Genomic DNA, 144,179 nt, shown 5'->3' with positions numbered 1-144,179 from the left:
ACTAACTGGTATTTTGGTGGGTGGGGGGGGGGGGGGGGGGACTGTCCTGATGCAGGTTGTGAACTGTCTGATTCCATATGGATCAGTGAATACTCTGAAGTGAATCAAGGTCTCACATAGCCTGTTGATATCATTAAGTAATTTCCCATAGACCCAAGCATCTGTTAGAAATAAAAAATTCAATATTTTAAAAAATGATAGAATGTACACAAACGATCTAGAGTCTGACATGTTTCATATTATAGACTAAGTAGATCAACTTATTTCACCGAAATCCTAATAATATTTGCAAGTTGTTGGGGTTTTTTTTAGCAAAATACTGTTAAAACTGTAACAGAAAGCACATCCAGCATCCAAATGAGTGACGTTTTGTAGAGGGACTAAACTAATTCATTTGGGGCCCATATCTTACGGACTTGTTACATGCAATAAGAGCTTTCCATCGCAAGTTGATGTAATGCACCTATCACCAAATTGCGACCGATGGCAATCCTCTGGGATACTAGTATCCGGATAGGACAAAGTAAGCCTCTCCTCCACATATTTCATCTATAGATTCAACCTTTTGTCTTTTTGCAGGACATATCAGTAAGTTGCCGGCAAACTCTGCAAGCTCTGATCAGTAACATCATTAATTCTGAGCTTATTACTGTGAGTGAAAAAAAAAAAACAGTCAAGTGGGTAAACTGACATCGCTACCATTACTGTTCTGATAAGAATGAAGTGCAGATATTGCACATTACACTGTAAATATTGATGTGATAAGCAGCTGTGGAGAAATGGAGATTGCTGGTGACACTTGCCACTGTAGCCTGCCATGTTTAATTAAATATTATCTGAGGCTCACAATTTGACTTTAAAACAGAATTTTGCATATTTTGGTATATTCATTGTACAATAGGAGAAAATGTGTACAACACTAAATATCATCAAGATTTTTTTATTTTTTGGTAATTAAGTCAGTGCTACAAATACTGTAAAACATGATGATATATTTGTGGCATGAAATTTTTGCGAATTGGAGCCAACAGCCTTTTTCGCACCATGAAATTTTCGCGAATTGCCACTGGCATTCAACGGATATACATGTAGTATACTGGTAGACAAGGACTTTCACATGCATTTTAATTTTGTAAATCTTGCCACTCGCGAAATTCGCGAAAGTAAAATGCACACGAACATTCCTCACTTTACAGTAACATGCCTATGGAAGGATCCAGTTAACAGCATCATGATCTCAGTAAGGTTACATACCGGTATATGCATCCCTCCATTTTTTTTTTTTCCATTTGATTTTGATTTTTTTTTGTTATCATATACATTGTACGATGTCAGCATTTGTTTGCTTTGTTTTGTTATTTTTCTAAATTCTCCTCCTTTTGTACAGAATAAGATCTTTAGACAATAAAATATTGTGCTAGTTTATTTGTTTTGGTCAACACTAGTTGGTTGACTCTCTGTCTCCAGCAGTAAAGCAAAGGTGGTAAAGCAATGGGGGGGGGTCCAAGTTTATACGTGTACTTAAGGGTACATCTACATATGACAACTATCAATAATTCATCATTAAATGAGCTAAATCTAAAGTTTATTTCTTCTAGATTCAGGGCCCGACATGGTACACTAGGAAGCGTTGATAAAAAATTGTGCGTTGGTTGTTTTACTTCTCAAGCATGAAAATGTTTGCTATTTCAATTTGGCAGTCATGGGTTTTGTATGATTATCTGTTAAGAATTGGATGTCTCTCTGTTTTGTTTTGTTTTTTCTTGTAATAAATGTTGTAGTCCATTCACTGATAGATTTTTTTTTTTCTACTGAAGTCAAATTCATGGTAAGATTAGAGTATGATATCAATGATACAATGAAGTCTGGCTACAGACCTTATTTGTTGGGGTGCCACGACCAGACACCATGCAAAGCACAGTGCGACTTCTGTACAGCAACAGGGCTGTGTATAATGTAGTTATCATCAGGGATATCATGTTTTGCAGAGACTATGTGTGGCATTAAAGGGACTGTACAGTATTGGTTGAGGTGGGGATTCAGGTTTATAACATATTACTTCCTCAGTGAGATAATGAGAAACATCTTATGAAATATGAAAAAGCATGTGATTTTAAAACAGATTCAACGGTTATTTGATGGATATTGGTTTTCAAATGGCTGAGATATCCCAAAAAGTAATGATAATAATAAAAGGCTACAGGCCATGCTTTTTATTAGGATCTCTTTGTTTCACCTTGTTTTTGCATATGTCTCAGCCATTTCAAAACCGATTTTCATCGAATAAACTTTTGATACCAGTAACCCTTAGAATTGCATGCTCTTTGACATATCTCATAGAGTGGTTTCTGAATATCTCGCACCTTGACCAGAGCTGTACATACCCTTTAAAGAATCCCCTCCTGAGGAGGACCGTAAAAGGTCTTTTTTTTTTTTAAGGCTGTAAATAAAACTCCCCGAGGACAGACAAATTTTTCTGTCTTGAACGCAAATCTCGCTGTGCATTTTTATGGAAGAATTCAACCCCTGGGCCAGTAACTAGTAGGCCTACACATGTTGGAGTCGCTGATGCGGTTAGGAAGATCTACCCTATGGTATACCTTTTCTTATTATAGAATCAAATAGACCTTCTATCACGTCTATGGTGTAGATATGTAAAAATCTTTGATTTATCCTAAAACTGCTTAAAGTTGTCTTTTGAGCTTGCTTGAACACTACTGAAGAGCCCTTAAACATGCTGTAGAATTTCTAGACTACTTTCTTGATTCTAGTGCCAGTAGTGGACTAGTACGTAGTGCCCCATATGAGTAGGAACCTTCATACCACTGGCACTGTTGTGTGCATGATGTTTACAGTTTTACACTACAGTTCTACTGGAACAATAGTCAGTCCGTGATAGTCTAAACTTTTAATTTTGGACATTTCAGAAATTATGGAATATCAATTTTAAAGGGATGGTACAGTGCAGTATTGGTGGATGTGAGAATTCAGCTTTTAACTTTTTGTGAGATAGGGGGCCTACTTACTATAGAAACCACTTTTATGACATGTTAAAGAGCATATGAGGAACCTGGAACTGGAAGGCCAAATAAGCAACGCTCTACGTCTCTGCATCCAAGTAAACTTCCCAAGTAAATATTTCATACCAGATGTCTCATTATCTCAAAAACCATCTCAGTAAAACCAAACGTTAGAATTAGAAACCAGAATAATAAGACTGCTGAAGCCACATCTCTGAAGCAAAACTGTGTACCATCCCTTTAAGTCAATCCTCGCGGTGAAAACTAACATCTTCACTGGGTTTACAACATTTCTTTTTAGATGTTTCTACGTATATGTATTTAGACCTCTACGCAAACGGAATTGAAACTTTCTCCAATATACCGGCCGGTGAGACTGGATGTTCTGTGAGCAACATCACTGCACGGCATTCATGCTATCAAGGGTCATCCACACGAGACATAGTAGGCCCTACATACGCAAATGAGAACTCAATACCCGTACCTTGTTTAGTGACGGAAGTCGCAAAACTTTCTCGCCTCGAATCTTGGCGAAGTCGCGAGAGTACGAACGGCAAAAGCCCACGAGAATGCGACCTCTTATCATGATGGGGTGTCAAGCTCGAAGTGACGTTCGGCTATGGTCAGCTAAATAATGTATTCTGCTGAGATTTTAGGATCAGCACCACCGGTATTTTTGGTAAGAGTAAATGGAGCGCAGACCTCGGCTAGCTAGCTCGGGCCCAGGGCCGGGTGTATGGGTACCGCGACCGTACCGGGTACGCTGACTAGCGGCTAGACGGCCGGCTGCTGCTGACTCACATCCCACATCTCATAGAATCGATGCTATTTCCACCGGCGTATACACACACAGCATAAGTAGCTCGCTGGCTGTGCAAGTTCAACATACGCCATTCTAGGATTACTGTTGCTAGTCTTTTGTTAGACTTTGGTCACACGCTGCTTGCGAAAGCCTTCGGGCTAGGAGGGCTGTATCGGCTAAATGGCTTCACCTCCTTACGAGGATTGTAAAAAATGACCAATTCTTCACAAATCACAAGCTCTCATAACTTTCGAAAATCTACGGTATTCTGATCTGACTGAGACATTCACTGACTAACATAACATGCTGAATAAAGACTAAACCCCAAAGTGATGATAATGATTATGATGAGGATTAGAAGTACGGGCCGAGCGGGAGGCGAGAGCAAGGGTCCGAATTTAGTATCAGACATCGTCAGATCTGCTGATAGGCCCCATCTTTCTTTATGGGTGAAAATACATTTTGAAGGCATACACCAACATGACACACAATCATGACAATCGCACTCACACCCAAGCAGCAAGAATGAAGTCTTACTTGTTCCTTCAGCAAATAAGGGCTCTTGATTGGTCAAATGTTTTCCCTGGAAAGTAAACATGGTAAGATCGACACCTCGCTGTGAATGAGGGGCGAGGTTAGGTAGAATAGTACAGGCCTACTAGTATACCCGTATGCGGAGATAGCATTTCGGAAAGAAATCCTTTAGCTCTGTGAAGCGTCGGGTCATCAGTTGATGATTGAGAAATCTAATCGAAGATTTTCTTCTTCTTCTTCTTCTTCTTCTTCTTCTTCTTCTTCTTTTTTTCTCGCTCGCTCCCTCTCCCCCCCCCCCCCCCCCCTCTCTCTCTCAAACATACAGCATGTGGATTTTATAAATGCAAAAACGTAAGTACAGTATCGGGAAAGTTTGAGGAAAATCATACAATCGGATTACCGCTAACGAATTTTAGAGTTTTAGCTAATCCACGTGCCGTAATCGCTGCCCGTCCCCATCTTTAGGTGCTCAACCATGCACAAAGTACAAGTGTTTCAGATTCTTATAGAGGAGGCTTAGGAGTTTAACCCCCTATCTCGGGCTTTTGGAAGGGAAGTCCCAGCAAAACTACCCCCTTCGAAGTTTTTGGAAGGGAAGCTAAAGCATGGCAAGGTGTATGTGCAGTGCATGTGGCCGACATGTCCTGCGAAGAGAAGACCGACGGGGATGCCTTGCAGCAGAACATGTCGTCAGTATAAACACATTCGGGAGATCGGGCAAACACCAAAAAGTCCCACTTTATACTACTATTCCTATTTTTCTTTCGGTGGTTTGAAACATAATCCTATATTAGCAACACTATTTAATGATTATAATTATGTGAAAGATTATAATTCATGTGGAAATTACCCCTAGTGAAGATATCTCTGAAAAATTACTAATATACGCCGTATTTCAACGACTTTGGGATTTTTTTCACCGACTTGAGTGGGGGGGGGGGGGGGGTGCTGTATTAAGGAGACGACATTAATTCATCATACAGCCGGGCAACGATCACTGACATCTAGTGAGTCATCAGAGACTCAATAACGATCACATTATGCCTTGATACAAGGAATAATGCTCAGAGGCCGTCACGGTCCAAGTCAAGCGATTGGCTTATTGATAACGCCCCCCCCCCCCCCACTTGTATGCTTAAAGATCTGTAATGGAATTCATGTATTATTTCACAATAGTCATGATTATACTTGTAATGTGAAATCTTGTTTGTATTTTCATGACTTGTGAATAATAATTAATTTATGTTTGACATTGTAATATCTATTTTCTGTTATGTACAAGTGGAGAAATGAAACTTACTGAAACTAAATTGAACTGACGATAAAAGACAAAAGAGACAGTGAAAAAAGACGAATGTCTTTTTCTTTATGTGCATATACGGAGCACTTGACTTTTACAATTGTATTTCCTCTGCACTTTAAAACAAGTCATGTTCCAGATGGGGTCATCCCACTAGACCGACATACACGAGTCATACAGTCCACGAGTTCGACATTGAACGTTGAAAACGGGTCCATGAGTCATACAGCCCATGCATGAGTTTGACACTAGGCAAATAAAGCCCATGCGTTTGACATTATAAAGGTAAAAACAGCCTACGAGTTCGATTTTTTATTTTACAGCACCGTGCTTAATGTGTCGGTCTCGTGGGCCTTGTTAGCTTAGTGTCGAACTATAATATGGGCTGTATGTGACTCGTGAGCTGTAAATGGGCTGTATCACTTGTGAGCTATATATGACTCGTGGGCTGTATGACTCGTGGGTGTCGGTCTCGTGACGTGTACCCGTTTCAGATATGCGTTAATATATACAGGTGCTGGTGCTGTAGACATTGTCGCCTGGGACCCGGTGGTCTGGGGCCACTAAATATTGATGTCAGCCTCGAAATTTCCTCAAAGGTTCTGATGTTTTCGGGCAGATAAAATGCAGAGTGAAGGTTTATATTTTCCCCTATATTGGGCCACAACCTTTCTTTTTTCATGGAGGGGGGGGGGACCCAAATTTCAGATTCGAAGATTTTAGTGGTTCGAACAAGTTCTTTGAGAAAAAAAAAAAAGATAATGTGTAGCCATGCATGCATGTACAAATCAGTTAAAGCTGAATTAAACTCTCTTATAGTCGTAAGTTTTGGATGAAAGTGCGTTATTTTGTATCTCAGTTATATCGATCAGTGATCCTTGTCTGACATCTAGCTCCGCTTTTCAGTAGAACATTCTTTTTCGGTCGGTGTGTTTATCTCCTTGTTGTACAGTACTGTTGTTGTATATTATAGGCTCTATTCTTACAAATTTTACATTGTTTTTTTTTTTCATTCTGTAATGCATTCTTGCCACATATTTGTTTTATATACTTTATGACGTGTACTTCTTACAACTTGTTGAAACAATATAATTTGTCCAAAAAAAAAAAAAAAACCCAATATGATTTGTCTTGTATAATGAATAATTACCTTTTCTTGGATGGAAATATAAAGTTACTGAATTGAACGAATTGAATTGAATTACCTCTTTCAGTCGGATTCCTACTCTAAAGAGTTCGGGGGCGCATGAACAGCTGGCATAATATTATGTGCTCACTTTATTGCAGCTGGCCGGTAGAACATTCTTGAATTGATACATTTTTCTTTTCCCAATACTTCCTTCGTCTCTTCAGAAAAGTGAAAAGTTTTCTTATTGTTCAAATTGTCTTATTAATGTACACTGTCAACAATGCTGAAGTAATAATTGTTGTTCTGTCTGTAGCATGTGGTTTATCTATTTTGTGCTCATAATTTGCATTTCAGAAGACTGTTGGAAGGATTTGCCATATTCTTGCCTTTCTTTTTTGTATGCTATATTTTAGTCCTAATTAGTTTTATCCGCGCTCTTTATCATCATCTTACACTCGGTTTCAATTGTACTGGCATATACGCTCAATAAGCTTGCTTTTACGATTTTATCGTATTTCTTTAGCACTTTATACTCAGATTTACACTTTCATAGATTGATCACAAACAGTTCTATTTGTTTGCGATATTCTCCTGTGAATCTTGCTGGATGTCATGTAGTTATTTCATTTTGATATAAATATTTCATGTATAGATTTCATTGAGAATTACGAAATTGAAATAAAAAAACAAAACAAAACAAAACACAGATTCCGGATCCACAAGGTGATCGGATGACTACCAAAATGTTATTCATCTGTGTCATGTGTCATGATTATTTTTTTTTCCTGAAATTTCATCAAAATCCAATGACTTTGCGGGAATTATTTTACAGACAGACAAACAAACAATCGAGACCAAAAAGAAACAACAACAACAACAAAACCCCCAAAACAACAAGACAAACAGACAAACAAATTAAAGCCAAAGGAAAAGAAGAAAAACAAATCATCTAACGTCCTTTACGGAGGTATTTAAGCACAATCACAAACCCACAGACACACACATAACATTGTACATCACTTTCATATTGCATCACATCACTATACAAGTTACACACCAACAAAGCAACAAACACAAACACAAACGTCGCAAACACACACATACCAATGTAGAGGTGTACCCAATACTTGGGTTTCAGCTGGAAGCATTCTAAGAACTCACGAAAAAAAAAAGAAAGACCAAAGCTATCACGATACGGAGAGGTATGTAGGACTAGCCAATATTGTTGCTATAACTTCTTTTATTCAAAGTGATGTGTGTTTGAAAAGGTATTCTTAGAAAAAAAAAAAAAAAAAAAAAAAAAACTAACTAACAACCTGAGAATTGTGTTCGGTCAACCTCTATCGCAAAACCGAAGCGTCGCGACGAGGATGAAGTATACGACCTCAACGTCAGAAGTTTGGACAGTGTTTATAGGATGAAAGACTTCCAAGCAATGACTGTGTACGAGTTTTGTTTCGCTATTCATTATCTATACCCCTACGGGAACATGCTTCGTCGAAGTAAGTACAAATACATTCAATCATTTTCTCCCAATGAATAATGAGATCATCAACTTTTCTGTTCTCTAGGACCATAATTGCTATTGGAGTTTACTTCGAATGTACATTGTAGTATCATTTCAGAATGGCATGTCGATGTGGGTCGATGGCGTTGTCTTTACACCACAATATATTGCGAAAATGTGTGTCCTAAGGAAGAAATTCACCCCAAAATGAATGAGCTTCAAAAGAAAGAGCAAAATTTTCCCTACAGAATGATACGAAAATGACTGAAATCGGATAAGAAATAAGGAAGATATGACATTTTGGAATTTCACATTTTTTTCGCAAAACATTTCTTGACAATCCTTATGTATTGTTCAAATGAGCGAGTTGATGTCATACCGTCACAATTTTTCATGTAAGTTATAATATGAAATTTAAGAAAAAATGTTATTTCTAGTTAATACAAGTAAAAGCATGTTCCCATACCAAGATATATCAGTTATCTTTTTGTGGTTTTAAGACAAAATTTGTAATTATACAGCTGAAATAAACTATATGAGAGTTTTGTCATTTTTGTATAAGAAATAGATAAGAAATTGTGAGATCATGTCATCGTTAACTTGCTGATTACAATATTCATAAGCTCTGGTCAAAAAATATTTTCCGAAAAAAAAAATCAAAATGTCATATTTACATTTCTTCTCATTCGATTTTTTTTTTTCATTTTTGTGTCGGTCTGTAAGGAATATTTTCTCTTTCTTTTGAAGTTTATTTCTTTTTGGGGAGGATTTCGTCTTTAAAAGTGGCATTGTAGAAGAAATGTCCGTCCTATATATCAACCTCGTATATGAATCGGCAAGCTTAACGCTCGAAAATGTCAAAAGTACTGAAGCTGGAAGTAAAAGAATTCCACATTAAAGATGTGATTATGATATAAAAGAATTGTCTTCTTGTCATTGCAACATCTGTTACTGCAATGTAATTTTTTTTTTAATCTATATGTTAATGGTAGTGAATTTAAAAGATAATTTCCTTTGTTAAGATACTTTTCTGTTACATGATACAGTAGCTAATGGAAATGAGTTACCTTTATTTTATTCGTTGCGCTTGAAGCCAGAATCTTTGAATAATCACATTAGAAGAGAAAAATGCGCACTCGACATGCAGTTCTTGTTTTAAAAAAATAAAAGCAGAAGAATGTTACAAATAATAAGTGCACTTTGCAAAAATCAGCTTTAACACTATTTGCAAGAAAATTATCTTTTTTTTTATTTGATAAACCTTACCATTTCCGATATAATAATCTCTTTTTGCATAAACTTCGAACAAACAGTTGTAAACGCACATATTTCTAAAGGCATAGAATTGCATAATAGTCTTCCAACTCATATATTCGCGAATGCCAAAACATTATCATTAAATAATTGGAATGAATTAAGATTTAATGGTGTATTTTATGAATAATTCAAAGATTCTCATGTATGATATTTGTCTTATTGATAATTATTATGTTTTATGTAAAGACCTTCAATTTCATAGGATAATGCAAGATAACTTTTTTTTTAATTAGTATTTCAATACGATACGACCCCTTCTCCTTTCCTCCCTCCCCCCCCCCCCCTTTTTTTTTTCTGGTCCCCATGGAAGACCAAAGTATGGTTCATGCGGTTTACGAAGTAAATGAGTTGCTTCACTATCTGTTTATTCCAAGCGGTAATCAACGATTTAAAGTGTATTGATGCGAGTATGATCTTTGAGTAGACCCGTACGATATACTAATTCCGTGACATATGTGTAAAAGAAACGTTCACTCATCAACGATTCTATATAAGGCAGTGCGTACAACGTACTCTATAATAGTGTAAGCTGTTGTCATCGGTTTAATTACTGCAGCTGAAAGAAAGACAAACAAATTAAAAAAATATATATTTCCACTCAGATGCGTGGAGCCATCGTCTAGTGGTCTGCTGGCTTTCTGGCGATGTACATAAGTACCCGCTTCGTGGCCGTGAGTTTGGTCGTCTTTGGATCACATCCCCCAAGAATGGACATGATGCTGTTATAACGGAGAAATCAAAACTTGCGATGACGATTACGATAAATCATAGTGATAGCATGATAACAATAGGACACAAACACTCCATCTCCACCACAAAATTTGTACTATACCACTTCAACAACAATAACAACAACTACTACTGCTACTACTACCACTACATTACAACTACAACATCACAACTAAAATAAAATGAATTAGTAAACAGATAAAAAGTATAAATGAACAAAATGATATATAAAACAAACATAGATTGACAAATTAATAAACTAATATTATGTACATAGATGAACAGATCGATGAGTCGTACTATAAACATAGCTTAGAAAACGTGATAGAACTCAAAACTCTGCTTCGGTCAGAAGGAATGGATTTGTTTTCCTTTTCAAAAATCTAAACTCTTGAATGATTGCAGTACAACTGTAACCAATTGACCATTGACTTATTTCATTCACTGTCATATTCCTTCCCAGTATTTCTCATGAATGGTGTTATAATTTACATGCCTGTACATATTGTCTCATTGTTTGTAATGTAGTCCATTATATCTGTTAAGTAAGCCTCAACCAACCAGGTAACTGTAGTCTACCTTGCCTAAACCTCTTTTCACAATTTCTTATTGAAGCAATCACGAGTCTAAAACGGGGTCATCCCACTGGATCGACACCCATACAGCCCACGAGTTCGACATTGAAAAAAGGTCCATGATCTACAGCTCACGAGTCATACAGCCCATGAGTTCGACAGTAGGCAAATGAAGCCCGTGAGTTTGACACTAGGTAAAAACAGCCCACGAGTTCGACAAATGTTTACAACACGAGGCTTCATGTGCCGGTTTCGTGGGCCCTGTTCCTCTTGTTAGCTTACAGTGTCGAACTAACGGGCTCTATGACTCGTGAGCTGTAGAAATCATGGGCTGTATGACTTGTGAGCTGTATGACTCGTGGACTGTATGACTCGTGTTTGTCGGTCTCGTGACGGGCACCATAAAACTTGCATAGTATTATAGGCTCTATATTTCTTGTCTCTCTGTATTCATGTCATGAACATTTTCTGAACTTTACCAATATATATATATATATATATATATATATATATGTGCATTAATCCAGTATACGACTGTTTACAGTGTATCTACTTAAAAGTATTGGTTGCATGATTTATGTTTTCATTTCTTTTCTTTTTATTTCATTTCATTTCATTTCGTTCGCATCAATGATAAAGAAAATATTCTCAAGTAGAAAATAGATCACAATTTTGATTTGTTGAAAAAATAAGAATAATTGTCATTTTTTTTCTGTTTGGTCTTCTAGCACTAGATTAGAAATTATTAGATAAAATCTATATAGATAATATACGGTTACCTTCTCAGTATTTTCAAATAAGAAGAAATCCGTAAAATTCATGTTTTGGTTTGAAAATGATACAATGACTGCAAATGTACACAAAATGCCACTCTAGCTGTTACGTTCTTCGTGCTATCCGTGACGCCGTAAGAAAACTTAGTAACTGCGTGTGGAAAACAACAAATGAAATTCGTCTCTTGCAGCATAGCTCTAAACCAATCTCAAAACCAAACTTTTGCACACAATACCGAACCATTATATGGATACACACCTGTTTTGGAAGTCTACGAAGCGTGTTGTTCCCGGATGATCCTTCAAATATTGAAGGTTGCATGCGGCATTCCACAAATTCGAAGACGGTAGTTTCATGCCTCACATCTACGTGACAACTACAGGGGAAAAAAAAAAATCACCTGAGATATTTTCCATACCAGTGGCGGATCCGGAGGGGGCGCACCGGGCGCGCGCCCCTCTTTATTTGTTGTTAAAACAAAAGAAATAAAAAAGTAAAAAATGAGATGAAACCCGGAAGTAGCACCAGAAATATTGTTTTCGCCCCCCCCCCCCCTTTACGGAATTCCTGGATCCGCCCCTGCATACTCCGTATATTGCTCAAAAGGATATGAAAATGCATCGTGAGGCAACACACCATGGGCCGCGGTACACTCGCGCACACGCACACACACACGCACATACACACACTCACACACACAATCAACAAAAGAGAATATGAATTATGGTCCCCAAAATATCACAGACACACACACACACACACAAAGATAAAGAGAGAGAGAGGGGGAGGGGGGGGGGGAGCGGGGGCAAAGACACTGAGTTTAATGCCCCAGTCACAAAGACATCCCGGATCACCCCGGACCACCCGGGATTTGATCCGGGGTGATCCGGGGAGAGATCCGTGTTGACGCCTTGGACATCCTTAGACATCCGTGTAATATGTCCGTGTAGATCCGGGGAAATCCGGGAGGCCAACACGGCAACTTTTGGAGGTCAAAAATATCCGGCGTCATCCGGGGATTGCCGTGTTGGCAGAGCAATACGGGATGGTCCGTGTGGCTGCCGAGGTCGAAACTGTACCGGATCTCCCCGGATCTCCCCGGATAACCGTGTACATCCTTGAGGATCCGTGTTTATATGTGACTGGGGCGAGAGTTGCAGACAAGGGATTTTATATCCACCCTGTAACTCACATAGTTAAGACAGTTGTCAATGCAAGTAGTCAACTTCTTCTTGGTCTCCTCGTCTGGATGATCCACGTAGATGAGGTCGTAAAACGCCAAGGCCAGGCATCCGTTCGCTTAAAAGAGCGCGGTCGACCTCCTTCTCGAAGACGGGCCAGTCGTAGTAGTGGCTCGCCGTCGCCGACGTGATGAGGTCGACGGAGGCATCGTCGACCGGTAAGCTCTCGGCCTGACCGACTCTGCGAAGACGGGATATGAGAACGTGACGGAAGTCGCAAAGTTGAAAAATTTCCGTCAACGAGAGTTCTGGAAAGACATTTCTACTTCAGTTTTTTCCTATAATGTGATGTGATGTCAATGCCATAGGAAGAATTATCACTCATTACAAAGTAAAATAACTTAATGTACGGTGTATTTTCGAAGCAGGAGATATGGTAAAACAGCGAAAGTTTTCCTTTCATTGATACTCGTTCCCCACTGTACCGTAGTATCAATTATAATACTGGCATCATGAGCAATTTGTCAATCAGTTGCAATCGCAAATCCTTTGTAACAATATTTTGCCCTTGCGCTGAAAACTTGCTTGTCGTATTGCATGCAGTATCATCACATCATAAATCCCCTAGGAATAGCTTCGATAATTGACAAAAAAAAAATCCCACTTTTTAAGATTTGAGAACAATGATGAATTGCTCATGTTTTTGGGTTTGTTTGTTTTTTTTAATTCTGGAGATTCATCACTTCAAAAGTCACGTTCAGGTAGTGATAGTAGAGCAGATAAGCCGAAGAATTGTGCAAAATTAGACTAAAGCATGAAACTTTCACCATTGTTAGTACATGCTATAAGATTAATTTTAAGATCGGGAGGTAAGTCTGAATTGACCTCTGATGACCTCTAGAGGTCAATGACCTCAAAATCTAAGAAAATTGATATTTTGCGTCATTGGTTAATGATAAACACAGTAATGATGTACTAAAACTTAATTTTTGTCACAGTGAAATTGTCTTTATGTTCCACAGAGCCCTGACAGGTTTCTACCTTTGACCTCTGATGACCTCCAGAGGTCAATGACCTCAAAATGTCAGAAAAGTGATATTTTGCATCATTGGTTAATGATAAAACACAGTAATGATGTACTAAAACTTAATTTTTTGTCACAGTGAAATTGTCTTTATATTCCGCAGAGCCCTGACAGGTTTCTATCTTTGACCTCTGATGACCTCCAGAGGTCAATGACCTCAAAATGTCAGAAAATTGATATTTTAATGCGTCACTCATAACTGAAACACGATAATTATGTACTAAAAACTAATTTTTGTAAGAGGAATTGCCTCAATGTTCCACTGAGCCTTTCGAGTCAGATTTCTGCCTTTGACCTCTGATGACCTCAGATGACCTATGATAATGATAATGATAATGATAATGATAATGAATAACATTTATATAGCGCTTAATACTGATGTTTCTAAGCGCATCAAATCGGGGAAAATAATATATATAACGTAAAAACAAAATACAGCATTATGTACATATTATGATAACGACAGCAACAACAACAACAGCAAGATTAAGGTTGTGTAAACAGATGAGTTTTCAACAATGACTTAAACCTATCAACATTTTCAGCGTTACGAATATAAAAAGGGAGTTCATTCCAAAGAAGTGGGGAAATAACTGAAAAGGCCCTATCACCATAACGTGTACAGGTGCGGGGACCACGTGATAATTGGAGAGCGGAGGAAGAACGAAGAGAACGGGTTGAAGTGGAGGAGCGGAAGGAAATTAGATCTTTAAGATAAGATGGGGCAAGATTATTACATATCTTGTAAACAATAAGGAGGATTTTAAAAGTGATACGTTGATGGATGGGGAGCCAGTGGAGGGATTGGAGAACTGGAGTAATGTGGTCAGATCTTTTTGTAAGGGTCACAAGCCTAGCAGCTGTATTTTGAATTCTTTGAAGTGGTGCAGTACTTGAAGCAGGGAGACCAACAAGAGGCCAATGACCTCAAAATGTCAGAACATTGATATTTGGTGCAATTGGTTGATGACAAACATGATTTAGATGTTATATTCATTTGTATTACAATTGAATTGTTTTCCTATTCCACAGAGCAAGAGAAATTACTCACGTGTCTCTACCTTTGACCTCTGAGGAAGGTGACAGGTCAATGACCTCAAAATATCAGAATATTGATATTCTATGTATAGTCAATGGTCAACTTTGTAATACCCGATGTACAATCATTTATGCTATAATAGAAGAATCTTGTCATTCCATGGAACATTGGTCATTAGCCTGTGCATTATATCCAACTTTGACCTCTCAGGACAATGAGAGGTCACTGAGGTCACATGTGTAGGCTTACCTGTATTGATGTTTGGCTTCATTGGTGTAATCGTAAATGCTTAGTCATGTACAAATCACGCATTGACGTTTTGATCAAAGTATGTATGCATATTCCAAAGAGCATTGGTTTATAGTAACAGGTCTCTGAAATGTGAGAGGTCAATTACTTCAGGAATAAAGCTTAAGTTTCTTGAGTGATGGCAGTGACCTCAAATATAACGGTTATGTTTGGTTTAGTTATGTAGACTAGCAAATATAGGCAAATATGGCCATTATCTCGACACTCGAGGAAAACAAGGCCCACGAGACTGATATACATAGTGTTTAATCTATTCAGTGTAAGTCTCATAGATCTTTCCCCGCATTTGTCGGATTCATTATGGGACTGGTTTGCCTAAGTGTCAAGCTCATGGGCAATATTTGCATAGTTTCCAGCTGGTGGGCTTGTATTGGCCAGTGTAAAGCTGGTGGGTTGTTACAGTATGACTGCGATAAATGACTCATGGTCCTGGAGTATACAGTCCACAGCTGCGACATCATGGACCATCTTGAAAACTTCGACATACTGTGAGGCCCAACATGCATTCCACATGAAGCAATCCTGTGTATTGCAACTAGCTATTGCCATCCGAGACCTACCCAGGGAATAGATAAGCATTCATGGCAAACCATGGAGAAAGCGGATTGTGCAAAATATTTTGGAGTTCCAATAGGAGGCTCAGCTGGAATCAAATCGCCACAGCAGCTTAAAAAGGTTATACTTCAACCAAAGACTCTCTCCAGACGAAGACAGGCAATGTTCCATTTTTGCTTCTTATTTCTACATTTTTTTAAACAAAATTTTTATGTCAAAAATTTTCTCTGCAACTCAGTGATTTACTCATAATCACTATATCGCATTTAGTTATGTGTGAATGCAACATATACTTTGATAGGTGTACGGGCAGGTGAATGATTAATGTGACTTGAGAGAAGGAAATTAGATGTATCAGTTTTGATCCAGCATTGCACTAAGCAAAAATACCCTTATTTTCCCGGCGTAATCACGTTGTCGCTGTTATTGTTTTTCACATCTCTCTGCAAGCAAGACATATCCACCATCTAAATTGCATGTATCTATTATAAAACAATTTTGTAAATTACTCTTATGTCGGTATGTTTGCAATACCAAGATAATATGAAATGGTTGTTAGTTACATCGTTGCAAATTAGTGCATTAATAGGAAGACTTTTTTGCCTGCCAGTATATCATGATTTGCAAATACTTCTCATTCTCCCCAATATATAATCCTTGTTATTTTATAAATGTCGAAAATAGAGTAACCAATTACGCGCCGGTGGCGGACCGGGGTTTGGGGCTGGCGGGGCGTTGGAGAGGCGCACATGGTACCCCTCAGGTGCTTTGTCTGCTCCGGGCCTCGGTCTGCCACTGGCACTGTACATCACCACGTTTCACGGTGGAACGACACGCAGGAGAATTCAACACTCGAAAAGTCACAGAGTACTGAATGGTCTGGTCTGTTAGTTTATTGTATTACAGTTGTTCAGGTACTTTTTCATCTTAATCCATTTACCTCATGAAGTAACTCAAACGTAATGTAATGTGCACTCCTGTAATGAGTGGAGTTTCTTTTTTCTCTGGGCTATTCATACTCATTTACGCTGTGCCCTCTTTATTTTAAATGTTCTTCATAATGACAACGTAAGGTCAATGAAACGCGTTTGATAACTGAAAACATACGCTGAATTTTTCTTTGATTATCGAAAAGACACGTAATCATTATTTCCATGTCATAGGCCTTCATGTTACGATACTGAAGTCTTATTTTTGGATTTTGGTTTTGGTCGCGTAAATGTACAAATTTTGGTGTGTACACTATCTGTGTGTTTTCCTTTTGTAATTTCTTGCTGTTTTACGCATACTATAGCTCAGAAAAAAATTTCTGTTACTCCATCATGAACTGCTTCACATATTTGTTATTGCCTCTCTGTACATGTCCTTAATGCTTTTTAGCACACGCGTTATTTATTCACGAATGCAGTTCTCTTTTGAGCGAGCCTTCTGCTACACACCAGAAAACGTGTCAATTCTTTTTTAAGTCACTGCCCTTTGTAAACATGTCGGCAAGCAGTACTTTTTCGACTTAATTTGATTTCACTTCCTACCCACATTTCAACGTATATGCAATTTCAGAATTCCAACCTTGCTGTTGTTACTCCAGCTTTCATTCTCATGTATGCTTCCTACATGTTTTTGGACATGCAATGTCCAAAAATGTTTCTTGTCATGCATGTTTCTTGTCTTACGTAAGTCCTCCAACAAATGCTTTGCAAGTCTTTGAACTGACAAGACTGATACGCATTCTTTTTAATCGACCCAATTCCCAAGTTCAATCTTGTTTGTTCCCTGTCCCAGATTTGTTAAGTCTTTTGTTTGGCGATGTCGTAGATTACCAGGTTCACTTGGAGTAGTTCGGAAGTATGTGGTTTTGCAATTTTAAACTGGTTATTCTTTTCTTGCTATTCATACCACCGTATCCTACTTGTTGACACCTTTCCTTCTAACATTTTTTTTCTCACTCTCTTTTGTTTTGTTTTTCTTTATATTCTTGTCTTACGTAAGTCCTTGACCCTGAAGTTAAGTAAGTTCTTGAACAGCTGCACATTGATAGAATAATCGTTGATTTATGTCAACACATCGACAGAATATTCAGCTTTACGTGCATTATCACATGATAATCGTACATTTTTTCTCTTTCTTGCTGTTGTTAGTCTAGCATTCATTCTATACTTCCCACTCGTTTTGATATGCAAATTTCTGGTCTTACGCAAGTCCTCTGACTAAACGCTAATGCTTAGCAAGTTTTTGAATTGATACACATTCCCTTTAATAGATCCAATGTCCAAGTACAAACGTTTTGTTCCCTGTTACAGGAACTTTTCCCCGATTTTTGTTTGTCTTGTTACAAGTTGGGAATAGGTCAATTCCCTCAATTCATTATCCTTGTTTAGTCTTTGTCGATGTAGCAGATTACCGGGTTCAATTGGTGCTGTTTTGCCCACACCCAGTTCAGAAGTATGCGGTTCTATACGTTTTACTTGCTGACACCTTTCCTTCTAACATTTTTTTTCTCACTCTCTTTTGTTTTGTTTTTCTTTATATTCTTGTCTTACGTAAGTCCTTGACCATGAAGTTAAGTAAGTTCTTGAACAGCTGCACATTGATAGAATAATCGTTGATTTATGTCAACACATCGACAGAATATTCAGCTTTACGTGCATTATCACATGATAATCGTACATTTTTTCTCTTTCTTGCTGTTGTTAGTCTAGCATTCATTCTATACTTCCCACTCGTTTTGATATGCAAATTTCTGGTCTTACGCAAGTCCTCTGACTAAACGCTAATGCTTAGCAAGTTTTTGAATCGATACACATTCCCTTTAATAGATCCAATGTCCAAGTACAAACGTTTTGTTCCCTGTTACAGGAACTTTTCCACGATTTTTGTTTGTCTTGTTACAAGTTGGGAATAGGTCAATTCCCTCAATTCATTATCCTTGTTTAGTCTTTGTCGATGTAGCAGATTACCGGGTTCAATTGGTGCTGTTTTGCCCACACCCAGTTCAGAAGTATGCGGTTCTATACGTTTTACTTGCTGACACCTTCCCTTTAAACATTCTTTTTTCTCTCTCTCTCTCTTTCTTATTTTTTCTTTCTTCATATTTTGTCTTACGTAAGTCCTTGACCCTGATGTTGAGCAAGTTTTCGAACAGCTGCACATTGAAAAAAAAAATGATGATTGATGTCAACACGTCGATAAACTGCTCAGATGTACATGTCTTATTTCATGATATATGCACATTTTTCTTAACCTGTACAGAGTTCTTGTGATCTTCTGTTTTTATTGAATACGTGTCAAAGTCCCCCAAATCTCCACCCTTTCGAAGCCCTTGGGTTTATTCGGTGTCATTCTGCATATTCCAAGTCCACTGAGACGAGACTCTCCCCGCCGCACTTATTTCTTTTCAAAATACAAGGTGCTCTGACAATGTACTCTCACTATTCAGCTTCTTAATCAATTATCCCCCTTTCTGTTTTCTCCTCTTCACAACGGCCTACCTCATTCCATGTATCTCGATATAAATCAGCTGTTGATGTTTTTTTTTTAGCACTTATTGGCGGGAGCTCTACCCGCAACTGGGATTACACCCTCGTTTCATACGAGAAATTTACCTGTACTGTAGTGTATCGTGTTAGATCAATGTCCATCATGTGTATTTTCAACATTTTGTTCTTTTCTTTTCTAAGTATGTTGTGTTTTATAACGAAGTGTAAGCCTACAGAGACATTAGCCATGTTTTATATTTTCTTGACTGTTCAATGCTCCTCTTATTTCCTTGCCTCTAACTACTCTATCTGTACCCCTGGTTTTGCTGACAGCCAACTAGCCCGAACATTTTGTTTGTATGCCTGTGAGAGGCACGTACCTTTCATTGACACACGTGGCGCCAGCCTACCATTTCACTTTGCGCAGAATCCGGTGCGGTATCTGCCGCGTCGACTTTGCTGTTATGCCTTTGCTGGTTTCTCCCTGTTAACATCATTTGCGCGCTCAACTGTCCGAGAATTTCTCATTCAAAATGGCTGAAGGGATAAATGTGCCTTTTCATTCCGTATTGGATGATGAGTTTTTTGATCTATTTAGACCTACTACACCAGAATATGATTTCCTAGATGATGTAGTTTCTCATTCGCATACATCTTTTTATGACAAGTTAGTTGCCGATAATATGAACTCAACAGCTGAAGAAATGCAGTATGATTTTGATGATATAACCCAAGCCCCATTATGTAGTTATGTTACTATGAATCAATTTAAAGAAATTCGTAAGGGTTTATGTAAAGACACATTTTCGTTGATACATTTGAATATAAGAAGTTTAAGTAAGCATTTTGATGAATTACAGTTATTGTTGGATAACCCAAAAAACCCTTTATTTACAGTGATAGGATTAACTGAAACGTGGCTATCTTCATGCCCCAAACGATCTTTCTCGCTTGAAGGATATAATGTTTTTGTGAATAACAGACCCGATCGTTCTGGCGGTGGGGTTGCCTTATATATATTAAGCAGTTTTGAATGTATTGTTTGTGAAAAGTTGAGCAAAACGAATGATATTGTGGAGTCCCTTTTTGTTCAAATTAATGTTCCTGGTAGGAAAAGTATTGTGATAGGTATTATTTATAGACCCCCAAATTCTAATAACAAAGATTTTTTATCATATCTCACCGAGCTGCTCACAGATCCTTTATTTGCTAACTCAGAGTCCTTTATACTCGGTGATTTTAATATTGATTTGTTAAAACATACAACAGACAATATACCGGGTGAATTCCTTGATACATTCTTATCCTTTTCTTTTTTACCTCTTATTTCCAAACCAACACGTGTTTCTAGTCATTCGGCTACTTTGATTGACAATATTTTTTGTAATGTCTTAACTCTCCCAGATTCTTTTATAATTTTGTCTGATATGACCGATCATTTTCCTGTTATGACGCATTTTAAGTATAATCATAGTAATGTTAATTCAATTCATTGCCAGGAAAGGCGTAGAGTAACTCAAGAAAATTTGTCTTCTTTTTGTGCTTCTTTAGATAATGCTAATTGGGAATGTGTGTTTGATACAGATGACATTAATTTGTCTTTGAATAATTTTTTTGATGTTTTGAATAATCATTTGAATATATGTATTCCCAAAAGAAAATACAAACGGGGGAATTATAAAACAACACCAAGGCTTCCTTGGATTACAAAGTCCATTTTACGATCTATTAATAGAAAAAATAAATTGTTTTACTCATTTAAGATGAAAAGAACAGAGCAAGCACGTTTGAAATACACTTCGTATAAAAATACCCTCACAAAAATATTACGTATAGAAAAGAAAAAATATTATCATAAGCAATTGCAAAGATATAGATATGACATAAAAAGTACGTGGAATGTATTAAAACAAGCTATGAATACATCAACCGAAATCTCTGGTATATCAAAAATTCGATTTGATGACAAGGTTATTGATAATTCTCAAGATATTGTAAATATTTTCAATAAATATTTTACAACTATTGGAGAAGATATTGCTCAAGAAATTCCCAATACTGATAAACATTTTACTGATTTTTTGAATCAGTATAATACACATTCTATATTTTTTACTCCTACCACTAGGTATGAGGTTATTGATATTGTTTCTGGTTTGAAAAATAAAAAAAGTGCAGGTTATGATGATATAAGCAATATGATTTTAAAAGGAGCAATATATTCTATTGTGGATCCTTTGGTGTATATTTTCAATTTGTCAATGTTAAATGGTCAGTTTCCGGAACAAATGAAAATAGCAAAAGTTATTCCTATATTTAAGAATGGTGATAACTTAGATATTAGTAATTATAGACCTATTTCTTTATTATCTTGTATATCAAAAATCTTAGAGAAAATTATATATAAAAGAACAATGAATTTTTTGAAGACGCATTGTGTTCTAACTAACTCCCAGTTTGGTTTTCGAGAAAAGCACAGCACCTCTCATGCATTTTTGAATTTCATTGATAAAGTAGCACATGCTTTAGATAATCACTCTCATATGATCGGTATCTTCCTGGACTTCTCCAAGGCCTTCGACACTATTAATCATAATATATTGCTTTATAAGTTGTCCCACTATGGTATACGTGGGAAGGCCTTGGAGTGGTTCAGGAGTTATCTAACTGATCGTAAACAATATGTTTCAATAAACAATTATAACTCTGATATGAGAGAACTAATTTGTGGCGTGCCACAAGGTAGTATATTGGGGCCGTTGTTGTTTATTGTTTATATTAATGATTTATGTGCTTCCTCCCAAGTGTTATCATTCATACTTTTCGCCGATGACTCAAATGTGTTTTATTCACATGAAGATCCAAATACTCTTGTGCATACAGTAAATTCGGAGTTACAAAATTTACGAGATTGGATACGAGCTAATAAGCTGTCCCTGAATATCAATAAAACCAAGTATATGTTTTTTAGTAACACTTTAGATAATTTGAATATGGATATTTATTTTGATGATACTGTCTTAGAAAGTGTTTCATATACAAAATTTCTTGGAATCACAATAGATAATAAACTTTCTTGGAAATTTCATATAGATTATGTTTGTAAAATTATTTCACGTAATATAGGCGTCATTAACAGGTTCAAATTGTTTCTTCCCCAACATTCTTTATTTATACTGTATTCGTCTTTGATATTACCTTATTTAAATTACGGAATTTTGGCATGGGGAAACACGCATCAAACATTATTAGATAGGGTTTTATTGTTACAAAAGAAGGCACTTCGAATCATTTGTAATGCCGCTCCTTGCTCTCATACAGCTTCTTTGTTTTCTGAAAATAAGATTCTGAAAATTAAAGATTTGTTTTTATTTCATTTAGGACAATTTATGTTTAGTTATAATAACAACTGTCTTCCGTTTATATTTGATTCTATGTTTCTTCGTAACCTGACATACCATAGTTACCCAACAAGACAGTCTAATGAATTTCACTTGCCCCTGCTTAGAACTGCGTTAGCTCAGCAGACATTCATTTATACAGGCCCAAGACTCTGGAACTCCCTTAGTCCAGACATAAAAAATGCTCCTTCTTTGTTTTCATTCAAAAAAAGATTGAAATCATTCCTCCTTAAGTCTTATAATGTAACAGAAAGAAATTAATTTTGTTTGTTTATCTTTTTCAGTAAGTAGGTTTTGTAAGCACCAGGATGCTATTGATTTTTCATAGGCTTGTTATAGGTCGCGTCTTTCGCGGAATTCCACATCGCATCCCCTGTTTTTCTTACTCCAAACTTGTACATTATTACACGTGCCTTCACAGAGCAGATAATATGTTCTGCTATCAGCAATTCCATACAATTGTATATATCATTTTCTCGTCGCTTTCAACGCTCTACACTTTTAATATGGCTAATAGTCTCTGTTGGTTTGATCTTGAATGTATCGATTGATCTAGGCTTTTTGTTTTTAGTTGTCTCGTCTCTTTATTTGTATTTCTGCTTCTTCCCTTTCCCCTTTTCCACTTTATCTTTTCATCCCGCACATATGTAGTTAAGTTTTCACTTTTTTTTTTCCTCCTGTGAGGTGCCCACGTTGTACAAGCATAGTCTTTTGAGTGGGTACCTCCACTTTTTTTCGCAGAATGTATGTCTGTATGAAAGATACCTAACTTTGTAATGATTATTGACAAATGTTATTCTTTGCTATGTATCATTCCTTATCAAACGCATGTCGAATCTATATTTTTTGTACATTCTGTTGAAAGAAGTGAAAATAAAACCTTTGAATTGAAATTGAATTGAAGATACGAGTATCATAAAGTTCAGGTGTTTTGCTACTCCATGCCGCTCAGGACTTGGAATATGCATGCATCATCTGGGATCCATTCACCCAGGTGAAACATCATGAAGTTTGGAATGATCCAGAGAAGATATGCACTCTTTAGCTGCAATGACCATCATATGCAAAACAAGCAGTGTTACAGCCACACTTGAAAACAAAACAAAGCAAAAACAAAACAAAACTACAATGGCAATCCCTGTAAGAAAGAACAACACAGGCAAATTCAGCGATGATGTTCTGCATCAAGAACCCCACAATATCCACTCCGCAGGAAGTTGTGGCTCTATTGCTGCATTCTTCAAAAAGGGCCAATGACCAAAAATGTCAGGCATCATTTGCAAGAACACAAAGTAGGCCTACTCCCAAAAAAGGTTGCGGCTACTCTCGGCCACTGTCTCTTGTATCTCTTTGAAACACTTCAGGAGAGAGATACTCAATATTCAGCTCTGTTATTAAAGATACATATGTCTCTCTTTTTGTTTTTGCATTTGTTTGTTGTTTTTTGCTTCATATAGCTCTTTGGATACCTTCTTTAACCAATTAAGAAAAGGCTCCATGGCAGATTACAAGATTACACAGTATAATGAAGAAGAAGAAGAAGAAGAAGAAGAAGAAGAAGAAGAAGAAGAAGAAGAAGAAGAAGAAGAAGAAGAAGAAGGAGAATAGGAAACGAGATCTGCTGTCAATGATGCAGAGCCAATACCAATCAGTTCCATGGCAGATCTTAGTCGGCACTGCAAAGGTTTGGATGTCTCTCTCTGTTGACAAAGGATATTCTAAAGCTCCAAGTAAGCCATGGGGTGGTTTACATTGTCTGGGCATAGAGGGTTGGGTTGGGTATATGAGGATATGATGCTTTGTTATAACAATTAGGTCTGAGATATCTGTTTTTTATGTTTGTTTTGACCATCCCGCATGGATCTCCAACGAAAAGGAATGGTAATGTGTTAGACCCAGCCGCCACCGTGTTTTTTCAATAGATTTTGATATTACAGTGTAGTTGAGAAAAAAGTAACCGCTCATTGTCCTAGATGGAAGTCAAAATTGAATTGTGTGTGAAATACTCTGCGTACAATTTTGGACACACACACACACACACACTCACAAAATGCATTTTTTTTTAAATATAATTATTATTTCATAAGCAGCTGTCCATTACAAACCAATGAGACCAGACATCAATATTCTTACATTTTGATGCATATCTTTCAATATCCTCCAGAGGTCAGAGGATCATCGCTAATGTTCATGTGAAATGAGTACACGCCTTTTGAATTGCTCACTTTTATTGCTATAGAAATACACAATATGTACATCATGTCAATCATTAAATATTGTACCAGTTTCATTTTCAGTCTTGGATTATTTTTTCTATGTACAAATAAAATCGTGGCAAAGTAAACAACTTTCACATCAAAATATAAACGAGAATACTAAAAAAGAAATAGATGTAATAACGTGCAAGGCAAATACCAGGCCTACATCATCTTAAGGTATACAGGTGAAGGAAATCACCTTATTGATAAATAATTTACTTGACTGGGATAGCGACCACTGAACAATATTGTTTCTTAAAACTCTCTCTTCTTTTCAACAAGTGGAATAAAACACATGCACATACCGGGGCATCAGTTTGGAGGAGGGGTGGGGTGGTGACAGGGATAGTTGACCCCCCATCCAATTAAATTCTGAGATGTGGACTATGTTTTGTTGTTGTTAGTTTTTGTTGTTGTTTTTTGCTTTTTGCTTTTTAGACAGAAAACTGCCCAAGTTTTTCACTTTAAGTGTGCATCGGATTGTTAAAATTTAATTCTGAAATGCAAAATCTCCCTTCTGTGAGAGGGGATATCTCCTTTCAATAGACTCCTTCCCCCTGCTTGGTTCCTTCCACAGATATAACATACTTTGGGGAATGATAATTTCCCTTATTCTATGAAAAATGTTTTTAAGGGATATTTTTATTTGAATTCCAAAGATGAAAAGGCTTTCCTATATATGCACGATTGTTCATTTTGGAGGGCAAGGGGCATTTGCCCCGCCTCCCGAGAAAATATGGGAGGGGGAATGGTGGGGACATAGAACTTTGCCTCCAAGTATTTCCTGAGATGGAGATTTTTTTTCTTCACTTTTTTGACAGAAAATGAATTGTCACTGAACATTTCAGCTATAGTATGCAATAGTAGTAGTAGAAGTATATAGTAGTAGTAGTAGTAGTAGTAGTTGTTGTTGTTGTTGTTGTTGTTGTTGTTGTTGTTGTTGTTGTTGTAATACTAGTAGTAGTTTTAGTAGTAGTAGGAGGAGGAGGAGGAGGTCGTATACGCGACGGGGACATACAGAGGAAAAGAAAAATGTTCTGAGCATGCGCCAAAGCGCGCATATCAAGTCGATCTATTTTATAGCTTGCGTCGTCTGAGTTTTCCACTACGCGTTCTGGGCTATTTTTGCGTCCGCTCAATTTACGACGCAGAGAGCTACCTGATGCACCGATCATATTAATATGGGAGCGCCATTTTATTTTTTATACGTTGCGTTCTAGCGTAATGTAAAGCTACTTTTCAGCACGACACATGGAGAGAGGAGAACGTCCAAGGACCGACGCACTCGTCGTCTCAAGCGTCCGCGCCGCAAATCTAAAGCTCCCTACTGTTGAGAGGGTCCAAGACGCAGCAGCTAGGTTTATCACCGACAGCTATGGGCAAGACTCAAGTTTAACTACTCTACAAGACTCCTTGGGGCTGGATCCTTCACCAAAAGGAGAGGTCAAATGGACTTTGATTACAAGGAAGATGTTTCTCTTAAGGAAAACCGGGCTAGACGGGGACATAACCACCAGTTTTGCATCAAACATGTTCAGACAGATGTTTATGCACATCCCATTTTCCCCAAGAACTATCAAAGAGTGGAATTGTCTGCCCTCATCAGTTGTTACTCAGTCGCTCCTAGGTACACGTACTTTTGAAATAGAATTTAAAAAAAGACCATAAAATCAGCATTTTAAGTTCCGGTGACTGACCGCCATGACCGCATGCTACAAACCTCCAGTTTAAGCACCAATTATGAAGCTTTTTTGGAATGTATCTGACAAGTACCAAGAAAACCCTAAACCCCTTTAAAGCCCTCCCACGAATACTATCAGGGCTTAATTTGCAAAAAAAAAAAAAAAAAAAAAATGACGCTCAATCGAATCAAAAGCCTTCGAAAAAAAAAATCAAGGACAACACCAAGTGTTACAGAAGTGTGAGCTATTGTATAATGAAAGCTAGTTAAGTGTGAGTTGTGCTTTATTTTCCCTTAATCTGAACTGTAGATACGAAGAAATATTTGCAATAAAAAAAAAATGAAGAGTTTGCTTTAAAGCTTTTAATTTTTTTTTCTTTTTAGTTTGAAGTTAGAAGAGATTCATGTATCTGACGGTAATTTTTTTTACAGATTCTTTTGGACACTTTTGGAATATGGGATCAACTCTTGCGGTTCAAATATTTTCAAGGATTCGTCCACTCGATAAGGATTGACTTGGTGAACACTTTTGTTTTTCTCTTCCAAGGCACAAAAGTAAAAATTGCAATAATGAACAAGTTGTCATTCGTGCATAAATGCTCTTCTGCGGAACAATAAAAACAAAAGACAAATTTAACACAATAAAAAACATGAATTCAGTGGCAAAAAAAAAAATATACCTATGATCTCTGTATCTTTGAAGCTCAAAAGATCAAGAAAGGCTAAAAATAATGGAGGAAAATTACTTTCTCAAATTAGGAAAATTGTAAATTGTATATAATATGGTTCTTGAATTTGTCTCATGAATTCTTAAATTACTAAATTGAATGAATGAAATAAAGATATGTTGTTCCCTTACTTCCTATGTCATTTGAAGTTTGAGTTGACAGAAAATTCTTATTTTCTTCCCTTACGTTACCCACTTTGATTTTGTATGTGGTTATAAAGAGATAAAGAGAACGGAAACTTACGTTTGCTATTTCATTCATGTCTCTCATTGTGGTCTTTTCTTATTATTATAATATTAAAGGGCATTTGCAAATGAAAGATTGTCAATTTTTGAATTTTTACTTTTGTGCCTTGGAGGACAAAACAAATGTGTTCACTCACGCGTAAAGTTTGCCTCTATATTGACCTACTCGGTTGATAGCCAATTAAATTACCTTTAATAAGGTATGTGACATATTGATTTTAAACAAAATCTTCTATGAAATTATGAACTCGAAAGTGTTTACTTTCTTCTTTTTTTTTTTTTTTTTTTTTGCTGAGTGTATTTCATGTTTTTAACTAGCTAACAATTATGAATTTCAAAATAGATGGGTTTTGACAATCACGGGATCTCAAACCGATTTGCACACACAAACCATTGCCATAGCTATAAATAACTATACACAGCCCAGTCGGCTGTGTAAAGTTAATCTATATACATACATATGAAAAGGTTCGACATTAGCAGTGGCCTGGTGCCACTATAAATTGATGTCAGGATCACCGAATTTTCAAAAAGAGGCTATCGTTTGGTGAAAATAAATTTCTATATCTCCTATCATTTTGAGCCACATTTCTTTTCTTTTTTTTAATTTTGGGCTACCAAAATTCAAATTCAAATATTTTAAAGTTAGTGTCGAGCCCTGCATATATACACATATATGTACGCACAAACACACACACACATGTATGTACAGATAATATATATTATATATGTGTATTATCTATATGTCTAAATGTACATATCTTAATAATGTGGCAGGTTCATATGACTGCCTCTTTATAAAATCTAAATTCCTAAATCATTCCTAGAAATCAAAAAATGTGACTGTGACTTGGGTCTATATCACTGTCCAAGCAAAGTATGGGAATTTTGGAATTTTTGATCTTTTCGAATTCAATACTGTATAAGCTGTTATCTTTGCTAGGATTTAATTTTTGTGAATTTCACAAATCTCAGTTGGATAGCGAATTTAACACGCGAAAATGTCTCAATGTGCTAAGGTAATAGCACATTTACATTAGCATTGGCGTCAATTCGTGAAAAACAACATCTCGCGAAAATGTTCATAACCTCCTCATTTGCGAAATATCTGTATGCAAAAATAACAGCGTATACAGTAGCTCAAATTTTTATCTCATCTTAGCACAATCCTCATTGTTTTCCTTGCTGCATTCGAACATGATGTGGAATGTCACTTTTATAAGGAAAGCTCTTAACCATAATTATAAGATATGAACAATGGTACGTCAAGCAAATAATCAGCAGTATCCACTAGCGGCATGTAACTCAAACTCCTGACAACCATTTAAAATAATTTTCATTCACTCCATGCTGACTCTCTTTCATTCTAAAGGAAAATTCGCTCAAAAACTTTCATCATATACCATATTTACAATCTTATTTATTGTCTTCTCTTTAAACAATCAAATGGAAAAAAAAACAACAACAACAACACACTGCGTTACCATCTGGGCTTGAATAAATTTGCATATTCTTTATCTGGAAAGTTCATACTTAGTGTAATGCACTCTGTAGACACAGTCATCTTTAGGCAATACCACCAAAACCACAACATTTCATTGAGCATGGTGTAATAATCACTGGAATCCAATCTCAGATTTAATAAAGGAGAAAGAAAATGCTCAAAGACAGGAAACCAAGAACATTTTAGGAATTCTTGCACATCAAAGCTCAAAGGAGGATTTTGTCTGTTCCTTTCTACACAACACACACAGAGCTAATTCTTATGGTAAACTGAGATGCCAAGACACAAACACAAGATGAATCCCGTTTTAAACTCTATGGAAATTAAGGCAAGTTTTTTTCCCCTGTTGTCATAAAGTGTAAGTCATCCATCTTATTTACATATGAAATACAGTATATACAATGAAGTTTCAGCAACATTAAGAGATCATACTTTAATCACCACTTCTTATAATAAACATATTGCCACAAGATAGTGGTCCAGCTAACTAAACTAATCATATTGCACGTTGGTGGCAACTTTACATAATTATTCCACCAAGACTTGATGGAAAGTCCCATTGGAAACCAAAATTTAGGTCTTTAAAGAATGAACGCTGTAGAGAAGGCACGGTGTAGTTTAAAAGAAACCAACTCCCAAATATGAATGTGGATTGAGTGAAAGCTGCAATATTAGTAAACACATCAGAGAATGTTTGAGGAAATTCACACAGTCGATTAAAAAAATTCTTAATTTTTTAAATGTTGGTTTCATTCTTGCTAGATAAGAAGACTACACAAGACAACAATATAAAGAAAGTACAGGAAGAATCCCATAAAATTCCATTTTTCATGAAAAGTACATATCCCATAAAACTGCCTCTGATATACTAATCAGTTACAGGGAATATCATTCTCTCTGATTTCTGAAAGAGGCAAGTTAAGTGCTCTCCTTATACTAGAAAATATGCTTTTCAAACTTTCTTTTTATATTGTTGTCCATTTTTATAATGACATCATGAACTGTAGTAGTCTCCTTATCCAGTGATGAAACCACAAAAACTTTAAAAATTCATACCTTTTGAATCGACCGTCCAACTTTCCTCAAACTTCCACTGATGTGTTTTACCAATATTGCTGCTTTCACTCAATCCACATTTACATTTGGGCCTTGCTTTCCTTTACACACAGGAGTAAATAGTCTGGGGATTTCTCTCCTTCCTGTCCTTGTGTATTGAGTCAGCTCACGGTGTAACTTTGCTAATGTCTTTGCTGTTTGAGTCCTCTCTCTTTTTTTCTTCTTCTCTTCCATCAAGGCACAATACTGAAAGGCCACATAACTTAGGCAATGATGAATGACATGCAGAAAAAGTGAAGCAGTAATGGCACCACATTATCTGTAGAGCAATTTGCATTTACAACATTTTTTAAGCTCTTGTATTCAAAACCATTATAAATACCTCTTGACAGAAACACAACTGTTTCTTTTTTTTTTCTACAGATGGCATTGACATATCATATCCTATATCATATCTGAAATGTCATTACACGCATCATCCACTTTAAACCTTTAAAATTTGGACACTACTAAGCACCCTGTTTGGAGCTTAACTTTCTCATTCCGGAAAACTTATGTTCGCACACACTCAAAAGAGCAATTATAGATGTGTGTTCATAAACATGTTTGGACACCAATTTCAGTCCAAACAAGTCTGAATTGCCTTCGCACTACTATTACCAAAATGAATATTCTTACCTTATGAAAAGATAGTGTTTGCATGCTGTTCTATAAGCCATTGGATGTGAGATTCCATTCAATGAATACTGGACAAACATGTGTTACACCTGTACACTTATTTGATTGCCCACCTGAAGTCCAATTAGCACAGGGCTCAAATTGATGAAGTTTAATATAAAAGACAGTACCAGTACCTGAATTTCAGAGCACCCCTTAAAAAGACAATTTTCCTTTAAACTAGTTGCATTCAAGAATTCTAAATATCAACTATTTGATGACCATTTTTTTTACATTAATTTTCATGTCCTCTGCATTCTCCTGTCCAATCAAAAACGTGAAGAAGTATTGCAAGTTTAAGAAACAGAGAGCTCTTAACTTTCGGCAAACTTGTCCATGCTACACAGCAAGTGATAGATAGACAGAAAGAGAGAACAAGAAAAAAAAAAAAGATAAAAAAGAGAGGATGGAGGAGATAGAGAAGAGATGCTGTCATCAAGCTGCAAGCCTGCCACTTCTGAATACTGCATGTTTTTTTCACACTTGGCCAAGACCGTCCAATCAGCAGCAATGGCCATTAACCCGTTGAAGACGAGTCCCGGGAATGCTCGGGCAGGTGTCTCTGGGAAATGCGTGTTACAGGGATTGTATAGTTTTGGTTGAGACCTTACTTCAGGTTTCTAACATTTTTTTGGTGAGATAATGAGAAACCTCTTATGAAATATGAAAGAGCATGTGATTCCAAACGGGATTCAATGTCTATTTGATGAAAACTGGTTTTAAAACGGACGAGATATCAAAAACAGAGCAATTCTATTAGGATTGCTTTGTTCTTTGAAGCAAAATCAGTCCGTCCTCAACGGGTTAAGCATCATCTCTCTACTTCTGTACAGCAATACTGACAGGACATTTCTATGCCTACTACTACATACATTGTAATATGCCCTACATGTGCTCATACCAACCTTTGGCTGACCAAACAAAACATACATATCAAAACACACAAAACATAGTTTCCTTAAAATATATTGCATGGTTGAGTTTCTCCAAGTCATTCACTCTGGTCTCGACTATTAGTAAACATGGCATAATTCAGAGTTTTATTTTCACACAAATTTGCGAGTTGCCCAATATTTGCAAAATTTACATCTCGCACAAGATATTGCTTCCCATGATACATCACCTCCCAAGTGGAAAACTGAAACTCTTCTCCTGTAATTGGAAAACACTTCTTTGTCATTTCGTCACTGTGAGTCTCAACTTTAGATTCCACCACTCACACAATTGCCCTACAACTCTCACAATGGGAAACACATGGTGCACACAGTGTATTACCACAATATTTATGATCCAACCTTTGCATATTTGGCACACAAACTTCAGAAATTGAATCATACTTCTCAGGGCGAGACAAATTCCTGCTACTTCAAAATTCATATACCCACCAATGCCAGTATGTAGTTGTACGAGTACAGTATATGAAACATAAAGTAATTATTTGCGCAAGTTGTAGATTTCCGAGCTAAAAAAAAAGAAAGAAAAAAGGAAAAAGGAAATCTTTAAATGATTACAATATGAAGAAGTGGCAGTTCAGTATCGAATGCTTTTGAGTTTCAGGGACACATTATGAATTGGTTACATGGAATGAGCAAAATGGTGGTAATTCTTGGAGATGATATTGCACACAAAACAATGAATACAAGGTAAATGTAAAGAATTTTAAACTGGTAGTGTCCACATTCAGCAAGCATATCATTTTGCACCACTGAAATTATTTTTTTCTCAACTGTCTTACACAAATATATACCTGAAATTAATGACATAAAATATACACATATGATATGAATCACATATAACAATACAATGTATAAAGAGTAGCAGAAAGTCAAATTGATTTTGACAGCCATGAATTCAAATGCTGCTTTTCCTTCTTTTCTTTTTTTTCCAATTGTTTCTGATTTTAAGTAAGGCTTGTCACATTGAATAAATAGGTCCATGAACAGTAATACTCACACATATATACAAACAACCATATTGCTTTTGTGAACAAAAAATCAGTAGGAACACATAACACACTGACATAATGTATGCCTTGTCCGTCATTATACTTTGTAAGTGAAAAAAAAAAGAAAGAGTAGAAGCAATTGCACAGAATGCCTAGAAACATAACTCAAATATTTCCAACAAAAACAAACAAAATACTCTGTTGAACATATACATAATCAATGTATTTAACTGGAACTGAAATGTATTCTGTTCTTCTTTATGTGACTCCCTATCAATTATTCATGTTCATCTCTGAGAAAAGTAAAAAAAAAAAAAAAAAAAAAAAAAAAAAAAGTGACATTGCAGACTTTTTTAATGTGACATCACTATACATACACTGTATTTTCTTTTTTCTTAGTTTAAGGCAACACATACAAGTCCTCAGAAGGGTTCAAAATTCATTTTCCACCATTTGGAATTACCTTCCAACACATCAAAAACACTCGTTCAACTGATGTGATTTGCCAGGGCAAAGACCTGTTTTGGAGTATTTTGAGATCAAAAGTGTGTAAGATAAGATAAGTCGGTGTTATTATATTGTCGGTTTATTCCTGAAAAGCCCTTCCCGTTCAGTAGTTGGTGAGTAGGACATTACATGATGATCAATCGTGCCCTAGCAGTAGTATTTCCCGACAGCCTGCATCTGATTAAACTCTGTAACACCACAAGATGCACATGATGAAAGTTAATTTGCTTTCTGTCACAGGCATTATTTACCATTTGCAGATGAATCACAAACCCAGCTTTAGTGCTCCAAAATAGTTCTAAAATGCAAGTTAGGGATAGAAACAACAAATGTAAACATGTTCATCAGTATAATCAATGTTTAGGTGTTGTTAAATCTACAAAATGTGAACAATAGTTATAATAAACTTGGTTCTAGAATAAAAAGTCTACAGTTATGGTTTAATGAGAAAAATAGTGATATCTCCTTTTATTTTAGGCTTTACTGAGATTTTTTTTTTTTTTATACGGCAGGATGTTTTGTGATACAATTGACCTAAACATATGCATCAAATGTAATAACTCGAACATTTCTAAATCACTGCTCCCAATGGTAAAAACAAAATACCTTATACAACAAAATGCAAACAGGATGGAATGCAAAGGATCTTGAAGGGAAAAGAAAATGTCATGAAAGTGTGAGGAAATGATGACAGAGGTTACTTAAAAATGTAATACGTTTTCGGCCATCAGAGCCTCAGTAGCTGCCTGTACCCTAGCAGCAGCTAGGCACCAACCAATTAGCAGTGTACAATTTTTCATATAAGCTGTTGTCTTGGCAACAGATACATTCTTAAACTTAATATGTTAAAGAAATAAAGAAACTTTTGGATGACACAGTGTTTGAAAGAATGCGATGCTACATCACAGGTAATGCTGATTAATCTGTGTGGTATTTTCCATGAACAAAAAAAAAAGATATCCTTTATAATGCATGGTCACACAAGGCGGAATCCCCATCTTCAATATTAGCAATATTGAACATTTGCCTGCACGTCAAATGTCCTCAACAGCAACAACAACAACAGCACAATGCTTCTTACCCAAGTTAAGAAGATTTGATATTTTCAAAGCACAATATATCTTCATATACTCTTGCCTATTAAATGTACCTTGAACAAGTCTTGAACAGTGTTATGGATAGAATCACTTAAAGGCTGCGTCTCTCTAGAGCACTGCCAACCGGCCAGGATCACCATGAAGTTTACAGGTCTACTTCATCCTTAGTCTAGCAAGGTTCAAAAGTAGTCTCCATCACTATCACCTTGTATAGCTTCAGGGAGTTCAGGCAGAGTACCCATTCATGGGGATTCTCTCAAGACGCCTGCTGCCCAAATCCTGGCTTGCAGAGGTACTCCACAACACCCTCTGGCTGGCTACGGCGTCGAATTCCCCGTCGCTGGTGTCAATGCCGGAATCAACGGTGCAGCTGTCAGAAACGCTGTCCTCAGAGTCTGTGTTGCTGTTGTTGTTGTTGGCGTTGTCCTCGTGGCTCTTGAGTTCCTTGTTGTGCAGGTTGCGGTACATCTTGGCCATCTTGCTCAGCTTGCCCTTGCACTCGTCACTGTTGCTGTTGTTGGCGTTGCTGACCATTGAGGTGGGGCTCTTGGCCCCACTGGTCGGCGACGTGGCCTGCTTGCTGCGGTGCACCCTGCCGGGACTGATGGCGCGCTTGGAAGCTGCCGGTCCTGGGCTAGTGCCCCTCCTGCCGTGGCCGCCATTGGAGCCGTGCTTGGCGGGGCCGGGGCTTGTTCCTCTCTTGGTGGGGCCTGGGCTGGTGCCACGCCTGGGACTGGAGGAGCGCTTGCTGGTGGGACCAGGACTGGCGGCGCGCTTGGCAGCTGCTGCAGAGCTGGAGGTGCGGGAACCGTTGATGGTGCTGAGGTTCTGGGTGGAGGTGCTGTGCTTGATGGGCAGCTTGGATCCTGGGGAGGGCAACTTGCCCGATCCGGGGGACATGAGGCGGGAGTGTTTGTTGCTGCTCACCTGGGATCCTGCCGAACCTCGTCGCTGCTTCATGGAAGAGTCAACTGACCCACAGTCTGAAGAAAAGAGGGAAGAAGTTAGTCCAGCACAACAATTTTCTCACCTAACATGTTACATAATTGCTTTTCCACATTATGTTTTTACCATCTGTTCTACAATCCACAAAAATTGTCATCATTTCACTCTTTGGGTTGCTGAGCTCTGAGAGCTCCCAGACAGCAATCCTGTGATCTACTGCCCCCATGTACAATCACAATTGCCAAATGCAACAGACAAAAAAAGAAAAAAAAAATCAGATTTTATATCATGGAAATATAAAGTTTGCTTCATGCGCACTGTAACACATCAATAATAACACAATAATAAATATTATTCATCTTGCTCCCCACAGTTACAAGCTAAGTCTTTTTTTTAGCTGAAAAAGAACTTAATTCAAGAACTACTGCAATTCTAAATCAAAATTAATCATTCTTCATGTAGTCTTATTATTATTATTCTTTTTTTTCCCCTGCTGTTGTGCTACACAGTACACCGTCACTGGGGTGACAAGACCTTGTATCTGCAATTTTGGTGAAAATGACTTTTTTGGATTAATAGTCAAATAATGGGTTCAGTGATATCCTGTCCAAATCACAACTGTCTAACTCCAAAAATGAAGCCACCATGGCATGTCAAAGGAAAGGCTATTCCATTTGTTATTGTGCTTTGGCTGCCATGTTTTTTGGCTCTCCTGAACATTTGACATTTTGTAGATACGAGGTCTTGTCTCCCCAGCCACGATATGCTTCTTGCTGCCAGGCAACAGGCATCTTTACTCACCAGAAGACTGCATCTCCAGCTCCTCCTCGGCTTCCAGCTGCTTCTGGAGGTAGAGGTTGGGCTCCGACCCGCTGCGCTTCATCTGGGGCACCTTGCTCCCCTTCTTCCCCTTGATGCGCCCCTTGCAGGCATTCTGCGCCCCTGCGCCGCCGCCTCCACCACCACCACCGGGGCTGGACAGGGTGTTCCCCCCACTCTTGGACCGGCAGCGGGTGAAGTGGGGCTGGTGGGTGTCTGTGGATGGGGATTCCGGCTTGCCTTTACTCTGCAGGTTGCCACACAATAAGGGAGGGGGGGAAGTAAAGGAGAATATTAATGTCACATGCCACGGATACGCAAAGATACTGAGATATCTACAGCTTACAGGAAATCAATATTCAACAACAAAAAGAGACAATTTACAGAAAATCAATAAAAGCAGGAACGGAGGAGTATGAGGGAGAGAAAATGAAAAGAATTTTGCAGCCAGTACACTGAAATTTAACATTTCTTGAAATCCTCGGTGTGAGGCTTTGACAAAGAAATCTTGAAGATGAGACAAAAACAGACTTGTAACACACTTAAAATCTCTAAACTCTTATAAAGCCAAGAATTAATTGAAGGCCTCTTCTCAAAGCTGACTATGTTTCAGAGTGGCCAAAGTAAACATATTTCAACTGTCACATACATAATGATCTGGGAAATTTTTTTAGGCACATTAAGTTGCCACTCAGTACATTCAGTGTGTACATTGTCTGCATTGTAAAACCGTGATATTTCACAAATTTGGCATTACCCATGAGGGCATAGCTCCTGATTTCTGATTGCTCAGTTTTATCACTTGAACATGACAACTTGGGTGCAGTGATCAAAGAGAAAAAAAAAAAATCAAGCATACATGCAGTCTTTTCATTGCAACAATAAGTTATGAAAATTGAATCTCAACCTCAGATTTATATCAACATACAGACATGCAAAATTATGTTTTAGTCGAGCAATAACAAAATTTGTATGACACCTCAAATGAAATGTAAACTATATACAGTTAAACTCGCATAAGTCGATCTTCTCGGGACTGAGCAAAACACATCGACTTAGGCGAGTTTCGACTTGTGCGTAAGTTGAAAAAAATCGACTTAACAACAATCACACCACACGTACATTATGTATAAATGTACAATACGTGTACATGTATGTTGTCTACTCTGGAGCCGAGAGCTGGAGAGGTGTGCCGCAGCACAGGTCGCCCGGCAGGGCCCCGGCTAACTTTGCATGGACAGTGCATTAGCATTGGCACAGGTCCGATTACTTTACACCTTTGTTAAACCTTGGGGAAGTGAATATGAACGATATTTGAGCAGTGATTGATTCCAGTTTACCATACCGTGGCTTGAAATGCGTGTAGAGGTGTACTTCTGATTTACTCGTGCCCGTAACTTTCCCCCTACTTTCCGCTCTGAAAACTCAGCAGCTTCATCCATCCACTGCACAGCGCAGAGACTGCAAGCATACACAGACTATATACACAGCCCAGTCGCTGTACGCACCTACTATACACAGCCCAGTCACTGTACGTACGTAGCGCTAGCGCGACAGGGCTGTACCAGCGGACCTCCAAACACAAAGAGAGTTCAACAATTGCATGCGATCGCTTTGAATTTTGATACTTTAGATCACTTTTTTTTGGTCACCTGTCTGGTCGGGCTAGTTCTTATGTAAACAAAAAGTGGCGTCTCGTTATTTTGACAGTGATTTATTGCACAATAAAATCTTATTCGACTTAGGCACAGTGAATTTAATGGTTTTTCCATGAAAGTGTTCTTGGAATGTCATCGACTTAGGCGAGTATTCGACTTACAAAATTCGACTTGTGAGTGAATTATTACACGTAAGTCAATGGGGAAAAATCGGGACTTTTTAAAATCATCGACTTGCGCGATTATTCGACATATGCGATGTCGACTTAGGCGAGTTTAACTGTACTTTATACTAGGGAACCTGAAAACGATTTTGATCAGGAATAAATTCTTGAAAGAGATTTTGACAGAAAGATGTATATCTTTCTTTTTTTTTTCATTTGTTTGAATCCCTTTTTCTTTGCTCATTTTCTTTGCCCATTTTCTTTACTTATTTTTCCGCTAACATTTTTTTTTTCTCTTTGACAGAGAAAGAGAGAGAAATTCATGAAACAATATGGTTATCACAATTCAACACAATTCAGGAGAAGCTAGTTCACACAGACTTCAGCTATTAAAGAACAAACAATATTTATATGAATCAAGAGAGTAAAATTGTCACTGATTGGGCAATACAAGCATGCAAGTGCACGACAGTATATTCAGCCCTATAATTCGTGGCATGGTGTTTACTAATACAAGAGGATGATCCAAGCCTGATGTTCTCTCTGTATTGATTTTGTGGTGAGAGGAATAAAAACCTCATCCGTTAGGAGTCCTTGAGATGGGCAGAAACTCCAACAGATGTTTCCACAAAGGGTGCTAATGTGACGTGATTAGTGTGGCATCTCTCACAGCCAGCACACGATCTATCGAGTGTAAAATCAGTCAAGATACACCTGAACGCTGAAAGGAGAGTGTACTCATAGACATGCACAATCTACTGATATACTGCACGTAGCCATGTGAGAGTTATTCCTTCAAGTTTGCATTGGCAATGGATATATATATGGAAAGTATTGAATGTGAGTGCAATATATGTCAAGGATCTACAGCTCAGAATATTTGATTGAATGCTAGATGATAATTGATGGCGTGAAGAGGAAGAATCAGGAGGTTGACCTTTCAACTCAAAAATTGTGCTTGAAATCAACAAAATTTGTATGATTGATCATGGCACTGTCACTGTGGAGATATCAATGAGGAATATAAGAGAATCAATAGCGGAAATATCCGAGTTGGACATCCCCGATCTGAGCTAGCGGTTGAGCGGCGATAAAGGACAAGGTCGAAAACCGACACGTCTGACTAATTACAAACAAATCTGTGGATGGGAAGAGTCAGGGCAGAAATCTGGATGGTGGATGACACAAGGCATCTACAAGAGGTCTGCAGAATGTACAGACAAGCCTTAGCAACGAGACTACTGTATACAGAATGTATTTAGCGAGTCTGAATTTTTTGCGAATCGGGACTTTCCCACGATTTTGCAAGTGGTTAAATTTGTGATCGTGGAGTACAGTACAGAATGGAGAAATGTATGCGTGCACATCATAATCATGTCGGGATCAGAGTCGATACTTTCGCATGTCTTTAAATTCAGGAATAGCACTTGACTGGTGAAATTCGCGAAAATAAAAACCTTGCACAATATTTGGCATTTACAGTAACTTCTCAGAGACTCGTCTGAGCCAGACAGGAGGCACTCACAAGGCCGGGTCTAAGGGAGGGAGAGGCCGATATGGAGCTCAAGGTTTTCCTGGCTGTTCTCTTTTGCCTCGTGCTAAGTTGGGGTAGCAGGCATGTGAAGGGCAGGGAAATGGCCAATCGCTTCCAGGACAAGTTCTGTGAGATATTCTGCTCCCAGAACAGCAGCCAGCCTCGGCTGATGCTAAACGATGACCAAATTGCTCGAATTCTGGCAAACAGCGAGGTATGGCATTATGCATGAAACAGTGCATCTTTTCAAATAGGCATGTACTGTGATCAAGGCTCTATTATAGTTGGCACACAAATTAACAGCTTCTTCATATTCATAGACCTCCAGACCTTGGAAATAATGCTTTGTCGTTTTTTGTAACACATATGACACTTTCCACTATGCCACAAACACATAAATGTGTACATACATACACCCAAGTGCCTCACAGAAATTTTGCAAATATTTATGTACATGTATATATACTGTACTTTCCCTTTAATCATCAAGCTACCAGTACTTTGTGTAGACTTAACAACATCCTTATGAGAATGCCATGCACGAACAATCACAAAAATAACTGATTGCCTTATTGCCTTTCATCAATGTAAACACTGATCATTCAGTGTTTGAGTAATAGCCAAGATAAACCAGGCAAACACAAAGCGATGTTTCACTCACTTATTGCAAATTTGTGATTACATTTGTGTAGTGTTTTACAGTGTAAGTTCATTGACCTTCTGACCTTTGACCTTGTCCAACTTGACAGTCATCTTTAAGTGATGTACATGTACCTGTGGCATGAATTTGGTGATCACAGCTGTGGAAAGTCATTGAGAGTACACCACAATAATATGTGTACAGTGCTCATCAGGTAAAATTCACTGACCACTTGACTTTTGACCTTGTCAAACTTCACCCATACTGAAACTCGATCAGTGTCTTTAGGTTATGGACCACATTGTGTGAGTTTGGTGGTCACAGCTTAAATATGTTAGAGAGTTTAATATAGAGAGTACACAATACTGTGAGTACAGTACTTATCAGGGCAAGTTCATCGACCTTTTGATCCTTGAACTTAATCAGAGTGCATCCATATTTGAACTTGACCAGCATTTTTAGGTTATGTGCCTGTGGTGTGAGTTTGCTGGTCAAAGCTCAAAGCTGTGGAAAGTTAGACAGAGTACACCACATTGCTGATGACACTGACGGAAAAGTGACACCTATGTTTTGCTTCTGCTCCGCAGGTGAGATGAAAAAAATCATGAGCATACATGCTTGAGAGGGATTCAAACCCACGACCTCTTGATTGCTGAACAAGCATCGTATCCACTAGACTAACAAGTTTCCGCCTGATGGCTCTGATCCCTAATAGCACCGGGTACGGCAAAATTCATTCAAATCAGTTTGTTAAATTCATCTTTCTCATTTCTTGCACAGTTGGTGCAGTTGCTGGAGAACAATCCGGAACTCCTGCACAAGATGGACGATCTGGAGGAGTCCTGCCTGATAGAATTCACCAAGGACCAGAGGGAAGCCATCCTCAGTCGGTACGGGGCCTTCTTCTCAACGGGGGAGGACCTCTACTACGACTTCAGCGACTCGCCTCAGGAGTGGGCCAATCTATCCCCCCATGACAGGGTCATACTGGAGGAGTTTGTGCAGGAGACAAGTGAGTCCTATGGTGGTGGGAATGGGTATCAAAGTGCGTACGATGATGACGACGAAGCTTGGAGCAGTGATGATGACAGGGACAGCGACAACGGTTGGGGCACCTCGTACAACTGGGACGTTGATGAGGCTGGTGGGAATGGGGCTGAAGTCGACGACAACGGCCTTAGCAGTAGCCATTCTGGCTCGAACAGTGATCCTGCCAGCACCAAAGATGACAGCACCAGCGTTAGTGATCATTTACGCAGTGCCGGAAGTTACAGCAGTGGTTCCAGGAGAAGATCGAGACGTGCCCGCAACCCAAGGTCCAACAGCGGGAAGGCTACTGGCCAGAGGGCTATGACCAGACAGGATAAACGAAGAATCATGACAGATTTATTGCAGAGCAGAGTCATGAAGTAAGTGCAGTTGAGTTCACTCCTTTATTGCATTTGACAGATTTCTGACTCATCTTGCCTGGGACAATCGAAGGGGCCAATGTGTACCCATGATTCAAACACAGAACTACATGTATAAGAAAACACTTTAAAAGCATTGTAAAGTTACCACGCAATAAAGGACAAATGAATGGATGCATGAATAAATGAATAAATAAATACATGGATCGATAAATGAATAAAATTTGTAAGAGTGCTTCATCTTCGGACATCTGACTTGAAGAGAAATGCAACTAATGCCCATGAAATCACATAAAAACTAACACAATGAATGGAGAAAGTGCATCGCAGCAAAAGGACATGTTTCACATAGGAGATATTGCTGTAAACTACATCAAGCAAATATTGTAGTCCTCTCAACACCAATATATCATGCAATCTGACTATCTCGTCACATTATCGCACAATTTCTCTGCCTATTCCAGTAGTCTTTCCTTGGAGTGTTACAAAACAGTGACCATGTTTGAATTTCAGTGAAGGTCACACTTAAATCCCCATGATCCACACACTTGAAATATGAAATGAAATGTGAACAGCAAGATTTGTTTTGAAGAGCACTTGTCTCAACATCATTTACAGAAAGCGGTCAACAACCAAGGAAAACTCTCAAAGGAAATTCCAGAGAGGACGTAGGAGGCGAAGGGCTCACAGTCGCAGGAAGCGGGGCGAAAGTTTCGTTGAGGTCTGCCAAACTAATCAATTTTACTCCACCTTGACTCTGGCTCTGACAACAGCAGGGGAACTTGTCCAGTTACCGCAGGTACCTTGAAGCTCATACATACAATACACCCATTTCAAACTGTGTCCTCATCGAACAAGGACTACTTCAAATACTGCAAGTGGTTCTGCTGGTACCATTTGTGACCCTGCATCACAAAACCAACAAAAAGTTGCCAGACATGGATTTTTCGTTAAGGGCAGATTTTGAAAGAGCAGACTCTAAGCTTTAAAATAATGTATAACTCAATACAAAGGAACTCTCCTAACCTATCCAAATACTGGAAAGAAAGTACACACTCTGAAAAGGTGTGAACTGAGAAAAGAGGCTCTGAAGTACAGGGTCTATTCAAGTGCTTAATCTTTACAAAACCGTGCTAGCTGTGTGAATGGGACGAAAGACACAATGTAAACCACCAGAGCAACAACAACTTTTCCATTCATGTTATGATCCCAAACTTAGGAATACTGTATAGAAGAAGGATAGCTCTTTCAGAAAATATGAAAAACTCAAGATTGAGTTGGTTGACCCGTTTCACCTTTTTTGAATCCTCACTTGGTTTTGTGATGCACGGTCACGATTTTGCAAGCCATCTATTAGGCTGTGAATGAAAGGCTGGTGTCATTCACCTTGTCATACACAGAAGGCCATTACTAGCCTATGAGACCTAAAAGGGACTTTAAATGTGCCATGCACTGTCTCATACTCCATAAAGCTAGGAAAATCCAGATATATTCAACATGAGTCTCTTTTCTTTTTCCTCTGCCCCTTTCTTCAAGTCAACATCAACAGATCATTTCAATGCTTGGGACTAGCAGGAAGAGAAGATTGATGAGTCTATTTGTTGCTTGGGAACTAATTGCCTTGACAATTGCTCCACAATGCATACAATTGTAGCATGGACAGTTTGGTATTTTTAACTGCCAAATATGCGAGATACATATATCTTTATAAAATTAATGCAAGTATTACAGTGTGAAGGTCATAACTGGGCTATGAGAAGTTGCTTTCATACTCAATATGTTTGACATAAGCAGACTATCAAAAGAGAGCCTGTACAAAAGATAAAGTAGAAATGTTGCTATGGTGGCTGTAATGACTCCACCACATCGCATGGTTCTCCCAATACATGTATGTCTGAGAGTACATCTCCACAATGAAAGATGACAGTAAGGTTGATGTCTCCTGTCAATATCAATCTTTCTTGTGCTTAAAGTTTCCTCAGGTGGGACTCTACCAATGGTTTCTGGAGGAGGAGTGTCTGGAGGCGAACTCTAGCGTCATCGCGGACGTGTCCTGCACCACCCGTTCTCGCACGGTCCCCGCCATTGTCATGTCGCTTCTCCCAAACACCACTATCACCATGACCGAGATCACGGTGCAGAGCTGCGCTGCAGTTGTGTACCCAAGCTCTCAGGTGGGCGTGGAGACCACGACCTCTCACGCACCCCAGGGGCCCACTGGACAGGGAGCTACTACCATACCACCAACGGAAACAACTGCATCTCCTCCGATCGTCGACAACACTTAAGTGATATATGGATGGCCAAATGATGGCAAAGTATGCAACGTGACAAAAATAAGACACAACTCTGTGCTGGACAAGTGCTGGAAAATGCAGTGAAGGTGAAGCTTGCATCCTAGTACCTTCATCACGGTGCAGCTCCATTTAGCCTGTTCCTTCCAGAGTTTCCCAAGAACCTTCAATACCCCCACACAAGATTCTTTTTGCCAGCTGACAAAGAATGGAAAGGTTGGTAATTCATATGTGCAAAAGCAGTCTATCAGTTCGGGGTGTATGTATTCCTTTTCCATAGTCAACTGCATGTGCCATCAAACAATGCAAAAAATTGATTGGATGTAAGATATGAATAAAGCGTGCCCTGGGCCCACAAATTCTTTTGTGCAATAAAGGCACCCGATCAGGATCAGCGAAAGTAAAATTTTGTGAGCTTCATAAATCTTAATTAAAGTCTTGAAGCAAAACAAGCACACTATTGCACTGTCAAAGGTATCAAAATTACGCACAAATACATGCAATTCTGAGACAGAAAGAGCAGCTATTGAGAGAATAACTCTAATCTTTTGATTAAAGTCATTTTTAAACCCAGTATAATACCAACACACATGAATTTAGGCCACAAATGCAGATACAGTTGAACCTCTCGTATCCGGACAAGTCGGGACCGGGGCTCATCCGGATAAGGGATTTGGCCGGATATGGGAGACTCAATGCTTTATACATGTACATATACATACATATGTACTGATGTAGCCCATTGTAGTACCACATGTAGTAATGTGTATACTGCAACCTTTTCATTGTTACACTCAGTAACAGACCCAAAAATAGAGGTGTATGTTAATGATGGAAGTAATATGTAATTCATGTGTGTTTTTGTAGGAGTTCTCAAGGAGTTGGGAATCCCCCTTTCCTCCCGTAATTATTTAAAAAAAAAAAAAAAAAATCACAGCGACATTGCGTCCGTATAATAGAGAGATCCGGATAAAGGGAGGCCGGATAAGAGAGGTTCAACTGTACTCTTGTGGACATTTTGGGAAACTGGTATACCCAATTGCCTTCCACAAGTAAATGCTGCAGAAACCTGGTGTACATGGCTCCCAGAAGGAATAGGTTAACTTTTTACTGAGCATTTTCCTTTTGACTGACAAACCAGTCAAGGAAGATGCATGAGGAATGCTCATTGAGCAGCAGGGTGAAACATAGAGTAACAAATAGCTGCTGACCACATTTCAGCGCTTAAAGAAAGCGAACATCAGAGAGTATTATTCATCATGTCTGTATCAGAGGGATAAAGCCAGATTTGATCCACAGTCTTCCATCGACACACACATGAACATGTGAGCCATATTTTGAGTCCTCTCATCAAAATTCACTTCTTTCTTTGCTATCAAAGCTTCTTTCAGTATATTTATGTCGAGGTTGTAGGAGAGGGAGGAATCCAATCTGCTTGTTACAATTGCAAAGATATGTCTATTCTGAGATTTACTGTATGAGAAAAGAAGATACCGGTATGTCTGTTCTGAGATTTACACTACACTGTATGAGAAAGGAAGGTACTGGTACATGTATGTCTGTTCTGGGATTTACACAAATTGTTAGTATAAATAAGAAAGGAATGTACGGTACAATGTATGTCTGTTTTGAAATTTACATGTACACTACCCTATATGAGAAAAAAAAAAGGTACTGCTATGTCTGTCTGTTTTGGCATTTACACTACACTGTATGAGAAAAGAAGGCATTTTGTATCTGTTTTGAGATTTACTCTACACTGCATGAGAAAGGAAGTTACCGGTACATGTATGTCTGTTCTGGGATTTACACTAGCTGTTAGTATAAGAAAGGAATGTACGGTATGTCTGTTTTGAGATTTACATGTACACTACACTGTATAAGAGAAGAAGGATCCGCTGTGTCTGTTTTGACAATTCACTACACTGTATGAAAAAGAATGCTACTTGTATGTCTGTTTTGCCATTTACACTCCCCCCTCCATCATAAAATCAATAAAGTTTACACTGGGCATGTACATGTCTGGCGACATCTGGAACATCTCACTTTTTGTTTTGTTCTTTTACTTGATCTAGAACTTTAACATGTCAGGTCCCATTCACAACAGTATTGTGACAACTGCGTGTCAGAGATGAATGTTGGTGCTACAAGCAGAAAGAGTAATGGAATGGTATATAGCCCGCTGTTTTTATTGTGTGGCACGTATGACTTTAACTTTTGTTTGTTTGTTCTTTTATAGTCTGACAGCTGCCAGTGAAGTTGTATTCATATCTAAATCTGAAACATAAGTAGTACCATGAAAGCATATTTTGATAAACATTAATTGCCCTTTGGCAGGTTAATCATGGATTCCTAACTATTGTGGAGTATGTGTAATAAAAGCCAATGTCAATAAAGTGCACAGCTGGGGCCAAAAGGAAAAAAATGCCCCCCAAAACACATCAATAAACTAAGTTTTGATTACCAAGTCAGACTCATAGTAAGCATACAGTAAATACATTTACATGCCAAACAAATACTAAACATAAAGAAGAGTTTGAGATGACAACAGTTATGAACATTGTCTCTAACATAATACTTTGCAAATTATGTTATGATGTAGAATAAGAGGCACTATCTTTACATTAACAGTTCCACTGAAACACCATTCTTCATGTAGGAGCATTGTATCCTTACCACATAACAAACGTTCATGCATTCATCGCTATCCTACATGAGCAGCTAGCAATCGAGACGAGTCTATCATTCTCCATGCATTCATTCCACCATGCTTCAGAGCTCATGCTGACTCTTCAAGAGCAGGCCATTGTCAAGATCGGTACCTGGCCGTTGCTTGCCTGGCTCCCCCCGGGACTCTTCAAAATGTCCAGGGACGGGGTGCTGGTGGCGCGGTGCACCCCTCCCCCGATCCTCAGGAACCCGGCCTTGGTTGGGGAAGGAACCCGGACCATTGGGATGCCAGAGCCTCCAGAGGTGCGTGACCTCTGCTGCATCATGGGTGAGCCGAGGGGACTCAAGATTGTCTTGATATTGGATGGCCTGGAGCTCTTGTTCATTTTCTCAGCCCTCTCAGGGTCAGATCCCTCTCTCGACTTGCTGCTTTGCTTACTCAGGTCCTGGACCTTTGGCGACACTTGCTTAGAGGTAGAGTTCTCTTTGTGTTTTGACTTTCCCACCTTTTGGTTCTTGGACGTCAGACAGAACGTCACTATCTGCTTCAACGGCCTCCCGGAGGGGGAACTCTGGTCCCCGGATGAATTGTCATCGGAAGAGGTGCGACTGTCCTCGGTACCATTCATATTTTCGTTCTGGCCCGCTTTGTGAGACGCAAGCCTCAGGGGCAGCATCCTGTCCTCGCTGTCATCGCAATCGCTCACTGGGAGGGACTCCTCAAAGTCAACCGAGAAGGGATCGTGACCGATGCTCACCCTGTGGTTATCCTCTTCATCCTCCACCTTGCCGCTGCCCGTCTGGTTCGACGAGTTGGTGTTGGGCGACTTGGTGCTGAAGTTGGCGGCAAGTTTGGACAACCTCGGGCTGGGTTTTGGCTTGGGGCTCTTGACAGTAGCCGGGGCTTGTTGCTCCCCTGCCACACCCAAGTGGGAGCTGTCTCCGTTGGTCATGCCCTCAATCCCCATCGGGGATTGCGGACATGGCACCCCTCCCTGGAAGTCAAAGTTGAAGACAGTCACCTCCTGCTCCTTCAGAGCAGACTGGTGGAGATGACTCTCTCCCCCTTCCATAGTTCCATTGCACATCTTTCCATCTGATGGTTTGGATGCACCTTTGTCCGCCAGTGACTCTATGACGCATCCGATCAGAGTGTTAGGGTCCAGCCCTTCCGCTTCCGTCCTCGCAATTTTCTCTTCCTTCTTATCCTGCTCCTGCCCCACTGCATCAGAGGAATCCAACACATTTTTCTTATTCTCCCCTGTATCCCCATTACACATAGCATCCCCATTAACCTTATTTCTCACTACCTCAACACCACTGCACAAATCCTTCTTGTTATCTCTGTCACCCACTGTTTGCCCCCCTTTACCTCCTTGCTCACTCTCCGGTAAACTCTGCTTCTCCATCGATTCTGCAGAAACATCCTTTGCGTCTCCTTCCTCCTCATGACTTCTGGTGCTGGCTGCTCCTTCTGCCTGAGGCCCTTGGTCTAGGGATGCTCCTTCTAGCTGATCAATGGGGACCACTTGGATTCCTCCTTCTTTCTCTGCACCCTTGGTGGCCTCTTCTACGGCACTGGCACCCTCGACGTCAGGCCCAACATCGATGAGCGCTATGATGGCCATTTGTATTGCAGTGTCGATGATGCTCTGGCTCATCTCCACCCCGACAGACTTGGCGATGGCCACTTTCAGTCCGTCCTCGAGGTCCACAACAGACGGTTCCGAGTCGCACTGTTCTTGGCTGACGTCCATCTTTGTCTCGATGGTGCTGTCCCGCTTCTCGGGGAGCATTCCTGCGCTCTTGGCGTCGTTCTTCACATTTTTGCCCTTCACGCTTGTGGCTGCCTGCTTTGGTTCAGCTCTCTCGTCACTCTTGCTGTCGGAGACCTTGGCAGTCTTCTTGCATGCTACTTTCTTCTGTGTATCCTTGCTCTCTGCAGATGCTTTGGCAGCATTCAGTTTCTTCTGCTGGCTGTCTTTGTTGCTCCGTGGACTAGCGACGGGTCTCTGTTTGACAGGATTACTTGTGGAAGTCTTCTGCCCGTCGCCTTGGGAGATTTTTCTGCCGGATGGGGATGGTGGTAGCGTTACTTCCACCGTGTTGGACTCTGTGGATTCACTGTTGGGACCAACCCCTCGCACTGAGAATCTGAACGAATGAGATAGAAATACAGCAAAAATACTTTTAGAAAGTTGTTATCATGTTCATCAGCATCTACACTTTAAGCATCAAATTGTTGCCCATGGTATGTTCATGTGCAATGGAGAAGCACACAAGATGAAACCATTTATTCATTACATTTGCAAGAATGAGCAAAAAAATGGTTGAAAGCATGTTTTAATACTCTGGGTGCACAAAGGACATAAAAGGAGAATTATGCAAAGTTAAAAACTCATTTCTAAATTTCAACTGTTGTCCCTCTTCTCTTGCCCTCACACACAAACATACACACAAATACACACTGTAAAACCAGGAACTTTTGCTTGCATGGATCTTTTGCAAATTTCACAAGGGACCAAGATTTGCAAAAGTAAAATGTACTCAAAAGTTCTTGCCTACACAATGTATTGAATGCCAGTGGAGATTTCACAAAGTGTTACTAGTTTAAGCATTTGATATTTTACAGGCTACAATATCAAACAACTACTAACAAAATCACATTTCAGAGCCTTAGTCAGGGCTGCACACAAACCTATCTTTTCCACTGGTCTGACCTGTCTGTCGAACCAGTAGGTATCCGTTTTTTTTTTGTTTTTTGTTGTTTTTTTTTTACCAGTCCATTCCTGACAAAGTTACTGGTCCGAGAGTGATTTTTACTGGTCAGGGACCGTCAGACCAGTGCCAGTGTGCAGCATTGCCTTAGTTACAAAAAAAAAAGAACAAACAAACAGACAAACATAAAATAAAGTGGCTGAGCTCTCTTTGGGACCACAAAGGCCAAATACCTATAAGTGCCTGGAGTGAGCCCTCCAAGGATGGCCTGTGGGTATGGTACATCCATGATCTCACGCTGCTTGTCCCCCAGCTGGATGGACAACTTGTAGCCCTTGATGGGACTGATCAGCTGCCTGCCAGCACTCCCCTTGTCTCCCGGCATGGAGGAAGGCTGCCACTTGAGCGAGATGCTGGTGTCCGACCTGGCAGTGGCCTCAAGCTCGGTGGGTGGGTTCGGATGTACCTGGAAGAATGGCAGAAGTGACAAAATGGTACCAAATTACAACTCAAGTGGCTGATATGTGTCCACACATGTTTATACAATGTATATGATCTTTCATTTTTACCTCCGACAAGGAGGTCATGTTTTTGTATGCATTGGTTTGTCTGTCTGTTTGCAAAGTAAGTGAAAAATTTGTGAACGGAATGGAATAAAACTTACAAGAAAATTTGATAATGACACAAGGATCAGATCACTAAATTTTGGTAGTGATCCGGGAATTTTGTTTTTCTTTTGTAATTTTTAAAAGATCCTTTATCTTTGGCAAATAGGGTTAATGAACTTGAAAATTCAAGCTGTGTGCATTTGAGGTTTGCATGCACTATAGCTTTTACTCTGCCCAGTATGCAGTAGAAAGCTGCATGAGCTATGAGGTAGAGGCTTCTTTATCATTGGAAATTCAGTGTGCAGGCTTATAGGGTTATTTTGGGCATGTGTGTAGGTGGTAATAAGCTGCTCGGGGGAGGTTTGTGCTTTTTAAGGGCTTTTCTAGTTATTTATTTATCTATTTTCTCTTTTTTTTCACAAACAAACTTATTGTGAATCTGAGGATTCGAAATCACACAACAGAAAAGGTTACCTTTTCAGATCCGTCATCCAGATCTTTGTCATCCGGCAGAAAGTGTCCAGACTGTAAGCCTGATGAGGCCCGAGTTTGATTAGGACCCTTTTGGGTTGCACTTCCACTGGGAATGTCTCTGGATGGAGCTCCCTTGTCTCCTGCCGATGATGTTTTCGACGCGTCTCCGACGACCCCTGGGATGGGTATGGCCCCGGCCAGACCTGCTTGGTCTGTCATCCACTTGGCGGCACTAATCAGTAGATGCTGAACGTCCAGTGGATGCAGCCCTTCCGGCAAGTTGTTGAGAGCCTGGCTGATCATCGCTCCCTCCCACGGGTGGGTGGGGGATCCCCCGACAGTCGGTGGACCCAGCTGTGACGGGGATGCAGGAGCATGGCTCCCGTTGCTATTGCTCTGGGAGGTGTTTCGCTCCACTGATGACGATGACAGTGACGACACACCGCTGGAGGACTTATCTGGTGGTGGTGGAGGTGGTGATGATGCTGATTTTGATGGTGCCGTTGCAGCCAGTGAGCTGGGTTGCTCCTTGGAGGTTGGTGATGAGGAGGACAGGGGGCCAGGCAGCTGCTCTCTGGATGGTGCCCCTGGAGTGGCAAACGGTGCGGAAGGGGAGGAAGCCGCAGAAGACTGGTTCATGCTGATGTAGCCAGACGTGATAAAGTTGGTGATGCTGTTGATTGACTCCTGAAGACGACCAACCTGAAGGCATTATTCATAAAAATTGATAGCAAGAAAAATTAGCTCATCCAAGTATCCTCAAAAACGAAAACATTTTATGTTGGTGTTACATTGGTGTGAGTTTCTTGGTTAACAGAAGTACAAATGTAGAAGGTAATATCATGATTAACGACATAAATAAGGTGCTAAAACGAAAAGGAAAACAAAAATGATAAAGTTACCCAAAAGATTTGGATACATTTTACAGGATAAGAGAAATGATTGACCTTAACCTTGTGTTTATATTGGTACTTTCTTATGAAATGAGAAAGCCTTGTTGACAACCTACAGTCCTTGAATATGTCAGATGAAACAGTATTACAAAATTACAGAATGTGTCAGTTTTCCCATTTATTTCAATGATGGCTCTCAATATGCATTCACAACATTTCACATGTTATAGACATACCTCAACGTAAGTAACATCCATGGACATGCTGCTGTTCATTAAGGCAAAACAAATTTGATTGGATGATGTCAACAAAATTAATCTTTCTCATTTGCATCAACCCACTTCAAAAGATGAATCACTGAAAAACGTCCACAGGACTTGATAGTACAAACACTCATTGGAGTGAAAACAACTGATTAAACTGTCTTACATGGAAAGTAACCTCTACATGGAATGTATCTAACCTGCTTCTGCAAGCTATTGCAAGTCTTCTCCAATTGGACCTCCCGCACCGAGGTGGTTGGTGTGTCTGCCGAGGCGGTTTTATCGATGCTGGCACTACTGATCGCCCTGGCCTCACTCTGGTTGAGGGTAGTTGATGGGGTTAGGGCGGTGGCCGGGGAGAGGGCAGTCACAGGGGTGAGGGCAGTCATGGGCGCGCCCGGTGGCATCAGAGGGGGACCAGGGGGTAACACATCTCGCCCGTCCACGTCCTGTTTCCATTCCTGGAGGGTCTTGACCTATTGAGGAGCAGAGAGAATTGTTAAGGTAGTGAGCTGAGGCGACAGTAAGATTTTCGTTGCCCAGCAACAGCTGTATGCATCATAATCATCATCATCATCATCATCATCATCATCATCATTATACCTTCATGTGTACTCCTATTGACATGTTTTGTTTTGTTGTTATTATCTTTATTTGAAAGGGAGAAACACTGGCAAGAAAGTGAACAGTACAATCAAAAAGAATTAAAATACTGTATACGCCATATGAATATATGGCGTATACAGTATTTTAATAGCAAGCCTATTATTTTTTGCGAATCGGGACTTCCCAACAATTTTGGGAATGGTTAAATTTGTGATCACGGAGCGCAGCAATGGAGAAAGAGAAGTATGCATGAAAGTTGATTCATAAGAAGGTTGGATTTAATAATTTTGTGTGTTTTTAAATTCAAGAATAGTACACGACTCGCAAAAATTCGCAAAAACAAAACCTTATGAAATATATGACACACACGGCAAATGTCATGTTATGCTAAACAAGGAGACAGCTATGGTTTTGTGTTTTTTTCATATCAACCTTCTTCATTTCTAACTTGATTACTTTGAGTTGTTATCTTTCAAGGCATTTCATGTATGCTATATCGATCTTGTCGCAACCAGTCACCATCTTACTTTAGTTTCTGAAGTTTGTCCAACAAATAGTTTCATGCAAACAAATCACTGGCATATTCAAAATTGCTGACTGCGTGTCACTTGGTTTCGGCACAAACATCACGCTAGTGGAGATGGACATAGAAAGCCGATCATCGACCATCATCTTGTTCTTATCGGCAGGATGCAAGCGAAAATATGCGAATGATAGTTTTCACATTTCATCTTGGATGAAAGAATTGTCACCAAAGATACATTTCCATAATCTCGGCAACAAAAGTAGATGAAGTAGATTGAAGCTAGTCAGTGGCAATGTTGGTAAGAATGAAATATGACCATGGCAATAAGTGCACTGATATCACGCAAGGGAAATGCCCAATGTTTCTTTCCTTGTCAACAAGAAGAAATCTTTTATTTTTGCTTCTTTCTTTGGCCCCTTTTCCCCTCCTGCTATCAATCACTCTCCAGGAACCCACACCACAAAACAAAATCGCACGTCTTCGGGGAGCGCGAAAGACCTGCTGTACCCGACCGCCTCCTTGCTTTTAGATCCTTATCGGGCAGAAACATAATTGGCGAGAGATTATTTTTAGATGCGCAATGCCTGCAGCGAGAGTTTAAGAAAAACCGCTGGCCTACAATTTCCTCCCAAAGGTATGAGGTACTTCCCTGGGAGGAGAATGGAATTTTGCTTTCATGTAGTAGTTCACAATAATAGGATTGAAAGAGAGAGAGGGAGAGAGGATGAGAGATTGAAGTCTGTGAATGCAAAAGAACACAGATAAGACTGCAATAGATAGAGACAGGCAAGGCAAAAAGAAAGATTCAGGGGCGACACACTAGCTCACACAAGGAATGCATACATTAGCTACTGATAGGTATACAACGTAGACCACAAAATAGGGACATGGAACATTCTATTGCCAATGTAACAGTCCATTGGTGGAAATATTGATGAACAATGAACCTACGTTTAAAAACAACTTGGGAAAACTGAAAGTGAACACCTAGTGTGCATGTAAAATGTATTTATTCACAGAACTCAAAATTTGCTTGCACAATTATGCTCTAAAGGTGTAATTTGTGCTACTAGACTTTGCTCTCTTGCACTCTGTATACTGCAATCTGTATGCTATCCAGCATATTCTATGCTGCATGTCAGTTCCCTTTGCTGATTCCATGGCTTATTGACTTATTTTCCCCTGACATTAAATGTCGATGCCAAACTACAATCATTTAAACAAATATGTGTTATGTAGCCCTTGGCAGTTATTGGCACAATTAACTCTCTAAAGCACTGCATTTTCCTCTTTCTAAGAAAAAAAAAAAATAATCTTAGTGTGAAAATGTGGGTCTAAAGAAAAAAAAAATATAATCTTAGTGTGAAAATGTGGGTCTAAGTTGTAAAAATCATAACATGTCATAGATAAAAGCCATATAATTCCATAAGTCATAAAATATAAATCAAAAGCCTGCACCTCTCTTATTACATAGTAAACACATTATCATCATCATGGTCCTTGCAAAGAGACTTTATTGCCAGGGATGCCAACATGATGAGGTGCAGCTGAGAGGCCGAGAGGCACAGCTTTGAGCAAGATTGCCCACCTTGTCAGAACCCGAGAAGAAGAAATTTAGTCTGACGGATACAGCAGCTAATGCAAGCTTGTCCCAGGGAGGCTGACACACTGAATACGGTGTACAGATTAGGCTGGTACAGTTTTAGTTTGGATGGCATAGCTGCCTTGAATCCATATGAAGTGGCTAGCATGTAAAGCTAAAAATAGGACGTTATACACTCTAAACTTCATGAATTTCCCAAACTTGAAAACATGTGACTCATACTGCATACATAGAGTGATTGGTTTTGTTGCTATGTGTGTTGTCATTATCGTTGTTGTAGTTTGCATGCAGAGTGGTGGCTGGAGCAAACTATGACACATTTTGGTGGAAATCATGTAGACTCCTTTTAGGGGGGTGTCTTTGGGGTTGCATGTTTTGAAATGCTCTATGCTGTCATTCTAAATTGAGCATCACACAGGAACGAGATGATAAAGAGAATCAATGGACTGATTTCATGAACGAAGTACAATGTACATACCCACAATGCACATATGCTTATGCTCTGCGCTGATGATTTGAGTACAAGATCATTACCATCCGTCTTAAAATGGTCGGTATAGTATTGGTGAAGATGAAGATTGACCTTTTAGCGTTTTGCGAGATACCAAGAAACCATTTATGACATGTTACAGAGCATAGCATTCTAAGAGGAATTCAAAGTCTATTTGATGAAAATCAGTTTTGAAATGACTGAGATATCCAAGAACAAAGTAATACAAAGCAATTCTAATAAAGGTGGGTCCCACCTTTTATTAGGATCGCTTTGTTTTGGATATCTCAGCCATTTCAAAACCAATTTTCATTGAATAAATGTTGAATTCCTCTTGGAATTACTTGTTCTTTCATATTTCATGAGATGTTTCTTACTACAAGCATCTCACCAAAAAAGTTAGAAACCTAAAGCTGGGTCTAAACAAAAATTTTACCATCCCTTTAATACATCCTGACTAAATCTTATAAACAATAAGCCACCAAACATTCCTGAACAGAACATTTCAATTTGGATGGACTTTCATGTGTTATTTTACACGACATTACCTCATGGAAGGTCAAGTATAACTGTGAAGCTAATGATGGATATTGCTTTCACCATCAACATGGCATACAAATAGCATACAAATGGTGTACAAAAAGTTAGTCCTGAATGTGGTAATCCAAAGCATGCAGCTCAATTAAAGAGACAAGCTGAGTACCTATGGTTCCATGACATTTGCTCCAGCAACATATTGCTCCCATGAACTATCTGCACACTATTGGCCAAACATAAATTCTACCCACACACGTCACCCTAACCTTAATCCCAATCCTCAAATCAAACTAAACCTAAAACTCTTTAACAATCCAACGAGAAACCCTACGAGAAAATAAGACAAGAGCAATTGTCCCAGAGCAAATGTTGTGCCACCGTAGCTACATACGGAGAGGTAATATGCAGAAAGTCGAAACAAGGGGTAAAAAAATGAACTACAGACAGAGAATACCAAAAAAGAGTTGAGTGATTTGCAACAATGGATTGAAGACTAACCTGATTCCACAGCAGTTTCAACGCCTCCATCTGCAGTTCCCTGAGGTGCTTCTCCTGTTCGTACATCTGACGTGTCCTGGAGAAAGAGACGGCAGAGCAACAGGCAAGCACAGTAATCAGATTTGTTGGACGCACAGAGCAAGTGGGTGTGGTCACTTGACCACAAGTGGTAACAAAGTAAGCCGTGCATTCATGGTCTCAAAGGAACTTTTTAAGGGCGAAAATATTCTGCACACTAATATGCACGCACATTGATCATCTCTAAGAAAGGCCAAGGGTCGTCTACTTGTCTGATTTACATCCTTCCTCTCCCCTCTGCCATATCAGTGGAAAATATGGACTTACGATGCCAGCACAACCATAATATATTTGAATCATTTCTTAGTGAGGTTAAAGCTAATGCATTCTTTTTTTTACCCACAGGCCCATGCTCCTTTTGTTATAAGTAGTGATCTATTTCTCACATGCATACGATGTTGCCAGATTTAGGTAAAAGAATGCACGTGCCCAGAGGCCCATGTGAAGTCACTAGAAGTGAAGCTCCGAACGGTTCTAGGGCAATTACCCCCTGGACAATTACCCCAGACCCTTCCCCTGACCCTAACCCTAATCCTAAACCTAATCCTGACCCAAACTCTAACCCTAGACCTAACCCTAACCCTAAGCTTTACTCTAAACTTACTACTAGCCAGTATTTAGCCGGGGAGGGGTAATTGTCCTTGGGGAATAATTGCCCTGATATGCTCTGAACCTACATTGTACCCCCCCATCCCCCTCCCCTGTACACCTCCCCTTCCCCCTCTCTGCCTCCAAAGTGGCACTTGGTAAAACAAGGCATGGAGCTGCCATCCCATCTTACCTGTCCAGCTCCATGTTGAGATACTGGATGTGCTCCTCCACCCGCTGCTCCTGCATCACCTTCTGGGCGCGGCCCGCTTTCTCCTCTCCCTTGCGGGCGTGGTGCCCCCTCCAGCCGGCCTGGATGGTGGTGGCAGCACCACCTTTTCTGTCCTCCTTGCCACCCCAAGCCTCCTGGGCTGGCATCTGTTCTGACTCTGGTCTGCTGGAAGAACCACAAAGAAGATGCATCGACTTTAAAACTTTCAATCCTCTAGTGAACTCATTGCATTGTGTAGACATGAACTTTCGTGTGCATTCTACAATGAACTTTTGTGAGTCTTGACTCCTTGCAAAATTTGTGACAGTTTCCTGCATGTGAAAATTTCTGTTTCACACATACTACAGTATGTTCCAATATCCTGACGCATCATTCTTTGTGTTGAAGAGGAAACTAACACTGGTACAGCACACACATTGCTCCATCCGTGTTTGTTTACTTCCTTTGTCCCTTGAAACAATGGATTGTCAGCAGTCTTCTTCCTCACTCATGTACATTTTAGCACCATCCTAAAATTCATCCCCTTCTTTGGAATAAACATTATTATCAAAACTAAACATGTAATTTTGGCTCAAATGATGATGCATCAATATGAAGAGATCATATAGTTCTTATCTAATTAAAACTTTTGCATCAAATACAAAAATAATTTGCAAATAACTGTAATGACCTTTATGGTAACACGCACATGCCATGTGTACACAAACACACACACACACACACACACACACACACACAGACATGTACAAAGAAACACAGACACACACAAGTATAAGTTGATGTGATATTGATGTCATTCCACACTCGGCGAATGAAGATCTATTTGGCTGGAGGAACTGATGCACGACCATTCTTCCACGATAACCCGCAGAATGTTTACACAATGTCCCCTTCGCTCAGCACCACGGAAAGGGGGAGTTTGGGGGCAGGAACAGCGGTATTAGCGGCGGCAAACATGTGACCAGCCAATACAAACACACCTTATGAAGGCATCCTCCGCATTCATAATCAGGATTTACAGCTGGCTTCCACGGCCTTCTTCCACCAAGCTTCCTGATGGGTTCTGCCTGAATGCCCTTTAAACATGGCTCCTTCATATCAGTTTACAGCCACGGCGCGATGAAAAATTTGATTCTTGTGCAAGTACATACAATACATTCAGAACACTTCCCTCTCCCCCTTCCCCATGTGTTACAGCAGCTTTTAATCAGAATACAAGGGGAAAACCATCTTCAAATTTACATGTCTTCCCTATTTCACTGCACTGACTACAGCTGCATAAAGGTCTACTATATGTGGAATATATTCATATCAGCTTTGTACAATTCTTTGAACATGATACAGGGCTAGCTATCAAGTTGCATCAAATGGAATAATAACATTTGGCAATTTATTGGGCAAATACATACAAAGTAATATATTGTTGCTGGGGTGACGAGACCTCGTACCTCAAATTTTGGTGAAAATCACTTCCTTGGATGAATTAACAGATAATCAGTTTAGTGATGGCCTGTCCAATTACTAGCTGTCTTACCCCCAAAATGAACCAACCACAGCATGTCAAGAGTAAATGATCCCATTAGTTAATGGTACAGTGCTTTGGCTGTCATGTTTTTTGTTCTTCTGAACATTTGACATTTTTGAAATATGATGTTTTGTTGCCCAAACAGCAATATGTGACATCAACTTCCAGAATGAACTTGGGAATTGATGCATGGCACTGTGTACACAAGAAAATAAAAGGTAAATAATACATGAAGCAATTTCTCTCTTCGGTTTGTGCACATTGACAACAGGTGCACAAACCTGAAAAGGGGCCCTACAAGTGCCACTATTAGAATGACATGAGACTGGTGTGAGTGTGCATATTATTGCAGCAGGCAATGAAAGAACTTATCAATTTACTCTTTAATTTTAACAGCAGTATACTTGAGGAGCTGCCTACCAGACACTTTTATGAAGGACATGGTATCAGGAAAGGATGAGGGACTTGGTAGAGGAGAGTGATGTCAGTGATACTAACCTCTCATAGTCAGGATTCCCATTGACCTCCCAGTGTCTCGGTGTTTGACCTTTGACCTGCTTTCTGGAATTGGCCACTTCCTTGATGTGCTTGACCTCACTTTTCATCTGATGAGAGGAATTTGATGAAGAGGAAGAGCTGCGAGGGCTAGGGTGGTCGCCATGGGAGCTGGTTCCTCCGACCCGCTTGTGCTGGTGCCCCCTCCCCTTGTCCCGGCTGGACTTGGAGGAGTGGTGGTAGTCGTGGGGAGTGCGTGAGGTGGGCGTGCCCGGAAGGCTGGTGGAGTGTTTGGGTGTGGGGGTTGATGGCAGGCTTGTGGACTGCTTCAGAGTGGGCGTGGTCGCTTTCCTCCCTCTACTGAGCCCCCCTCCGCTTCCTCCTCCTCCTCCTCCTCCACTGCTACCACTTGCCTCAAGCTGTTTCATCAGCATGTTGGCTGCAAGCGGTTTCACAGGGCGGTCCTCATACTCCTGGAACTTGGAGACGGGTGATGCCTCTACACCATTGAGGGCGCTCTCCGCGTGCGGCCGGATGTGGGAGGCAAAGGTGGTTGTTTCGCCCTTGCTCTGCGGCTGCCTCGTGGGGTGAATCTCCAGGTGGTTGGAGTTATCTGCGATGCCATGCTTGCTACCCGCTGAGGGTTTGGATTGCTTCGAGGCATGGAAAGTCTGCTGTTGCTGGGGCTGAGACAAGGTACCAGCCGGCTTGGGCTGGGGGACATCCTTCGGGAGAGGGAGGTATGACGGCTCGGTCGCCAACGATCCCAGATGATCAACCTCATTGTCTGTCAACACACAGATACATGCCAGAAAAAAAAAAAAACATTACAGCTTCTTCATTTATTCATCACTGCTGACAGTATTATAGTGCTATTAAGTTTTATCTTCATGAGTAACCAGATGTTCAGAAACACAGTACTGTGTCCACACACTACACTTTAATATCATGTGACTGATGTTTCACATGTAATCAACACTAAAGCGCTTGCCTGTAAATAGTCATGTATGGTCACTTTTCTTACTAATACACATTCTGACAACATGAATGTCATCAAGAATATATATGCAACAACTGATGTGATCAATAAACAAAAATGATGAAAAACACAATTTAAGACAAGCGGCAATGCAAATTGCAGAGTTATAGATATCAAGGGCAAATGACCAGAAAAAAGCAGTCACTTAGGGAAAAGTTAGGAGGACTGCATATCGTCGCCGGTCACACGAACCGACGAATCCCTCAGGTTTGCGTAAGAATGACAATTCGAGAAAATCGCGTTTGAAGTTAACCCATTTTTTACTTATGGTTGCTACAGATGTACACTTTCATGTCTATAATTTCCAATTATTTTTGTAGTACATCAGACTTCAATTCTTGCTCTAACTTGTGAAGTTTTTATCGAATGGTATTGTTAACAAATAAGCGGGAAATCGTCAAAGAGCTGCATGCATGTATTTTCGGTCTGCAAAGAACGTTGTCATTTTCCATGTGTGTCCATATGTACATGTACATTGAGCGTTGTCATTGTCAACGCATGTATTACATAGTACGCGCACTGTGCGCGCGGTCAATGAACTGTTGAATCTCAAAAACTACACGCAAGTCAATGCGCACTGATTTGTCGGTTCGGTGACCGCGCGTACTAGTACGCGCGGTCACCAAACCGTCCAATCACCCGATTGTTTAACACACGCGGCTATGGGGAAAACAAATAATTTTCACAAATGGAATTACATACTTCTACAAAAGTGATAACTACGTAAAAATTACACCGAATTACACACTGAGAATTTCAGAATATGTAGTATGGAATGTCTACTATCGAAATGATTGAAAATCTCAAAATCGAAAATTTGACCCAAAATCGAGTGATTCGTCGGTTCGTGTGACCGGCGACGATATTATTGCTTGTTGTTCAGATGGAAACCTACCTTCTACGTCTTGCACGAATACATCCGAGGGAACAGATGGTGGTGAATCTTCACCAGAGGGCTTGAAATTGCGATGAAGCTGCGAGTTTTCATTTCTGTCTCCTGCCCATGCTGCCACTGGACTCAACACCTGCACATGACAGGACAGACAACACAGTATTAAAACTAGACCATAGTCATATGTACAAGCCTGTCATGCTTTATAATATCGTCTGTTGAGAATGAGAAGGGCGTTAAGTTATCTTGAACACTATGGGTTTTGTGATAACTTAACGCCCTTATCATTCTCAACCGACGATATCACTCTGGATATGTGTACTGTAGTGTGAAATTTTGCTGCACTGAAAACTCCAAAAGGGGGGGGGGGGAGGTACGGACAAGGACTGGTGTCATATTTTGAATCTCCTGTCCTATTTTCATAGTTAGGTATACGTCACTTCTGGTGTAGCTGGAGTGAAAACAAGCAGCTCTCCTTGAAGTACATATGTGGAGCTGGGATGTGAATCTGTGTGACTCCTGTGCATGCACAAGCATACAATGTATGAATCTACGTGGTGATACAGAGGACGCAGCGTTGGCATTCAGAATCTTCGATCTACCAGCATTTACCTTAATTTATCAATAACATTTCTTGTGGCTAACAGAAATGTTTTTAAGATGTATTGTATTTGAGTTTCATGACATTTCAAAGACAACTATATGTATGGAAGAAAAACAAATAATTTCATCTAAAAAATACACCGATTGTGGGTCTGTTTTCACTTCAGCTGCTGCTAGCTACCCAGATGTCTGACCATTAGAATTGAAGAAAAGAGACAGGTACTATTGTGCAATATCCATCCCCTCCAATCCTCTTCATTTTAACAGCATTTCCTTCTTCTTCTTTTTTTCTTAAATCTTATCCAGTCAAGCACTAACATTGATAACAATGAAAACTTAGAACTGGCTTATTGGAGAGAGGGCCAACTTCACATCATTCACTTAAAAAAACAAAACACACACACACACATACATACACACACATAAAACATGCACACTAAGGTGTATCAATCCATCAGTCAATGATCAACACAGGGAACTGAAGAGTGTAGTGTACCAGACTCATCTTTTTAAACATAGACCTTTCCATGTAAGCTATCAGTTAGTCATGCAGAGAATTCATACTTGGCAGAATAACAACTTTAATAACTTCCACTTTTACATCCCGCCACTGTATTGTCAGATTCATGTGATACGTGGGGAATTTGCCACGTGGCCAACACAGAGTTTATGACATAAAAATTATTACAGAGTTCCCAAAGAGAAAGAAGTGAACAATCTCTGAATGTGAAAACATGCCATGCAAGGCTTGCCTCTGTGTCTCTGCTAGCACAAAAATATCAAATGCAATGCAGAATGACTGCTTGACAAAGTTGCTTTAGTTTTCACTTCTAGATATGATCTTCCAATGTACAATGTTTTCTTGATTTTTTTGTTCTTTGTTTCTTTGTTTTTTTGTTGTGATCACTACACATGCTGAAATGAAATTCAGTATAACTGGTGGTTTCTGCAACTGCTTAAATATCCCAGGTCCTATGCATAGTCATTTGATTTGTCTGCTTCTTGTAATCAGTGCAGGTTTTGATTTAACTTTGCACATCTCCATATCTAACTACATCATGCAATTCATACTACTCTCATTGATTTGAGGGTTTTTTTTTATATCATTGGGGCATGACCCCAAGAAAATTCACAAGTCGCTGCATTTTTGCCTTGTACAGCGAATTATCAGAGTACACTTCCTCCCTCGTAAATCAGTTAGCAAGAGGGGTAAACTTACTTTGGTTGGCGAGGGGCTACGAAGGGGTGACGGAAGTCTCTTGGTGGGCGACTTGTGGCCATTGCCCTTCTGCAGGGGAAGGCTTGGCACCAGCTTGGTGGGGGAGAGGCGCGTGGGTGTCATGACGACCGGGGAGCCCGCCGCGGGGGTGGAAGGGAGCGAGGAAGGGGTGAGGGCGTGATGGGCCTGGGCGTGTCCCTGCGAGGGGGACGGGGACGGGGAGGGGAGCTGCACGGGTTGCTGCTGCTGATGCTGCTGCGAGGCTGGGTGCTGAGGCGGACCCTGTTGGCTGTCTGGGGTGGGCATCCCGCTGGGGTCCTGGCCCTGCTTCTGGTACTTTTTCTGCTGCTGGAGAATTCTCATCAACCTCTCATCTTCCTTTGCTTGCGTCTGGGATGGAATGGATGGGGCAAACAGGAGAAAATATGTGTATGAACAAATTCATGTATGTGCCTATAAAGTTGAGTTTACACATACTACGTAACCTTATTCCTACACTACAAGGCCCTGTAACGTAAAGATATCAGGCTTTCTTTTGCAGGATATAAATACTGTATGCAAGCAGCAAATTATAAAGACTGCGTGAACTGTTGACCTAAGCACCTGAGCAGTTCTACTAATTCCATCTTCTACAATTACACATACACAAGACTTCTTTTTTTTTTTTTTTTATCTTACAGAAAGGTTATATGCTGTTATGGTGAAATGGTATGTTTTGTTACACATACTAATTAGAGCTGTTCAAATAAATCCATAATAATGTTTTGCCTAACCTAGCAAAAACTTGAAATGGAGAGGATATTCTTAGCAATTTATTTGATACAAGAGGGAATTAACTGATCAATCAATAAATATCCTTATGAAAGACAGTATGTTAAGATGGGACAGTGATAACCAATAAGGTAATGGCATCCGTGAAAAAAACATCAGTTAACAGTTCGATTACATGATGACCTTTGTTCAATAAACGTTCCTTGGGTGAAAACTATGCGGAAAGTTAATAGCGCTTCTCACCTCTGAGACCACTGTGAGTGGACACGTGTTACTCAGGTACTGGACCAATTGGACATGCTGACCGGGGTGGAACCAACGACCCTTCCCCTGGCTGTACAGCCATTCGGCTTTCAAGCTGTGCAATGAAGATGGAGACAAAATAGGGCACATGCTTTAATTAGCAAAGGAAAAAGAGAAAATAGAAACAGATGGATAGAGAAAACAAAACAAAACAAAAAACTCATATTTGTTCTTGATCTCATCACTCTCCACATACACCAGCTAGTGAAAGCAGGCTTCGAATATATCAAAGGGACTGTACAGTACTGGTTGAGGTGAGGATTCAGCTTGTAACGTTTTGCGATATATTTAGAGACCACTCTATGAAATCAAAAGTTTGTTTGATGGAAAATGGTTTTGAAATGACTGAGATATCTAAGAACGAGGTAAAACAAACTGATCCTAATAAAAGCCGTGGCCTGTCAATTTCATTAGGATCGCTTTTTTGGATATCTCAGCCATTTCAAGGCCAATTTTCATCAAATAAACATTGAATCCTTGTTGAAATTACATGCTCTTTCATATTTCATAAGAGGTTTCTCATTATCTCACCAAAAAATGTTATAAATGTGAACCCTCACCTCAACCAGTACTGTACAGTCCCTTTAAGGGAGTTTATACAAATGGCGATATGGATCCCAAGCAAATGATTAGCTGAGAGCAATCACGTGACCAGTCTCTCATTTTGCAATTTCTTGCACTTTGCAAGATTCACTCTGCAATTAAACAGCTGGGAGACAGAGTGAGTGATAGATTAGAGAAAAAAACTTGGCCGACATACAGTGTTTTTTGCCCGGATACATGTAAATCACTCGCCGTGAAGGTCATGAGATGTTCTGTATAGTCACTGCCATGACCTTCTCTATACAGCAACACATCGGGAGTGAGACAAGAAGAATATATAGACAGACAGTGCAGGAGAGGGAGAGGAGGGGGGTGGAGAGACAGACAGAGTGTATATTCAGAGAGTTACAAGAGAGAGTGAATGTGTTTCAATGTGTTAATACATTTATCTTACACACACACACACACACACACACACACACACACAAATGTGATTGGAAATGAAACAGAACTTATTCAGTCTAAACAAACAAAACAAAGAAATCAAAACCATGGGAATGAACTACTATAAAATCAGAAATGTTTGTGTGCACTTTAATTTCGTGAATTTTGCAAGAGCCAAGATTCACGGAATTAGAATGCACATCAAAGTTCTTGTCTGTACCATAAGCTTTGGATGCCAGTGGCAATTCTCGAAAATTTCATGCCGCAAAAAAGGTCGTCGGCTCCAATTCACGAAAGCTTCATGCCATGGATATATCTTGCTTTTGACAGTATGAAATCACACTCAATACATTCATCCACATACCTATTTAGCTGCTTCTGGTGATTTCAACAAAACATAGTCTACTTCCATTCACTTCTTTTCAGTTTACATAGGCCAGAATATGATTAAGATCTACATATATCTACATATAGCAGGTTCCTGCTATACACTGTTTTCGGGGTTTTTTTTTTAATATGAGGTGCCAATCAAAGGGATGGTATAGTATTGGTGGAGATGAAGATTGAGCTTTTAACTTTTTGGGAGACACTAAGAAACCATTTATGAAATGTTACAGAGCATTCCATTCTAACAGGACTTCAAAGTTTATTTGATGAAAATCGGTTTTGAAATGGCTGAGATATCCAAAAACAAAGTAAAAACAAATCGCAATCCTAAATAAAATGTGGGCCCCACCTTTTATTGGGATTGCTCTGTTTTGGATTTCTCAGCCATTTCAAAACCAGTTTTCATCAAATAAACATTGACTTCCTCTTGGAGTTAGCTATTTCATATTTCATAAAACATTTCTCATCATCTCAGTCACACCCAAAACAGTCAGAAACCTGAAGCCAGGTCTCGACTAAAACGATACCATCCCTTTAAAAGATGACAAACAAACTTTCTGAGAGACAGGCCAGGAAGGATGGATGACATAAAGAGTTCATACCCCCAAGCACCATTAAAGGTTGAGGCCCACCAGGAGCTGGTTTGGGAAGTGAGGTAGTGACAGCGTCCTCATAAACCCATCAGGTGAGAAAAAATATGCGTAGGCTCCCTCTTGCTTCCCTATCGCGGCTTGCACCATTGAAGTTGCATGTTTCTCACCCAGGAAGAGGCTAAATCGAGGTTATCATCTGACCTTCATAAACGCCTCATCGCGGAGCGTTATTGCATTCCCAAAATAACACACCCGACGCTTTCCTATTCGCCCCATACCGGTAATCATCTGGGGTTAGCATCGTAAAATGCTGTGCGACTCCATTCTGGTCAGTGAGACTTAACTGTTATGGCAAGAGTGCCTTGTAGTGTGAGTATATAAATAGCCTTTCCCCCATGCAAGCACTATACACCATACACCGGTTGTTACATCAGAATGAAGCAGCAACTCTTTGGTAGAGTTTTTGAAAATGTCTTACTCTGTCCCAGATCAGCAGCTGCTCTTACCACTACCCCCCCCCCCCCCAACACACACTAACACCCATACTCAAAACACAATGATATCAATGCACTCAAACCCATGTGAATAGGGAAAGAAGACCCCCTCAAAAAAAAAAAATAAAAAATAAAAAAAATTGTGCATATTATATACAGTGCATACTGGAGAGGTGTCTCCTAGCAATAAAATTAAAAAGAACAAACATTATAAATGCAGGTACAATGCTTTTGTAGAGGGACAGATTATACAATCACTGAAGTTACCATCTACTTGACAACTTAAAAGACACAAAAAGGAATTTCTTGTTGCTAAAATTTGCACTTTTCCTCCCTACAACATCTGCAAGCTTGTATTTAACTGTAAGGAAAGCACAGATTACCATATTTCTTATCACTTGAGATGCGTACCATAGACATACCGAAAACTTCTGAAAACATCACAGCTTGTTCTTGTAATTACTGCTGAATCAGGAGACAAATATGAAAACACACACACACACACACACAACAGTTGCTACAGTGCAGTAAGCTTGTATTGAACTGTAAGGAAAGCACAGATTATCCTATTTCTTATCACTTGAGATGCATACTATAGACATACCGAAAACTTCTGAAAACATCACAGCTTGTTCTTCTAATTACTGCTTAATCAGGAGACAAATATGAAAACACACACACACACACAACAGTTGCTACAGTACATCTTGAAAGCCCAATTTCGGCAGCTATCAAATCTTGGAGTTTAAGACTGATGAATGGAATTCCTGCAAAGACTGACAAAGTATCGGGAAAAAAAAAAAAAAAAAAACACGCTTCAAGATATGTATAGAATACTTTGCATATCTACCCTCCAAACTACTGCTGTCTTACTGCATATGTAAACAGCCATCAAACATGACCCTTCTGCTTATGGTACATTGTAGAATGCTGAGAAGAGGGGGAAGAGGCAATTTACCGTCCCGGCCAACAGGTAATCGCCCTAATTAAGTGCTGGATCGAGAGAGATATGATGTGCCCAAGTGTGCAGGAAAGGGTCCAAGGATACGTACATTGATGGTTTCGTATCAAATTGGAAATAATCGTGATACAGCTGCTGACACAACTGGGTTCCCGCACGCTGAGCAGCACAGGCAAAAAAATTTGACGGCTTACTGCTGTAGAAGAAGAACTCTACTTCCAATTACCCTCTTTGTGGCATATTAGAGCAAAAATGGGGATATGGAATTCGTATTTCCTGTTGCGTGTTAAGATACTAAGCATTTAAAGTATTGTGAACAAGAAAAAAATGTCGGTATTCATAAACAAAGTGATTTATATATTTCTGCAAAGCTTAAGTCTCTAGGAATATGAATAGTTAACTTTCAGAAGGTGAAAATGTCTTTAGAACGATTGAGAGATGGTGTTTTGAGGCCCTTTTTAGACCACCTGAACCCGATCTGAGGGCTAAATTTTGGTGACCAAAATTATGACGTCATGACATGGACGAATCAGCCCTGCGCTCGCTGATGTGATACGCTACCGCTAGCTAACTTTGCACCTAAGCTACGCTCTGTATCACGCCGCCGCGGGCGATGGCCTGAGTGCACCGAGGTATCTGTACGTGTCTTGTTTACTCTATCAAGCAAAAGTGAGTTATAATTTCACTTATTGAACCCATCTTCCTTCGAATTACCATGAAGTATACCTTTTTAATTTTCTACTTGCGCTTTCGCGCCTCAGTCTCTACTCTTAAACGGCTTATAGTAACCGTTTAATAGGCCTAGTTAGTACAGTAGTAGAGCCTAACGTTACGGTAGAACAAGAACTCTGACCTAGCTAACGTAAGGATCTACGTTGTGGAGTAGCCTATGTTGGGTTGGACCTACTACTCATCGACCGCCTAATGTTTATTTGCTTGATAAGAATATTTAACACTCATGAAATTCACGTTAAAAACTTGACCTACGTGATTGAGAAAATCCAGCTCTATCAAATGCCGTTGTTCCCTTTTCGATTCGAAGTTTCAGCGCAAAAATGTCGCCGACGAACTAGCGTGGCCTCGTTTCAGCTCCCCGCGGTAAATCGCGTTATCAGGATCGACCGCTGTTTTTTGCATTGACGCAAACCGAGTTGTATTGAAGCCCGTATTGAACACCGTATTGTAGAAAACGTCAACGAAGCTTTTTAGGAACTTCCATAGACATTACATTGTGCTGTCATTACGATTCGGTGAAAGTATTCATTCGAAATTTTGTCCTTGATTAAAACCATTAATGAACAGTGAATTATCGCGTTTTCCCACACCATCCTCATCTACATTCAAAGCCGATCCATTTTTATGTGTTTTGCGCGCAGACGAAGTGCGTACTAAGTGTTCAGTGCAAGAATTATACGCGGTCGATCCCGGTCGGATATGTAGTGGGGCTACCATACACACCAAACTAGCTCTCCGGCGGGGACTCGGCGGTTCGCCACTGACGTTGCTTCAGACTATATTATTAGTATTATTATGGCTATTACTTATTTATTTATTCATTTATTTATTTATTCATTCATCTCTTCTTCTTGTTTTAGATAATGGTACATTTTACCCTGCTGTTTCTGCCGATAAAGCAGATGCGACTAAAGACAGGCAAGGTACAGTATTGTATTGCATCCGCTCACAAAGAACTACGTGCATGCTTTATGAATGGCGGACTCGATGTAGAGCTAGCTAGTGCTGCACACTCGATCGTAAAGGGTACGTTCGTCCATGTCATGACGTCATATTTTAGGGCCCCGAAAAGACGGCCGTTCTGGAGCGAAAATCGGTGAAGTAAATCAGTCAGTTTTAACTCGCGATTTTTCAGTGGTAAGAATATATTTTAAAAAGTCACATAAAAAATCTGTTTTAACAGACATTTCCCTCTGCTTTGGCACCTTCTTTTGTATGATTTTCTTGATTTTAATGTCTCGTTCACCATCCTTTAAAGTACCATTTAAAGAAGGGGGCACTCTGGCGGAGTGGATATTAAAGATTTTTTATTTTCAATCCAAGGTCCTGAGTTTGAATCCAGTCGAGAGCCCATGTCCTTGGACAAGATGTTTTTTACCCACCATGTCCCTCTCAACCCAGGTGTATAGATGGGTACCTGGCAATGCGAGGGTAATAATAATGGCAGGGCCCTCAGGTACAGCAGTGGCAACACTGCTGAGGCTAGCGACCCTGGATAAAGAAGATCATATTATTATCATTATCACTATCAAGTGCAGAGGGGGGGGGGGGAACATCCCTAGCTAATGTGTATACATAATTCCTGGCTAGTTCTGGGAATCTTAAACGGTAAGTGTTCCCTTACAGACAAAAATTTAAGGAAGAAAAACATTTGAAATAGATGTAATGGTGCTAGTCATTACTGTAAAAGGCCGGCACAAGCCCTGAAATGGCATGTACACCTGGTGATTTATAAGCACTGTAGAATGTTCCCATGGTACGCACACTTTGTTACAAATACACTTCTCTACTTTTAGCGCAACTGAAATCAGTTGTGATTTAACGAGAAAAAAAAAAATACACACAAATATAAAACTCATCCCTACCCCCACTGCTAGCACCCTTTGTTTTCATTGACAAAATGCAGGGTGTCACATTTATTTTCTTGCATTAGACAATGTACCAGTGAATACTGTACATATGGGTTCTAATCTGATCTATGCATACAAATTTGAACTCCCCCCCCCCCCTGAAAAAAGGATAAAAACAGAAAAACATGAAAAATGAATATATCACTTTTGAACTTTTTTGTCAAACTTTCACTGAGGTGTTCTACAAAATTCTTTCATTCACTCAATGCACATTAAACATTTGGGTTTCTTTCTCTTTTAAAGCACCACATCCATTCCACATGTCTTAGCTAGTAATTAAGCTAGAAATGTAACTATGACATATCGTAATAGAAGTATCATATGGACATAAGAGGAAGTGCCTTGCCTATTTTTAATCATCAGTATTGGAGATATTAATCCAATGCTGCACAAATCGCATTGTGGGCAGAGGAAGGGCTTGGTCCCACATACCTAATCTCCTGTGGGCAGTGCAGCTGATATTCGTCCCCACAGCCTGTATCTTTCATGCACATCTGGGTAGAATAACAGTGCTGACATGCGTGTTGTGTGTGTGTGTGTGTGTGTGTGTGCGTGTGTGTGTGCGTGTGTGTGTGTGTGTGTGTGTGTGTCTGTTGTGCATTACTGCCTGTGTCTCCCAGTCTGTGTCTGGCACATGTTGCTGAATTATTATCATTTTTTTTTTCTTCACAGCACAATGTACATGTACAGTACAACTGCCTGGGCCTGTTCAAGTGTGTGCTGTTTGGATCCACGATGAGGCATACCACTGGCCTACAGGGTCCCTTATGTCCCACCCCCCCCCCCCCCCCCAAGCTCTGCCTGCTTCACAGCCGCACGCTTTTAATCACTTCCTCGATTGACCGCAAACAACAACAGACCGTGCGGCACCCGGCGAGTGACGGCCTAAGAGAGATCCACTCTCGACTGTTGCATTGTCTTCCCCTGATATTAAAGCCATATTGCTGGCCGATACCATCACTACCCGTCAGTTTCAGTGGGAGAATACAGCTGAAGATTACGGCACAAATCTTACTCACATCACAACTGCTGGCTACGTCCTAATTACTCCAAAAACTTGCACATGCACAGCCTGTGCCACAGAAAATACTGTATGCCTATGAATTAAAATATCAACAATCAAACTTTGTAGACAATAAAGACTATCTTTCAATATGAGTCCACCTGGGCTAACATACAAAACATAACAGAATCATTACAAATGTTCAGCTGAATGTCATGAAGGTTTCTGTAAAGAACACATCACCTGTCAACAAGCTTACCCCCAACTTTCTACTTGTCGTTGGAAAGTTTGTTCCACAAAACAGGGACAGACAATAAGAAAAATCGTGAAAGTGATTTAAAAGAACAGGATATTACTGGATCAGCTGGGGGCAAATGTATGACAGAGAGAAACAGAGGGACAAACACAGCAATGAGAAAAAACATACAAAAACAAAACAAACATCATGAGAGTTGACACAGGACATGAATGTGGTTTGCACATATTCAAGGAATAGTGCTTTCCAAAACAAATGGACAAATAATAAACATTAACAAGCACACAGAAAACAATGAATGGTAGAAAATGAATGGTAGAAAGTGAATGGCATGGTAGATACATTGTAGTTTGAAATGGGACAAAAAGTGTGAAGAAAATGATAATAAAATACTGCCAGTAATTAAGTGTAAGCAGGATTCAGACTACGACTTCCTCTGACCACAGAGCTACTTTCAACACACTTAAATAAAGCCTACAATTCCATCCTCTGCCCTCTTGGCATGTGATATCGCATTAAGGTGAGACAACAAAACTAACCACTACAGAAGATGGGGGGGGGGGGGGGGGAGAAGAGGGCAGGATTTAGATAACACAAGACAGAATAGAGACGGTAGAGGGTAGATAGGTGAATAGCCTATACATGACCTCATCACCATAGAAATAATACCACCAGGCATGTAGTAGTGCCTAGCTGATTACACATAGACGTTTTGCGGCACACTCGTCACTGCGCCGATTGGTACCACCTAGCCAACCACAAGGCAAACCACAGGCACACCTAACCCATCAGCTACGGTTCGTGACACGGCTCCTAGCCTCCTCCTACACGATCTCATCCTCAGCCTAATTGCTTCCTACATTGCATCAAAAGCACACAACATCCTCTGCACTGCCTACTGCAGTGACGGTCAACCTAGAATTGCCCACAAGATGGCACTTGGGTGCCAACGTCCTCGCAGACATCGACCTATACTCAGTCAGAGATGGAAATCACCATTCTGTTCTCACGATCTGAATTTGTGGTTGACCCGTGCAACCTCCACTTCCACCCATGCATAATATCAATTTGTCATCAACAACAAAGAAAACAGGAGTTTTGAGTCACTCATCACATCTTGGATTTGGGGAAAGACAGTATAGGTGTGCCAACTTTGCTTCCTAAAATTTCATAAGAGTTCCTGTTTCAATAAAAGACTCCTAATCATTATAAACCACACATAGGCCTGCCCGGTCTCACTGATACACACACAGGTCACAACCTCTGAAAAGTACTTTTCCAAAAAAGAGACAAAGAATGGTTACTCGGTTCACTAGTCATCAATCCTTGTTTGGCATCCCTATTAAAGGCTCGCATTTCAAAAAGCTGGGTGCACATCAAGTCTACAATGGTCCCTGGCTACTAACTTTTGCAAAATAAAAAGTATACTTTAAAAAAAAAAAATGGTACAGCAAAAACAAATTCTGAAGGCAAAATCCTATTTTTGTATAAAAAAAAAAAAAGGAACATTGCACATGTTACACATGTAAAATCATATCTCAGAAAAAAATCATTAAAAACTTATTTTTCTCGTTTTCTTAGAAGAAAAAACATTCTACTAATCTTGAAAGGCACTCACAGAGCACAGACCTCCACCAAGCAGCTCATTCCACCTATATACACACACATGTATGCGGAAAATGGCCCCATCCCCCCCCCCAAAAAAAAAATCCTGTCTACATGTAATTTCTCTCCCTTTATACCTCTCTGAGTGCTATACCTCAAGCGCACTTCAGATATGCGCAGCTTGAATTCCCTCATTTGTTGGCCTCATTTGCCAATGATAAGTATCCTTTAAAAAAAAAAAAAATCCCCAATCCAGACAGTGATCCAAATCACTACTAAGATTTAATCATCTGTTCCTGGAGTCATTATCGACTTTTCCTTTTAACTTCAACCAAATTCATTCACAACTTTCTGAGTTATTTTGCAAACAGAAAGACAAACCGACTAATGCTGGCAAAACTACAACTCCTTGGCGGAGATAAAAATTCTAAACACATACACGTTTACCAGCTCTGCACAGTTACTGTACATTTTGTACATATCACATAGTTAAGAAGGCATGTGCCCATGCAAATGTTTATGGATGATACACAAAGTATGTTTTAAAGCATTACTTACCTCTCCTTGTGTGTGACAGCATAGCCATCCAAAATGTGCAGGGCAGGGGACCAGTTGACGACATACGGCCTGTAGTCAAAGCCGCTATTGAAGGGCGAAATGTTTCTCGGTCAAGGCAAAAACAGTGAAGAGGTGAACAGTTACTCAGAACTTATTGAGAGATTAATTCCTACTGGTATCAAAGATGTAGAAGTTCACAATTATTTCATAAACGCATGCCTTTTAATACAAAATATCCTGCCTCCTTGGAATCCAGTTAAACAAATATTGTCATTTTTAGCATCTCACAAGAAAAGCAGCAGAAGGAGATTAAGGAAATCATGTGATGATGAGAAATCCTTGTTATTATGTGGGAATGATGTAGTGTCAGTGATATGACTTCATGCCCCTTCTAAATAATACACTGTTATGATCACAACTATTGTGGTACAAGACAAGAAATGCAGAAGCCCATGCTGCAATTCACATATTTCATGTAGAAATAGCCACAATAGTTAAGTAAAAAGCAAACAAACAAAGTATATTTCTTAAGATGTCATACAATGCACTCTTTACTTCAGACACTAAGCAATTCTGCACAGAGCATCTGGGAATTCATAAAACAGATGGTAGGTAGTCAAAAGGTCCATGCTAAAGTTTCTTTTGTATGGAACTGGGCATAAGGCCTTAGGAGTTTCTTTTTAATAGTCCCTCATTGTTTAATCCATTTTAAGTTTTCTAGGCCAGGCCTCAATCTGGCCTGCTGCATTTGTAATTGATGTTTCTGGCTGGATGGCATGTCTGATGATGTACAATTGACATCCACTCTTAACCCATTGAGGGCAAGTCCCGAGTATACTCGGGCAAGTGTCTGTGGGAAATGCGTGTTGAAGCAAAATCAGCCCATCCTCAACGGGTTAAGAGGTTCAACTGAAGCACAACTGTCGAGAAAGAGTCTGAACCTTAGGAAGAAGTGCAGAAGTGAGGAGAGATGAGGGGCTGTACACAAAAAGAAAGGCCAGAAGAATCCCTGTCCGGAAATTGAGGGGAAACAGAGAGACAGACAGACAGACAGACAGACAGATAGACAGAGACAGAGTGAAGGCGATGGAAAGACGTCTAGATTCAAATAGGGGAAAGGACCAGAAAGAAGCTAGCAAGGAAATGAGAATTAAGAGCAAAAAATGCTGATACTGCCATAAACAAAACAACCAAACATATGATGAATGACTTAAACACACAATGTAATCAAATGCTCAAATGTCTAGATTGTTCAAAATAGCAGTATAATTGAGTAAAATTCATCAGAGAATAAAAAATGACAACAACAACTATCACTGATAGTTGTAAGGACATAAAGCATTGCAATCTAGTGTGTAGTGGTGATGTCAGAAATAAGTTGTTTTACACATGACATGTAAAAGCTGGCATGGCACAAGTGTGAACAAGAGTTAGTATGGGTATGTGTGGATTTGTATGGAAATTTGAGTCTCATCTCGCTGGTTTGACAACAAATTAATGAATGAAAGGGTGGGCAAGACACAGCATCGATAAAAGAGACAAACTTTCATCAACTTTAACCCGATGAAGACTAGTCCTGAGTATTCGTGGGCTCCTGTGAATGGGAAATGCGTGTTATTACAAAATCAGTCCATCTTCAACGGGTTAAAAGTGCTATGACAAAAAGCTAACATTCCTGCCCCTTGTTTGAAAGGAGACTGTAAATCTGGAGCTTTTAATCTCACTTTCCGCTTCACCTCAATATGAGTATCGTAAAACCAGAAACATTCGCAGCATGAAACTTTTCGTTAATTGGAACTGAAAGGCCTTTTTGCAGCATGTTAACTTTTGCGAATCGCCAATGGCATTCAACGCATTGTGGAGACAAACACTTTCGCATGAATCTTACTTTCCCCCAACATTGGCTCCTTGCAAAATTCACCAAAGTGTCAAGCACAAGAAAATTTCTGGTTTTACAAAAAGTTGCTTCGCGAGCATCTTGAAACAAGACTACTCCCCCTCCCCCAAATGCCAGGAAGACATGTGTGAGGGCTGGACATTACAGGAGATAGTCTCTCCTTACACTTTAATGGAGTTATAGAACTTGACAAGAGACAGGATGTGGGGGGGGGGGGGGGGGAAACAAGCCGTAGTATGGAAGCTGGGTTTCCAGTCTCCACACACATTTGTTACTGATAACAATACCCATCTCCTCCTCTTCTTTCCCCCACTGATGAGCATCAGATGAAACTTTTTCAAATTGTCCCACAAGGTTGTGCAGACTTTGGGAAACAGCTGAGGATTATTAATATGATCTATCATCCTCCACTGTTAACATCTTGTCCTCACATGGAATCACTTGGACCCTCTATCTCTCCCTATTATGTTACCAAGTTACTGTGGAAAACACTTCACTCTACTTTGATTGATGGTATCAATGTGACAGGATAGAGGCATTGCATCAATATACATGTATCTCTCAATTTATTTCTCCGCAAGTTGTACCTCATCTTATTTCAATAACAGTACTCTACCAGTGTAAAACTGAAATTTTTGCACAAGTTATTTTTCATGCTCAGTCACGTATATGACAAATGTATAATGTTTTTAATTCTGTGCAATCAACACATAAAATGGTGTTTTATATAACAAGCAAGAAGGAAAATTGTGTGCTTTATTTTTGCACCGGGTTCTTGTTGTGCAAAAGTGTGTGACTATTTCAGCACCATGAAGATACCCACTTTGAAAGTGACTCTAACAACAAAAATGCTTAGCTCTGCCACACCTGTGGAACCTCTGTCTGCCACACAGAATAAATCTACTGGATCACAATGATCTGGCATGTGATACATTTGTGGAGAACACAATGCGGCTTTGCACGATACACTGTATGCACATAATATGCAGTACATGCTTTAATAGTCTCAATGTCTTTAGGAACAGCTAAAAGCTTGAAACCTTTGTCACTGTGTCCTTCACTGTCTATCAATGACTGATACACGCACCATTGTGAAAATAATTCAAACTTGGCATGCCGCTGAATGAGTCGAACGTGTAACTGCAAATGAAGCACAAGAGGATTACGTTCAAGCTCTAAAAATAGTGTGAACGCATCCATTCACGTGACGTGCGGCTTGCTCCATATTTCCCAAGAGGTCTGCCCGCAGCCGCACAAAAGGCCGATTACCCGTGGGTTGCATTTCCACAAGTTTGTCGTATTACATTTTGCAGGTGTTGGGGGCTGCCATTGTTTCCATGGTTACGCCACATCCTGCCAGAAAACTTTTGCCCAAGGTTTCCGCCCTGGCACCCAATGTTTCGACGAGCGCTTCCCAGTGGAGAATCAAGTGCAGATGACTTTTTCTCCTCTTCCCTTTTCGTTGGCACGGCACAATATCGCGGCAAGAGAAATTTCCCTTGATATCTGCAGAACATCTAGCCCACTGTACTAGTTATGACGTCAGTATGAAACAAAATGCATGTCAAGTCAACAGCCCTCCAAGCCCTCATTTGCAACTTGGAATATGACTGAAAATTCTTGTTAAGTTCCCCCATCATTAAGATTTGTGCTCATTCAGCATTCCTTCTGCCTCACAATCCAGGGCCTATGTTTTCTTTCTGGAGTCTCAAGGAAACGTTCTGATTGAAATCACGGACTGATTACATTCCGATGACAGCTTTTTCTACTGCTATTATAATGGCTGTACACTGCACGTCACACGACTTCGAGTCTGGGTTAGCTTTTCATGAAATGAATACTAAAAACAATGTAATGAGATAATTTAATCTACATATTGTGATATCATGCCAAATAACGTGACAGGACTAATACGTACATATTCATTAGTGTTTGTATAGTGTTCCTGTGTGAATGAGTGTGTGTTATTACAATGGCTACAGTACATGTCACATCAAGTGACTTCGAGTCTTAGTCAGCTTTTCATGAAATGAATACTTAAACGCAATGGATTCAGATAATAGTAATTGTGATATAGTGCCAAAATATATGACAGGACTAATTATATTTCATTAGTTTTAGTGCTCCTGTGTGTATCAGTGTGTGTTTGCTACGCATGATGTGTACACTGATTAGTTAACATGTGTCAGTACTCCCGGCATTTGCACCTACAGCAAATATCTACCCTCAACAGGGAATGACCTTTTCTCTCCATCTCAGCTTTAACAGCACAGTGTCGCAATCCTACAAGCGCATGAATTGGGATTGGATTGTGAGTCACATATTCACACACACGATATTATATGAAAGAGCAAACGAAGCTCAGCGAAAACCACATAAAATGTGCCTTAAATGTTTATTTCATGGCTAGCAGTGCAAGGCTAAGCGGATTTTCCGGGCTTAACAGAATTGCCTTGAAGCTAAAGCCAGCCAGAGTGCATGGTGATCCCCATCTGCTATGTGTGCACTACACCCCCATAATGACTTTTAATGTCAATCATTTTCACTACAGCGATGCACAATTTTAAAAGGTACCTTGTGACCTTAAAGTGCTGACACATTTCGGTCTGTATGTCTGTCGCACTATGAACTAAATTAATGTGCATGAGAAAGATAGCAACAGCGCTGAACTTTCAATCTTAATGTCAGAACAAACCAGGGCCCTGTTTCATAAAGCTGTTTGTAAGGTTTCGCATGACTTTACGAACGACTGGAATATGAAGTGCCAATATGTCGGCCCATTTTTTTTTTTCTCATGTTTTTACATAGTATGACTGTATGTCAATATACATTGGGGCAAAAATACACTTTCAAATAAAAATGTGTGATAATATGTAAGAATAATCATTATCATCAGCAAATTTCAACTTTAGCTGTTAAAATTAACAATGATTAGGAAACCCACTTGGATTGCCATAGTTAAAGATAATAAAAAGTTTTGGTACCTCAAAAATTTCCTTGTCTTAGTTTGTGTTTCAGGTTAAAGTACCTTTCATATAACTAACACTGTGAGACTTACTCGCCCCAAAGTGCTCTCATGTCTTAGTAATCATGCAATTAACTGCGACCAGCAGCCCCATACGCATAGCGACCAGCAGTCCCATACGCATAGCATAATCGGGCTTCGCATTGTAGCATTCAGGATCATGACAGATTTAGTATCATTATTATTATAAATGTTAACTTAAAATCCCAAAAATTCTTCAATTTGAAGACTTATCAATTAAGGTGAAGTATTGAAAACAGGCTTCGGGCAACGTTTGGTTCTGCCTATAGTCCCTTTCTGTTCGAATAGATGACTGAATGTGACTCGGCCGAGAGGACCTTGGGAGAGCTACATACACCATGTACACTGAATACTACAGCCAGTGCATGCGAACACATCACATGCGCACAAATTTCAAATCCCATATCAACGAATAAGATGTTTGTGTGCGCATGTGCTGGCCGTAGTAGTCAGTGTATGCATCGGTCCATGGTGTATGTAGCTCTCCCAAGGTCCTCTCGACCGAGTCACATTCAGTCATCAATTCGAAAAGAAAGGGACTATTGGCAGAACCAAACGTTGTTCGAAGCCTGTTTTCAATACTTCACCTTAATTGGTAAGTCTTCAACTCGAAGAAATTTTGGGATTTTAAATTGGCATTTACCCGCGATACTAATTCTGTCATGATCCTGAAAGTTACAATGCGAAGCCCCATTACGCTATGCGTATGGGGCTGCTGGTCGCAGTTACTGTAGCTATGCGTACAATGGGCTGCACACTGCTGGTCGCAGTCAGTGGTTTCGTACAATATTTATCGACGCTGTACAGCGGCGGCTCTGGTACGAAACCATTATTGCATGATTACTAAGACATGAGAGCACTTTGGGGCGAGTAATTCTCACACACACACAACGTACTTTAACGTGAAACACAAACCAAGACAAGGAAATTCAGGGAAACTTTTGAGGTATCAAAACTTTTTATTATCTTTAAGTCGTTTGTAAAGTCATGCGTAACTTTACAAACAGCTTTACGAAACAGGGCCCAGATGTTCATATATTGTGAAGACCAATACATGTAGTTCTAAAAAAGATATTCTCAAAAGAACTTTTCCCATATGTCACTGGTGTATGTGTGGAAGGAGATGACTGTAGGATAATACTTTGAACGGAAACTGTCATCATTCCCATCATTGCAGGAGCATAATCTGCTGTTTTCACTATCTTGGTTTACACTGTATTAAAGAGGTTTTGATGTGCGAGAGTTGCAGACTTGATACGCATGCCTTTGCACATACATGTTGTACAATATCCAGCCACAATTGGGGCGAATGTTATGGCAATGCCGATCAGACGTGAACCAGGAACATCAATTAAACCCATTTATGGCCCTTTGATTACGGAGTTAAACAAAGAAAAGAAAAAAAATGAAACATCGCACTGCCATAAAAGTGTGAGCCAACTGCAGTCTGCATAAAATGTCAACTAATCAAGCACAAGCCATTGTGTCTGCAATGCACTTGGCCCCTCAATGAAAAATCGCTTTGCAGAATAATTTCCCCCGCCCCCCTGCCAAGCCATTATCCACCGAAGGAAGAAATCAAGATGCCAAGGTGCGCACGCTCGGGCTAAAAATAGAGCCTCGCACAGAGCCAAGAACGCCACGATCAATTTGCGTCAAGTGCTCTTGGAAATCCCCCTTGCTCCTTTGCTGTCTTTGGCAGTGAAACTTTGGAACATGTTTTACCTGCCCCTCATTCTCACCTTTGAATAAACTCAGATCAATCCCTGCTCGTAGAATGGGTTTTTTCCCCTCTCCATTTAATATCTGGGTTAACCATCATCCTTACGAAGAAGATAACCAAGAATTGTCAGATAATTGTAACTTGGCCTCTTTTCCAATACTTTGCTACCTCACTTTTGAGTAACTCCCGTAGTCCCCTAAATACTGGATTGTTACTCTTGTGAGAACTTTATCAGTGAAACAAAACAAAACAAAAAACAAAATCTAACGTAAATGGTACAGACGATTTGTCATCAATGTGAATCTTTAATATTTGCAATTCAACATTGCTCTTTAACTCTAATCAGGCCGGGTTTTTTTGGCCATGCTAAATCCATGCTAAATCCATGGGGAGGCAGATTTTGCCCCCTCCCCCAAGCAGTTACAAAAAGGGGCGTGGCTTTGTAATGGTATGCGCAGACATTGCAAATTTGGTTTCAAAAGTTGCGTGATACTTGAAAAAGTAAAGTCAAGATGCCTCATGACGAGGCCTTCTCACGTTGCCAAATCATTGCACGTCGAGGGGGTGGATTCTATCAATGCAAAATATGTTTAATGATTTAAACTGAAAGTGACCTATCACTTCATGTGAAGGTGCTAAGCATTGTTTGCACTCTTTCTAGTCTTTCCATGTCATTGCAATTATTTTTTTTTTTCACGGTCATTCCCTGCAAACTGTAAATTTCACATTTCAACAAGTCATTCTGTATAGACTTAGAAGGGCAGTTTAAGCCAGCTGAATTCATGCTGCTTTGTTGTTCTTTATTTTTTCTAACCCAAGATTTAAATGACATTTAGATGGTGACGTTTCTTGGCAGAAATCCCAGAAAAACAAACAAACAAACAAACAAAATGAACGGACTGGGAGCATGATTCAGTGAACATGTAACCCACTTGTTGGAGATTCTGGAGTTGAAGGAAATTAAGACATTGATATGAAAACTGCGATATTTACGGAGTACACAAATTGGGGGAAGGGGGGGGGGGAATGAGTGGGCACTACTGGCAGTTTATAGCCCAGCACAATCAAACCTCAGCTGGGGATGGGGGTGTTGAGTTCCTGTTTGCACATCAGTCACTATAGCAACAAACTTTATCTGCAGGACATGCTTGTGGGCGAGGAAAGCCAGGTTTGGTTGCTTTAGATCATCATCTATAAAGTTTCCAGGATGGCAATAACAGACGGCTCATGCATTTTCACTGAAGACAATATAGATAATCTAAAACTTATTTCTTTGAATAAATTTTCTCCAGGTGTCAAAATAGAAACATTTTGTGTTTTTGGCATATCTCTCATTTTCAGATTTCCTTACAACGACACTGATTGACGAGGAAGCATGCAATTTATAGACGAAAGGTACATTGTAGCCTCGCTAGAGTCTTTGCTGCGGCCAAAGGGTCGACTGTCTGCGACACCAATTATCACCGCAGATGCCAACGCCGCGGCTCAAGACGATTCTGCCAAAAAGGATACGCACTGGACGAACAAGGTGTGGCCATCAGGACGCAGGGGTTGTTCATGACCGACAGCTGCTGAAGATGAGTCAGACTGGACAGGTACGACACCTAGTTGGGAGAACGGAAGGCGAGAAGGACAAAAAAAAAGGCGCTCTTAACTTGGGTGCAGCTCACAAAAATGGGGTTAGAAGATGATGCACAATTCAAGTCTACATGGTGTAAGGAAGTATGATGACAAAACTGGGCCTATCATGTCATTCACCTATAGATAATGAAAGAAAAAAAATTCCAAAACAAAACAAACTTCTTTCTTGAAGGGCTATGGCATAGTCGCTATGGCACAGTCAGAGAAGATAGGGTATGCAAACAAAATCATCCATTTGTGATGATCAGTCCTTTGACAGACACGTAAATATACTGGTACATGTCACAGATTTCATTAGTGATGCCACAAAACCCCAACTGTGACATCTGGCACTTATTTCTTCAGTTGGTATTAAGTTCACAAAGGGAAGATGTAGCTGTCTAGAGAACTCATCTCCTTCTGCATTTACAAGGCAAATGGGATTTTACTGTTATTCACAGTAATGACTTGACCACTCAAAGTTTGGGGTAAATATAATCATCCCTAACATCCCATCAAGTTTGGAAATGATGACAAAATCACGGCACCGTTTCCTGAAAGTTGTCAGTCTCTGACAATCACCATTATAGTATTAAACAGTTACTGACCAGAACTTCTCAGCCGATCAAAGCCAAGGATTTTACTGAAATTGTCAGAGACTGACAACTTGTCAGGGCTGACAACTTTTATAAAATGGTGCCCTGTACACATTTACTCTTCTCATGTACTCTCTTCTTTTGAAGAACATAATATATAATACAAAATCAAAATCTATCATAATCTTCATAGAATAGGGTCACAGCAATCTGCTCTGAAGCTTGACTTCATTTCTCCAACTACATGGCAGATCAGGAACGCATGCAAAAAAAAAAAAAAATAAAAAAAAATAAATAAATAAGTAAATCAGATCCAGTTTCAGACATCTGCATTCATTTTCGGATTCACAGTTTTGTTTTTCACTCTTTTCTTCAAATCCACAGGCAGTCTACGCTGCCCCAAAGTCTAAACTTCTGAGTCACAGGCAGCTCGTATTTCTGCGTGACACTCTTTGCCGTCAGCCGGGCTTTCACGAGTCTGCGGCTCTCTCCCTTGCCCTCTCTTTTTCTCCGTCTCTCTGCTTGTCCGTTTCTATGTTCATCTGTCTTTCCATCTTCATTTCATTCTTCCTCTTTCCATCGATCCACCTGTCCCTCTCTATCTAGTCTCTTTCTGTCATTCTTTTTTTCTTTTTGCCTGTCCATCTCCTTGTCTTTCCATCTCTCTCCTCTTTTTCTTTTTGTCTCTGTCTGTCCATTTCTCTGTCGGTCTGTCACTTCTTTTCTTCTTTTTGGTTTTTTTTTTCTGTCTGTCTGTCTGTCTCTTTCTTTATTCTTCTCTTTTTTTCTCTTTGCCTGTCCATTTCTCTGTCTGTCTCTCTCCCTCTCTTTTGTTTTGTCTGTTTGTCCATTTCTCCATCTCTCTTGATCATTCTTTCCTTATCTCTCTCTCTCTCTCTCTCCCTCTCTCTCTATTTTTCTTTGTCTCTTTTCTTGTCTCTGAGTCCCCCGTTTTCTCTCTTTCGTGTCTGTCTGACTGACTGACTCACTCTCTTTCTACATGCCTAGACAAAAGAATAAACTATTTCATAATTAGCACATGAAGCATACCAATCACTGTGATATAACAGAGAAAGAGGCTACTATGTACATCACAGGCGTGTCTCACACCCTGCCAATAACTCTGTAGTGCAGCTTGGTTGAACATATCACCACATCAAAGGTAATTATGTGCACCAACGTAAGCACAGTTAGTCACAGCACTATAAACAATTATGACACACAATGACTCAAAACTACAAGTGTAAACTCAACTTTTCATTTCACTGTGTAACAAAGCAAGTTTTGCACTAAGGCACATTCCACATTAGCCTTATTGATGTACAGCTATAGCATGTACTAGAGAGCCATGGTTGAACCCTACTTACCGTATGTTGGCTACATTGTACCATACAGATGATTTTTTTTTTTTTCATCTGTAAACAGGATGAGTTTAAATCAGTAAACCATTTGTACACATGTACTCTAAGATAGCCATGCTTCAAAACTCTCATTACTTCATAAAAGTTTAAATACAGGAATAGCTCCTGGCACTTCAACTCATTTTGTCACTTTAAAAAAGAGTAGCATGGGATGGCTGTTAATAGAAGACAGTTAAGACTTTGGTTGAAATATGCAACAAACAGTTGTGCTAGAAATTGGTTGTGGTCAGCTGCATACATAAACTTCTTCTAACTTTATCTTTAGATCTAAAATTGGCTTGGTATAATTGCAGACCAAGGTCTGGTACAGAAATCAGACAGATATATCCATGGGACTTGGGGCCCTAATAGTACACACGATGTAAATGATACAGAGATTTGATAAAGGGATATATGATCACAAAAGAGAAAGGTATAAAAGAAAGAAAAAGAGAAAAAGAGAGTGTGAGAAAAAGACAGAGAGACTTGTGACCAAAAGAGAAAGCATGGGAGGGAAATACACACATTGTAGGGTAAAAACACATCTATACACATACATTGTCTCTGTCGGACCGGTAAATGCCCCGTTTTAACTTTTTTTACCGGTCTGAACAGAAAATTTACCGGTCAACAACGACAACCTAAAAAATAAACTTATTTTCTTGTTTTTTATGGACGTACCCCCCCCCCCCCACCCATGTACATTTTACAGATTAATTTTTTTTTTCTAACTTGCATTATCTATTGCACAAGAAATAAAAAAAAAAAGATAGGAAAACTAGAATGTTTGTTTGTGAATTACAGTGTAAAATGATAATGAACAAAATTAGATTATATCAAATGCGTTTGTGACTTTTTCTAAACATCGGCGCACGAACTTGCTGCGTAACCTGCTCTTGGTGGTCAGTTGGATTGCGACGATTTAATGAATTATTTTAGCTGTGAAATTTTCTGATGTACGCGCTCCAAGAAGTTCTTTATTTTTCGCCCGATAATCTATTCGCATTTGTGCATGCGTTCTTGAAAGGCACACGACATGCAGGGCCGAATTTGCAATCCTTTTTGCGCCCATTTCCACCTCAAATATTAGCGGGATTGTGACGATTTCATAAATTACTTCGGCTGTAATCTTTTATGATAACGCGCCAAAATGGGTTGAAAATGTGTCCTTCATTTTTTCCCGATGAACTGTTCGAATTTCGTAAGTGCGTTCTTAAAAAGATGCACCACATGGCCGAATTCATGATACTTTTTGCGCCTATTTCCACCTCAAATATTAGCGGGATTGTGACGATTTCATAAATTACTTCGGCTGTAATATTTTCTGATGCAAGCGCCAAAAGAGGTTGAAAATGTGTCCTTTATTTTTTCCCGATAAACTCTTCGAATTTCGTAAGTGCGTTCTTAAAAAGATGCACCACATGGCCGAATTCATGATACTTTTTGCGCCTATTTCTACCTCATAATAATCAGCGGGATTGTGACGATTTCATAAATAACTTCGGCTGTAATATTTTATGATAACGGGCCAAAATGGGTTGAAGATGTGTCCTTTATTTTTTCCCGATAAACTCTTCGAATTTCGTAAGTGGGTTCTTAAAAAGATGCACCACATGGCCGAATTCATGATACTTTTTGCGCCTATTTCCACCTCAAATATTAGCGGGACTGTGACGATTTCATAAATTACTTCGGCTGTAATATTTTCTGATGCAAGCGGCAAAAGAGGTTGAAAATGTGTCCTTTATTTTTTCCCGATAAACTCTTCGAATGTCGTAAGTGCGTTCTTTGATGCACCACATGGCCGAATTCATGATACTTTTTGCGCCTATTTCTACCTCAAATAATCAGCGGGATTGTGACGATTTCATAAATTACTTCGGCTGTAATCTTTTATGATGCACGCGCCAAAATGGGTTGAAAATGTGTCCTTTACTTTTTCCCGATAAACTCTTCGAATTTCGTAAGTGCGTTCTTAAAGATGTTCCACACAGCCGAATTCATGATACTTTTTGCGCCTATTTCTACCTCAAATATCAGCGGAATTGTGGCGATTTCATGAATTACTTCGGATGTAACTTTTTGTGATGCACGCACCGGCTAGAATGGTTGAAAATGCGATCTTTATTTTTCTCCCCATAATCTCTTCGCATTCCGTACATGCGTTCTTGAAAGGAATACGACACGGCGGAATTCACGATCCTTTTTGCGCCTATTTCTACCTCAAATATCAGCGGGATTGCGATGATTTTATGAATAACTTCGGCTGTAATCTTTTATGATAACGCGCCAAAATGGGTTGAAAATGTGTCCTTTATTTTTCCCGGATAAACTCTTCGCATTTCGTAAATGCGTTCTTAAAAGATATACGACACGGCCAAAAATCATGATTCTTTTTGCACCTATTGTTTCCTCAAACTTCAACGGGATTGCGATGATTTCATGAATTATTATTCGGCTGTAATCTTTATGATGCACGGGCCAAAAGGGGTTGAAAATGTGTCCTTTTTTTTTCTCCCAATAATCTCTTCGCATTTCGTACTTGCGTATACGACACGGCCGAATTCACGATCCTTTTATCGCCTATTTCTACATTGAATATCAACCGAATTGTGGCAATTTCATGAATTACTTCAGATGTAATCTTTTGTGATGCGCGCACCAACTAATAGAATGGTTGAAAATGCGTTCTTTATTTTTCTCACCATAATCTCTTCGCATTCCGTACATGCGTTCTTGAAAGGTATACGACACGGCCGAATTCACGATCCTTTTTACGCCTATTTCTACCTCAAATATCAGCAGGATTGCGATGATTACATGTATAACTTCGGATGCAATCTTCTACACGCGCCAAAATGGGTTGAAAATGTGTCCTTTATTTTTTCCCGATAAACTCTTTGCATTTCGTAAATGCGTTCTTAAAAGATACACGACACGGCCAAAAATCATGATTCTTTTGCGCCTATCGTTTCCTCAAACTTCAACGGGATCGCGATGATTTTATGAATTATTATTCGGCTCTAATCTTTATGATGCACGGGCCAAAAGGGGTTGAAAATGTGTCCTGTATTTTTCACCCAATAATCACTTCGCATTGCGTACATGCCTATACGTCACGGCCGAATGAAGCGCCTACATATGTATTTCTACATCAAATATCAGCGGGATTGCGATATGTCATTAATTATTTCGGCTGTTATCTTTTGTGATACATTCACCAGAAGGGTTGAAAATACTTTCTTTATTTTTCTCCCGATAATTTCTTCGCATTTGTGCATGCGTTTTCAAAATTATACATTGCATGCAGGGCCGAATTCGATAATCTTTTTGCGCCTATTATTGTTTACTCAAATTCCAACGGGATTGCCAAATTTTCATGAATTACTATTCGGCTGTAATCTATATGATGCAAACGCCAAAAGGGGTGAAAATGTGTCCTTTATTTTTCTCCCGCTAATCTTTTCCCATTTCGTACATGCGTTCACATTCACGATCCTTTTTGCGCCTTTTTCTACCTGCAAATATCAGCGGGATTGTGGCGATTTCATGAATTACTTCGGATGTAATCTTTTGTAATGCACGCACCAGAAGGGTAAAAATGTGTTTTTTTATTTTTCTCCCCACAATCTCGTCGCATTTGTGCATGCGTTTTTGATGAACAACATGGCATGCAGGACTGAATTCAAGATCCTTTTTGCGCCTATTATTTCCTCAAATTTCAACGGGATTGCGTTGATTTCATGAATTGTTATTCGGCTGTAATCTTTTATGATGCACTCACCAAACTGTTTCCTTTATTTTTTTTTCCTCCTCTATAATCTCTTGCATTTCGTACATCATAAGCTTTTGAAAGATACGACGCGGCCGGTCGAATTCATGATCCTTTTTGGGACGATTTCTACCTCAAATAATGTAAGCGGGACTGCCATGATTTCATTATTTTTTTTTTCTCCCTAGTATTATCTCTTCACATTTTGTGCATGCGTTCTTAAAAAGTTCACGGAAGGGCCGATTTCGTGATCCTTTTTTGCGCCTGTCTTCATTATGAGACCATTCTGAGCGAATGAAAATATTCATTTGTGAAATGACTGTGTAAAATAAAAATAAACGCAATCAGATCCATTTACTGTATCGCTGAATATCGAATGTGTTTTTACTTTTTCTAAAAATCGACACTAGTATATTAGTTCTAACATAACTGCCACGCTGCAGCGAAGCCGGGATCGGATCGATCTTGCGTTAAAAATCATGAGTAAAATGACCCAGAAATGCGTGCGCTTCTATCAATGCTTCTTGTCTGGCATGACCGCCGATCGCAAGCAATCGAAAAGCAGTTACACTGTATACATGCTTTGCATGTATTGCATTGCATGCAGTGCGTGAGCAGCGCCAAATGCGCAAGCTAGCGCGACTCCGATAACTGGTCGACTGCTAGTGCTCAAAACTAATCCCGTTTACTGTACAAATTGCACCGGTAGACATAAACGAAAACTTGAGTAAAACTTGTTGAACAGTGCGATATCTTGCATTCTGTTTCTCCCTGATCGGGGCTGCTCTTTTTCTTTCTACTGACCCCACCAATGTTTTTTTTTTTTTTTTTTTTTTTACTGGTCATGTCGGACCGGTAACTTGTGGATTTCCTGAAAAGTTACCGGTCCGACAGTGACTTTTACCGGTCTTTGACCGTCGGACCGGCGCCAGTGTGCAGCCCTGCAATACCATATATTTCCGTAGTGTCAACTTGTACACAGGACCTGATTTCCAAATGGACACTAGAATATCTGCACTCGTGGCTTAGAAAAGTTTGTTTTTGTTTAGTATCATACCGAGTTTAGAAATTATTTTACTAGAAAAATTAGAATTTCTGCTATCAATACCTATTATCTTTCTGTCTCAGAATTATAGCATCTCGTATGTATTTCTGCATAACTTATCTTTTCCAACTAAATAGTGTTTCTTTTGCCGGAAAACTTGTATGAAGATGAATACGTAGCAATTGACGACGAGCTCACTAGATTGTGACCTTCGCTGGCCCATTCGGATGCCTTAACTGTGATAACAAAGGAATTTGCGAGCCCAGCGCATGCTCTTTTCATATCCCACGTCTGACTGATATTTTGTATTGTTCAATGGCATATTCAGTTGACGGTGGAAAGGGGAATACACATACTGCTCGACTGCTTTCACACAAGCAGAATACCAACTTATCCGTTCTTTGTCAATGGGCAAAATAATCTTATTAAGGGGCGTTGAAGGTTCTCAAAGAATTGCGGAAGGAACGGGTTAACATGATTGTATATGTTGGGGGACATGATACATGTCATAAAATCCTTCCACCTAGAACACACACGCATGTAGTTTGAGTACACATTCACCTTGAGTCAGATTTTTTTTTTAAAAGTCCCCTCCCAACACCGTCCCCCCTTACGCCTCCCCCACACATGACAAGCACGAGTTGCTGATGTTGGTACTACGAAGGTTTCAGGGGGGGAAAAAAATCCATGTCAGGAACACATGGTTGTTTTATTCTTGTTTTTGTTGTTTTCCAAATGCTAATTATAGATCTGCCCCTTCCATTCCTCCTAATAGTACTTCACATCACAGCAATGCAGGAATCTATTCTAGACACAAGGTCGCGACGTCATTGCATTCTGCATGGAACCGTGATTGCTTGCTACCTCTTCTGTGGGACCTTGTTCATGGCATGTTCCCCTCTCAACTCTTTCCTATGCGTAATCTGACCGTGAGTTCTGTTGCCGTGTTTTACACATCACTTGTTTTGAGTTTGAGGAGAGTTTGGGAAAGGCAAAACATCATGTACAGTAGTGTTTAATAATATATCATAGAAATTAGTGGTATGCAAAAAAAGTGTTTGATGTTAAATTGCCAGTCAAAAAGAAGGGAAAGATGATGATAGGAAAAAAAGATCACACAAACACAATGATCAATGAAAACATTGCACACAAATACACACACACAAACACAAACAGTCAAACCTGCCTTAGTGGCCACCTGTCTATAGCAGCCACCTGTCTATAGCGCCCACTGAAAAATTCCCCAGACAGAAAAGCCATGTTAAAGACCCTGTGTACAGCGGCCACCTGTGAAATGCAGCCAGTGGCCACTAATTTTGTTTCCCATGGTAGATATTAACCTGTTGTATATCTAGTGGCCACAGACCCAAAGCCGAGTTTATATAATTCAGCATGTTTTTCTGATTTGCAGGCATGTTAGTCACACATGACAAACAGTTCAGTGATTGTCACTGCTGCATTCATCCGCCATGCCTAATAATGAGCTCATGAAAAGCTTGCTTGCTGGCTGTATGCAGGTTAGTGTGCACTAGCTCAAGTAATAATGGCATTGTTCAATGCAAAGATGACACATGTAAATTGTACAAACATACAATTGTACATATGTGATATACACGAAATGTTTATTAGTTAACTTGTCTATAGAGGCAACCTGTTCACAACAGCCGCTTTTATCGTCTCCTTTGAATCGTCGCTATTGACAGGTTTGACTGTACATATGTGTACACACACACACACAACTGAAAAATAGCCAATTTCAGGAAATGAAACGTATCTCGTGATATCTTTCTGTGAGGGATGGACGCGTGCACACACTGTTCATGGGGTGACAAAAGCATGTATCTAAAACTTTGGTGAAAATCACTTTTTTTGGGGGGGATTAACCATCAGATAATTAGTCAGGTGATGTCCTGTCCAAATCTTTGAAAATAGCTGTCTTACTCCCAAAATGAGGCCACCACAACATGTCAAAGGAGAGGGAATCCGATTTGTTATAGTGCTTTGTCGCCCCAACAGCCATTCATATGTTTGTATGTGTTTCACAGGAGCAAATTAATTGAAGAGGATAGCAGTAAAACAGTACTAAGAGATGAAATATAGACGAGAGGTGAAGAATGGGGAAGGGGAGGAGGGGCACTTATTAAAAGTCGTAATCCAATAGGCATGTATGGAAAAAGAACAGAACTGGGGTCAAACCTCAGAAAGATCCGATATCTCGTTCTCGGCGAGAGAGAAAATCTCTAGTGACTTCGGGAAACAGCTTGGCACACTGCGGAGCGTTGTCAAGATATTCCCATGTAGCAGAAGTGTCTGAAAATGAGATGAGAAGGAGGAAAAAAATGACAACATACAACCCAGTTTAACCATGCAACTTTGATATACATCAGTATATTTCTAGGGAACATGCACTACTGACTGTCAAACAACAACAACAACAAAATATATATCCCTACGCAAATCATTCTTCTGACTAACTATCGATACTCACTTCTGTACTTAAATTGTTTTCATCTACTATACCAAATGCACATTACATCTTAGTTACAAAGAGCTGTAATACAACAATCATACAGGTACTAAAAAAAACATAAAACATAACATCAAATTAGGGGTGGAACAAAAACAATGTGGGTAAAAGACATGCAAAGGCATTTAATGAAGCAAATGCCTCTGAAGGATCTTCTCAAAACCAAGTGCGTCTGCAGAAATACATGTATAGTTGTTGGGAAATGAACCAGAAAACTAATTAAGATCACAAAATACACTTGTGTGTTTGAAAATTTGGAAGAAGTGGCCATTATGAGGATCAAGTAATTTGGTGCCTGGATATGAATTCACTTGCATGTCACTATAACAAACTTATACTAGATGCTTTTATTGATACTAGGCTGCACTTATTCTGAGAAGAGAGGGGTGACAGGTACAAGCTTTGGTTTAGGATATTTCAGACAAGATGCCTTGTCTTCAACTTCTGAAGATGATGAAGAGCATAGCATGTACGTATTGTAATGACGTTCAGCAAAGATTTATGATATGGTAATCAAAGCATTGAAATTTGTGTAAATTCAGTGACAGAGCTACATACTGTGTGACATGTACATCTAAGCAAAGATTTATGATATGGTAATCAAAGTATTGAAATTTGTGTAAAATCAGTGACAGAGCTATATACTGTGTGACATGTACATCTATATTACTGTGTCTTCTAATCTGTGTAAAGTTATGTAGATGGAAATGATAAAATCCTGAATTTAAGTTTCAAGAACAACATCTCACAGTTTATCAGCTGAAACAAAATACACTACAAATCAGTCTTCTACTCTGTGTGAAATTATGAAAGTGGAAATGATTTCATATTTTACATTTAAAGTTTGACAACATAAAGCAGTTTATCTGGTAAAACCTTGATACACTGCAAATCAGACAAAGATTTGAAAGGAGAGCTCCCACCAAGAGCTGTGTGACAATGCTGACTTACCGGATACTCCGGTATGGCCATCATCATGTTATTATGGAATTTATGATCACCATACATACTACCACTTTCCATGTAAAGTTGAATGCTTCAGGGTATTGAGGATAAATAGCTATCATTTTTATGGCAAAGCATGTTTGGGGTAAAACTCTCCCAATCCTCTGTAGTCACAAACTTTTTGTCTGTCTCGATGTGTCTACATTGTGTTTACCATCCAAGGGCAACGTTCTATGACTGGGATTTGGGGTACACTGTACATGTACACACGAGGTTCAAACTGACTACTTTTCCTATGTCAAGAGACAGTAAAAACTGAAAAGAAATTTTTAAAAATACATAAAGCAAACAAAACAAAACAAAAACAAGAAAAAAAAATTCCAGTTGGGAAGGGGTTGAAGAGAACAATGACTCACGAATAATGCAATTTTATTTGCATGGAGATTTTGTGCGCAAATCTCCCTTGACGGGCCATGTTGCCAACCTCTGCACAGCTGGGCAGTATTATAGCACAAAACAATGCATAATACCATGGATGGCACACCAAAGTCCCCTCCCCCTTCCCCCGCCTCTCCCCCTATCAGCACACCACAATGCCTTGGTGTTCGTAGTCTAGTAGGCTGACATCATCAACTATGACTTTACCACTTACTCACCAAGGACAACCAATAGAAATGTCCCATCTGACACATTGTCAATTCAGGCCCAGATTACACGAGATGGGTGTCATGTGCCATCAAACTTCCGCGCTAAATGCTTTGTAATGTCTGGCTCGACGCGCGCTTCTCGGAAACGACAAAGTGTCAGCAGATTTGGCTTTCCCCACAGAGATCTGTAATTCCCCAATTTCATTTGTTACAGCGTCGTCCAATCTTTGTTGGATAAGGTGTATTGTGTCTCAGAGGCATTTGCATGGAAGGGCAAAAACATGATTTGGACAGTCCTCTATTCAAGGGGCCACAAAATGTTTTCTGGATATGTACAAATGTATTACCTTGAATCATATCTTACCGCAAAACTGTTAAGTAGAAACAACTCTTGTGAGAGCAGCACACACCGGTATTTGATTTACAGCTTCATGAGTTTTTTATCAATTCAATGCCCCTTCAGCGTAGGTAGTAACTGCACAGAGTTGCAGCAAAGCATCAACTTCAATACAATTTTAAAACACATTTCTATTACCATAATTCAGAAATAAATGAAAAAAAACCCCAACACAGCAACACACCAAATCAACTTCACCAAAAGTGAAATTTCTTCATATGAAAGCAATTTGTGACTACCATATATGCAGTACAACCAAATATTCGGTGGCAAATGAAATATTCCACATTGCTGCGTACAGGTCCAATATTCATGGAACTCAACACCATACAAATACGTTTAAAGATATAAGGTCTTTTGAATCGTTAAATTCAAAATCATATATGTATTTTGGTTCAGAGGTTACATTTCTACATGAGTTTTGAGTGTTTTTCTTGTTGTTATTGTTTTTTATCCCTCTATTTTTCTGTGCCTTTGAAAAGCCCCCTCAAAGAGATGAATCATATAGGTACCCATGAACCCTCTATGTGCCAGGGACCATCTGCAGTGTGCACAATGCTATGGGTTTTTGTGCCATAGCAACAGAAGGGTTAATATCCCTGATGTGACCCCTACCTTGAGAGTGGTCAGCATGGAGATATCTGTGATGGATGACACACTGTTGTCTGACAGGTCAAGGTGTCGTAGTTTCACATTGGAACTCAGGTGGTCAATACTCTGTGAGGGAGATAGAAAAGTACAGCATAACACACGTACAATGGATGCCAGTTTCTGTATTGCGTGTACGTATCATTTTCCACAAATATGTAAATACATGTATATACCATATGGGAAGTGGCCCGGGGTAGGACTGGTGTGGTAGAATCCACCATTAGTCTGAATGTCATAAACACAAGGTAGCAAAATGTGCTTTTCTGAGCAATAATTTTGATTCTGGAAATCATTCCACATTTTAAAGAGGTCACCGCTCGTTTCTCGCAAATTTTTTCTTGGTTGCGGCGCTCTGAGAGCTGCTTCCGTTCACCCAGCTGCAGCGGATCAAGGCTGTCAGTGGGTCTCGGCAAATTGCCGGCGGATCCTCTTCCGCCGCTGAAACACTGCACCTCTTCCCAATCCCACCCCACCCCACCATCTCTACAATTCTCGGGTGCAAATGTTGCCTCAGTGCGCTGAGGTCACATGTCAAAATGCCCCCCGGCTCCTCGCCTGCAAATTCGCTGTCGTCCGCCTCAATTCTCGCTCCAAAGCTGTTGCAATGCATGCACTGCCCTCGCCCCTCGCACTCTCCCCCATGCAAAACAATCTGAAGAGAAGCTGTTGTTGTGGCTCATGGAGGGGGGTTACATCCTTCCCAAAATGCCTCACCCCTGCTGGGCTGGATTTCCTCTCCCTTCAATGATATAAGCACGAATGGCACCAAAATGCCTTACAAGAAAATGTCTCCCACCCTCATTAATTGTCTCGCCCCCACTCTAACCACTTCATTCATAAGTTTACCCTTTGTCTTCAAGAAGAAGTCAAGTGTCCTTTTCCTGAGGCATTTATCTCCTAGTTGTCTCTGATCTCTAACACAAAACAGTTCCTCTCCATACCCCTCCCCCGTCCTTTCTTGTCTATAGATTTAATTACTAAAAAGGTACCACTGTGTCCACGCTTTTATTCTTTAGTTAAACTGCAGCCATCTATTTACAGAAGGATGCATTTAGATAATTGTAAGATAGAATCAGTGTACACCTGTATCGACCAATCAATTAAACAGTCCATTTGACTGTCTAATTGCTCTCCTACTAATACCTATAACATTTATCTGCTATGATATATCCATAATACATGAAACAAACCTCTTTGCCTATCACAACCCTTAGATTGTGACAGTTTTCAAAAGCACCCCTTGGCATCAGGTTCCGTCTCATAAAAGATGTTAGGATGGCAACTCTTGTTGGAATATTAGCAACTTTCCGTAGCAATGGCCAATCATAAAGCTGGATTTTTGTTGTTACCATGACAACTGCCATTCCGGCAAGAGTTGCTATCATATCAACTTTTTTTATGAAATGGGGCCCAGATGTATGGCACTTGCCACTGAACATTATAAATGTAGCTCAGTAATGAAAACCCTCGTCTCACCTTCCCTTCCTGCAACCAGAATCATTTCCCCCATTCCCACTTCAATGCCAAACCCTGTCTCAAGGTTTCCGTTACGCAATGCCATTGTGCAGAGAAATCACTATTACTTACAACATCTGCACAGAAGTAAAGTCCTCTTCGGGACATCTTGTGTGCATCACACACTTCCTAAGAGCATCACTACTGGCAACTGTCAACTGTGAAAAAGACTCTGTTTGATACACAGCCAAAAGATTTCACTTGTCTACCCCCTCCGGGATACCTCTGAGAGCCTCATTGTATGATTTGACTACTGTTGTTACCTCTGCCAGTTGGGGAAACCTACAGCCATGTTATGTTTTCAGTACCATCTCTTTTGTCTGTCCGTCTGTCTCTCTGTCTATTTTTCTGTCTGTCTGTCTATTTAAGTACAAAATAACTTGACAACATATGAATGAATTTTGACCAAACTTGCAGGGTGTGTTGACAATTAAAGAAGAAACAAACGTTTACATTTTGGGGTCATGAAGTCAAAGTTCAAAGGTCATAGGGGGCCTAAAGGACATACAATAAGCTTAAATCTCCCAATAACTCAAGAACAGATGATCAGATTTTCACCAAATTTTCAGGGTGCTTTCATAATGAAGTACGGAAGAAATATCTAAATTTGGGGTCATGATGTCACATGTTAGAGGTCATAAAGGACATAAGATAAGCTTAATCTCCCAGTTTAAAGTCAATAATGGGTGATCAAATTTTCACCACATGTATTGATGCGTAGATGTCCCTGGACTAGTATGTCTATGTTGAAAATATTGCCTACAAAATGGCGATATTTTGATCATGGCTGCTTGGCAGAGGTCTGCTCTTTCTGAGTGTTCTTTTAGTTTACCAAGTTACTGTGACTGGGAATGAGCTTTGGAATATACAGTGTCTTAGATTCAAAATTTGAAGTCATCTATACAGGCCTACAATGTACATGTTGTATGTCTCTCGTGAGAATTAAACTACATTATCATAACAGCTGCAGCAATGCATGTACATGCAGCTTAAAATGATGGCACATACATATTTGAATGTAACTGTGACTATTTGAAACACAGCCCGATTCTTTTCCAATTGCTTTTCACATCCATCAGCTCACAAAAGCTCCATAACGTACAAGTGTATGCTGACAAGTATCAAAGAGTAATTGTACTGCAGGTAGATGAAGGTGAGAAAATTCAAGTGATGGCAGAGAATAACATTTTGTAATGTCATTAAAATCCAGGCAGAATGTTGGTTCAGAAGGTTTGAGGAATAGGAGAGCACAGAAAAAAAGACTCTAACAACCATGTAGCTCAGCTCTAGGAAAAGCACCAAGAATCACTTGGACAAGACAGTGTACACTGCTTGAGTCAGTCAGAGAACATTAGCACCAGACAGATGGACGGTGGGAGGAAGAGCGAAGAGGGGGAGACCTGTGATACAATATAAGGTGACACACTTGATGCGCATCTCACAAGTGGAGACGATGCGTTGATTGAATGAAGTCTAGCCGTGCCTCGCTCCCATCCCCCTGGTTGTGACTGCTTTAATCTACCATTTCAGCAGGCACCATGTGTGCCCGAATGGTAAATTCACCCCATAGTCGTCGTTATTTGCGCAATTTCCTTTTTCTGTTAAGTGACCTTCCACTCAAGATCCCCAGCTCTCTTACCTCCGTCTCTTTACCAACCCCCCTTCCCCCTCCCCCACCCCCCCCCCCCCCAGCTCTTTTTGTGCCTTCCTAGAGGGTGATGCTTAGGGTATCTCCCCCCTGAAGCAGAGGCTACGGCAGGCAGGAAGAGCACGTCACTCAGCTTCTCAGTGGGCTGTGTCTGGCTGATAACGCGGATCAACCAGGGCTCGCTCGTCAACCATTCATGTGTTCCGCGCACACACAGGGCCACGACGCTATCGCGTGTAAATCACTCCTCCCCTGCCCCCTCTCGCTGGCGATCTCTCCAATTTTTGTTAAACTCGTGAGATTAGCCAAGGATTGTCTTGAAGGTTAATGCACGCCTTAAGCAATCTGCACCACAGTGGTTTTTTTTTTTTTTTCTTGTAAGAGCTATAGTAATTCTTTATCCATGTCATTTCAAATACAGTAAACTGAACATGCACAGTTTCTATTGCAAGACAACAATCAAGTGCTAATCAAAGAATAGTGGGTGATGTAATACTTGACATGAAATAGCTCAGAATAAATGTGCAATCACTATTAAAGTATAAATACATCAAGGTTTCACTCAAGAAAAAGTATGCTACAAGGTTCATACTTTCTACACTTTCTCTATTCTCCTATTTCAAATAGATTGAGACATTACCACAGGTAGGAAGGATGTGCTGAAGAATTATGATTATTACCAATTATACTACACATGACCAACTCATTTATGAATACACGGGGGTCATTCTACAATGTATTATTACAGAGAAGGAAATTACACAGGACACACTTCACATTCAATCTTCCCACACTGTGAGAGTAGATTTCTGAAGATTAAAAGAAAAACATAAATGTGTTTACACTTGCTATCAAAGAGGCTTCAAACAGAGATAATAGAGCAAGAAATGTTTGTGGCATGAAAAGTTCACGAATTGGAGCAGATATTCTTTTTCATGGCATGAAATTTTTGCAAAGTGACACTGACATTCAATGCATACAGTGTAGACGAGAAATTTCTCATGCATTTCAATTTCGGAAATCTTGGCTCTTGTGAAATTCAGGAAATTAACATGCATGTGAACATTTCTTGTTTTACAGCACTTGGAATCTTAAAAATGCCCATGTTAAAACCTAACAGACCTTGATACTGTTCCCAGAGAGGTTGAGCCACTCCAGGTGGGGGAGTTCCCTCAGCCCTTCGATGGTCTGGATGCTGTTGTTGGGGAGGTTCAGCACTCTGATCGTTGGCAGCCGCGACACACCGTTCATGCGCACGAGCCGATTGTGGCCAACAGACAGCTGGTAAAATCAAAGACACACACACACAAAAAAAAAAAATTCAATTCACACATACACTTGTATGTAGATCATTGGCAGTATTTTGCAGTCCTGGCCAAGGTACAAAAGTCTGGATATTAGGTACAAACTTTTCTTAGGATAAATACCTGTAACCAAGGAACACGACTGGTGTATTAGCAATACACAGAAACTGCTCAGGTGTCAATGGTTACCAGTAAATGATAATGTGAACATTTCAGCGATATTTATGTTTCTTTGTATATTGCAGTAATCTAACTACCAAAGTTGCACACAATAAATGAATCATATTATCAAATCATTGTTATCATCAAGGATCATCGGTGTAATGGGCAATGAATCTGAATGACAATGTCAGACACTGTTTTCTTTCTGCATTGAGAGACATTCATCACGAACGAGGAAGTTCTGCCATTTTATGATACTGGTAAGTAGTATGGTACTTTAATATACAAGATGCAAACATTCCTCTGGATGGTGGGTACAGATGAATGTATCATTCATTACAGGCTAAATATATCTGTGAAAGAAATGAGCAAGCAGCCAAGAATAAGATTATGACTTCTACACATAAACTGCTTCACACTAGCACTGGTTATCTTCAGTCAAAACAAACTTATTTTACAGAGTGAATTACATGGTTTTTTTGACACTGGATTAAAATTTTATCACTCCAATTATTACAATAATTTTTGAGAGGTTTATTTCTTTCTAGTTATTGTTGGTCATGCCAAAGAAGCAAGATACAATATATGTTGAAAGCTTTTTCTCAGCATGCATCTATTATGCCAAGGCAAGTGGGCATGCAAAACCATCATAACGAAATGGAATAATATCAAAGTTACTAAGTATCATTGTGACATTCTAAACAGATCAATAGATACTGGTAATAAAGGGTTCCTGCACCTTTTACAAAAATAAATTCTATGACAAGTGTCCATGTAAGCATCAGTGTGTATATAATCCCAACACTGTAGTGGACGAGTTGGTCCGACTTTATGAGAAGAAATGTTTTCCTTCAAAACAAATTTACATTGAAAAAAAAAAATCACTACAAGGCAAAAAAATAAAAATAAAAATTAATGATTTTCCACGACATATCTCTAATTCTACATTTTCAATGACTTTTCCAGGCCTGGAAACATATTTTCAAAATTCCATGACTTTTCGAGGTTTTCCATGACCGCAAGACCCCTGATATAATCAAACCTTTAAGTAATAACTTGAAACTCACAATTAGTCTCATATCGGCACCTCACAGCATGTACGTATAGCAGGCACCACTTTAACAACCCTTGACTTCATATCTATCATCATATCTATCATCTGTAAGCTGAGCCACACCCATTTTAAGCACTGCAGCTGGTTCTTATCCCCCACCCCCAAGACTGGTCAAGGAAACTGGAGCAAGTCAGCTGCCAACTGTTGAGTGGGATGCATCTGCCTTCCAGCTCAATCATTACATAGTGTCACAGGAAAAGCCCTTCATTCAAAAGAAAATGAAGTTTGTAGCGTTTAACCTTGGGATGACCTTTAACTCTCTTCTGAATGAACTACTTCCCAAACAAGTTCACTCTCGCTTAATACCGAATTACAGTGTATATTTCTATTTAGAGATAATTGCATTTAATCTTTCTTTCTTGCCACCATTAACTGATTGATATTCTCAGCCGAGATTAGTGATGGAAAACAAACATTTCTAGCCAATTAAAGTTCAGTGACCTGGGCGCCATTTCATAAAAAGTTGATACGATTATATAGCAACTCTTGCTGGAAAGGCAGTTGTCATGGTAATGACAAAAATCTAGTTTCCTGACTGGCTGTTGCTATTGGACGCTGCTGTTCCAGCAAGAGTTGCTATCAAACATCTTTTATGAAATAGGGCTCTGGAATTGACCTATTTTGCCAAAAACAAAAAACAAAAAAAATATTATATATATGTGATCACCACATTTTTGCTTCATGTAGCAATACTGAAGTAAAGCTGACTCATGTTGGTATTGTGTTAAACAGTGCCAAAGATGGCTGAAGAAAATACTGGGATAATAAAGTGGATAGATAAGTCACAGCAATAATTCTTTTGATAGATTATAGTTGTGATTGAAACTACATCAGAGCAAGGGAGAACAGCATGTAGTACATGATAAGCAAAACAAATATAATATACAGACTTCCAACAAACAAGTTTTCTGAATAGAAATTGAATGTAAAGAGCATGGTTTTGGGAGGAAAACTTGCATTATGAGGAAGGATGCAGGGTTTTCTTCAAAATACAGAAAGGATGAAAAGACATAGAACGAGACAGTGTGTGTGTGTGTGTGTGTGTGGGTGTGCGTGTGTGTGTGTGTGTGTAGGTGTGTAGCTGTACCTGCTGTAGATTCTTGAATTCCTGTAGGTTATCTATGCGTGATAATCCATTATGATCCAGAATGAGCGTGGTGCAGGTGCTGTGAGTTTCTGACGAGGGCAGTGACTCCAGTTTCTTCAGGCCCCGCCCTGCTAGGTCCACGATAACCATGTTCTCTGCAATAGGAGAGATAACATGACACAAAGAAAATGCAATAAACTTAATCAGTTAGGCTCTTTAACTCAGAGTGTAAGAGTGCTGATATTAGTGCTGGTATGGTAAAAGCTGTTGTTTTTGCAAGGGTGTAATTTCTGTGAATTTCGCAAGGCACTGTAGGGCTGCAAATCTAATAATATGCGAAAATATAGCGAACAGAAGACAGTCATCAGTGCACTTACAATATTAGCCTCGGTGTCAAAATTGCAAAAACAACATCTCACCAAAATGTCTGTGACCTCTTCATTCGTGAAAATATACAGTCAAACTCGGATACCTCGACGTCGGATAAGCCGAATATCACTTACCTCGGGGGCAAAATGAAAGTCCCGATTGTTCCTATGGAGTTTCCGTGTATTAAAATTCGCGTAGCTCGAAAAAAGATAACTCGAAGTTCGGTTACCTCGAAGGGAAATCTAATGTCCCGATCTTAATTAACTTATTGTTTTTCCCAGCATGTTGCTCGAATCGAAATTGTAAACATCACTCAGCATCTCCGATTAAGCGCGCGTGTACAGCGAAGACATGTCACAAATGTTTTCACACTCGATTGTAAATATTCTGAGACCAGAACAATCGCGCGCCCAAGAAGAAATACCTGATACACAGCTGACAAGGAAAATCCCCAACACCTACCAACACACGTACATGGTATGCACATAGCACCCGTGCCAATGGAGTGCTTTACGATAGCACTACGCGCTGCCCCATCATTTGCTTTTCTTTAACCACTGTGTTTTGACTTTTGATCGAGACAGTCATACCGTGCGCGTAGATTTCTCAACCGTCGGGGCGCACCTGCTTACGTTGACAGTTATATCTTTGCCATTAATCACGCTCCACTGTCAAAACATCAATCTCCCTCGTAGTGCCTTTTTTTAAACTATTTTTTTTTTTTGCCTTTCACGAAGTTTACTTCCCCGAGAACGCAAGCACTGAAACTTTTTTTTTTTCCCAGCAATGCGATTATGAAAATCTGGAAGTGTAGGCCGATCACAATGAAGAATAGAATTCACAGGGCTCCGCACTAAGTTTTATCGGGCCACCAATATCACTGATTTTTATTTTCTGGTGGTCGAAAGTAAAATCTGGTGACAAAAAAAAAAAAAAAAAATCAGGAAAAACATTAGAAAAACTAAATCGGTCCTACTAAACATAGACAAATTAATATTAAACATTATTGAAGTGATACAGATGTCCATGTCTAAAACAAATGAATAGAAAATTCAATCATCTTACTCTGTGTTTAAAGATTTGACAAATACATGTAGGCGTAGCTATTATTATAAAAGTTGATGCCCATATATTGAGGTCTAAACTTACGTTTGAAATGAGAAAATGGGAGCATTTGCTGACATTTGTTAGCATCCGACATTTGTTAGCATCCGACATTTGTTTTAGCATTGTAAAAAGCCGAAAGTTACCGTTATTCATTTTTAAATGTAAAAGCAAACAACCGACATTCATTTTAGATCTTACGGAGCTGAATACTTTCCTAATCCATTTCCAAACGTGAAAGCAAACATCCGCTATTTGTTTTAGCATCTAACTGAGCGGATTAATACCATTAATCATTTCCAAATGTTAAAGCAACAATCTGTTATTTATTTTTGCATCGTACGGAGCAGAATATTACCGTTATTCATTTCAAACATCCGACATTTATTTCATTATCGAACGGAGCCGAATGTTACTGGGCACTGTCCACTTCCAAAAGTGAAATGAATCATCTGACAATTATTTCATCATCGCACGGAGCCGAATGTTACTGTTTTTCATTTTTTTAACGTCAAGGCAGACATCAGACATTTTGGACCATGAAACGTATAGCTGAATGTTACTGATATTTATTTTGAAATGTACCGTAGCAAATATCCAATATTTTTTTTTTTATCATCGTATGGGGCAGAATGTTACTGCTGTTCACTTCCAAACATGCCAAACGTAAAAGCAATCATTCGACATGTATTTTAGCATCTTCCGGAGCTGAATGCTATTGACATTTACTTTCGAACGTAAAAGCACACATCCGGCATTTATTTTATCAGCGTACGGAGTTGAATATTATTGTTATTCACTTCAGAACATCAAAGCAAACATTCGACATTTATTTTAGCATCTTCCGGAACTAAAATGTTATTGCAATTTACTTTCGAACATAAAAGCAAACATCCAGCATTTATTTCATCATTGTCAGGAGTTGAATATTATTGTTACTCTTTTCCGAACGTCAAAGCAAACATCAAACATTGATTTTACCATCAAACGCAGCTGAATGTTACTGTTATTCATTTCGAAATTTAAAAGCAAACATGAGACACTTATTTTAGCATCATTTGGACATGATGGAGCAGAATATTACTGCTATTTTCTTCCGAACATAAAAACGATCATCTGACATCTATTTTAGCATCTTCCGGAGCCGAATGCTATTGCTATTTACTTTCGAAAGTAAAAGGAAACATCCGACATTTATTTAACCATCGTACGGAGTTGAATGTTATTGTTTTTCATTTCCGAACGTCATAGCAAAAATTCGACATTTATTTCAGCGTTTTCCGGAGCCGAATGTTATCCTTATTCATTTCCGAACGCAAAATCAAATATCTAACAGTTTTAGCACCATACGGAGCTGAGTCTTATCGTTATTCATTTCCAAAAGTATGAGCAAACATCCGACATTTATTTTAGTATCATACCGAGTCGAATATTACCGTCATTCATTTCCACAAATAAACGCAAAACTCTGACATTTATTTTAGCATCTTACGTAGCCGATTGTTACTGCTGTTCATTTTCAAAAGTAAAGGCAAACATCCGACTTTTTTCTTTTTTTTTGGTGGCGCGATCGGGCCACCAAAATCTTTATTTCTGAAATTTTGATCTCATTTCCGATTTTCACTCAATTCATTCATATAAAAGTTGATTCAATTCAAATTGACAAGCATGCAAACAATCAGTAGGCACTATAACAGACACCATGTTGAACATCAATAAACGTCGAACATCGATAAACATCGGATAAGTCGAAGAAAATTCGACGTACGCGTACCTCGAAATTCGCGTACGTCGAACTATTTTCTTCAGTCCCGACGAATTCGAGGTATCCGAGTTTGACTGTATGTTCAATCTATACAAGAAATTCAGTCATCTGAAGGACAGATGGCACAGTAAAGTTGATAACCTGCCTGAGCAAGCACAGCCAATCCTGCAGAGCATAATCCCATGGATGCTCTGCACTGCCACGCTACAACACCTGGACATCATGCCACGGCAAATGTCACAATAGCAGTTACCACAGCAGCAGCTTCATGAAATGATCCCATCTGCAGCGAGCATGTTATTTGTAGCTGTTCTGTAGCTGACTGCAATTCCTGATTACAGATACTATTGTGAAGTAGGTCCTAGTCTTCCTTAGATCGACAATCAGCCATGCCTCTCTGGTAAAAAGCGACAGTGCACCCCACAGCATGCACACCTTGGCAGGACTCCACAAGATAGGATTTTTATCTCACATCCACAACGAAAGGTCACCTTCCAGACGTGATTGAAATATCTATATCTGACATACACAGGACTGCTCACAGATAAAGTATCTGAAGTGAGATACCCCGTTGTGCTTTCAGTTAACTTTGATCAACAGAGCAAGATCAAATAAAGAAAATTGTTGAAGTATCATATATCTTCATATATACTGTATATATATATATATTTTTTTTTTTTTGGGGGGGGGGGGTAGGGAATTTGGCAGAGGATGAAAGAAGACTATGATGCCAAACTTATACTGCCTTAATATCAAACCTATCTTCCGAAGATGTAAAGATAGTGAGAGGCCACTGGCTCCAATCTGCGAAAATTTAATGCCAAGAATATTTCTTGTTTTTCCAGCATTGTGTGTAATGTGTGTTCATTTCTTTCTACTTGCAGACACTGACAGCAGTTAGCACAGAAAGTAGCCAGTGTTACAGTCATGCTATGCTACAGGTGCTAATACCCGCCGATGAATGTGAAGAAAAGCACAGGAAATAACAAATCCTGTGACATTTAACGTAGCAAAGAAAAGTGTCATGGGAAACAAAAAATAACTAGTATAAAACACATGGAGGACATTTTGAAAGTCTGTAACCTACTCATTTCATATCACGTTTGATGAAACTTCTATTCTCTTTATTCAACTCTATTCATTAAGGTAAACTTACAAATGGGGGCATAATTGCACTTTTATTTATCGGAAACTACAGAGACATTTGACATCATCACAAGTGAAAATGCTGTTTTTCATTTTTTCATTCTTTAGGAAATTTCATGGGTGCTGTTTCATCTACAAACTGTACATGTATGCCTTCCCAGAAGTGCTTCTTGTACAAGATTTAAAAAACTTAGCCTACAACACTCACTGCGTGGGGAGCAAACACATAGTAAAAGAAGCTGATTTGACATAAAACAGATCGAGAATAAACAAGGTCACCACATATCGGTGGGATCTACTGGAAAACTGCAGAGGAGTATTAAACACTGCCTAAACGCGGAGTCATTTGGGGAATTCACAAGAAAGGGTGGGCGGGCCAAATGGGAGATGCTAGGGCAAGTAGAGAGAGTTACTATATGAACGGTAATCATGCAGGAAGACTTTGTACTGAGGATAACCGAGGGTGATGGAAGCTTTGAGGGGACAAGAATGAACATTTATTTCTTACAATCACCAAAAGGAAGAAGAGTTGCGAGAAGCAAATGTCAAAGAATATTTGAGAATATCGACAAGGGAGTGAGAAGAAGATAAACTTAGAATACACAGCAGAAATTTTGCCAGTGGAATAGCATTACATAGAACATCCTTTATATTTATGCTTTTTCATTAACTATGTCAACAAAGATTATCATCATCGCTTTTAATAAAAAAATGTTCATCGCCCTAACCCTCATTAAAATGCAACATATGATTATCAGCCAATACACTTTTAACGACCTACATAATGTACAGTAGGCATGTGACTGTGTACTAAAATATTACAATGTACATCAACTAATTTGAGCTACATGAAGAATATTCTGCTTGTGCATTATTCCCACTTCATCACTGCTCACAAAAGGAGCCATTAGTAGCATAATACCCTCTTTTCCCGATAGGTTAACAAGCATCGGATCTCGGCACCTGAGAGAAATTTTAAATCTCCTGTCATTGACTCGTCAGATAACGGTTTAAATTCTTTTTCTTTACATTTATCTACAATCTCTATCAATGTATAAATGAAAGAGAAAAAGCTCCTGCATGGTGAAGTGTCAATCAGCAGGGCAAGACTGACAAAGTATAAAAAAAGGGGGGAGGGTGAGGGGGAAATCTGGCAGGAGGGGGGTAAATTAGGCATGTCCTGGCAGGGCACTGGGGTAGGGGTACTTCGTGGTTGTCAATATAGCATGCAGGCACCTGCGGCTTTCAGAAGCTGCATTTAAATGTAAAGTGATACTACCAGGTCAGGCAAAGATATGATCTATATACATTTATTAGCAGGAGTCAGGATGTCTTATAAAACTAGATTCCCTCGCCTCTAACCCCCCCCCCCCCCCACCAAAAAAAAAAAAAAAAGAAAAAAGAAAATTGGGCATCTCAAAAACACCTATTAAAACCGAGGTTTTACCCAATTGATATGAAAATGAACATCATCTCTCGATCCATAAAATTTGATGTATCTGATAATACACACAGATTCCCACATATGGCACGACTAAGCAAGGATGTTCTTTTACTTAGGGATTTCACTCCTAAAGACTTTTTGAAGTGATGGGGCATTGTGTGCAGCTGCAAAAGAGTCAATCGGATACATTCTCTCCACACAATGCATATCATAGCAACAACAAAAAAAAGAAGGTCTAAATACAGTGTACACATATCTTTCTTTTTTCTTTTTTTTTCCCCTAGTTATCCAGGGCTCGACATTAGCAGTGGCCTACTGGCCAAGGGCCATCAAAATTTTCTTTTGGTGGCCTTACTGGGCACTCCAAGATTCAAAATTGACTGCTATGTTTCTGTTTTCAGAGGCTTCTACATTTCTATTTTGAATGAAATTATTGGCCCAAACAGGTCAATGGGAAAAAGTGTACAGCCCTGTTATCCATTACAGGGAATTTTGTAAAAAGCTGAAAAATAACTGTGGGCATTGCTGACTCTTCTTCTAGCTTCTTCATCTCCTGCAGCAGTAGCTGTGTCTTCCAGTATTAGCAAAACAGAATATGTAAAACTTTCTTTTACATACATGACTGAGAACATGTATCAAATGATGTAACATGTTTTATCAGATCCATCTTTACTGAGAGCACATAAACATTCTTGCAATGTTTCTTGGATTTAAATGTCTCTAACTGGACTGGCAAGTGAAAATGCTCCTAACTGTGTTTGCAATTAAATGCCAGCTTGTAATGTACCGTTATGTCCTAACAAAAAATTACAACCGGACCCTCCACAACGACAACCTTAAAAATATTTAATGAATCCAAATACATGTACAATTTCAGGGTATTAAACTATAATTCATTACCCACAGCTAACAGAAAACCCCATCCGATTTGCGTCAGTGGTCACAGAGAAATGAGGATCTTTGTAAAGGTACAGTGTAACTTTTTTTTGACATACTGTAGAGTCTGATTTTCTTGCTTGAGAACAAACCTACACATAGTTTTACGCATTACAAAAATTTGGGGACGTGGCACTGCACCAAAACAGGCACAGGAGAATTGTGGAAATATCACAATATTTAAAAAACGTAATAATCACGACAAAAATCACACATACACATACACATACACACACACACACACACACACACACACACACACACACACACACACAAAATCACTTCTAACTTCCAAGTGGAAGCAAGTGTGGGGGAGAAAAAATAGCTTGGGCATTACAGCACCACTTCTGGTGATTAAACACATGGGGTCACCTTTGAACAAGGACTTCAGTGCACTTTCAACACACCTGGAGACTGTGGTTTGAGTAAGAGCTAAATCGGGCGCTCGTTGCACAATGTTTTCTTGTGGTTCTGTAACTAATTATACAGCAAGGGGATGTCTGGCCAAAGTCTGAGCCTTGGCCGAGCCACACCTCACGTCGCATTCTTGTTTCAACAAACAAAGCATCCATGCATTACAGGGCCAGGGTAATCCCCCTTCACGGGCCTGAATGAGGTTCGTAGTACGTGCTTGCACACTGGGGAGGTGTCGCCACTATTAGCCATCCATCCCATATACAGGAAGCTTTTAATCTCCAGTAAATAGTCCTATCCTTGCCCGCGGTGGGCGTCGCCTGCCAATACATCTGACATCAACAACGAAAAAATACCAGCCCAGGGCTTCCTGCCACTAATTAGCAAAAGCACGTCATGAGTGTGGCCGATGGTATCTTTGTGTGAGATTCCACAACATGAAGACATTACTAAACGGCTACCCTATCATGAACACAGTCATCTAACACATACACACACACAAATACATTTTATGTATTTTCATAGAACATAATATAACGTAATGCAATATAATATAATACAATGCAATACAATACAATACAATACAATACAATACAATACAATATAATATAACACAACACAACACAACACAATATGATATAATGTAATATAATATGATATAATATAATATAATATTATGGATTTAAACATTTCGACCTCGATTATCCGGCCATGTCGGGACTGGCGCTCATCCGGATAAGCAAATTGGCCGGATATGGGAGACACAATAATAGCTGCCGTCCAAGCTGCCATCCCAGTGCACTGGCAGCTAGGCAGGTAGTGTACCCCGCAACAGTGGTGTAATCTATGCTAGCCTGCGCAAAATTGTAGTCCCTTCTTCAGAAAAATAAAGTCTATCTTTATGTGAAAATCATACATGTTTTACCTCATTAGATATTGAGAAACCTATCAAGCACATTTTATGAAATAAATGAAATAGATCCATGAAAGTCACTGTTATTTCTCAATTTTTGGATGAAAAAAAAAGTTCTTCACTGTGTGAACGCGTCCGGATAATCGAAGTCGAACTGTAATATAATATAATATTATATGACCTATATAGATACCAATGTGTGATTGGTCAAAATGCTGTCACGTGACCATGTTCACAAGGATGAGAAGCGTTATATTTCATAACATGACGTAAATTACGTACAATCATGGAATATAACAGCGACTACGTTAAACAAATGGCGTTATATCTGGAGGGGTGACGTAATCAAAAATCAATTGTTATGATGCGCGCAACATACACAGAGACGCTTTGCACACACACACACATACTTACGAATGTAATCGTGACCGGTCGACCGACCACACGCACCATACCACTTTACGTTTACAGAATGCGCTAGCGGTAAATGAGCATCACACTGACACACGCTAGAACACTGCAAGCGCGAATTACGAAATTGCAACTGATTTGTTTTCGTCAAACTGGCATGGCAGCTTTGATGAGCAGCTGCCCTTCGCTTGTGAGAGAGAAAGAATTGTTGTCCTGATAGCTCCTACTCCAATCAATGTTAGACAGTCGTGACAGGAAAGCCAAAGGATTTCCCATTACATTACCAGAGCCTGAACTGAGTAAGTTTTTATGCTACTTGTACTAGCGCAGGACCTGGACCAGGCCAGGTCCGTAGTCTAAACAGCTCTTGTACCAGTGACCGCAGGCAGAAGAGATTAGGCCCTACATTATCAGAAAGTTCACATTCTCATACATCACCACAAACAAATGTTATGTCAACAAGCTTGCTTTACCCAGACCAAAAGCGGCATTTGGTCTAGTCTTCTACAATTTTTACATCTCTCATTACAAAATCTGGCTCTACCGCTATGAAACTAGGCCCTACGTACGATTGACTAACGACTGTTCTAGAAATTACTTTGTGATAAACAGGCAACGGTCGTACTCCACGGAAGAACGAATTCCCGGTAGGCCTACGTGAAAGCCATCGGAAAGATCTACGTATCAAAAGGTTACTTGTGGCTCGATTGAATACCACTGGCACTAGCGCACTGTTGTCATGCGGTACGCGCGTTCATGCAAAGGAGTAGTGTTTCTAGACTGTCGTTTTGCTTTAGGGCCTACAGCAGTTTATTTCTTGTACTGTAGGTCATATAATATAACAGATATTGACTTTTTCCTTCGGTAGGAATATAACATTTAATTTCCCTTGGGAAGTTATATTTTTGTCTCGGAATACTATATTTTTCCTCAGCGCTACGCGCTTCGGAAAAATATAATAATCCTCGACAAAAATATAACTTCCCGCGAGGATCTCAAATGTTATATTCCACCTCTGGTAAGTCAATATCTGTATAATATAATATAATATAATATAATATAATATAATATAATATAATATAATATAATATAATATAATATAATATAATATAATATAATATAATATAATATAATATAATATAATATAATATAATATAATATAATATAATATAATATAATATAATATATAGTGTAATATATAATTTATTATCATGGTATAAGCTTTGAAGTTCTCGAGGTATACACATATGTAGTGTAAGTTGTAGGGCATTGAGACAATATTTGTGAAGTATACATGTAGCTTCATTACATGCCTGTTACCCCCATCTTCTTTTTCATACCACTTAAAAACTCATGCAATCAAGACAGTTTTGAGCTTGCCACCCTACCCTCCATCTCTAGCAAGCTATGTGTTTGGGAACAACTCCTCTATGAATACATAAAGTTCCTCATGAAATGTACTATCCAGCAACACATCTCGATAGGTCTGAGGCAGTCTCTGAGACCTACACCAAGGCACCTCCCCTCTCTAAACCCACAGCCCATCATCTGCTACCCTTGTGTACACAGGTCTCCAGCCATCGTCTGCTTGGAATATAGCAGACATCACAAAACAATGGTATCTATCAAACCTGCAGCATTATATACTGGGTCATCTCCACAAACAACTTCAGTAATCTAGGCTTCCTTTTTACTCAGAGGCTTTAAGAAGAAACAGGCACTGTCATGCACTATGTGTAAAGAACATTCTTAATCTACTTAACATCTAACAATATCTCTCAATTATCCGTCTTGAGCAGTTGTAGAGTGTTAGCCCATTGAGGACGGACTGATTTTGCTACAAGCTGCATACAGACATTACCATAGACACTTGCCCGAGTTTACTCAGGATTCGCCTCAATGGGTTAAGAAGTTAGTTACTGTTGAATACTACCCATAATTCTGTGCCAGAAAAAGAAACAATTGACATCAACGGTGTACATGATGGCACATTGCTCAGATTACATGATTAGGACAAAGTATGTGAAGGAATATGTGGTGGGGTGAATGACTCCATCTATGCTAATAAAAGGAATCTAAGAGCAGAATGGTCTTGTTTCATGTTAAGTAAAGCATCCATTTGTTGATTTTAGATTTATTCGATCAAATGAAAAGTTACAACTGTATCTGTGTGTGATATAAATCACTTCATTATTCTTCAGATGTAAAGCATGGGTCATTTGCTTGCTTCATTCACACATAACATGAACAAATGCAACTGTTTTCTCTTGATCTAGAAATAATCTACAAATTGATTAAACCAGGATTTAAAAAATCACTTAATACTTAAAAAAAGAAATAGGCATAATATACATCGTACACCAAGTATTCTTAATGTGATCCAAAATCAAGTCCCATGCAGATACACATGTGCTACACGTAAACCGACGTAACAGCCATACGTGCTGAGTCAAAGAGCCTATCATGTTAATGTTCACAATCTGTACACAGCGCATACTGGGGAGCTTTCTCTGTCACTTTAGAGGGCATTAGTTCTGATATAGTGTTGGTTGCTCTGTCTTTGGGTCAGCTTTCATCTCAATATATGACTCATCTACAATGAACACCCAAGGGAGACAGAAAAAGCAGTCTTTACTTTTAACCGTCAGCTATTGAAGATTTGTCTGTACGCATCTTTAAAATGTCAAATTACGTGATATGTATTATGTCACACTAAAATAAAAATTAAAATATAGCAGCTATAATATCAATCACAATGCATCAAGCCTACATATGTACAGAGCAAGTGTTTAACCTAAATTTGTATCTATGCCTTTTCATCTTAACCCAAGCACAAATCATGAACTCAAATAAGCATAACATTCCTCTTCCTTTACATCCAATGCAAGAGCAGCAGAATGTGTTTAGCAATAAATTTGCACTCAAAAAGGAGGGGACTTCCAACAGAAATTGGCGTCGACTCAGAGTTTCTTGATCTAGGTATTTCAGCGATCTATCCCCACTCACACCCCATGTTTAGGAAATGTCAAATTTGAGTCGCATTACGCACGAGACAGGCAGTGACAGCCACCGAAGTGCATCTGGAAGACGCACGTCAGAAGCTATCCCGTTCAAACGTTCGTTTCCATTCCCTGCCATCGATATTCAAATAAGACCCAGCAAAACAACGACAGCACAGCAACGAAACACAGACATGCTCGTTGGCACCACAAAGAATGCTATAAGGAAGACAAATGAAGTCTTGAGAAACGTCAGAAGCTAAAAGAAGAGACTTGGAAAGTGAGAGAGTGAGATAGAATGAGGGGGAAAAAAAAAAAGAAAGAGTTGGCCATATCAGGCGAGTAAGCTCAGTCTTCCTGCTCCTAATCTAGCCCAGGAAATACGAGGTGAGGTGGGGGATGCCAGTAACCCTGACACAGGAACATCACCGAGAAAGAATCATCCAAACTAGAAATGTCACTCTTCCATTCTTAGATCAACTGAAACCAACACGCACAATCAGAGAGATTGTTAAAAACCACACAGAATGCGATGACATCAATGGACAGATTTAAAAACCATATCAGAGGTGTCTCAATATTGGTCAAATCTTCAGGAGATTAAAAAAAAGTGGAGCTATTCCTGGCTTAATTTAACACGATGACTATCACTATTCACCACACAGCCATTCCTGCATGTAGTCAGTTACTCACTGCCTGTACAAAAAGCCTGAAGTAAATTCTAAAGACTAAAACATGAGGTGGGTGCTAATCTTTTAAATGTTTTTATTATCTTGCTATTAAAGTATAATGTAACGGTTGAAACTTAGGCTCCAGTTCCAATAGTCAACCTATAACTTTAGCCTGTTGTCAAAGGACTGATTTTACCACAACACGTGCTTCCAATAGACACTTGCAGAGTATACTCTTAATTAGTCTTCAACGAGTTAAATACTCAGTTGACATTCTGTTTTTCCTCAACTGATTCTGCAGAATCCTATATAGTGGATCTATCAGTCAGTTTATATCGCCCATCAATCACTTACACACCAGTTCAGTTTCTTTCAACTAACCTACTAAACCGCAAACCGGCACCTATACTGTATTTGTACACATGAAATCTGAACTAGAATACTGTATATTATGCAAAATGTTTTGTGAAGCTTATATTTCACAACTTTTGCAAGTTGGGTACTATTTGTCAAATCAAAAACACTCAAAAATATTAACTCTGATCCTGACATTAATGTGACGCGCATGCATATAATTCCCCATTCAGTACTTCATTATTTGGCAGTTTTGACTAGGATTAGTGCACCTATTACATATATGGAAATTGTTTGCCAGATTAAGCACTATTTTCAAGGAAGTGGTTAGTGGTTGAAGTGAAGAAGCTGTTCCCATTGTTTGAACAGAATTGTGCACCCAGCACTGACCAAGATTGTATGCCTTTTTAGCGACAGTAGCCATAAATTTATGCAAAGTTTGGATGGTCTTGAATAACAAAAGACTCAAAGTCGCAGAGAGTTGAATGATGCTATGACACTTCTAAGTATCATGCAAACATTCACATGATGGTCATCAATTTACTAAGACTTGACACTTCCAGCAGTAAAATGAGACAGAAAGTGGAATGAATAGAATGTTTTCCTTTTTTCATTACAAATATTGAAGCCAGGCCTTAAATCCGGAGCATTTCTGGGCGTATCATTTGATAACTAGAGCTAATTTGAAGTGTAATGAATTTTTTTTTTTTTAGATGAACTATATCAAAGACCCCAGAGAATTGCAATGGCTCATATACCGGTATGTGAACACTCCCACAGAGAATTGATGTGCTGCAACCTGACCCTTGGTAGAATGAAGAAAGTGTGTAGTACACCAGGACACAGATATTTTAAAAGAACTAAAGATTAGTTGAGTTTACACTGTGTTTGATACGATGGAGAGTGTGCAATACACCAGGACACAGAGGGTAAGAACAAGTACATTGTATGGGTCAAATTTACACACTTGACATGACTGAAGAATGTAAATGTACAGTGAATCAGAGCACAAAATAAGATTTGACACCAACCTGATTACATTTCCAGTGTGTTTGACAAAGTGAGGTCAAAAGTAACAAAGATTTCATTCGTTCCCCCCCCCCCCCCCCCCCCCCGATTTATTGGCAGTCAAGCAGGTGCTACCCACTGCAAATAAATGACAGGGGCTCAGTTTGGCTCGGCATGTATGTTGACATGCAGATATGTTGTGTAATTTCAAGCCCATTTAATAAATTAATTCGCAATAACAAACGATACATTTCCTTTTCTAAATAAAACATTCCAGGTGAATACCTGAAATATTTGTTTTAGGTTTCAGGAATTATCAATGGATTTGAGAAGATAGAAACACTGTACAGTTATTACTTTTGTTTTCAGAGTCATTCTTCCACAGCCGAACAGATGGAATTCAACAGGGAAATTTTTTTTTCTCCATTATTTTCAAATTCACCACTTTAAAATCTAATTCACTTGTTGGTATTACCTGGAAACATTATAAATGCATCCCCTGTCTCCCCCACCCACCCCCTTCCCCTCCCCGCCCCCTTCCCCCACAAAGACACACAAACATATCAATACCATTGTATTTGTTGCCACGGTTCTTGGCGCTGTTTCAACTCAGAGTGACTTGGTCTAACCAGCAACGCAAACCACAGAACGGGATTTTACATTGCCCCCACATTTGTTCCTTCTAGGCACTGTACTGTTTACTACAGAAGAGGCCTTGGGCGCATTCGGTTCTTTGTGTCTGTAAACATACTTGGGGGAGCTATCTGTACAGCAAGCTATAGAAGTTTGTGATTTGCGAGTTCACGACAAGAAACAATCATCTATTGATACAAAAATTATTTTATGGAAAATGCAAACATTCAAATGTTGACACTGTGAATGAATTTGCATACTGTACGTATTATAAGGTGCTACATAAGCACTTGCCCGATTGCACAAGGGCAAGCGGAAATTCAAAGTAGCGCAAGTGTTCTGGTAAAATGAAAAAAGAAAAAATCATGCCCAAATTGGGCAAGTAAAAGTTTTGAAGCCACCTTTCTCTCACGTTTCCCTCTTCAAACCCATGAAGTCAACCATACAGAAGCCCAAAGATGTCTAGTGACTGTTTAGTGGTGCAACCCACTTACAAATTTCATTTTAGCAACTTTCCCACACTTATGTGAAGAAGCCCCAAAGCAACAACACTCGATCGAACAAGTTTGTTTAATACTATCATTACTACATGTACATTGTATAATGCTTTGAAGCATTGTATCAATGTGTGCTGTTTATTCAAATGACTGTTGTTGTTTTTTTTTATATAGCCCTTTATAATATGTTACATTTGTAATGTGCTTAATACAATGTTTCAAAGTGCAAGGGGAAAAGACGAGAGGAAAATTACCCTGACAAAATATCTAATCTTACAAAGAGACCTGCAAAATATGGCAATTTGGCTGAAACATTTGAAAGTTTGATATTTCAAAGTCTAGAAATGATTAGAAATACACTTCCTAGCTTCCATGAAACATACCACTGCTATGTCCTGTATTAAGGCGATTCACTGTATTGTATGTTCAATCTGCAAGAGAATACTCAGTACATTTAACTACAGAGACAATTTTCTAAAAATGTTTTATCTGGTGACTTGGTTTCTTGGCATTTCCCCATGGTACCTAGTTTGTTTGTTTGTTTGCTTGTTTGTTTTAAATAAACAAAGTCAATAAAATTCTACATCACTGGAAAACTTATAGTCTGGAGTATCCAAAAATACAAAATCAAGGAAATTGATCTTTAGTGACTTATTAGGTTTTCATGATGAAAGCGATGATGGCTTCAGAGACAAGTCAAAAATGAGTATTTTAGGATTGAAACAAGATGCAAACCTTCATTTTCCACACGCTCTTCACTTTCCGACCACCGCGCCAAGTCGGAGTTTGGCCCACTTGACGACGCCGATTCCATGCTTCCGGAGCTACAATCCATTATCCAGCCCAGAGAGAATGTGCATGATTGTCAGGCACCACAACATGAATAGCGCTATCCCCCAAAGTATGAATGAACGCTGCTAAGCACACACGAAAATATTCTCAACCTCTGGCCCCCACTGCTGATATCCACAAATATCTGGATGATGTAAAAATTGCCAGGTGATGGTTACTGCATCACAGTCACCGACTCAAATGTCAATTTTTCGCAACACAAGCCCTGACGAAAAAAGAGAGCAGAAACAGACTTTACTTTGTTTACTGCACGATACGAGTGTTGCAATTGTCCATTTGCCAAGAAAGAAAGCGGAGGGTAAAAAAAAGAGAGGGAAGAATGTATCCCAAAGGGAACACGCGTATGTTCACGAGTCTCGAGAAGTCAACAACACTGTGGCTGAGCTAGGCGCAAGGACTCGAGCTTGGCATGATTGTCGCGCACCCTCCATCGGTCTTTACCCAGCATGCACTGCGGGGTCTCGTTCGTGCGGCGTTATGATTCAATAGCTTCCAAAGGGAAATCAGACATTACTCGAGGAGATGTTGTCTAGCTTCTTGCAGTGCTGCTACAAGCGCCACCATAGTCTAAGCTTCTCAGGCTGCCGTACTGGGGGAAAATCTCTCATTTGACTGATGAATTATGGATTTTAAACTGCTTAACTACAACTATGAGGTGACGCTACAAAGTTAACATGTTTTCACATGTCTAAAAGAGAGTGAGTGTAGCTAAAGTCAGAGTCACAATAAATTTCTACAACAGTTAATATCTGATAAGTCATTCCAAGTAATTAATAATAATAATCATCATCATCATAATCATAATCATAATAATAATAATAATAATCCAATTGCATAAACAATTTATAGTTAAGGGACATGTGACACTGAGAATGAAATAAATGACAGAAAACAAATGACAAAAATGTGATGGCAATCCTACACAAACTGAATCAATTTTTGAAGAGGATATGACACAACTCTGCTTGTTTGATAGTTTATGCCCTTTCTAGTATTATGGCTTTTGTGTTTTAAATAGTAGACTTCCTTTTCAATATCATTGCGAAAGTTTGGCATTGAGTCTCTAACAATAAATGGTGTCACCCTCATCCCATCCCACCCCTACCCCACTCCACCAAATATGAGAAAGAAAATATATATATGAAGTCTGAAGATAGCAAGCATAATTCTTCATACATACATGTAATATACGTAAACTGAATGTGTACATACTGTACATCCAAAATTTCATGGCATTACTTTCACACTTAATTCGTACATCATTTTAGTAGGCAAATTTGGATGTGAAGCTATTTACAAGTCTAAACATATAATCAGCCATAGCATATGCTACTCAATTCCAGTCCTGAAAGTAGCTCAGCTTTGGTACTGAAGTGAGGGGGAAAGGGGATGATAAAGGGGTTTGCAAATGCAGACTATCTCCGACTTTAGGAAGTTCTTACTCACTGCTGCTTCTCCTCTCATAGGAACTGGCAAATTTTGATGAATCTTTGGCACGGATTAGCTTCCATTTCCCTTCCTTCTAATTACTGTTCTCAAGATTTCACACAAACTGCAAGTGCAGGGAGAATCATGGGGAGAGACAGGGAAAGAGAGGGGGAGGAGAGAAAGACGGGTGGTACACAGCAACAGGCACCACCAGAACAGTTCTCAAAAGTTTAAAAATGAGATATCATAAAAGCATTCACAATGTCATTAAAGGGGAAATCGACCAAAAAATAAATAAACTTTAAAAGAAAAAGAAAAATATTCGGACTACAGAATGATACAAAAATGACAAAAATAGGATAAGAAATAAGGAAGGTATGACATTTTGAATTTTTTTCTTTCTTTTAGAAATCATTTCTTGACCAGTCCTTATGAATATTAAAATGAGCGAGTTGATGATGTCATACCCTCACAATTCTTTATGTATGTATGTTATTACATGAAATTCGAAATTTTTCAGCTGATAAAAGTAATACCAAGATATATCATGGAGTTAACATGTTCTTTTTTATTTTGGGCGTTTTTTAAGGCAAGTTTTATAGAGTTTTGATCATATAAAAACAAATAAAAAATTGAAATATTATGGAACCAACTTAAAGGTGAGCTTGTTAAGTGTAGGTCTCTAATAAAGCCAAGTGTGCAGAACAAGAGAGGAGCATGGATAAAACTTAAAGGCATTATTTTACCATCTGTAGATGAAACAAAAACCCAGCTTTAGTAATTCAAAATATGTGACTTAGGGATAGACACAACCAAATACGGATATCAATACAATCAATGTAAATATGGTTAAATATACGAAATGTGAATAGTTAAATAATAAAATTGTTTCAGCAATAAACCGTCTATAGTTATGATTTATTGAGAAAAATAGTGATAAGCTTTACTACAAAATCATTAGGCGGTAGGATGTTTATGATACAACTGATTTACACTAAATATGCATCAAATGTGATAACTCAAACATTTTTTGAATTGTACTGCTCCCAATGGTAAACAGTACCTTAAGACCAACTTAGGGGGAAAAAGGACAATGCACTATCACCACGAAGTACATTGAAGAATTACTATTAGATTCTCAAGAGAATGCCAAAAAAGAGCAATAACTTGTGTTTCGTGGTGTGATTTGCACATCATGCGCAAATCATGCACTGTAAAAACAAATGCATCTGTATGAGATATGCAGGTTTGAAGTTCATTAGGGATGTCTGTACATTCGTGCACTGTCAAATTGATTTGCTCTGGTATCAGCTGTTTGTTGCAATTAACACTTTATAAGCATGCAAATAGAACTAAAAAAAAAAAAAAAAAAAAAATGTGTTTCATTGTACCAGTACATATTCATGCTGTTTTACAATACATACTGTACCCCTCAACTTCCATTCTATGTACTAGAGTAGTTCTGGAGCCAGAAGTAACACTACCACAGCTTACACAGCTCCCTCTACAGTTTACCTACAGGACAGTTCTGAAGATGAACTACAGGAATTGTAAACAGGAATGCAAATTATTATGCTTGTAATATTTGAATGACTGCCGGGGGGGGGGGGGGGGGGGGATGAGAGATAGTAAATTACAATACTATACACATTTCCAAGCTTTCAAAAAGGCTTGTTCAATTAACAAGTGTCCACTGCATGTTTGCTGAAAGCATATTTTACCCGTCTGAATGTGACTGCTGCAGGTTATGCTGGATACCTGCTTCAGTGGCGGATCCAGGGGAGCGCACCAGATGCACACCTAGTTGCACCCCTCCCCTTTATTTTTGTTAAAACAAAAGTATTAAAAAGGAAAAAAAATAGGAGGGCACATGCACCCCCTTTTCATTTTGTAAAGGCACCCCCCACCCCCCTTTACGGAATTCCTGAATCCGCCCCTGTGCTTCTGCTGCTGCTGTAATCTTCAAAAGGCTTTGCAGCCTATAAAAGATGATGGGAACCCTACAGACTTGTGAATCTCAGCTTTGTTGGCTATGCCCTTGAATAATACAACTTACAAGTCTGGTTCCACTGCCATTCAAGTCTGCAACGACTGAAATCTAAATATGGGTAGTACAGCAAAATGCATCATGCTGAAAGTATACTGGAGTGCATTGATGCCACTAAGTTGGATTTCTATTTATTTGGTGTTTGCTCCCGTTTTTTTTTTTTTTTTTTTTTTTTGTTTTTTTTGGGGGGGGGGGATGGTTGTATACCCCCTTAACATTACATTTTTCACCTGAGCTGTTTAAAACCCCAAACCTCTAAATCTAAATACACACACATACACCTATTGGTCTGATATCCCATCAAACATTGGATGTATAAATTAAGAAGTGTAAGGTACCACACCCAGCACGTCTATACGGACAGTGCAGGTTTTAAGCATAGCCACAATGATTTAGGTCCTACATTGTAGGTAGTCATGCTAGTAGGTGTCTAACACATCGAAACTGTCCATTGAAACCGACACCCCTCTATTTAGAGCATTGCACATAAAGAACAAACTTTCAGCTTTTACGCACAAGACTACGAGCAGTGGTTTTGCATTCTTCACTAGGGATTTGAAGATGTCCAAATGTTGCTGAAAAACCCAATTATAAACAAGATCAACAGCAAAACAACGATACAGTGGATTATAAATGCACATTGGAAAAGCACGTGCATTTCACATGATGTATTGTCAACATAGGGTAGCACCGTAGGGGTGTTTATTGTTGGTTTCAAAATTACGGCGCAACTGAGTACGGCCCCTGGGTACGTCAAAATAGCAACCCACGAGTTTGAAGCAGTTTATATCTTGGAACATGTACCGCAAATAACATTTTTAATGCGCGCTTGTGAATTCAGAGTAGGCCTAGGAGGCCTATTTTCTTTACATGTGACTAAAATTTCAGGCAAATTGTTGGATATTTCATTAGCATTGATAGCAAAACATTAGGGTGTCCATGTGTTGGACATGTGGACACCCAACAACTATTCATTTACTAGATCTAGGCCCTATACTACCAGTATAGCCTATAGGTTATCTAGATGTAACATTATTCTTTTTAACAATGTGACCCGTCTAAGGTTTACCATGTTTACCAACACTAAATAAATTTTATCACCTGCGAAACACAGCCCGAATATAACCACTGCGATAAGTGAAGTTGAGTCCTAAATAAGCTCTTTTTGGAAATTCGTAGGCCTACCCTAGCCCTAGGCCTACTTAAGCCAGTCATCTGCAGATCTGATCAGCTGATGTTTTTGAGGCTTTAGCTTTGTTGTACCGCCTCTGCTTTTTCCTGATCCCTCTCTTCACATTCAGCTTCAAGGTGTTTGTGATCTAGATTCTAGGACCTACTTGCAACTGCACTGCCACCGTTTCACCTGTATCCTACCTGCTGCTGTATCGTCAGTGAGCTGTTAGTGTTGGTGACAACCATGCCCACGGTCACCAAGGACGCATGGCACTCGGCCATGGTGGCCCCGCCCCACCACACCACCACCACCCAAAACACAAAAAGGGAGCGCGTATCAGCAACCACCACATACCACATCGGCCCCACCGGGCGGGGTCGGGGTTGGAATCCCGCCAGCAACCGCTGATGCCCGAATCACAACGCTGATTGCTGCCTACCGCCTCACAAGAAATAGATCTAACGGCCAAAGGGGTATGCAAACGTAATATGAATCCTCTCCTTTAATGGCTATCACTTATGTCTTCTGTAAATAAGCAGTAGAAATGCAACCAAATAAAACAACATCTCACAAACCTTTTCCTTTCGAGAACTTCTTCACACTAGAAGTCGCCATTTTGAAAAATCCGCGCTCTCTCATTCTGATAGATCATCTGCCAGTACTATGGAACGCCGAAATGATCACCTTTCGGGGTTCCATAAGTGTGAGCAATGGAAAAAAGTGTCATCCCCAAGGCTATCACAAAGGTGAATCAACACAATCAAATCAACATTATAGGTTATTGAATGGTTTGAACGTTCCATGGCCCGAGGCCGCTCTTCAAGAGAGTTTGGATGTAATGGCTGCCAAAGTAATGCTTCTTGATGTTAAAATGTGGTATGGAAGTTGGTGGTAATACGGAACAAAGTTTCTTCATATCTCCTTGTTATCAATGCCCCATGCAGAATCAAGAAAAAAAAATATTAATATCTCGTTGTAGATCATCAGATGTTCTTTCTTTCATTCTTTTTGTGGATGACTCCAATTTATTATTTTTTTCGCATAATGATCCTCTTACCCTTGTTATTATTATTATATTCTTTATTCGCTTCTTACAAAGCACATATATATATACAGTAAAATATTCCTAAAAACATGCAGATACAATGTGTAGACATGGATACAGAAATGAAATATAAAAAAAAAAAAAATTAAACAGACACACACATAGGTCTAAAAATGCCCTCAGGGAGATCCAACAGACATCCACATATTTTTGCCCATCAACCCTCCCTCACCCGTGCCCACTCTGACTGTTCGGGGAAGTGAGTGGAGCACAGCATCCATCCGTGGTATCCCAGCTAAAAAACTACGCACCCAATCCAGCACAATGTACCTCACTCTCTGACAACTAGTACATGATGTGTACACGCAAGTGCGCACGTGCGCCCGTGCATGCTCTCATAGACATGCACACATTGTTCAATAAGTACGATGTTCTACTATGCACCCGTACAAATGTATACGCACATTCGAATGCATTCACAATTTGGCATTCACTCGCTCCCATACACTCCCGCAAATGGACTACCAGCAATATGACAGTGTGCATGTATATAACTACACCATGTATGTGTACATGCAGCACAACATGTGTATAAAATTCAACAACTGTCCCCGAAGCAGTCATGATGATAAAAAAAAAAAAAAAAAAAAAAAAAAAAAAAAAAAAAAAAAAAAAAAAAAATTGCATCTTTTACTCTATGTTCTGTATAATAGTGTAGCCAGTAAAAAAACTGCATTCTCCCTGAAAGTATTTCATTCCAGCTACACTATGCCACATTAATGTAGACACAGATACGAAATCAACTCATTACATTCTTGAGGGTTTAAAAAAGAAAATTCTTTGTAATCCCTCATATGTATCAATTCCCTTATTTGCTCGGCATTCCTCATGGCTTCATCCATCTCACCGCATAATGCCTTCCACCTTTCATTTATCTTTGACTGGTCTAAAAAATACCTACTATTCAAAAATCTCAAATTACCACCTAGTACAGAATATGCTCCAAATCTACTCATTCCTGTTATATAAGAAACAATCTGATTCTTTGTGTTTAAAGATTTTGTTATAAAATTCAAACACCTTCTATGGAACCATAAGTCAGGGCTCATCATTGCTGATAAAAAAGGCAAGAATGCATTATGTGTCTGCCATGGAATTTTCCATACTCTTCGAACAGCAGTTCTCCAGTGTCTATATAACGCATCTAAAGAGGAGTCATATAATGGACATAACTGAGAGCCATAAAAGCTACAACAAAATTTTTGAAACAAAACATTACGTACTTCACACTTGGCATATCTAAAATTACTCAGTAAAATATTACACTGACGGTTAAAATCACCATTAATTTTAGACAAATCAGCATGCAAAATATCATTTGTAATAATATGACCAAGATGACATATACTGTCTACAACTTTCACATACTCTCCGTTAATTGTTATCCTTGGATCTACATTCTCTCTCTCTCTCTCTCTCTCTCTTGTATGTCCGCTATAATACGTACCCAATTCTTCGCAATATATCAGTCCAGGGAGCGTCTTCATTACACTTACATCATAAAGTCCAGTCTGCTTGTGTCCACGATGGTGCGTGTTGTATACTCTTTTTTCCCCTTTTTTCTTATTTTTCCTTTTTTCTTTCTTTTTTTTTCTTTTTCCCTTCCTAAGTTGATTTCATGTCAGTTGACATTGGTTTCTTTGATTTTGTTTCATGTAATGTTTGTAGTTTCATTAAGTCATTATTTCTTCTCTTATGTATTTTTCGAAGGTCCCATTATACAAGCTTTGCTTTTTAGTGGGACCCTCCATTTCCATTCCATTCCAATCCTTGTATTATGCATATGTATCCCTTAGAAAATGAATTTATGTTGTTACTCGTGATCACAATGTAAACATTTTCTGTGAAATTGTTACAAATATGTTCTGTTAATGCATTGTATATAATTTCCCTGTTTATTCAATGGAAATGAAAGATAAAAGTTGAAGTTGAAGTTGACTTTTAAAAGTCAACATATAACTATCTCTTATAGTGCGCACATTTTGAGCATGATTATGTTCGCCTGATGTTCGTGCTGAATGATGAATCTTTCGGATTAGTTAGTGCCTAATGCACATTTCTGAGTGTCTTTTTAGTGGCATTTTCAATCAAGCAGTTCCATTTTCATTGATTTTTCTTTTCGAGTCCTGTCCTTCGCATACAATAATAATCTATTACTGCCAAAATTATTGAAAAGGACACCAAACTGCTGTTTTCTAGGCTTATTGCAATTTGAAAATAATGCCTAAAATCTAAAGACGTGCTCTCTTTTGTCAAAACAATATTATTCAAACCGTGCGCTAAGAGCACATAAATTCTCCGCGTCAAGGAGCAACTTGGGTACATAAGGAGAGATTCCGGACTTCGTCTCCTTTAACGGCTCCCCACAAGTTATGATTGTAAGGTTCATCAGCAGTGTGTGAATGCGAGACGTGCAGTATAAATTTATGAGCCAGTGACCTATGAAGTACGATATTCCGTTTAATGTTACACAACAAGCTTTTCATTCATTCGATCTTCAGTTTCTGCTCAAGTTGAAATGTGAAACTTGACACCATCTTTTGTTGAATTAATTGATGGAGAAAGAAGCACGGCATCAAGCAGGATAGAAACTGCTTTTTGATTCGAGCTATAGCAAAAAGAAGAAAAAAGAAGACGAGTAGAAATGTTCGTAACTTCGCATGCGTGGTCATAGTGTCCTTTTTTCCCCACGAAATTGTCGGATTTACCGTTAAACTACAACAAAGATGTGATAATGACCTAATCGATACCTAAGCAATCTCCAATAGGGCCTATGGCCTGTCCACAATTCGCTGACAAAACGACTGACACTTTACGGATTCATAACTATCTAAGTCCGGATTTGATGAGACTTCCACCTTTTTGTTTGTATGACTTTACTCTTTGTATTTATCGCTTAAAAATGAGATTACTTTTTACTTTAACATAAATACAGGATAATAGGTTTACAGGGGTTTTCCTCGCCGTCTCTGAGAGATATCTGAATAGAGCTCCCAACTCAGCCGCTTATATTTTCCAGAGTGAGAACAAAGAAGTTTCAAGGTGAAGTTTGGTTTGGTGATGAACTGGTTTGCTCTAATTTCTCTATACAAAAATAAACAGAGATCCATTTGCATATAGATAGAAAGTTGTCGAAATGAGAGTAATATTGCTGTGTCTTCCAGGGAACAATAGGCCATTATGTGTACACGGAATCTTAAGTTGCGAAAGGGATAAACAGTAACTATAACTGAATTCAAAATACAGTTTGCGAAAGGGATAAACAGTAACTATAACTGAATTCAAAATACAGAAACAAAGTACAGTATAAACAGATACAAATTGCAATGTATTGCGTATTTCATAAACCAGACGTATAGCATGTATAGGGGAGAGATAAATCAGTATATAACAGGAGACCGCTTTCATTTTATAAGCAGAGCATGACCTTTATGGCCCTCAACAAATCAATAAGCAATATACACACATAATATACATTGCTCTACCATATCGTGCATTTAAATTACCATACGACGCATACATTCTATGTAGAGTATAGAAAAGAAAACAAATAAAACTTTGCGATGATCTTGTTTATGTGTGTGACCAGGTGTTTGGGAGTGTGGTTTAGATGGCTCGACGATACTGAATATATTATAATAATTTAAAAATAATATATATATACTGAATATAATTAAATATTAATAGTTTATATAGATTATTAAGTGTGTGCGTGTGTGTGTGACAGCGCACACTGGATTACATTCTCTCGAATCACGAACATTATCCAATCTAAATGATAGCGATAGAAATGTGTGTGTTTGTTTGTTTGTGTGTTCTTATGATGTGCATGTGTGTTTATGCGTGATGTGTGTATTTGTATAATTCTATATGCAACGTATATTACTGTCCACACTCTTCTCTGGCTTCCGAAAAAGTTTCATAATTATAAACATGTCAATATATATATTGCATCTCACATACACGTATAAAACAGATCATCAAACGATTAAATAATCGCAAGAAATCCACGCATCACAATCACAAACGTGTCACTTTTAACCATAAATAAGGATATCTACCAACAAAATGATAACATAGGATGTATCCATTGAAAAAAAAAAGGAAATTTGAATTATGTAACAGTTGCTTGGTGCATGCTCGGCCCAGATTGTGGCTATTTGTTGTCTTTGTTAAGACAAGCTATATCCATCAAAATAGTTCCTTTTGCTCAAAGTGTTTCCAGAATTTCTATAGGCAGTTGCTATTATGATCTTTCTTCGAACTTTTTGATTTGTTTTGTTTTGTTTGTTTGTTTGTTTGTTTGCTTGCTTGCTTGTTTGTCCTGCGGTATTTTTTTTTTTTTTGAGGGGGAGGGTGGGGAGAGGCCTGCTTTTAAAGGAAAACGTTGGACAGTGTTAGACATTATTATTAAACTGGCTATATTCGTCTGTTTCAATTTGACAATATTCTAATGCTCATGAATATATCCGTGAAAGGACTCTGTTGAAAATGTTTCGAAATTTGCAACATTATTGATGAAAATCATCAAATAAGATAAGATACCAAAATTGAAGATAACCAAATTTATTTTCTTAACACCATGACCCTAAGTTGAGTAAGCTGTAGTTTATTGGACAGTCAATATATACCTAATGAATGTAAAATTATTAAATTGTCATTACATTACGCTTATTACTTTTATGATAAAGTGTTTCTACATTGATGGTTTAGTGTGATCACATCAGATTCTGTGGTTCATGTGTTATCATATATTAACAGGGCCTTTTCTTGTTAAGTGCAAAGTGATCACTGTTTTGCATGCTCAAACCCGAGTCATCTGGACAGTGGCGTATCTAGGAAAAACGGCGCCCGGGGCAAGCACGAAAATTGCGCCCCTAATTTCTGAAAAAGTGTTCAACCCCAACCCCATCCCGGTAGGGACTTTAAACCAAGTCCACATGATGCTTTTTCAAGCACTTAAAAGGGATCTTTTGAGGGTGATTTAAATGTAATGAATTTTGATAGATTTTGGCGAGCGAGCGCAGCGAGCGAGCCGAAAATTTTTGTATTTCAGCTTACAAAACATGGAATTCTTGTCATTTTTTGCTTACCAAATCTTACAATTCTAATCAAGATATAGTGACAGCCTTATAGATATCGATTTATACCAAAAAACTGAGGACTTTAGAAATACTCTAAATTAGTGCGCGCGAGTGAGCCGAAATTTTTAAATGTCCTCGTCATCATCACGTATTGTTCTTATCTCTTTTTTTAATAAATTTTGGCGAGCGAGCGTAGCGAGCGAGCCGAAAATTTTTGTATTTCAGCTTACAAAACATGGAATTCTTGTCATTTTTTGCTTATTAAATCTCACAATTATAGTGACAACCTTATAGATGACGATACCAACAAACTGAGGACTTGAAAAAATACTCTAAATTAGTACGAGCGAGTGAGCCGAAATTTGTATATTTCTGCGTCATCATTACGGTTTTTCTTCTCTTTTTTTATTTCTTTTTTTGCGCCCCCCTCCCCCGTATGTTCGAAACCGTTGGCGTCCTCTTTTGATCCAATCGCCGATCGCTTCAGAACGAATGAAATTGCAGTCGCTGCTCCGTGAAACATTTTGCCTGCTAAATATAAAATGACATGTGTGAACACAATAGACACTGTCATTTTGTCATCATCACGTTTTGTTCTTACCTTCTTTTTTGTATAAATTTTGGCGAGCGAGCGCAGCGAGCGAGCCGAAAATTTTTGTATTTCAGCTCACAGAACATGGAATTTTTGTGTGAACACAATAAACATTGTCATTTTGTCCGCGTCATCATCATGTTTTGTTTTTATCTTGTTTGATTTGGTTTTCTGCCCCCCCCCCCCCCCAAATTCTCCCTCCCCCTTCCGGGCGATTTTTTTTTTTTTTCTTTTTTCTTCTTCTTCTTCGTTTTTTTTTTTTCGTTTTTTTTTCTTCTTCTTCTTCGTTTTTTTTTTTTTCGTTTTTTGCGCCCCCAAGGAGTGGCGCCCGGGGCACGTGCCCCCCTTGCCCCCCCCCCCCCCCAGATACGCCACTGCATCTGGAAGGGGGGGGGGACGCACTGCCTATTATTCGAAAACCAAATCACCTCCCTAAAACGTTGCTAAAAAAGAAAAAAGAAAAAGAAAATGTTGCGTTTGTGGATAACCATTGATAGAATCACATCTATGATTATATCAGTCGTATTTTGCAATAAGATATACTGATATAACGCTTGTATACGGGTGATATACAATATAGTGAGGACAATATATTGTATTAGACCACAACGCATCATAGAGAAAGGTCTGTCGCTGGTTCATTGAATTGAAAATTTGAAAGGAAAACATCCATATTAAGGCCTTCATTTGTTATCCTTCTTCCGAAGTGATCGTATTGTGTTGCGACACCCCAAACGTTAAAAAAAGGAGATAAAATAACAAATTTGATTTGAAGGGTGTGTGCCATACGGTAGACAGAAGGAGACGCAGTATTGTAGAAAATCATGGAATATGCTGGTTGGAAAAATCAAATCGCCACTATATTTGTCAGAATTTATTATAAAGATAATGAATGTCTTATGTGGTTAGTGTTCTCGGATGAAAGCAGGATAGAGTGAGTGTAACATACTTACGCGTATAGTATAGTGTGGATTACACTGAAGATGGACATTACGCTAAACTGTATTGTTAGATTATCTTTTTATGTTAGGCCTAAACCAAATCAAGCTTTGCTTTCAATTTCATCCATCTCCCCATGCAAGTTGTTTCCTGGTCATACAGTCATGGATGCGACCATTCAACATTTATATGCAACAGTATGATAGCGTAATTCTGCATGTTGTTCAAATTGGAGAAAAAAAAAAATCTAGAGTAATTCAAACATACAGAAATTACCGATGTTTCATCAAAATTGAGCCTGAAATATTATGTTATGGGAAATATACTTCAAATTAGGAAAAGACCGTCATCTGCCAAACGTGACTTAGAAACGTGACGCTCAGTTTGCTCAGTTTACAGCGCATCAGAATGATCATAGCCTGAATTAGACATTCTTTCTACACTGTAAAAACATCGGTGTTAGATTTAACACCATGGGTGTTAAATCTAACACCGATCTAACTTCAATAGAGGACCACACCCACAGGTGTAGAAAATGTATTGTGACGGTGTTAAAAAGTGTTCACCTAGCACTTCGTGGTGTTAATTTGACACTGTGGCCGGTGATATTTTTGACACTGCGTTAGAGTTAATTCAATAATGACACCGCATGGTGTTGATTTGATATTGGTGGTGTTGATTTCAATGGTATAACACCTGTCCAGCTTCAATAGGGGACCACATCAACTGGTGTTACTGTGGTGTAAATGTGTTTACACATTTTTTTTTTTAAATCAAGTACTTTATCGGAAAATTCTCTATCGTCTTGTTGAAGTTCAAAATTAACAAGAAGTGCAGTAACTAAGAAACTATTCAAAAAGCAATTTAAAATTTTGAAATGACATCCGGAGGTGTTAATCTAACACCATGAATGAGCACCGGAAATTTAACACCAGCTCGGTGTTTCATATTTAACACCGGACTTTTTGCAGTGTAATATTATGCACAAGAAAAGATGGCTCTTCGTCCGTCTCACATGGGCTATATAATTTGGAAGTCTCACAAGAGACGTTACACATTGCACTGTCATTTGCTGGTCAATAACTCCCCCCCCCCCCTTCCTGGGGGTCTATCGTCAGACTTTTTCCTCAATTGATTACTATTATTTGGGATATCAACATTGACTCACCATAATCCATATAGCTAACTGCCCACGTTTAAAATCAGCCACTAATCTTGAAAAGACTCACATGGGTTTGCGACGTCTGATGCTTTTTCTTTTAATTCATTTTGTTTGTGTTCTGTTGGTGCTTATTGCGGATGTTTTTCATTTCAGAAATATAAGGCTTACATAGAAATTGGCATTTTTCTTCTGTGATATAAATGTCACTTGAATCACATCATGCATGAGGAAAAGACACTGTCGGTGGTATAATGATGCAACATGTATAACACTCACTTTCTTCGGGCGGAAATAAAGCTGGAAATTTATCGCTAAATGAAAGCGACGTTAGTTTCAACTAACAAATAGTGATAACAACGCGGCAGAATTTTATCACCTTCTACACACACACACACACACACACACACACACACACACACAAAGCCCAATAACAATGCAATGCGCTATTACATTTCTGTCTCGATCGAGTGTAATTAGTCATTCGATTTCGGTTGTCTTTTTTCCCCCTCAAGCAATTCACGAGCGCAGTTTGTATGTATCGCTCATCAGTTACCTGGGTTAGTTTTGTTTGGGTTTTTTTTTCTTGGTATCAGTATAATTATGACTGGAGTGATGCCATGAAGTTGTGTTATGAGAGGCTGTTTCGTTTAATGAGTACATTGACACATAATATATACAAGCACAACCCATACAAGGCATCGTCTTTGGGAGACTGCTCTGAGAACGAAAATTTCAGTCACGCTCATGCGACGCTGAACTAGAGTTGCAATTAGCCGTTCTCCCCACAATACAAAGGTAAGATCAACTGTTTATTTCCTCTTGTAGAACACCATTTGCAGATTTACACAAATTCATCTACTGTATATAAACATACGAATTGCCTTTTAGTTTAGTGTAAGAGTGTAGGGCTATTGTCTGCTTTGTTGAGGTTAGTGTTTTGATGTTGGACGGCGAGGTGGCTCAGTCCGGAGGAGCGTATCTGCCATGCAATCGAATGGCTCGGGTACGGTCACGGGTTCGAATCCTAGCGAGTCTTGCTAAACAATGTTGTGTGTTTTCATACCATCCCCTTTCTGTTGATAGGAGAGGTAAAACCCTCTGTCCCTCGGATAGGACATAGAAGTGGTGGTTTCCTGCATGTGCGATAGAGAAATCACAACCCAAGCACGTTATATAAAAGATCCCTCTTCATTCATTCATCGCAAAGAGGAAGGTGCATAACTGGACCCCATAAAGCTTGAATATAATGGGCTATCCAGCTATTTTGTCAGATGGAAAATGAGAACAATCTTCTAATAACAGAAAAACACGCAAACGTCTGCGTCTAACCATGATTACAACTGTAAGTGAACTACATGATCTGTATTGTGTGATGTTAAACGTCGCATTTTTTTTTATAGCTACAATGATTTGTCTCGTGTCCTTTGATAATTTATAAATCCTAAGCATAATGACACTCGTGATTTCGTACTTTTAACGTCATTGCCCTTATATCTTTGTAATCTCGACGACTTATTGACATTGGAAAAGTTAATCAGCGTTCAATATACTCTGAAGCTTAATTTTACAGGTGCTATACGAGGGTACTGATTTCAAACAGATCCAAAAGGGGAAAAAAAAATACACGTCAATATAAACGCAAATATTAGAATGAATCTAAAGTGTCATGCTCCAAGCGACTTTTCAACGCTACAGATTATTTCTTGAATCGATGTATGTTCTTGTGTCATATAGAGGCCCCCATTGTGTATTGCCATTTCAATAAAAACACGGGTCTGTAACATTATGTAGAGTGCACTCCCGTTACAACGAAATGCTCGGGACCGGCAGCTTTCTTTCGTTAACGACATTTCGTTATAACCGAACAAATACAATAATATAACGAAAACAAGGAAACCACGCAAATATGTATCATATTCTGTTTGCTAAATACTGATCATACACTGAAAAGCTATGTGAAGTGGGATTGGATTATTGTATTACAATATTAAACGCAAGTTCCCCTCAGAAACACTGTGCTGGACACAAGGAGCGAACACACAGTGACGTGAAGCGTTCGCCCGTGCGGAGACGCTATAAATGCTTGTTCCGCTACGTATTTTCGGGAGCAATTCGCATTTCGTTATAACGGAGCACATTTCTTTTGTTTTTCTTTGTCAGTGGCGCTCTGAAAAGACTTCATTGTAACGAAAATTTCGCTATAACCGTGTTCGTTATAAGCGAATTTTGTACCATAGACTTTAATGGTGGTAATTTTGGGACCAGATGATTTACTTTGTTATAATAAAATTTCGTTATAACCGTGTTCGTTGTAACGGGAGTGCACTGATACAGTGAGTCCCACTTAATGCATTATGAATAGATTCCATAGAGTTTGAAAGAAGACGTAGGAGAATAGTAAGCAACTAGATAGACAATGAAACGATATACATTCATGTAAGAAAAGTAAGACTTCCCGGATGTACGTCGGATAAAAAGATGGCCCTCTTGTAGCCTGTTAAGTGTATCAGCACTCAATATGGAACAACGTAAGGAATACACCGCATCAGAGGAGAGACATGTCGATACAATGTAGAACACATGCACGCGTGCTTGCTACAAACTTTCCCTCCGCGAAGAAAATATCTTGCCATAAAACGACGTACATTCTGAACTATTACTCATACAAACAGGAGTATGTACATTTTCAGTGAAGCAAATAACCAAGCTTATCAGTTACCATAAGATATCGATGATATTTCATTCATGATTGTGTATATACATTATGATGCTTCAAGTATAATGAGCAATGGGACCTTTTGCGTAATTATTTAAGTCGCAGTCCGGCAACCACAGCTTTATAGATGAGAGTTGGCGCCCATTAACTGGGGACTGGTACAATACAATGCCGATATAATAAGCAAAATAATGTGTGAGTATTACGTTAATCTTGTGATGGACCGCTCAAATGGTCGGACGCAGGATGAGAACGCCCAACGATAAAGCGAACGCATATCGTACGCAAAGAGGATTGTGCAAAATGGTTCCTTGATGGTGAACATCTTTAGTGGCTTCTGGCAAACAGCATGTCTCCCAAAAGAGTACGAGCACTCCATCCGCTTAAAGGTAATTCTGACCCATCTTCCCTATAAAAGTCGTATAGGCCAATTGCACTTACCTTGGTCCTCTGTAAATTGATGGAAAGAATGATTAACAATCAACTGGTTTGAAATCTGGGGAAAATACATGCACATGCATCTTCGATTTTTTTTTTTCACATGAAATGGTCTTGGCAAAAGTACAGCACATAATTGACTACATAATGCGACTCGAACAAGATCATTCAGAAATCATCAAAAGATTTGTGGCCTGCTTTCTTCATTTGGTAAATGTATATGATTCTATCCACAGGAGAGTCATTACTTCTGAAATGAAAAGGTTAGGTTTCATCACGGATCAAGGTTTTCTCGTTAACCGAACGTTTTAATACTAGGTAACTGGAAACCCAATATGTCAGATATTCCACCTGCAATAACCCGCCTTCAAACAAGAGCACCTTCAAACTGAGCAAAGCGTTTAAAGAAAACAGAAGACGTAGCAAAAAAAAAAAAAAAAAGAACAGCAAAAGAAATGAAAACCGAAAGGCGAATTATGTAAATGAGTACGAAGCACGAGCGATTCACAAGAAAGGCCCCACGTCCTAGCAGCTTTTGGCATATACCGGCGCGAAGTTCGAAAGAAGATCGAAACTGATAAGAACGATCCAACATAACGACGACACAGAAACGCGTAATCTTCCATGGTCATCATGCCCACATCTCTAGGATGAAAAATGTCATAAATATATCTCGTGTCAATCACCAGAAATGCACCAGGTGAGTCACCAGAGTGAGAATTGGGTGGTGGAGGAGAAATTGAGTAAATTTGTCTTATCCGACAAGAGCAGGATTTGTCTTTTTTTTCCCCAAACGACGGAAGAATGAGAATCAGGCGGGCACACAACATGTCACAGCACGACCCAAGGAACCAGCAGCCCTACACTCACAGGAATGCGGTTTCAATTATTGTCTGGGAATAATTATTGTGTAAACGTCTGTTGAGTCGGTGACATGCTTGTCGTTGCTTGGAACATGGATGACGCTAAATATCGACAGCTTCTGGACTCTCTCTCTTTTCTCCATCCATTAGTAACATCTTTGGCGACACCCAACACCAGTTCACTTTTTTTTTTCCAGAATGAAAACGCAATGCCGCCGCACAGGGTAGCCCAGAAGGACCAATAGCAAGACGAAACTGGGTACACTAACCGGCGCAATCACCAGATGCTCACGCAATGGAAAATTTGTGGGATGACATCAAGACAGCCCTCACCAAGGACCGTCTAACCATCATGAAGGGTAGGGGCAGCATCATCCAAGAAAACCCGCAGGGAATTTGAAATCCAAAAATTAATTATCCCAGAAATCGGGAGTAGTACCACGCCTTAAACCCACGGCGGATTACAGCATTTCGTATGGTAATGCTAAGGAACGAGAAAGGTCTGCCGTCAATAAAAACGATACGGTGGACAAGGAATTAAATTGAATAAAAAAACCAAAGGCAAAAAAAAATTAAAAAAGCCAAACCCTAAGAAAGAGAAAAAAATCCTTACCCATCATCACTGACACTGTGAATGTACACTGCTGTTCGTTACCATACGGGTCAGTTGCAGTGTACACGATGGTAGCGGAAGAGCCTGTTGCAAAGAAGGTGCCACTGGGAAAGTTTGGGTCAGAGATTGTAGGAGCAATACCAGAATTATCGGTCGCGCTTGGTTGCTCCCATGTAACTATTTGTCCCGATACTGAAGAACCAACAGTTACTTCTATATCGTCTGGACAGAAAGTAAACACTGGAGCTATGCTGTCCACTGCGGAGAAAACGGACAACAGATGAGAAATGACGACAGATCAGTAATTACGTGGAGGCTAATGCGAGGTATTTCTCGGTTTGAGTGGCAATGTACGATGTGACATGAATAAATTAGTGCTGTTAATATCGATGTTCTCCTTACGAACTGCACATAATTGTTTGCTTGATATAGCCTGTTGTAGTGGTAATGCAGTCTGATCCAGAACAAAATATGCTAACACTACACAATAAAGAAAGCTTGTCTTTCCCAGATGTTTCCCTAGTATTCCTTCTAAGGCTCTGATACTGTTCATAATTCATCATGCAAGCTAATTCATCATCAGGACAAATTAATCAATTTACACCGTGCAATTATTTTACCCCCAAAAACCTCTGTCAATATACTAGTATACATCTCACCTCAACCAAAGTGATTTTGCCAACAGCCCACCCTAATATTAGATTGTCTCGAAAGCTACAGTTTCAAAGGCTCTTGATTGCAAATCCTCTCAAAATAAGGAAGAACGACAATTTAGAATAAACCTAACGTTCTTGTCAGGCTCCTGAGACATTACAACTATCTAAAGGATTGAGGAATTGAATCGTCCCGACTAAACTGTATCAAGTAAATTTTCACGAGGCTTAGATCTTCGTAGGATAAAGAAAAATGTCGCTACAGCGACTGGTTATACCCCCCCCCCCCCCCAAACAACATTTCATAAGCTTTGGTCAAAACAACATTTCATAAGCTTTGGTCAAAAAACTGAGGAAGTAGTTAAATCCGCAAGATCTTTCCTTGATCTTCTGCCATTAATATGCCGTTACCATGGCAACGTACTTTCGGGTACTGTCGAAAAATACGTCTTGCACGTCTACAACCAAAGGCACACATCTGTACCAAGTTTCATGGAAATTGGGCAAAAACTGAGGAAGTAGTTTGCAACACAAAATTTTCCATCATTTTGGCTCATAATATGTGAGCTGTTACCATGGCAACATACTTTTTGTCACTGTCAAGAAATGTGTCATGCTGACCTATATCCTAAGACAAACATTCAATATGAATTCCATGAGAATTGGAAGAACACTGATGAAGCAGTTTTGCCATGAAGCATTTTGCCCTATATTTTACCAATAACATGCCGTTACCATGGCAACGCACTTTTTGCCACTGCGGAAATATGTGTCTTGCACATTAAACATATTCAGATGAACATCTGTACCTAATTTCATAAAAATTGATCAAAAACTGTGGGAGGAGTTCGCGACGGAAGATTTGTACCCATTTTTGCCCATAATATGCCGTTACCATGGCAACGTACTTTTGGGTACTGTCAAAAAATACGTCTTGCACATCTACAACCCAAGGCACACATCTGTGCCAAGTTTTATGGGAATCGGTTGAAAACTGAGGAAGTAGTTCGCGACGCAAGATTTGCAACGGACCGACCGCCCGACCGCCCGACCGCCCGACCGCCCGACCGCCCGACCGTCCGCTGATTCCTATATACCCCCTTCAAACTACGTTTGGCGGGGGTATAATAAGCAAAGAAACCCTGAAAAATAGCCCATGTTAATTCAACAATAGTCAGTACTTGTATAGAACTTGCTGCCCACTTTACTGGGAAAACTAAACCGTCAAATACCTTTGCTTGTCCATAAGACTTATATCGAATTAAGACACCAAGACTTTTTCCCCCTCTGTTCTGCTCCTCAAAAAAGTACGTAAAAACAAAAGAACCGTGATAGTAAGATATTTGAGCCAAATTATCTTAATAAAAGTATGTGTAATTTCATACGTCTTCTTATCTTTGCCATCATCTTTTTTTAACCTACTTTTCCCAACTTTAAGATTAAAACAATCCAAGCAAATAATCAGTAATAAGTATGTAGTATAAGAAATATATGTATATAAATATATATATATATAGAATCTTTCTTAATATCACTGTTTAGTATGTGTTTCATTTCATTTGTTGAGATCGATGAGACTGATACCATTAGATTTTCATTTTTATAATGGGCACAAACTCCGCAATAAGACACTCGCACATTATTTTTCTTCAACTCTTTTTAAGTACAGAGTTGATGTAATCTTTACTTGGATCGTTATCTGTGAACAGAAAGGTTACTTACAGTAATTCATTTATTTATTCAATTTTTATTTCAACAGGGTAATCCTTTTAGTTAAAAAAAAAAACAACAACAACAACAAACCCTGCTCTACCAAGTAGGGGCTCTGCACAACAAAAAGATACAAAAACGTAAGTTCAAATACACAATATTACAATCAAAAGTGCACAATCATATCAACCAGATAGCAAAAAATTGAGAATATAATCATACTAGTATATGTAACAAAATTACACTACAGTAAAAATACAGCAGGAATAAGAAAGAGACCGAGAGAAATACAAATGTATAATACGCGAGTTAGAAAAAAAAGTGTTATTTTCCATTCTTGTTTTGAAGTTGATCATTTGTTTCAAATTTGTTTATTGTTCTCTTTATCTATAGATATTCTTTCTTAATCCCCTTATACTTCCTGTCTATCGTTACTTTTTTCCCCATTCTCTCTATTTCCCTCTTCTTCTAATTCTTTATCACTGTGTATCTTTTTAAATTCTTTATCACTATGTATCTGGTGGCTCCCCGTGCCCCCCCCCCCTTTATTCCCTCCATATACTCCCCCATTCTCGTTACATCACCTTAATTATCGTCCGTATATCATTTCTATTTCTTTCGTCACTGCACTCTTCTCTCTATCTCTGTTTGTGTATCCCCCCCCCCTCTCTCTCTCTCTCTCTCTTTGACTCTGTTTCTGTCTCTCTCTCGCAGATGAAGTTCCTGCCAAGTATTTTGATCGCCTTCACAGCTACGCAGGTTGCGGCCAAGTTCAATGATGACCCACGAGGTATACATCACAAAATTTCACTTTTTTTTTTTTTGCATAACTTATGGAGAGTGTGGGATCATTTAACAAACAATATCAATGTAACTGCAGTATATGCAGCCAAACTTTCAAATTTTCCAGTCGCATACAGATATCGCGAACCTGGGAAAAGAATGACATTTTGTTATTGCCTTGATCAAAATCTGACTTAAATGTGTGATGTGGGCTGACCCCAGTATTGTCATCATTAGCAAGAACACCATAACAGTCCCAAAAATGAAATCATTTTCTCCATAATTTATGGAGAAAGTGGGGTCATTTAACAAACAACATTAATGTAATTGCAGCATGCAGCCAAAGTTTCACATTTTTCCAGTCGTATACCAATATCGAGAACATGAGAAAAGAATATTTCGTTATTACCTTGATCGAAATCTGACTTTATGTGATGTGCGCTGACCCCAGCATCATTATCAATGACAAGAACACCATAGTAGTAAAAAAACAAAACAAACCCAATTACATTTTTCTGTACAATTTATAGAGAAAGTGGGGTCATTTAACAAACAACATAATAACTGCATGCAGCATGCAGCCAAAGTTTCACATTTCCAGTCGTATCTATAAATACACTGAGGAACCTGGGAAAATAATGCCATTTTGTTATTGCCTTGACCGAAATCTGACTCAAGGACAAGTCCACCGTTATAGACATGTGGATTCAGTGAATGCAGCAATATCAGTAGAACACATCAAGGAAAGTTTTGGGAAAATCCGTTCAAAAGTTATGATTTTTTTAAAAGAAAAATATCACCGCAGTCACTGCTGGGTGAGAAGACCAATTGTATGTTTTCACATGCGTAGAACGATATGAGGAAACCGCGACTATGAAGATTATGAATGTGAACGTGTCCTTTACAAAAAAGGGTGTGATGTGCGATGACCCCATCATCAGCATCTTTAGCAAGAACACCATGTCGTGACTCATACAGTGGTTATACCGTATCATGCAGTCAGTGCTAATCTACTCCTTGCACAATTCGCAGATTTCTATCGCCCGCCTTGGATGATGACTCGAGACGACTTCCACAATTTCTATCGCGACGACGTGGATGGTGTGGTGCACGATGGCAGGCATGGTGGTATGGTGAGTGATGACTTCGATCGCGGGGCCAGCGACAGCCGAGGTAGGGTGGGCGATGTCGACGATGATCTTCGGGACTCGCAGCATGGGAGAAATCCCATCACCTTCACCCAGACAAACAACATCGACGACCAATTTCTCCACCACGGTAAGACGTCACTGGAATACAAGGTCACCCGCGTTTACACCACCTGCACCGAGATCGGTAAGTGCGTCACTCCTAAGAAATTATCACAATATTTGTCTTCCCATTCTCTGGTTCTTTCCTGTATTATACTCTTTGTAATGGCAGCAGATTCTTAATCCCTTTAGAAGGGAACCAGCCGTAATGATAAGAGAGACATGAGAGAACAGATGAGTAAAACAATGAGGGCAAAAATCAGACCAACATTTATCATTCGCCAGAAAGAGGAAACCAACTCCTTTCTGCGGTGGGGAAGAGCGGATTTACTTTCATGCAGAAACTAAATTCATCTAATTTTGCCGATCCCAACTACATAATTATATTCATAACTTTTATTTCATGAAAAATAATGTGTTATATAGTTTATGCTTATTTGATATGACTTTTTACATGATCGATACCTTGCTATGCTACATTCAATTAAGGCGGGAAAGTCAGGGTATTTTGCGTGAGTTATGAATATACCGTACAAAACTGATGCACAAACCTTCTTTTTAATGACACCATAGTACAAATTCTTAATTTTGATTTTGCCCCGACCATGAAAATTAATTTTGAACATGGAGCTATTTTTTTTTCGCTTACAGTTGCCCGTTGAGTTCGTTATTCCGAAGGTTCTTTAATCCGAAAGGTAATACCACAATGAAATAAGTCTCGTTATTCTGAATGTTCGTCAGTTCGAAAGCGAAATAACGTTTGTAATTCCGAAGGGTCGTTAGTACGCACCGTCTTTACATTTTCGGATTAACGAACCTTCCGAATAACGGACCTAATTTCATTTTCGGATAAACGAACCTTCGGAATAACGAACCTTATTTCATTTTCTGATTTACGTACCTTCGAAATAACGAACTTTCGGAGTAACGCAACTGAATGTTTTGATTAACATCCCCTTTTTATCTTCCGATTAACGAACCTCGAGGCAACGATGATTTTTCGTTCAAATTCATGAAATTCTTACGTCGATATGTTTTTGTTGTTTTTTTTTCAACCGCCTGCCCTATACATCGACGTAGGACAATTTACGTCGATGTAGGGCAATTTGTTAAGCATTTGCAAAGACAATTTTCGTGTTTCGGAATAACGAACATCACCCGATTTTTCTCAAGAACCGTGTGGCACTTCCTATATACTGATATACTGTATAGCATACACCATCTCGGACAAATTTGGGGGAAATTAAGACGGCAGGTCGTTGCTTCCAAACCATCTTAGAAACGCTCCTTTTTCTCATACAATGTATATACTTCAAAATTGATATCTGACCGTGCATATTACCTGCCTGTTTTGATCATTAGTGGAGGACATTATCTGCTGAGCGATTGTTGTGATATAAAATGTTCTATAAGTGTTGCGGTTCTGAACATTATACACTTTCACTAAATTTTTATTCGAAATGTTACAGGGATAATCATGTCTAAGACCCTGCATACATCTATGTACATTCTGACTGAAAGGTTCGTTTGACATTGAATGATATTTCAATCAAAATCAAAATCATTCCAGCAGGTGGCACCAAAAGATGTACTTCCGAACCGGTAGTGTGTACCAAGTTCCCGGGGCAACCAGAAAAGTGTAAGTACGCATTGAATGACATGGATATCCGTGTATTTTCTCCTTTATCCCTGCTTATTTTTACTGCCCGAGGCTTTGTCGAAAGATTTCCTCGTTACTGACGAAAAAAGGAGTCATCGATTTAAAGAGAATGACTTCTCCATTTCAATGACAACTTTCCAGTCGAGATTATATTTTCAACCTGCCCAGTTAATGACGAATAGTTCATTTCGTCACGCCGCCGGCAAGCCAGAGTCGGGCGTACAGTTTTCCGGGGAGATGGTTTTTCTGTGTAAAGGCTGGGATGAAAGTAGAATATGGCTACTAACACATTAGTTTATGCCAAAAACGTGTTTTGGGTTATGTACATGATGTGTAGAGCCGGTCATTATTAATTGTTTTGCTTTGTTTCAATTTGCTTATTGACAAAATAATAATTCACTGATTCTTTCGCCCACAGGCACTGTCAAAGAGCCCAAGTTTGACAATGGCAACAATGATGGGAGGTACAAGGGCAAGAATGCTGTTGGTGGTCCCGATGTCAAGAAAATCGACAACAGAAATGATGAGGATCATAACGAGATTAATGACGATCAAAACGACACTGCCGATGATGACGAAAGTTATGTCGGCGATAACGGAATCGTTGGTGATGTCGAGGGTGTTGACGAAAATAGCACTGCTGTCCGTGACAAAGACGCTGAAGACAATAACGATGCCGAGAACAATGATGACGATGTTGGCAAATACTCGGACGTCGCAGACAACTCGGACGCTGAAACGGATGAAAGCGATGTCAGTAATGACATAGAGGACGAAGATGACGATACTGAGGACTATAATGATGTCATTAGAGAAAATGACCCAGATGACGATTACTATTACTATCTTTAATATATTTCTCGCATGACAAGAGAAAAGTTACATAAAAAGGGAAACATTTACTATGATATCAAATAGGATTGAAATTAAGAGTAATACGATGTTACTAATAGACTGCAAAAATCTCATGAGGTACAACTTCCTTTATTCGCGTTGATCAAAATTGATTTATATCAATTGCTTCAGTAATCTAAGAAACTGTCATGATGTTTTGTTCCCTCTCTGTCGAATTAGTATTAATTTCTCCTAACACACACACACGCACACACACAAAATGACACTTAAGAATATAAAAAAAAAAGCTACAAAATGTATAATTTAACACTAGACTGGAATACTGGATTGAATTGTGTATATCATCACGATAGGCAGTGCCGCTCGACTACTAAGGGCCATTATTATCCCCTCCTTCTATAGCATTCCATTTCTGTGTTTGTAGGGGGTCGTCATCATTTGGTTATCCAGCTCTTCTGCATAATTAGATCGTCTCCTATTACATATCCTTCATGTCTCATGTTTTCTCGTCCGTCGATCCAAAGGATGATGTTCGTTATTTTGAAACACCGACATTTCGTATATACAGTATGTACCTAGAAAATTCGTTAATCCGAAAATAAAAAAGGGTTTGTTAATCCCAACATTTGTGATGTTATTCCGAAAAGAAAAACTGTTCTTATCAGATGAATGAAAGAAAAATTGACAACTTGTACTGCTTTGAATCATGTCTTCTTTGTCTTTTTTGATGATGGAAATAAACAATCTGTATTGAATTGAATGGAATTGAATTGAAGGTTCGTAAATCCGAAAGTAATGTAAAGGTGCGTACTGTACCGAACCTTCGACCATTAATTTGTAGATGATACAATATTATGACAAATAATTAATACATCTACATGTACCTTCAATAATATCCTCTTTTTTTTTTGCTACCATTTTTGTGTATTCTATATCTTCACTATGTTTATTTACTAGGTAATTTCATTTCGTTAAATGTTATATCTCAATGCTATATGTTTAGGCTGACATGCTTCCGAGCAACAGTAATCCATATTCCATTGCTTTTGTCCGCCCAGGCCAGCATGGAACATTTTCCTTTACCGTTTACTATCTGTTTAATGTGTTTATTTTTTGTACACTCGTTAGGTGTAACATATTTGTACTGTATTTTGCTTTTTTTTTTTTTTTTGGTAATTGTACTGCCTGCTTCCTGGTCAAATAAAACAAAAATGCTGAAAATAATAACCAATGTGTAATGAGAAGCATTGACAAGGTGAAATTGACTTTCCGTTTTTGCTTTGTTTTAATAGAACATGCCTGTTTTTTTTTTTTAAAGGACTGACAGTAAAATAGTTATCATAGTGTTACTCTTTATTGACATACATAACAAGGGAGAAGGAAAATTACATTGATCATCCAATGAATAGTGGCATAACGCTAACGCTGAACTGCGTTTGTGTGTGCAAATTCATATCGGTGTCAATTGATATGTATATATTTCATTTTTAAACAAGAACGTCGACAGGACAAACAATGAGACAAAGGGAAGGGACAGGTTAGAAGGAGAAGGAAGGAGGGAAAAACAAAAGAAGGAAAGGAGGGAGAGGAGGACTATTGAGAGGAAGCAGGGGTCCGCAGTACATGCGGAGCTATTGCCAGACACTATTCATTTCCTTGGGCAAGATAATTGACATACGCAGTATAAAGAAAGCTTCGGAAACAAAATGCAAAAAAAAAAAAAGAGAAAATATATACAACAATTTTCATGACAGTACTTTAACACATTTTCAAAACAGTTTTGTTACCTTACAATTTCGGTGTACACGCAATCTTATATTCATTTCCGTTCGTGACGCAATGCGTCTGTTAAGCTCCCATCTTCGCGAATCAATAATGCTAATTATTTGATGCGCTTCTGGACATCTTTGTTTAGAATACTATACTGTACAGTGTATATGTATGCGATATCAGTGGGAACTATTTCACAAACCTAAATGCAAGCTTTGTGGCGAAGTACACAAATTCATACAATCATAAGTCATCATAAAGTACTGTAGTAAGAACTTCCACAACTACTGTGTATTTTAGATGATGAGCTACCTAGTACAGCACTTTGAACTGACATATTACAGAAATAGATAGCAAACGAGACTAGAAATGCCGCTATGGAAACTGGTCTGCCTCCACTTTTTTACACTATTTTCCAAACACGTCGACAGAACACCTTGCCAATGTAAGAACGAATCACATATTGGCACATAATTACTGTCTGTATATACACCAATTTTCATGACAATACTTTTAAACATTTTCAATATATATAGACAAGAACAGTGATTTTTTTTTTTGCATTTTTCTTGACCTTTGTCCCCACAGCCCAAATCTTTCCCTGCAGAATTGTCAAGTATATTCAAGTTTGATGAAGTAATTTCCATTGTATATCTCTCTATGGAGAAAGAGTGTCATTTCACCATTTAATAGATTTTTTTTTTCCCATTTCAACCTGACCTTGGACCCCTGACCTTGAAACTCATGACCATAAACTTCCAAAGAAAATCACTTTCAGGCAGTACATGTATAAAGTTCAATGAAGATACCTCGAACAATTTTTAAGATGTGGGAAAAAATATGAAATATTAGCATTTTCACTTGACCTTTCACCTTGGAACCCCATGGCATGATACTGCCTCAACAAAATTCTTACTTAGTACATTGTGCTATTGTAGTACCTAGTTTCTAGAAAATATATCAAGGCATTGTACAGTTACGGGAGGATATGTTTAATGTTTTGTTTTTGACCGTGACCTTAAGACCTTTGACCTTGCGCGTGTGTACGCTCAAAAGTTGACTGGCACAGCTTCGATTACTTATGCATATATCAAGTTTTATTCGAATACCTCAAACGGGGCACGCACGGACGGACAACTCGAAAACATAACGCCTTCGGCAACACTTCGTGACAGAGGCCTAAGGGAGATAAGGAATAGCAGCTGTGGGAAATGATACACGGTTGTATGTTTAGCCCACTACAGACTAAGATTCTAGGATAACAAAGCGCTCATTCGAGTATCGCAAGTTCACCTTCCACGCATTCTTGCAGATATGTATTACCGAAGAATAAATCAAAACTCAGAGGGGGCACTTTGAGGGCCTCGAGGGGGCATGGAGTCCATTTGTATACAGTCACACGGCAAAAATACCTGTCAAGCATGCACAAAGTCTGACCATTTATTATCGATAAGAAGATCAAAGTTGGCTCCTCATTCGGTCCCGACCCATATGAGGCAACCCCTGGATGTACCAGCAATAGCCTTGATAAGCACATACACTGATGTATTTACTCACAGCATTTCTGGGCCCTGTTTTAAGAAGAGTTATAACTGATAGTATAGTTGATTTCTATGGTAAGTCTATGGCAGCCTGTGTGGTAAGGAAATCTATAATCGATTATATATTTCCA

At 39.2% G+C, this 144,179-nt stretch overlaps 2 protein-coding genes across 2 annotated transcripts; one reads left to right on the top strand and one right to left on the bottom strand.

The window, feature by feature from the left end:
• Positions 1-34,258: 34,258 nt before the first annotated feature.
• Positions 34,259-120,943, bottom strand: LOC140242688 (uncharacterized). The gene is made up of 20 exons (XM_072322449.1): positions 120,890-120,943; positions 100,150-100,304; positions 97,605-97,763; positions 93,284-93,385; positions 90,349-90,462; positions 81,232-81,323; positions 73,054-73,158; positions 63,505-63,619; positions 62,491-62,880; positions 60,672-60,801; positions 58,741-59,524; positions 56,679-56,882; positions 55,820-55,895; positions 51,760-52,035; positions 50,858-51,105; positions 50,404-50,797; positions 49,555-49,787; positions 46,756-48,757; positions 36,217-36,481; positions 34,259-35,441 (listed from the first exon to the last, which is right to left on the bottom strand). The coding sequence occupies exons 1-20, from the start codon at positions 120,927-120,929 to the stop codon at positions 34,696-34,698; spliced, it is 6,630 nt and encodes a 2,209-aa protein (XP_072178550.1). The 5' UTR covers positions 120,930-120,943; the 3' UTR covers positions 34,259-34,695.
• Positions 39,613-44,061, top strand: LOC140242836 (uncharacterized). Its single transcript, XM_072322589.1, has 4 exons — positions 39,613-39,804; positions 41,011-41,639; positions 42,258-42,438; positions 43,613-44,061. Exons 1-4 carry the CDS (start codon positions 39,613-39,615, stop codon positions 43,925-43,927), a joined length of 1,317 nt encoding a protein of 438 aa, XP_072178690.1. The 3' UTR covers positions 43,928-44,061.
• Positions 120,944-144,179: the final 23,236 nt, after the last annotated feature.

Source organism: Diadema setosum, chromosome 19, assembly GCF_964275005.1.
Source record: "Diadema setosum chromosome 19, eeDiaSeto1, whole genome shotgun sequence".
NCBI classification, from domain to species: domain Eukaryota; kingdom Metazoa; phylum Echinodermata; class Echinoidea; order Diadematoida; family Diadematidae; genus Diadema; species Diadema setosum.
The sequence above is the reverse complement of the archived record's forward strand: the minus strand, read 5'-3'. Positions and strand labels throughout refer to the sequence as shown.

Bases quoted from the DNA above. Each gene is read 5' to 3' on its own strand.
- LOC140242836 (XM_072322589.1), top strand. From the start codon at position 39,613: ATGGAGCTCAAGGTTTTCCTGGCTGTTCTCTTTTGCCTCGTGCTAAGT. The intron at 41,640-42,257 runs GTAAGTGCAGTT...CATCATTTACAG, and splicing joins TTGCAGAGCAGAGTCATGAA to AAAGCGGTCAACAACCAAGG. The intron at 42,439-43,612 runs GTACCTTGAAGC...TTGTGCTTAAAG, and splicing joins AACTTGTCCAGTTACCGCAG to TTTCCTCAGGTGGGACTCTA.
- LOC140242688 (XM_072322449.1), bottom strand. From the start codon at position 120,929: ATGGCGACTTCTAGTGTGAAGAAGTTCTCGAAAGGAAAAG. The intron at 97,764-100,149 runs GTACAGCTACAC...TGATTTTACCAG, and splicing joins AATTCAAGAATCTACAGCAG to CTGTCTGTTGGCCACAATCG. The intron at 52,036-55,819 runs GTTAGTCTTCAA...GCTCCTCAATAG, and splicing joins TGAAACTGCTGTGGAATCAG to GTCAAGACCCTCCAGGAATG.